At 41.8% G+C, this 144,179-nt stretch overlaps 2 protein-coding genes across 7 annotated transcripts; one reads left to right on the top strand and one right to left on the bottom strand.

Moving 5' to 3' along the window:
• Positions 1–81,977: 81,977 nt before the first annotated feature.
• On the bottom strand, positions 81,978–105,825 carry chn (zinc finger transcriptional factor charlatan). Of its 4 annotated transcripts, none has more exons than XM_033483091.2 (8): positions 105,687–105,825; positions 99,638–99,799; positions 97,658–97,843; positions 93,293–93,600; positions 89,479–90,050; positions 88,158–88,469; positions 85,958–86,062; positions 81,978–84,239 (listed from the first exon to the last, which is right to left on the bottom strand). In XM_033483091.2, exons 2-8 carry the CDS (start codon positions 99,735–99,737, stop codon positions 83,396–83,398), a joined length of 2,427 nt encoding a protein of 808 aa, XP_033338982.2. In that variant the 5' UTR covers positions 99,738–99,799; positions 105,687–105,825; the 3' UTR covers positions 81,978–83,395. The 4 variants fall into 4 exon arrangements, with proteins under 4 accessions (XP_033338982.2, XP_033338984.2, XP_076380088.1 ...); XM_033483093.2 differs by having other exon boundaries at positions 81,978–84,017; XM_076523973.1 differs by lacking the exon at positions 105,687–105,825 and adding an exon at positions 103,566–105,535.
• A 4,846-nt stretch (positions 105,826–110,671) lies between these two features.
• Positions 110,672–140,355, top strand: Dhit (regulator of G protein signaling double hit). 3 transcript variants are annotated; one of them, XM_076524321.1, is made up of 4 exons: positions 110,672–113,877; positions 121,698–122,068; positions 130,265–130,640; positions 132,144–140,355. In XM_076524321.1, the coding sequence occupies exons 1-4, from the start codon at positions 113,869–113,871 to the stop codon at positions 132,378–132,380; spliced, it is 993 nt and encodes a 330-aa protein (XP_076380436.1). In that variant the 5' UTR covers positions 110,672–113,868; the 3' UTR covers positions 132,381–140,355. The 3 variants fall into 3 exon arrangements, with proteins under 3 accessions (XP_076380436.1, XP_033338962.1, XP_033338963.1); XM_033483071.2 differs by having other exon boundaries at positions 110,673–113,877; positions 121,698–122,071; XM_033483072.2 differs by lacking the exon at positions 110,672–113,877 and adding an exon at positions 121,089–121,596 and having other exon boundaries at positions 121,698–122,071.
• Positions 140,356–144,179: the final 3,824 nt, after the last annotated feature.

Below are 144,179 nucleotides of genomic sequence, written 5' to 3'. Positions count from 1 at the left end.
AAACGCTAGGATCCCGTGGCCTTTCCGCAGTCGAACGTCGAACACCGTTCGATTTACAAACGGAAATTTACACCTTCCACCGTGTTTCGCGGTCTGGCTCGCCGAGATTTAATCCGGAATACCTTCGCGGCCGCGGCGGCGATCAAATATTATTGAGGGTCGCTACGTTTAAGTAGAACGCTGGAACGTTTACTCGGGCCAAGCGAATTGATTTAGCTTTGCGGCGGATTTCTTCCCTGGCCGGCACCACTTCACCATCAAGCATAGAATCGCGGCACGGTCTAACTCGTTAGAAAGGTAATTGAAAGGCGGGGGCCAACTATTCCTATCGATTTCAGCCGCGATTTGTAATCGAATCTACCGCGCGCGTCTACAGAAACGCTCGAATATTACCGAGTTTGGCTTCGCTTAGCTAGAGTGTGTCATTCGATCGGACCCAAGCTAGCAATTAAGCTTCGCCACGAATTAATCGGTCGATGCTCCCGAAACATTTCTTGACCATCGACAGAAAACTTTCGAGAATAAAAAATTAGGTTGAACGGGACTATCAAGGATACACATTGGATCGATTACGCGAGTAATGAAATTCTTTCATTTTGGATTTTACAATTTTATTGTTTATATCGTTGTCTTATTGTTTAACCTCTTGCTGAGTAACCCCTGCTTTAACCCCTTGCTTTTGGTGAATAAATTGCTAGAACAGAAAGAAAATATTTACATTTATTATGTAGCTCTTGCAGTAGAATTTTCTGCACAGCCAGAATGATTAGACGTTCTTCGATCGTAATAATTTCGTAGAAAATAATAAAATATATAATTGTTGTGTGCGCACATCTATTTCAGTGCTTAAGTATTGATGTCGAGGGAAAGGATTTTATTTCAACTTAAAAAAACGGAATAACATTCATACGTAATAGATCATCGCTGAAAATCTCCATCACGAATCAGAGACACGTCAAGGTTATTTACGTAAATTATATACGTCAATTTTATTTCGATTTATAAGAAACGAATAACATTCATATTCACTATATTACATTTGAAATGATATTATACTGCTTTTAGTTCAGGTACAGTATTTACGCTCGACAGGCAACAAAATTGATTAGCGAAATTATTAATGAAACTCGAAAGGAAAGAATCTGGCCACTATTTGTGAGAATATTGAAATTACAATACGCGGCCGAACGGCCGGTATTAAAGTTAAGAAGTTCGCGATTGTAAAAGCGTTTAATTCAAGCGGATTAATAACGATTGATTGGAGAAAAGAAAGAAACGGACGGATTTAATTAAACCATCGGCGAATTGAAACGCTCCGTGTATCCCTTCTTAATTTCCCGAACGGTTACAGATTGGCCGCTAATTTCGCTGGAAAAATTCAGTTCTCGGCCACGTATCGCGTCTCCGGAGTGCACTCGAGGGTCGACCTTTAATTTCGGGACTAGCTCGCGACTGGGAATTGCGAGTGGAATAGTCTCGGGGCAATGTCAGTTGTCACCGGAGGATTTCCGACATTCCCGACCCGTTTGCTATTTAATTAATTTAAGGAAAATGTGGATCGTACGATCCAATTGCCAGCGAAACTATCAAAAATTACAATGAAACACGAAGAATCTTATAATAAGAGTGTCACATAGAATCCTGCATAAGAGTATAATAACATTCGATTATTTTTAACGTCTTAATATTTTATGCACATTAATTGCTTGTAACGAGAATGATTATACTAGTCTTATGTTTTCCAAGTAATTTAAAGACAACATTTTTTGATTTAACGTTAGAACTATTAAATTTGTCCAAACGACTAGTTTTGCATTCCTTTTTTACAATTCCTGGTATTATGAAAATAAAATATTGTAAAAAACTTCTTTATTCTAGCATTTATTGTAATAGAAATCGTATGAAGTTTAAATAAATCCTAGAAAGTAAAACGATTATCTAGTTATGCATTAATGATCAATCTACCCAGAAGTAGCAAACTCTCTAATCCAACATTTGAAGACAGGAATATGTAAGAAATAAATCAGTAAACTATTAGGAAAACACTTCATATTCCATCATTTTTATTTAAGTCAATTATTTTACGTATTAATTCCTGTAAGAATGAATTCTTATTCGAATAAAATCTTATCCGAATGAATACTTATTCGAATAAAATCTTATCCGAATGAATTATTATTCGAATAAAATCTTATCCGAATGAATACTTATTCGAATAAAATCTTATCCGAATGAGAATTATTATTCGAATAAAATCTTATCCGAATGAATTCTTAATCGAATAAAATCTTATCCGAATGAATTCCTACTCGAATGAATCCGTATCTAGATAAATTTCTATTCAATCGCAATCGATAGTGTCGAATAAAATTTGATTCGTCGTCCCATCATCCGAATTTTGTCCAAGTCTGAATCGAATCAATTGTTTGGAAATTTTCGACGAATGATCGCAAAACAGCGAACGGTCGCAGAGAGTCTTCTGCATCATTCAGAGCAGAATCACGGTTTCGTACCGACGAAATTAAGCCGAGGGAATACCGGTCGCCAGCATTGATTCATAAAATATTCGACTGTCACCGGCGGCTAGTATTCTACCCGAGGAAGTTGCCGACGGGAGAAATTTTTCAGGAGCTCGCGGTAAGACGATCTGCTAGCCAGAGGAGGACGGACTCTGCCGGAAAACTTGCCCTCTCTTCCTAAGCAAAGATGCATGAAGCTATTGTTGTCGGCGAGCAACAGGAGCCGTGTTCTACGAGAGCATACCTGGCCGAACCACGATTCGCGAGAAGGATACCTGAAGAATCGAGCCTTGATTCGCGGATAGAAAACTCGGCTGCGAGCTCGAGGGATTTACGCGTGGAGAGCCGAGTTTCGAATTCCTAGGAATCGCCGGCTGCTGGATCGAATATGCAAAAGTTCGACGAGCGAGAACTATCGACAGGCGAATTTATTGGGTTAATAAGCGTGTAATAATAACGTTTCGCGAGGACCGTTCAATTTATCGGGTAGCGATCGATCGATCGGCAACGAGTCCACCCGTGGTGACTGTCGAGAGATTTATTCGCTGGACCGGGACTTGATGAAATAATGCTGCTGGAAACTTTATTAATACGACTGAATAGCTACGTTTTGCTTGCCCTCTCCTTTTCCGTCTGATAACTGCAACTTTTCCCCGTTGGAATACTGCTGAACATCTTCGGTATGCTCTACTTTTATTCTTGCGGACTAGATAATTGCAATACGTTCCGTTACGATCATGGTTATACACATCTATTATTTTGTCATAAGGGGGCAGCCTCGTCTAAACTATTCAAATAAGGATGATTTTCGACCATTTTTCTAGAACGTAAAACATTCATGAAACTTTTCGTCACTTTCCATAGATATTCTTTGATATTTCAAGATACAATAAATTCTCAATGAATACTCGAATTTCTGTATCCTCTAAAATTGATATAATTTGTTGATTGCATATTATTTTAGAACTAACGTTCTAACTGACGTTGTCTCACTAATTCGATTTCCAAATTATTCATCAGCGTTCCAGTAAAATAACTCAATTTCTGTGTCCTTTAACATTGATATTACTTCAGTATTTTTTACAGTAAATTCCCTTCAATTATCCCTCACCCAGAAAGCAAAAATGGACAATTTGGAAAGAGGAGATACGATTATTCGAGCCTTGAGGCTCGTTTTAATAGTTAAGAATTTTTTATAGAATAATCGTATCTCCTCTTCCCAAATTGTTCATTTCTGAGCACAATCAGAGCGTCAATTAAGGAGAATTTACTATACATGAATTTTTTCTCGCCACATCTCCTCGACGTTTACTGAAGTAATAAATCTTGTTCTCCCGGTCGACAGTGTCGATCGACGTGCAGTCTAGCATTTTTTTATCTTCAATCTGGAACAAAATATAAAACGAAGCTTTTTTCGTAGTGGAATCACGCGTTGTACGAATCTACTTCATTCGTAATATTAATTATTTAGACTGTGCTTGTTGCATAATTGAAATAAAAATTTTACGCTGAAATTTTTTCAACATATATTTATTTTGTAAACATTGATTTAAGCTCATGCGACGCCTAGTTCTACTATAAAAAAAGTATCGGTTTTATATTTTGTTCTAGATTAGAAATGATACATTGACATTTTTATATTCGTGTACTCAGTTTTGCCATAAATGCCTAAAATCCGCAGTCTGGTAATAATGTATCGACAGCGATCATCAAACTTAAACGAACGCGCTAAAATTTAATTACGGATAAGTTAATGTTATATTGATTAGCTGGGAAACAACAGAAAGAAGTGAACGCGAAGGAATGAAACCGGGCAGGAAAAGTATTTGTTAACGTGGGAAACAAAAATGAAAAGTAATGAGGGGCTATAGTGTTGCATTCGGCAGAGATGATGGCGAATACTGCCGCGGCAAACGTGGAAGCTCGCTGCTCAAGAAAAATTCCTTTAATTCCCAGGATGCATCGCGCTCGCCCACGGTAATTGTAATTCTGCTGTAAACGAAACCGCGTACAGCCTGGTCATGTTTTAACGTCACCTGTTTCGATTTATCCTTCTCGTTCCAGGGTGGAGCGAGCGCGAGTCAGACGTGCAATAAAATGAAACAGTTCGATAAGAATAGAGAAGAATTAGATTCTATGCATTGAACGGAGAATTTACCGTAACTCACTGGCTCGATAAATCTCTTCGCGCGAGCCAGTGTACTATGCCTGTTCTCTGCGAGAACTGTTTTATTTCGTAATTCGCCCATTTTTTATTAAAAAAATAAATATTTCATATAACCTTTATACACTTCTAAAAAGAAATTTAAATCGATGAATTTTGCTGTATTTATAATGTAATTGTCTAAGAATGCAGATTCATATAAGACAAACAGGAAGAAATCATATTCCCTTAACTATTGAGACGAAGAAAATGGATGAATTTTTGTCTCGAGGAATGTATCAACGTTAAAACGAATTTTCATCGACTTTTACTTCGATTTTTATGCTTTATGCTTTTAATCAACAAACGATGCTTAATTTATAACACGCTATCTTAGAGACACGCATCTTGCAGCACAATTAAGAAAACCTCCAAAATTGTATAATACCTAAAAAGAAAACGGAAAATTAGCGAATTTTTATTACCAAAATTTTGTGAGATTTCAAAGTTATCGACTAGCGTTTAAACGGATATGATTGCTCGGTAATGAGAACTTCAATATCCCTAATTTGATTGTCTGAATTGTTTAAACCTTGATGATAGACCAAATATTTTTGGCATAAATATCCGATGGATTTTGTCTGATCCACGAGCGAAGTAAATTAATGGGGTCAGCCAAGACTTTCACTGGTTCTAAGCTGGATAACGGACCCCGTCACCTATTTGCGAATAAGGCAAACGGGGCGTACACAGGCTGCATTATGCATACGCTAAAAGCATCCTCCTCACTGTCGTGTCACAATGAATAAATAATTATCTCTATCCAGTGAAGATTCCGCCAGCTGACGAAGTGTGCTCCTCTATGCACGCGACAAACTACTTTCTCGAGATATTCATACTTTATACACGGCAGCTCTGTGTTCGGTGTTCTCGCGACGCGGCGATTAGAAACGGGACAGTGATGAGCTCGCGGCCATGAGCACTCGATATCGCGCCAATTTTCTGCTGAATAATTTTCTTCGTTATCCTACGTTTAGCCCATTTCGTCATCGATGTTCTGTGCGATTAGTTGAATTTACACTAGGTTTGACACGTCCTAGATTTTTTAATTCACTATTATTGTAATTATAAAGATATATTGGAAATGGGTAGATAAATAAAAGTAAAACGCAGTGAATTAAACTTATCCCTTTTAGTTTATTAATTTGATGTACGAGGAAGGACCGTCTTTACTCTCCTGATTGCTCCAGGAGACTGAAGACTATTCACAAAGACGAAACCAAAAACGTCACCTAAAGACAAAGAGCACTCTGTTCTATATACATATGAAATCATTGTTTATCTAATGGTACTCTGGCGAGACTCTCGGCGTCGATTCGTTTTTGTAACTTATATGCTAGAAGGAAAAACTTCTGAGTATTCAAAAGAGAGAAAATAATCCAATAAGATACATTTATGGGGAATTTTTTCGACAGTTTTATCGGACATACACTTACGGACAAAGGTTAAGAAACTTTTTCTTATCGTTTAAGATTTTAGTAAAATTTGATATTTTAACAAATATACGTCTTATTAAATTGGAAGTACATATTATAGCGAAGCATGTAACGCATTGTTTATATCGCAATATTGTTTTATTTGGTGCACGTGACAAATAAGGAAAATAATAAAAAGAAATGAAAAATAAAAGAAAGATTAAATATTAAAAAATTGGAAAGAAATAAAATTGATATTTTCGTTGAGAGACGCAATAAGAATCTTTATCCTATGTTAAGAATATGTTTAGTAAACCCAAGAATATATATCTCCGTAACACGTTTCTTAACTTTTGTCTGTAAATGTGTATTATAATAAAAATCCCAAAAAATCTGAACAAACACGTGCTTGTTATTTTTACGAAACAACATAAAATAGCTGCTTTCAGAGCTTCGTAAACGTGATGCGAAATACTTGTACAACAGCAGGTAAAAACATTTAATTAAACATATTTTTCACTTGACATTCTGGAATTTTATTACCAGAGAAACGCCAGGAACGTCCAAACGGAATCGCAATAGAACTGAATACTTGTATAAAATATCACAGGCTAATTAGCGCACAGTACTTTTAATGAATTTAAGGACATAGTGAAGAGAAAATATTCGGACAAATATTATATATTCAACGTTCGCGCAATAATGAAGCATCGTGCCGGATGTATTTATCGATGTTCCAAAAAGATGTCTAAAAAAGTTATAACTAGCTAGTTGAACAAACAAGCATACGGCGAGTAAAGGAAAAGCAGTTCGAGCCAATAAAAAGCGTTTGTTATTTTCCATGGGCACGGTAAATATTTCATGAGACATTGCTCCCGAAATACGAAAACTTTGCGCGCCCCTAGAAACACCACAGTTTTTAACGAAGATTCTGTATTAAATTCTTCGGCGTATTCTGCTCTGTTAAATGGCAAAAAAGATAGCTCGGAGTAAATTAACCAGTTTCAATTTCTCACGCTATTACTTTGGGAGTTTTTTATTCGGGAACACTAAATAATATCGTTCTGGCAGATTCACAGGGTGTATAAGCATAGATCATCGCTGCACGATCCTCATAGAGCGGCAGACAGTCGAAAAGGTACCATAACTCGTGCCGTTTTTCCCCGTCGATCTGATAATTTGTCGACGATTTATATCGAGCTTTGCTACCGCCGCGGCGGACAGGATTTAATATATGTTTGCTTTTTTCGCGGTTGTCAAGGGTGCTATTGTCGGCGATTCCTTTGTCTCCCATCCTAGACTATCGATCCTGTGTTCGATAGGCAGTGGTTTCGGCGAAACAGCGTGTGTACCTTCATACATAAACATTTGGACGTTCGAGAATGTATTTGAACGCTTTTCTGACATCCGAAAAATTGTCGATATTCGATGTATTGCAAATTCGTAGAAAGAAATCGTACAATAATGCGTTCCGATTCGTTTTAAAGTTTAAAATTTCTACTTTCAGAGCCTACAAATTAATTTGTTCTAAGATGTTTGAGATGAGTTCATCCGACATTTAGATGCTCCAACATGTTTCACCTAAAGACACGTTTCCTCTAGATAATAACAGACAATTTGAAACGACTTATAAAACATTGAACAATCTTTTTCGTGATTGAATCTGTTATGGATTTGTAGATTCAAGTTTCTACTTCACAACCATCCCAAAAGTGTACGTATGATTTTGTTGTTGTTTTATTGTGCTTCGAATGAGAAGTATGCATAGCAAAAATATAAAATACTATAAAAGTTTCGCATGGTTTAACTTGTTCTTCAATTATGTTAAATAAAACAATCAAAAAGTGTACCACAATTTTCGTGGCCGACAATGAACACGCTGCACCAAATATTTTCTATCACAGAATAATCTCAAAAACGAAAAGATCATTTTCGGTAATAACAGTAGAGCCTTTCTTATCCTGTTACCAAAACATTTTATTATCTAAACATTTCATCCGAGTTCTCCAGTAAATGACAATATATTTGAATAATACAATAAATCATGCAATATCTTAAAATAATACAATAATAGAACGTTTGGGTAGAATATTTTAAAAACAAATATTCGGATAAGGAAATCTATTCTGTACAGTTTTTTCCAAAAATGTCAAATTTCGGGCTGCTGTGAATTTCCCTGTGCTAGTCTTACGCCTAATGTAATTTATTGCTACGTCGATGTTAAAGGTCAACGGAGTCGGTTAAGCGTGCGATGCGGCACGCGACGCGATTCCCAGAAGCCAATAAAAAATGGTCTGTTTTGTGTGCGAGCAGGTAAGAAAAATCGCGGAGCTACAATGTACGTGATAGATACTGGGTACGTGACCGTCGAATCGTGGCAAAAAAATTAGAACTGAAAAAGTTAAGTCATCGTTTTTATTCTAGCATTACTAAGTATTCATATTAATACCAGATTTATGAAGCACAAAAAACAGCCGTTTTATATTAGTTTATAAAAGTAACAATAAGATATTTGTTCTGATTTTTAACAAGCATTATTCTTTACGATATGAACAATCGTAAATTAAAAAATCAGTGACCCGTAATTTTGACGGGTTCCGTAAATCAGCTGGCGGCTGCCTTTTTTTGCAAACTGTTCCAAGTTACTATAAAAATCAGCCATGAGGCTTGAAGAATCGCGACATAGTATTCTCAGATCTGCCGACCTCCGAACATTTCTGGGAGAAATTATTGTATTAGGTTTACCGAGGAATAGTTCCATTATGATAGTATAAGTACGCAATCTACAGGGTGTCCCAAAATTACGGTATTTCTGGAAAAATGAGGAGTTCCTGAAGTGATTTAAAGTAACTTTTTCCTTTACAAAAATTTTCTCCGACGCATCGTTTACGAGTTATTAAGGAAAAACAATGACCAATGAGGGGCGAGCTCGCCTGACACTAGGCGGAAGAGCCATCCGAGCTCGCCTCTCATTGGTCAGTATTTTTCATTAATAACTCGTTAACGATGCCTCGGAGAAAATTTTTGTAAAGGAAAAAGGTGCTTCGAATGACCTCGGTAATCTCTAATTTTCCGGAAGTATCATAATTTTGGGACACCCCGCATAGGAATTCGGTGTGGGGAAGGAGTGAAATTCCGTGGGAACGCGCGGAAACGTGTGTGGCTTGTCAAGAACCGGCGGCGGATATCGCATAATAATTCGATCATGCGTCCTAGACTGTGCTCACCGTTTATGCATTTCACCCGGGACGTGGAGCGTGGCGGTCGAAAAAAATATGACAAATATATATTCGGGTCGCTTGAAATTCGAAACGGTGAAAGAAAATCGGAACGCACGCGCCGCTCGGCGTCGCACAAAGCGGAATATTTCGCGGCAGCCAATGGCGCAGAAAAAAATGAATTCTCGGCCGTCTCGTTTCACGCCGGCTGACGCCCTTTTTTTCACCTAGATGTTCGCGAAATTGCCTTCCAGTATGAACCGCCCATGGTCCCGAAGGTGCTCTCTCTGCCCTCCACGTACACTCCGCCGGCATTCTCCTATTTCTGCGTGTCCCCGTTCCTTCGTATTACCTTCCTTTCAGTTTTCACGTTATTCTTCCACCGCCGCACCGTTCCGCTGCCCCGCCAGCCGCACCCGCACTTTCACTGGTTCCCACCTAGCTTTTCCTTATTTTTCCATTTATTCTATTTCGCTCCCTTTATTTCCCCAAGTTCTCGAACTCTTTCTGATTGCACGTGGTCTTGCACCTCTCATGGCGCTTCTTCCGGTTAGAGTTGCCTATTTTTCGGTTATGGGACTGCACGAATGTGTCGTCTCTTCAAGTGGAATCATATTATACGAGGGTGTAAAGTTCTACTGTTTTCTAGGTAAGGTTTCTTCTGAGATAACATAAGGTGGGCAATTTCTCTTATTTATTTATATATTCGTTGAAATAACAAAGTCGGAGCTATTTTAAATCGAAATTCGAAATAGTTTTTCTAGTATATATAGTATTTCCATTTTGTATAATCTAGTGCATTTTATACATGTAACATTGAATTTTCTGACGCATGCAACAGCTACACATTTTACAGTTTCTTTTTAATACAAACAAATTTGTTAATGTTAAAATTATTTTGAAACATGATAATTGCAATTTTTAATGGCACCTTAGACTAAGGCTTAAATTTAACATTAAGGCGCCTTAAACTTAAATGGCGTCTCGTCACTCGAGTGCAAAGAGTTAAAACATTGTATTGCAATTACATCGGTGATTGCAATAAAATAAAACAGATTCTGGTGATGGAATCATATAGCCTAAGATCGGTTTCCAATTTCGATATGGCGAATAATGGAAGTATGTATATAATACACACAGGGGTATTAAAGTCAATTAAATTCGATACTGCAGGACAGTCGATAACATTATAAATCATTTTAAATAAGGAAAGTACATCTGCAGCGATCCTCCAATTCTCCAATGTGAACAAATTAAGTGCTAGCAAAATAGGGTCACAATCATGGTCAGTTCTTAACATTGGGATCCCCAAAATACGAGAAATTCTCATTCTCAATTCTCATTTCTCAAAATCTCAGGAATTTACCTTGAGTTCCTTCGATAAGTCATTCGTATTTGGCTTGATAAGGAGACCAAGTAACACTTGGGTATTCGAAATGAGTTATAATTAAAAAATAGCATAGGGTCTTAAGAACGCAGAGTGCTTACAAAAACGCATAAAAAATCCTAGACTCGGATTTGCACGATAAACTGCGTTGTTGGAAATATCGTTAGCGTAGAATAATTTGTCGCGGCGAGGAACGTCAGCGTATATAACTTATAACATTTTCCACGTGGTCGTTGTGGACTTCAGTTCGACAGTTCAAACTTTACTCTCGGCGTCCGATAGGGTGATTCCTATTTTTCAACTTCCCACTTTTTCTAGTCTTACCACCCTAAATTGCGACGCTTGGTGAGAAAATGATGCCCGCAAAATTTCGAAGCAATCGGACAACGGGAACCAGTGCCACATTTGTGTTTAGGTTGTGCCAAGGTTGTGGTGAGTTTTTATATGTTGCTTCTAAAAATATAGACGAAATCGTTAAATTTGATTTATCATTCGATACATCGTGTGATACAGAATCTGACAAGAGGGAATAAATCGAATCCAAACGCACCGATTTCGATGAAATTGTTGTGAGACCTAGTTCTCGAAAAAATATTTGATATATGTACTGTATATTTTTTTGTCGGTCATCATTCATGTTGTAAGGATGAAACCATCCCTTGAACGTATAGCCGTATAGCGACAAGAGTGCACGACTGTTTACATTCACCTTCTTACTCGCTGCGATAGTGGAGCTGCTGTAAGAGGGGGAACGTAAACACAAAGGTGTCTCGTCGTCGCGTACCTTTTATTTCTAACGTTAAGTGCTGCTTTAACCTTTTTAATAATAATTCATAGATTTTTCTTATATGTATAACACGAAAGTGCAACACATTTATACAGCGATGTCTCCCTAATTGACGCTCGGATTGCGCACAAAAATGAACAATTTGGGAAGAGGAGATACGATTGTTCGAGCTCGTTTTTACAGTTCTTGACAATTCGTAACTATGAAAACGAATCGCAACGCTCGAATAATCGTATCTCTTCTTCCCGAATTGTCCATTTTTGTGCGAAATCTGAGCGTCAATTAGAGAGATATTACTGTACGTCACGTGCAATAAGTCCTGAGTTTTTAAATCTTTCTAAAACTACTGTGATTACAGAAATTTAACCCTTAAATGCATGAATTAATGAATTTTATTTAAAAAATAGAGTTATAATTTTTCAAATAAGTGGAAATCGGGAAAAATATTAAAAAAAATTATAAGTCATATCTTATAGGGTTTTTATTGAAAAATATTAATGATTCATTTTTGGTACACTATGCAAAATAGACATAAAAATTCTTTAGTTAGTATGACATATCTATAACAAAATTATAAACCACATGCATACCACACCAAAACAAAACCAACAAACCAATAAAGGAAGCATAGTACTAAATACATGTCGTAATTATTACCATTAGTGCATGTTGTCCCATTTTTGCATCAACACGAAATAAGCCCTCCATACACATGATAGTTACGGAATATAGACAGAAGTACTAGCAAATTAATAAATAAGAGCCTTACCTTTAGAAAATATTGTTTGTTTAACGAATACACCAAAATATTTCTAAATAATCCACTTCCAAAAGTACGTAAATGAACCCGCTATCAAAAATGCGCGCCAATTGGTATAACGTCAGAAAGATACAAATATTGAAGTCAAATGGCATTATTTTAGTTAATTTTTGATAAGTCAATGGACAAAGGAATCACTGCCATTCAGCCAAATGTATCGATATCAAAACTGTTGTCGGGTATCCGCGCAAAAAGTTATTGATTCATTTTTGGGACTCTATGCATTTAAGGGTTAATATATTATAGCGGGAAGAATAATGCACATTCTTTTCGTTCACGCTGATAATAGGAAAACGGTGTCGTAAAACGGATTATTGAATTGAAATGTTATTTTGTTCGCAAGTATTCATCGTATAGAAAGGAGTTTCGCGCAAAGAATTAATCCTCGTCGGGCATTTTAATTGCAAATGACCAATACAGACCGCTCTAAGCCGAAACGATTTCATTGCGGCAAGATCGAGCCTTGTGTCTGGCTGATTTACAACGGCGGATAATATTGACATGGCCGCCTCGATCGATCCACGCTTAGATTCCTGTTGCCTGATACGTTCGGGTAATCCGGTACGTGATCTATAATACCGGAGTTCGCATACTGATGAAGACTCGCTGTGCGTACACGGACACGCGGCCGGTTCACTTGAAACCTGCGGAAGTAAGAGGATCGTGGGTCACGTCTTATCAACGCGAGACTGCTTCATCAAGGCTGTCCGTCATGTCGGCGCGAAATTCTTTAATCGGGAATTTCCCTCGGAATTCTGTTACGTGGGGAATTCTTAATTCCGTTATGGGTTCATCCTCGATTTTACAGAAATGAGCCGTTTCTCATCTGGTTCGCTTAAAGTCTAATTCTTCAGATAGTAAACGCGGGAACATCCCTGGAACATATTTCATTTTTCAATGCGCACACTTTGTACAAGCTTTTCACCGTCCCCGATCGCTTGTGGGATTATTCCACTTACGGTACGGGTTCAACTAAATATTCACTGTCTTATACAGGGTGTTAATAAAAACCATTCAATGTTTATACGCTATATGGGATACATTGTACTGAGTAAAAGAGCTTTAGTAAACACAGGTCGAAAGGTTAACCGTTTCTGAGATATAATCATTTTTGTTTGCTAGTATCATGATCGACTTAATTATGGAGATATTTAAGATGCTTAGTGTATTCCTGGCCGATAAATAACTTAGAAGAATTACGTAACCGAATCCACCATCAACAGAAATGTGGAATTTTCGAGAGAGAGAGAGTTCGCGACACCGTAACAAAAAGATGCAAAGCGTGTATAGAAATAGAAGGTGGACATATGGAAAATCATCTGTAAACATCGAATATTTAGTAGTAAGTCAATCATGATACTACCACATAAAGAAAAATGTTTATATCTTATTTACTCAGTACAATGTATCCTATATACTATATAAATATTGAATGGTTTTTTCTGAACACCCTGTACATTCATTAGTGTACCGTATACATCAATTTTGATGGTAATATCGAAGATTTTCTCAATGTGTAAATTAACTCGTAATTATTTAAAGAAGTGGAAATCAGTTGCAATTTTGTTATTTGTTATTGGGATCGTTTGGCGAATTTTAGAAACCGATTGGAGGTGTATTTTATGTCATGTTTTTTAACTATTTGATGTAAATGGTATGGATATACATGCGACCAGATACATGTAAATTGTGCATTGCTCGAAAGGTATAGGGCTGGTCGTACGTCCAATGATTGATGAAATACAGGGTGTCCCAGAAATGTCTCGCACCTGGAAATGGGTGGTTGCTGACGTCATTTGAAGCAACTTTTTCCTTGGCGAAAATGCAATCCGCGGCTTTGTTTACGAGTTATTAACGGAAAACGGTGTCCAATGAGAGATCGCGTACGACTGACGCCCCGCCCTTGCGATAACTGTCGCCGCGTCAGACGGCCAGCGCGACGCGGCATTGGTCGCAGGGACGGAGCGCCGGCCGTGCTCGCTTCTTATTGATCACTGCTTTTCATTCATAACTCGTAAACAAAGGTGCGGATTGCATTTTTGCTAAGAGAAAAGTTGCTTCAAATGACCTCAGAAAACTCCCATTTCCAGATTGCGAGATATTTTGGATCTTTTAAAGCATGGTTTGTTCTAAAATCTTTGCATCTAATGAATTTATACCTGCTACCAATTCATAAAATACGTACGTATTCTAACAAGCATTCTTCAAAACGTTGAGGCTAGGAGAAGAATAATTTACAGGGTCGTCGTTTGCCAATACAATTCCTCGAAGGACACCTTAAAAAATCTGGACTAACGACTGTACGACCGGGTCACGTTCCAAAAGAGAAAGTAGCCGTTAAATATGAGTTCGCAAATCCTATTAGTCACTTACATCGCGAACAATTAATTACAGGGACAAAGTTCGTCGGTACAGTCTGTCGACAGGTGGAAATAATTCTTCTGATTACGATACGGTGCAATCCGTGCGATCTAGCGCCCCTCCTCCCTCTGGAATGAGTGATCCAGCAATTTTGTAGCATTAAAAATACAGAACGTTTCGTCGAAGAGAAAGCAATTTAGTGGCGTTTGGAGCCAGCGCGGCGTTTCGCGCGTGCCTGCGAACCATTTTTCACAGCTTGTTTCGAGAAGAGACAGAACGAGGGAGCGAGAAAGGGCGAGAGAAAAAAAAATGAGAGAGGGTGGGGAAAAAAGAGGCGACGGTCTCTCCGTTATTTTTCAATGTTTGATAATTCCGGAAGAGTACGTCACCACCGCTGCGCGACCGCATCATCGCCGCTCCCGCTTTGTCGGCTTTTCGCTCGCTCGCTCGCTCGCTCGCTCTACCAAATTACACCCGGCCCCGCTGGAAAACCAGCTTTTTTTTGCTGGCGTGATCCTATACAGAGAGCGATGTTTGCGTCGGTCGCGGGAAACAGTATCCAACGCGGCCGTTTCGCCGCGGATCAGCCGGGGACCGGCCGCGGCAGATTTAATCTGTTTGCAAATCGGTGCCGGGTCGCGAGTGTAAAACTGCCGGCTGTCGCGAATGAACTCGCGCTTTTCCGCGTTTATTAAAACGTCGTGGTCGGGGCCCGCGACACCCGCGAAATTGCGCGCGCGAAATGTTGACGGTCGCGCCGGAATTTCATCCCGAAACGATCCGGAAAGTGAGATGAAGTTTGCCGCCGGTCAGCCCTGACCGAACTGCTGTCAGTCTGATATGGTCAGACGCGTCGCGAAATCGCGAAAATGTTCCGGGCTATGGATGTCAAGCACTCGGCCCGGTAAGGAGCCGGCAGATGATCTCGCGATTCACGCACAAGCGACTTCCCTTAGAAAGTATGGGACGGCGCAAAGTCGCACGCATTTTCGGTGCACGAATTCGGAATTCATTTGAAAGCATACGGATCTCGCGTTTTTGCTGAAATAAAGTCTGACGAATTTCCTACATTTTGTGTCCTTCGAAGTATGTACAGGGTGATCCGTTTAACTTAACACGGTGGAATATTTCGCGGGGGATTGAAGTTATCAAAAATATGTTCCTACAAAAGTTGTTTGGCATCGAGGAGGACGTTAGGTGACATAAATAATATTCCTACAATTGTAGTGGTTGGGGAGTTATTGAAGTTAAATTAATATTTTTAAATGGGAGCCTGTAGTTTTTTATCCATAATGTAACAGCGTTTGTTGAGACGAATACAATGACCTACAACATAATGTTATTCTATATAGTAAAATGACATAAAGTCGCTAGCTGAACTTCACGTTACGTCAAACGACGAATAAATGTATCAAATGTAACTGGCCCTCCGCGTCCTATCCACCGATTTTGAGAATTATTGTTCAACCAATCACGGGCGAATGCGACGTAATTCTTTATTTATACATTTGACAAGTACGTTTGTAAAAATGTTAAGCACCTTTCGGAATTAATATTTTCATTTAAATAATAAGGTCTTATTATTATTCTTTTTACCAAAAAGTAAGATATCCGATCATTTTTAGAGCGTCATTTGATACAGCTACTCGATATAGTCACGTAGAGTTCAACTAGCGACTTTATGTCATTTTACTACATGAAATGATTTCACGTTGTAGGTCTCAAGAAACGTTATTATATTATGGATACAAAAAGTACAGGATTCCATTTAAAAATGTTAATTTGACTTCAATATCTCCTCCACCACCGCACCTGTAAAAATATTGTTTATATCACCTAACGTCACCCTCTATACCAAACAACTTTTGTAGCAACATAGTTTTGATAACTTCAATCCCTTGCGAAATATTCCACCGAGTTAAGTTAAACGGATCACCCTGTATACTCTGATGGTAGACTGAGTCCGCATGTATTCGGACAGGCACGTGTATTATTTACATGCTATCGGGCTAGTCGAGTTTCGTTAGGAAACACAATCCGACTTTTCTACGCTGTAAGTTTCTTGAAGCATTATTTGTTAGTAGAATGAGTCAATATGCGATCAGACATGTATAATTAGTGACTTTAGATACAACGAAGTATGAGTATGTGTTTCCAAATAGGATATATTTCAACAGAAATTGTTTATTTTATGTGACGAAACCAGCCAATAGAATAATCATACATGTAGTCAGACATGGTGTAACAGTTTTACTTTTTACTTTAATTACAGAAATATTTATTATGCTACAGAAATTATTTATTAAACTTAAACAGCAATTCGATTGTACTTCTACTCTGTTTTGAAACTCAACAGGTATTCTCCATTTTTGTTGTTCGAAGTAATCCTTCTTAGTAGAACGAATCTGTATGCAGTCAGGCGTACACAAATTACGATGCATTTAAACTGCACACAAATTTTTCTAACAGTAACTGCATCGGAATAACCTTTATTAATACAATGAGTCGTAGACAGACGGTTGAAAACCTTGAATAAAAAATGCCAAAAATTAAAGAAGAACACTTGCATAAAGTTTCTTCCGCCTCTAATTCCAGAGCATACGTGGTCGATTATCCTGTAAAATCGATAGAAAAATAAGTCTGACAAGAGGTTCGAAAAATAATGTTCCAGATCGAACATTACCGTCGACATCGAAGTAAACCCGTCTGGTTCGCCGGCATGGTAGATAATTGACATGGTAATTGACATCGCGAGCAGGATTTAAATATCAAAAACATATCGAATAGTGAGAGCTTACAAATTTCAGCTGCGCGCATTCGTCTCCGCCGGGACAATGTTGCAAAATGTTTTAATGGAACGAAAACAGCGGGCGCGCGGTGTTCCGGTTCGGTGGCCGTGTTTGCACGAACAGTGTCGTTGTTTATGTTGAAATCGGAATCGGCGAGCGTTAATTTAAAAAAATTGAAATGGACCGCTCCGCTGAGTAGGAACGATTAATGCCTAGTGTTCCGATTCAATATCGAAATTGCGGAAAAGCTTTTTGCCGTGATTCCACGCGCGATGCTCGCCTTCGTTTCTCCGGCGTTGTTGTTTTCCGCCCCCCCCCCACCCCCGGAGACAATAATTATAAAAGATGGCGCGACGGCCACGATGAAAAATGGCTGACCTCGAAACGAGCAATTAATCTTCGTTCGACGCTGTAATTGACCGACGGAACAACTGCACAACGCAACAACGACCCCAGGCGGCGTCTCAAGTGTGATATATTAACAAACGCAAAACACGGTAATAACCGCGCGTTACGAACGACTTTCTTTTCATTTTTCTGCCCGTCTTCCGTGTTTCCAGCTACGTGATTTTTTGCACATTTTCTATTGTTCTGCAAATTAAACGCGCAAGAATTTTTTAATCGAGCAATTAAACCCAGTGTCTGATAAGAGTATTAACGTAGAGAATTAATATCTTATAAGTTATGAGAATATTCGTTAATCGCACAGTTCGATTATGTGTCCAAGCTGCAAATAATAACAAAAGTGAACAACATATCACGATCTTTTATTATGTATACAATCAGATCACGTGCTTGCAATTTCGATCGATACGTCGACAATCGTCCTCAAAGGGCTACACAACGCCAGATCCAATGAATTTTGAAGTTTATGAATTCGTTGTGTTACACATACAGGGTGTTCCATAATTACGTTAGCACCGGGAAAGAGGTGATTCCTGAGGTCATTCGAAGTAACTTTTCCCTTAACGAAAATGCAATCCGCCGCTTTGTTTACGAGTTATTAACGAAAAACACTGACCAATGGGAGGCGAGCTCGCTTAACGATATGCGGCCGAGCCAACGAGTGGTCGAAGCCCAGTTCCGATCATTGGCTCGGTTGCCTAGCGCTAGGCGAACTCGCCTCTGATTAGCCAGTGTTTTTTTGCTAATAACTCGTAAACAAAGCCGCGGATTGCATTTTCGCTAAGGAGAACATTGCTTCGAATGACATCACGAACCTTCCATTTCCGTATTTCGAGATATTTTTGGGGACACCTCGTATAGGTAGACATTATTCATCTATCGAAATCATATACAATTTGTGACATCACATTGAAAGGTTACTTCAAATGACCACAGAAATCACCCCTTATAGTATATATATAGTATATAGTATATATATAGTATATATATATATATATATACAGGGTGTTTCATAATTATGTTAGCACCGGGGAAGGGGTGATTCCTGAGGTCATCAATAACATCGGCAGACGCGTCGTCGTTGAGAATCAACATGGTGAAAGTCACGCGAATGACGCAACATGACGCAGGTTTAACAAAACGTAATATCCTCAATCATCAAATATATTATTCCAGAACCTTCAAAAGTTGCACTAAACATTACATCTAGAAATTGTTACAGAAGTTCCTCGTTTCTTTAGAATTACAAAAGCGAATAAAGAATTTCTGATTTGTCCGTTATACATTTGAAATCTCAGAAACTATTTTAAAAATTCTGTTCAAACGTGGAGATGTGTTAATTTTGTATCTATTGATTTCATTTGGCCGAAGTTTGTGGTCTGGTTGCGGTGACTTGCGAAACAAACGTCCCGCTGAAACGGGTTCTGCGCGGGCGAAGTATTTCTGCGAAACGCGTCCGCGAGAAACTTGTTCGCCAACGGGGATGCTTCCGCAACGGGCGAGGAATGTTCTTCGGTAACGGGGTGAAGAATTCGGCATGGCTCCCGAGACGTTTCTTCGTTTCTTTGTGCGAGACTGATGGAGAAATGGCGAACATTATTTGAATCCCTGAGGATTCGTGCACACAACTTTATGAGGATCGTTTTACAGTTAATCGGCCGAAGAATTGGAGAACTGCGGGGAATGTCCGGATATTTCTTCGTGAAATATTCGTTTTGCCAAATGGAAATATCCCGGCGTTTAATTGCCAATTGTTCAATCGTTCGAGTATTTATACGGACTCCCAGGCTCCGTAAACGAGTTTATAAAACAAGACAGAAATTTCTTACCGATAATTGCGCTACTCGTTAAATAAAAACCCGTAACGCGGGAGAAAACTAATTTTTAACCAACGTTTTCGCCGTCGCTATTCGTTTCCCTAGCAAACGTCGTAGCTATTGTTTCATCAAAATTAATACGAACAAATTGATCGAAGAATTAAATTTGTTTATAAATTCGAATTTATATGCAAACTTATAGTAATATTTACGGTCGTAGAGATGATACGTGCGTTGAGATTTTCAAACTTTCCACGCGAAATCAGTCTAACTTTGTCGAACAAGATAAACATTAAACATTATGGTTTGTAAAGCTCAAAGCTCAAAGCTCGAAGCTCAGAGCTTGAATCTTAAAGCTCAAAGCTTAAATCTTAAAGCTCAAAGCTGAAAGCTCAACTGCTCAAATGCTCACAGTTCAGTGTTTAGTGTCGGACGTTCGAGTTTCTTCTAAAACATGTACAATTCCACGGGATTTTAAATCTTTGGCGACCATATGATCTATTATGCTATCCAAGTAAACGAGTTTATAAAACAAGACAGAAATTTCTTAACGATAATTGCGCTACTCGTTAAATAAAAACCCGTAACGCGGGAGAAAACTAATTTTTAACCAACGTTTTCGCCGTCGCTATTCGTTTCCCTAGCAGACGTCGCAGCGATTGTTTCATCAAAATTAATACGAACAAATTGATCGAAAAAGTAAATTTGTTTATAAATTCGAATTTATATACAAACTTATAATAAATATTTACGTTCATAGATAATAAGTGCATTGCGATTTTCAAACTTTCCACGCGAAATCAATCTAACTTTGTCGAACAAGATAAACATTAAACGTTATGGCTTTCAAAGAAAGTGTTAATACATACTCCAGTTTCGTCGTGTTTCACATTCTTAAGTGTCTCGTAACCGTGCAAAACTCGCGGAGCGTTCATCAGTGACAAACAGAAGTTTATCTTTCTGATTAAGAAGTCCGGCGGCGTGTTTGCGTGAATAATCAACGGCCGGGTAATTGAATCAACAAAGTTTCAAACCTATTGGTCGCGGGGAATGCTAAGGGAATTACATTCCAGGCATTTTTTTTTCTTTGTTTGAGTGCCGTGTTCGGCATAAGAGAAGGCGTTCCGGCCAACCGTGTAACGAGTTTGTTACAGTACGCGCATTACTGTAACGAACTTTCCCTCGTTCCAGTAATGCGTATTACAGTGGGTTCGCGTGTGTTTTGTTGGTGTTGGAGGCGGACTGCTTCCGGTCGTAGCGGTAAGTTTCGTTCAACTGCTGTATAATGTGCTGCAGTATCAGAGAAACAGAACATAGAGAGAAAACGCAGCGGCGACGAGTGAGACGCCGGAATTTTTAGATACATCGTGCATTTACATTTTCATAGAAGACAATGGACACATCGGAACTGCGAATTTTTCCAAATTAATGCACGATATATAATTATTTTATGCTCCATGTTCCTTGAACGGTAGCTTCAATTTTCTGTACAAGTATTTTTCTCTTATCTTTTAATTATCTTTTAATCGCTGTTGCATTCTTTTGTTTGTGCCAGTTGACATTTTTCAAAGACATCTTTAATTTCAAGATATATTTTCACGTTCAAATTAAATTTCTGTACATTTCTGTAGATTTTCAGGTTTCGGTTCAAATTTGTTCACACGTATTAATTGAATCTCTTTAGGATTATTTGTAATCGACAATGCAATCGTTAAATAAACAACATTTTAAGGAAGAGATCGGAAGGTCTGCAATTCGAGATTTTTCTCAAGAGATAGCACTGGATAACGTCTTCAGGTATGAACAGAAAAACTTCCACGTGTTGTTTTTGATCAATTTAGTCCCGAGGAGAAAGTGATCTCGGAACAGTAAATCACTGTAGAATTCATGCTTAACTCTCACAAAACGGAGAGGATAGCCAATAAATCGATCAGAGGAACAAGTTCACGGCCCCCTACAATCTCAAGCCAGCCTTGCGTGACCGAGGAAAGAACACGGTCATAAAAGATCAACCGCATGCTCACTCTTCTTTACGGATCCCCAAATACATTTTCCAACCCTCGAAATCTCCAAGACCTACATCATAAAATTACAATTCATGAATTACACGGACAATATTTACTTCTGTGTAGAACCAGTCGATAAAACCAGGACTGCATACCATTCTCCGCAACTATTGCAACCATCGTGTTTCTCACCGCTGTGAAGTTTTGTTTGTCTCAGACTTTGCGATAGAAAATTGAATTTGATAATTCATAGTGTAAATGCTATTGAATAGGGAATTGAAAGCATGCCCGTTCAAAACTCGGCAATACGAAAGTTCACTTTTTGCAAACATCCGACGTTCAAATTCATTTTCGTCGAAAACACTGGATAAAACAATTTTATTAAAAATGTTTTAATTATTGTTTCGTCTAGATTAGCCAACGTTTCAGTTTCTACTTCGATTTCGGATCGGTAATGTTATGCCGACGATCATTTTTCATGAAAAGTATTCAGTTAGCATCGATGGATCCTTCTGCAAATCTTGCTTCTGGATCTTTCTGCAAAACGAAAATGATCTTCATCGTTTGCAACAACCGCGAGTCATATGGAAACTGCATTTTTTCTTTAATAGCAGCACTGAGCTGAAAATAATGCGTAGATGTCTTTAAACATTTTTTACATATTTATTGTTTCAATGTCATTTGCCGATTTTTATTATAAGTACGTAACATCTGCAATCTACGCAAGGTAAGTAGTATATATATATTAAATATATTAAATATAATATAATATATTAAATATATATAATAAATATAATATAATATAATAAATATAATAATATAATAAATATAATAATATAATAAAATTTAATCTAGAGTTTCAAGGTAAAGCTATAGTATTTCCATTTGTGGCTTAACAACGAGTCTCAATAGTTTCTTATGTCAAGGTTATGTACACCGGCGTGCTGACCACTGCCTTTTTTCGTCAACTGCCCGGAATTTCGTTCCCTTCCTCTCTCTCTCCCTCTCTCTCCCCCTCCCTCTTCCTCTCTCTTCCATCCTCTCCCTGTTTCTCTCCCTTCCCCTCTCTCTCCCGCTCCTTTCCGCTCTCTCCCTCTCTCTACCTCTTTCACCCTCTCTCTCCCTTTTTCTCTCTCTCTAGCCCTCTCCCCCCCCCCTTTCTCCCTCTCTCTCTCGCTCTCTCACGAGATGTTGGCAACTATAAATCGCAACTTAGTATTCCCAGATCTGCCGGTCTCAATTCCAACCTCCGAACATTTCTAACACAAAATTACTGTACACAGTAATGCTAGAATAAAAACGATGACTTAACTTTTTTATTACTATTTTTTTTTCGCCACAATTCGAAGGCAATTCGGAGGCCACGTACCACGATTCGACGGAGATTGGTCACGTACCTCGTAACTCCGCGTTTTTTCTTACCTGACTCACACCCAAACGGACCATTTTGTGTTGTCTTCCGGGAATTCGAGTCAAAAAAGCTGCGCGAGTGCCGTATTACACGCTTGATCGACTCCGTCGAACCCTAGCATTGACGTAGCAACAAATCACATAGGCATAGAACTCGCATAGCCATAAGAAAATTTACAGGAACCCGAAATTTAGCATTCTAGAGAGAATTTACTGTAATTACATTTGGATTTTTCTTCATTCTTTGTCTCGGCAGCACCTCTAATCTACATTTTCGTGTGATCTTTGTAGCATGTACTTTCGTCTCGCGTAAATAAAAACGCGATTTTGTCATCAGTTACAAAGTGTTCTTTGCCGGTGCTAACTATCATCGATAAACGAACGGACAAAATCGGTATCGCCGGCACACTTCGCACGCTCGCGCATAAAAGCATGGCATCGCGATCGTATCACCGCCAAAGTTGCCGATCGTTTCGCCGACGAATCGACGAATCGATTCGATATCGGGCCGGGCACGCGCGTGTTCTCTGTTGCCGGGACGTCGATGAAGAAGCCAGCCGGGGGAAAAAGGAAAATATATTACTCCGTCGGAGGGACACAGAGCGTCGAAAGATCTTATTCCGGTCGTCGCGCGGTCCCTGGCCGTAAAGATAAATTCGAACGGTTAGAGAGGTGGCAGGAGGCGAAGAAGAAGGAAACGAAGAAGGCAGAGGACGGGATCGTGGGTTAGGAAATCCAGTTTGTACCACCGAGCTCTTTCACGGACTCGCCGGTCTGATAAAATCAATGAGTCCGTCCTGCTTTCGGACAGCGTCGTTTCGTCCCCGTTGCGAGGAGAGTTCGAGGACGTATTTAGGCTCAAGAGCTTCGTCATCGACGCGTCCCTCTTCCCCTAAACCCCTCGAGCACCGTAGAGGGGCCCCGCGAGCATCCTGGAAGCACACCGGTCAGCTGATCGAGAATCCGGCGTGTGAAATTTAAGGGAAAATTCTGGTCGAGTTAGGCGACCGTCGAACCGACTGTTGGCCACTTAAATCTTCGCGGACGATTTCCCCGTGATCTATGACGGACAGGGCGCACCGGAAATAAATTTCCCTCGGGCTACCGTTCCTCGTGTTCTCGAGGGAAAGAGATCCTCGACCTATTAACCCCCTCGACGATGTGCTCCCTTTCTGGCTGATCTGGCAGGGTGGATCCGATTCCGCTGTTGCCGGGACTGTTGCGCCGTCGAATGACCATCCGGCCGAGAGCCATTCGACGTCTTGCTTCGAGATTTATTTGTACTTCACCTGCCTTCCGTTCGGCTCTTCCGCCTTCCTTTTTTGCGATTGCTCCACGGGACCATCGTCGTTAGATCGATGCCCTTGGATTATGTATGTGGTTCTAATTCTGCGGATCCTCTGCGGAGGGAGCTAAGTACGCAGCATTACGGACGATGCTGCGGCAAAGATATATTCGATTTCTGAAACCGGGAATTCCTGCTACTCCGGTCGAAAGGTCGGTTTTGCTCAATGACTGAGAGATGTTTTCTTAACGTTCAACGTTCAATGCCCAATGCTCAATGCTCAATGTTCAATGTTCAATGTTCAATATTCAACGTTCAACCTTTAATGCTCATTGCTCAACGTTCAATGTTCAATGTTCAATATTCAACGTTCGGAGTTCAAAGCTCAAAGCTCAAAAGCTCGAAACCTCAAAACCTCGAAAGCTCGAAAGCACAAAGCTCAAAAACTCAAAAGGTCAAAAGCACAAAGCTAGAAAGGTCGGAAGCTCAAAGCTAAAAACTCAAAGTTCAGTGTTTAACACGTTCCGTGCCGAGCTTTTTTTACTCGAATCTTCACACTTTGATATTTTACTAAAACTTGATGTATTACGTGCAATTATTAATTCTTGTACACATAACAACGTAACAAAAACTTATCAACGCCCATTCTTGCGGTGGAAATTGATTCTTCGGTTCTAAATTTCTTGTAAACAATTTGTTCAGTTCACTAAGTAAACATGCAAGCGTGTACCATCGATGGTACACGTGGCACGGAACGTGTTAATGTTGGACGTTCGAGGTTCTTCTAAACATGTACAATTCCACGGGTTTTCAAAACAGGTTTCACAGACGCGCCTCAACCTCTTGGTTTCTTCGGCGACCATATGATCTATTATGCTATCCAAGTAGACCATTTTGACTCCTGTATATTTGATTAAATTGATTAGGATAGAATAGAAGTAGATGTTCTAACGCGGTTGGTACGTTGCAACGGGTACAGATAGGTGGTTGAGTTTTCGATTTTAACCTTTTAGGCACGACGCGCCACTATAGTGGCTTCTGCGGATGACATCTTTTAGAACGACACGCCACTATAGTTGCTTTCGCGGATGTCATCTCTCTGGACGACGCGCCACTATAGTGGCTTGCTCTAGTAGCTCACTCGCTCATCGTTTGAACCAAATAATCGTTTCACACTTCTTTTGTCTTCACATCGATTTACAACAGTCTACATGGTGTTCCAAAGATGTCTCGTAATCCGAAAATGGCAGGTTCCTCGGATCATTTGAAGCAACTTCTCCCTTTACAAAAATTTTCTCCGATGCACCGTTAACGAGTTATTAACGAAAAACAGTGATCAATGGGAGGCGAGCTCAGCTGGCGCTAGGCGGCCGAGCCAACAGCGCCAGCGGTCGAGCGGTCGAATCCCAGCTCAGCTGGCGCGAGGCGGCCGAGCCAACGGCGCCAACGGTCGAGCGGTCGAATCCAAGTTCCGCTGATTGGCTCGGTCGCCTCGCGCCAGCTGAGCTCGTCTCACATTGATCACAGTTTTTCGTTAATAACTCGTTAACGGTGCCTCGGAGAAAATTTTTGTAAAGGAAAAAGTTACTTCAAATGGCCTAAGGAACCCGCCACTTTCGGATTGCGAGACATTTTTGGGACACCCTGTATATACAGTACACATCAGACTCTGCCGTCCAGAGAAATAGCCTCACGCAGAATTCAGCCGTACCTAAAAGGTTAAATCTCCACAACGGTGTTAGCGATATGCAATCGTGGATTTTACGTGGACACCATTTAAAATGGAATAACTTTTTTAATAAAAGTTACTTAAAAAAAAAAAAATATCCGTACGTCCTTTTTTACGATGTACACAATAGAATTATCTGTCTACATACATTTTAATAGAAATGAGTTCAATAAAATTATTTAATAGTATAACTGTTATTTGATGATAGAAAATGTATAATTTGCTTGGTGTTAGAATTTCAATCCAACATATTGTTTGTTTAGATCAGGATTTTTTTTAATTTATTACCTCTAATATTACTTTGTAGAGGCAGCTAAGTAGCAAAAATTATATGTATATTTATACGACTTGTAATTCATATGTGCAATTATATATGCAATTCATACCATTTGTTGCTACTGTGCCATTAGAGTGATTATTTAGACTATTTATAAGTATTGCATTATTAACATTTCTTTGTAGAAGAACTTACCAAAACTTCATTATTCATACTCCTTCAACAATTCGTTATTTATATTTCAACAATTCGTTGTTTGTACTTCAACAACTCATTAATTATACATCAACAATTTTCAGAAATTCATCTTTTACGTCAGCCACCGATGTTACGACACATTAGACTAATAAGTCAAATTACGTGTTCGATTTTCAACTGTATATTAGAATATTTACTAATTACTATTTATACATTATTATTATTATTATTACTATTTTTACATATTTATTTTACAACTATTTATTAGAATATTTATAAAAGTCGTTTGAATCGGCAGCAACACAGATACTTATAGAAGCGTTATCAGAGTCGTCAATGAATCGAAGTAACGGGGCCGGAAGCACCCGAGTGAACTGTCTCGGTTCTTAACCCATTTCGAACAGCTGTTCCGAACGAGGTACACTGAGGCAAACAGCTCCGAGAGGACACGTTTCCGGCAGAGTCTCAGACACGATGTGATGCCGCTTGTTTTACGACACCGAACGCAGTCCACTCCGAGGTAGAACCATGGTAGATGGCCAGCGCGACGAAGATGTCGTTTATGTCGCCGATCATGCACTGGCTTGATATCCTATCTGATTGCCAGTACCGTCATTCGGTACGTTATTCCTGTATTTTGATGAACATTGAATGCGTCTTTAAGCGTTCGGCAAACTACCTACTTCGGAGCGTTCGTAGAATTAAATACCATAAATTGCAACGATTTCGTCAACGCTGCAGTTAACGGAAACATCTAATAGTGAACGTAATACGCAGATTATAACTAGATTAACGTATAATTATACAGAGAATCGTCTCGACTCATCGATATTTTATGCATTTTATACAATTGTTCTTCCTTAGTTGCAATAAACAGCTATTATACAGAGTCTCCCAAAAATGTCTCGTAATCTGGAAACGGGGAGTTCTTAAGGTCATTTGAAGTAACTTTTTCCTTAGCGAAAATTGAATCCGTGGCTTCGTTTACGAGTTATTATCGAAAAACGCTGACCAATCAGAGGCGAGATATGCTGGCGCGAGGCGGGCGAGCCATCGAGCGCACGGAGCCCAGTTCCGCCGATTGGCTCGGCCGCCTAATGCTAGGCAAGCTCGCCTCTCATTGGTCACTGTTTTTCGCTAATAACTCGCAAACGAAGCTGCGGATTGCATTTTCGCTAAGGAAAAAGTTACTTCAAATCACCTCAGGAATCCCCCATTTCCGAATTACGAGACATTTTTGGGACACCCTGTATAGATATTTATTCCGTCTATTAATCACTTCGATAACAGCGTTTCCGAATTCTTTTAACGTTTCACTTACTCGTTCCCGTCATAAAACGTCCTTCGTACATTGAAAAATGAAATCAGGAATAAAGCATAAACAGCGCATTGACTTCCAATGGACTGTATTATTCATAATTGATTGCACATTCGATCTTGTTTCACGGAAACCATCGTGAGTTCCATAAACCGTTATACGTAAAATCAAACTTCGCTACACATTGCTCGGTGTGTCCGTCAAAATACAATCTCGAATTCGTCTGTCAGTGACATTATCGTCCACAGCGGACCGACAAACAATTCCGGCGACTCGTTCGTCGTCGGCATCGGAATTTCGAAAATATGAAACGCGATCGATTGGATTCTGCGCGTCGGGACGCCGACTCCGAATCTCGGAGTGTGCTCCGTTCTGATAACACTTTAATTCAGATCGTTGAATTCAGTGCAATCTGGCCGAGCCTCGCGGCGGCGAGACGAAAAGCGGGCGCGCTCCCGCTCGGCAAAAGGCGCGAGCTTGTTGCAGGATGAAAACGAGAGATAAAAGAGCCGTACTTTATTCATTCCACGGATGATAGGCGAGGGACCTACGACAATAACCCGGTGATACAGTTCCGTTATTGGCGCAATGAAGCCGTATATATTGAGTCGTAAAATGTCGTTTGTTTACATCAGAAACCAAAATAGTGGATGCCCACGGATTTGATTTGACGCCGTGTCACAAGTTGCGAAGCTTAATCTCGATTATGGCGCTCGTGTGCATACACGTCCCGGAGATTATGGAGCATTATTGGGTGGACAGCTGGCATAAACTTCCGTCTAACCCCTCGAGAAATTCTGTTTTTGTAGAAAAATCTACGGTCTAGTTATTACCATACTGTGGCCATTATTATACTGTTGCTGGCAACTAGAATTTAAACCCTTGCCATATCATTATCTTCGCAGTTGCAACGATTAGAACTTTTTCGACTGTAATCATTTCTTTGGAAAAGAAGAAAAAGAACGTGTATCTATTACGTGCTTACATTTACTGAAATAATTAAATATTGAAGCCAATGGAATCGAATTTTATACCGATTTAAAAGAACAGAATAAAATTCGTACTTTTCGGATTTTTAAGAACATTGCTTGAATGTGTATCACAGATTTTTAACACTTTTAATTAGATGTCCTACAAATCGGTCAGTCTTGCTTCTCTTTTTTTGCTGAAAATTGTAAATGTAAAATGTAAAATGAATAATAGCAAAAAAGGAAGATAGAGAAGACGCGGTGCAGTAGCACAAATATGTGAAGATCAAATAAAATTTGACGAATTTCACCATCTTTACTGGCAATTACGAGAAAATGACGATATACAGAGTGACCCAGAATTATGGTATTACCTGGAAATGAGGAATTTCTGAGATCATTTGAAGTAACTTTCTTCTTAGCGAAAATGCAATCCGCTGCTATAAAAACGGGCCCCATAGTTCGAATAATTGTAGCTCCTCTTCCCAAATTGTCCATTTTTGTGCGCAATCTGAGCGTCAATTAGAGACACCGACATGCTGGTCGCTGCCTTTTTTTGCTGACTATTCCGAGTTTCTATAAAAACGAGCCTCGAGTCTCGAAGAACCGCGACTTAATATTCTCAGATCTGCCGATTTCAATTCTGACCTCCGAACATTTCTGGGAGAAAATACTGTATCTTCATTTATTTTCATTCCTAGATTTTCATAACAGAAGAGAAGAGAGAATCTAATTTTTAGAAGAAAATAATTTTATTCCTAGTTTTGTAGATTATGCATAAGCTGTTTTAATATTTATATGAACTATATTGCATAAAGTTACGAAAGCACAAAATAATATAATAATAAGCATATAGAATAATACAAATTGCACATCATTTTTAAATACACTGTGATCATTAATGAATATTCGGCTTCAGTTAAAATGCGATGCTCGCTAAACATATTCCATAAAATAAATAAAGACAGAAGAGAAGTATCAATTTATGCATAGAAACCGATTTATACATTCACTACCGATCATAAGTACTCGAACACATACTCAATACTGACAGATGATGTACTTAAGTTACGACGTTATGATAATTTTTCAAATGAAACTAGCATTAGTAAAATGGTTTATTTTTATGCAGGTGATAAACTTTTCTAATATTTCTGCATTTTCTGTTCGCTTATATTGCAATGTTTCCATCGATTAGATTTTGAAGTTTTAAAAACTCATCGCCGCTAATTTTACTTTATTCGCTTCACATTTTTAAATTGCCAATATCGCGGGGTTCAAGCTTATACAAATGAACGTATATGTCTGATGAAACTAAAAAGTAACGATATGAAATATGTACATTGTGACGAGGAGGAAGAACGGAACACGAGATAATTCTCGTATAAAACTGGATTTTTTCGCAATACATTCCTGCGCACGGTTTTGCCGCAAGAATTTTGTCGGCGTGATCCATTAATAAATATTATTCACATTGCTGTATAATAATGTTGTATTCAAGAAAGATAGGGATAAACGAATAAGGAGAGAATATTTGCTTCGATGATAAGTTTCGATGATATTTCCGAACATGCACGTGTCCGGATACTTTTGAACTGTACTGTAACGTACGTGGTTCTTACAAAATTGCTACGATCTCGATATCTTTGAAAAGTCGACGCTGTGAAACCGCGTGATTTATATTAATGAAACTTTGTCCCGTTTGTTTGCCATTTCATAGATATAACTTGGCACAGTTATGTGATACAACTTGCCCAGTCCTGTTGGTCGTGGAAGCGACAGAATCGATTCCGATTTGCTCGCAAAGGGAATTGCGAAATGCTGTTCCACATCTATTTGCTAGTTAATAATATCTGGGGCCGACAACGAACCGGATAAAATATAAAGAGAATGGAATGCTTTACCAAGCGGGTTCCTGAGAGGTTCCTCAGCCTGCTATTTTCAATCAGTATCTTCCGCGATCGTATCAGTCTCTCGCGGGCATTTACCGATGCACGCGACGCGAACGTATCAAAGCCCGGAGAGAATCAAATTTTCGGCGCAACACCGAAGGATCAATTCCAGCCGACGACGCGACCTATTAAGTGCTATCTCCTCGTCTCTCGCGTCGCCTTCAGAATTTTAATACTTTCTTGATCAAATTTTTTTTTCCCCGAACCGCTAGACACTTGGCACTCGCGAACTGACTTCTTTAGAGCCGTACTGCTGACGTGTTATCGAGCAGTAGATCGATTCTTCGAACGGAACTTGGAGTTTCTTTATTATTTCAGCTACCGGAACTTTGTGTAATTGTGCAATTAGAAATTGTGAAGTTCGTACGCCGAGTAATATTGTAATATATTTATTATATTGTAATTTAATAATGTCTCGTGTGTGTTAGACCGGTGTAAATATCGTCACGTGTTCTCGATATTAATTAGCGTTTCAATCGGTCGCTGTTACGTTCGTTTGCGTGCGTACCTTGTGCTCTTATTACCTTATCGTGTTTATTATAATTATGTAATTTAGAATATCCGTCTCATTCAATAAAGTACAGTGTGCTTACAAAATACGCCCGTATTGATACATGGCAATCTGGTTTTCAATATTTCGGTATAATTGACACACATATAAATATAAAATAAATATAATATAAATAATATAAATATATAAATAAATATAATATAAAATAAATACATAGAAAATAGAAAAGTTTTGTTTTTTCATTTATACCGAATAAAAATCTGTCTGCCTTTCCCGTAAAATGCCAGTTCCGAAAAGGAAAATTATCTTGTGAATCTCAGTATACGTAGAGATTTATAGTATATTCCCAGTTAAATTGCTTCCGATGAAGTTAATTTTCAGAACTGAGATTATCATTTGTGTGTCGTTATTGCTACTCATTAATCTTTAATCTTCGTTACGATTACGATATTAATAATTCGCATTTCAAGTTATTGAGAGCAATTATGATCTGAGTAATCGGGACATTGTACGAAGCGTCTTCTAAATCACAGCCTAATGCAGAATTATTAATTAGCAACATCGAGGAACAATTCGCTATTGTTCGCTACTTGACGTTATAGGATTATTCTCGCAATATATCACAATATCGAATTATATCTGATATCTGCAATTTTTTTATACAACTCGCAGAGATTAGAGCCCGTAGAATTAGCTGGAATTATAGTTAATCGCGCTTCGCGTGCGCATGCGTGCGTGCGTGCGTGTGTGTGTGTGTGTGTTATATACTGTGTGTTATATACTGTGTGTTATATACTGTATATTATATACGTTATAATACTCTGCAGACATGAATAATGATCGACCATTAGTTATAATTAAACTGCGGCTTTTATGCATTCGTATTAAATACAGACGCAAGTGGGGAGCGGGGTGGAGCAACGAACTAAAAATATCGGCATGAATTAATCACATTTTCATCTGTTATTTCATTTAATTTAATGAACCCGTTGACGAATTAATTCGTTTATAATTCACAATAATTTATCGCGATTCGACGTGCACGTAATTTAGAGCATCGCCGCCCATTATCTAAATAGGAATACTATATTCCACGAAATGGCATACGATAGCATCCATTAACCTTAATCGCAGTAACTGAGAATTCATAAACCATTTCATTAACTCTTGACAATTGGTCTCGTTAAGTGTACAGCACCAATCTCATTTTCAAACGTTTACAATCTCGAACAATAAATCGTGTAAACGCATCATAAACGATATTTGCTGAATGAAATAATACGCCTGAAATGTTAAAATACCATCGGTCATCCAATCAAAAAAAAGAAGTTGTTTAATTTAAGCAAATAAATATTTCGTCCAATACGTGAGCAATTAAAATTTCTGTTTTCAGTTCTTATATTTTGTTTCCTGTATATAACTCGTTTTCATGAAAATAAAGTAGAATCTCGATTATTTGAGGTTCCGTTGTTTCTGTTATTGAATCGCAAATTTTATACGTTTATGGCAGAAATTAATAGGTCAAACACAAAACAATAAAGACATTAGTGGAATTTAAGGATATTGTCATGTTATTTTCACCTTGTTACGATTATTAAAGGAGGAGAAAGACATTTTCGTCTATTATCTTAATATGTTTTAATCGCATTCCAGTTTTAGCCGCAATATGGTAAAATTATCTTGTTCTGTGTTTTATTTCCCCCGTCAGCTTAATGTGCATTGCAATTTTCAAATCGCACTTCAAACATCAGAGTAAATTCAGTTTCTTTAGAAAATCGTAAATTCATATGTTTATCGTATAAACGCGTATACTTTTTTTATCGACCACCATCCATGTATAAAGTTGAAACAGCCCCTAAAGTTAGGGATAAAATGTACATTTAAGGGATGCTTTCACCCTTTCAACACGGATGGTGCCCGATAAAAAAGAAACGTGCGAAATATTTTTCCGAGAACTACCTCACACAAAAATTTTATCGAAATCATCGTGTCAAGATTCGTTTCATTCCCCCTTGTCAGATTATACAGGATGTCCCAAAATTATGGTACTTTCGGCAAATTAGAGATTCCTGAGGTTATTCGAAGTAACTTTTTCCTTTACAAAAATTTTCTCCGAGGCATCGTTAATGTATTATTAACGAAAAACACTGACCAATGAGAGGCGAGCTCGGCTGGTACCAGTTCCGCTCATTGACTCGGCCGCCTAGCGTCGAGCGAGCTCGCTCCTCATTGGTCATTGCTTTTTGTTAATAACTCGTAAACGAAGCTGCGGACTGCATTTTCGCTAAGGAAAAAGTTGCTTCAAATCACCTCAGGAACCCCTCATTTCCCGGAAATATCATAATTTTAGGACACCCTGTATATTACTCTGGTAATATAGTACATATAATATAGTATACCCTGTAGATTACTATGGTAAATCTTTAAAGATTTTATACATATTATTTAGAAGTAACACACGAAGTTCACAATTATTCGGCTAAGGCATTACCTTCTAGTAAAGAAAAACGTGCGAAAGTATTTCTAGAATAACAAAATACAATTATAAGTTTGAAAATAAACTTACCTGCTTCCAAATTATAAAAACATCAGTTTCTAAGCAAATGATACAATCTAGAGACGCAAAACTAGAAAAAGTGTAAAGTCCAAAAATAAGGATCACCGTATTAACTCCTTCGCGCCGAGCGCCGCATATATGCGGCATCCACTCGACGACCTGTGAGTACGGGCGTCGCATATATGCGACATCGAAATGGAGTGTATACAGAAGACGCAGATGTGTAATTTGTAGCAAAAATGATAAAAAAAACGGATTCGCGGTACGAGTGCAAAGATTGCGATGTTGGCCCTTGTATAGATCCTGGCTTTCAAATATATCACACAGAATTATATCATTAGTTTTTACATATTATTATCTGTTAATAATTTTCGTCTCGTTATTAATTATATTAAACATTTAATCGTTAGGCTTTGTAATTAAATAAATACCTATGTTACCTATAATTTTGTAAGTCTTTTTAAATTAAAAATGTAAATATACTTGTTACATTAGAGCAACGATTGTTTTATTCGGCACAGTTATTATTTAAGACTTAGAACAACATATATACAGAAACCACGCGCACCGTGCATATTTCTAGAGCTAGTTTCCGTTCGGTGACGGTACTTCGGCGGATGGAGCTGCCGTAGCGAAAGGGTTAAACTATCACCTGACAAATTGCGGTGCACGTTCTTTGTCGAATCGCACCTATCCCGATGGGCGTCGCGGCGTCCCTCCGAACCCGTAAACCGCTCAGTAGCTCTTCAATTATCCCACGCTCTTACGTAATCGCGACGTTTCCTTAATTATCCCGGGATGGAATTAGGGAGGTAGCCTTACCGGCAGGAGGGCGCGGGTTCGAGTCACGTTGTGCTCTCGGTACAGGATCCATGAGGCGGGGAACGTGAGCGTACCGGCGACGACAATGTAACCGCTAAGGGCCACGATAATCCTCGTGGGTCCGGGCACCAGCTGAATCACGGGCAACCGAACTAGGAAACACCAGGCGCCGCTCGACACCAACGTGCACGCTATGGTCAGCAGTAACGTGCCGCAAAAGAACAGGTAGACGCTGACCATCGACTCCCGATGACCCTGGACACAGAGAATCTACCGTGAATATCATGGTCAGTCTACGGACCTTCCGCTATCGCGAGTTTCGAAATGAAACTGCAACCTGCTATGCAGGACCTTCTCATCTGATTCTACGGTACACACAAGTACATTGTCGCACTATATTACAGAATTTATTACGTCTTCCAACGAGTCGACTGCACTGAATTTTACATTTATCGAAGAACAGAGCTGCTGGTTTTGTTACAGGCTGCCTCGGATCTTTGTAATTGTTGCGAACGTTTTCGCGACAATTTGAGAGAATTGTAAACAATTGAGCACTAAACTTAGCGAGATTTAAACTAAGATCAATATGTGAGTCGCTTTATAAGAACGACAGGACTGAATGTACACGGACTTTACATAGACTTTTTTATTACGATGTAAGCTCGAATACAATAATGTATTCAATCGTGTCGTAAAGAAAGGAGTCTACATAGTTCGAAGAAATTGAAAATAAACATTGCGATTTCGGTGTCAACGACAACGTTTCAGCGATCAGAAATAATTCTTGCAACGATCTATAATAATGAGAAACAAATTAAAGGATTCCAGAACATGGTGAACGTGGTATGTAATCAGAAATAATTGGAAAGATAGTCTGACGACAATACCAGTTGAAGATGAACACAAAAGGGGAACATTTGCTCGCTGTACGGACGAAACAGCCCGGCCGTTATTGCCGCTAAAAACGCCGTTTTCAGAAAGCTTCGAGAAGACTATCGATTACAGTTGGCGCACGGTTAGTCGGCCACTCGAGATCTGTCGTCTATCCGAGAAGTTCGATCAGCCTCGCCTCGCCTCGCCATTTCGAATTCCTAGCAGCCCGAAGATCTCGCAACGCGTTCGGATAGACGTATCGCGTAAGACAAATTGAATCAGATCTGACTACAGCGGCGAAACGATAGTCGAACAACGGATGGATAGGCGGAATGAGTTTTTGATTGGACGAACCGCGGCAAGAGGTTTAGGATCGTTTAATGGGAGTTTGGTTGCGAGTAATCGATTGCGTTTTAGTAGCATTAGCGTGGGCCGCGGGTGCCGGAGCTTGTGCAACGTGGGAAGTGTAATGTTGCGTAATTAATGAAAACCGGATGACGTTACTTTGTAGTCCCCGATACAATTAACAGTTCGCGCTAAGCGGATCGTATCCTGTACGAGAAGAAACGGAGACACACATACACACACACACTCCGTGGTTTCCCGTCTTCGAACGGGAACTTCCGCGTGGAACTTTCCTTATCTCGGCGTCGACGATATGCTTCGCGTCATAAAGCGCCTCGATGCAATTCAAAAACGGGGAAAATCGATCGGACAGATGCATATAAGTCCGATCTCTTACAGACGGCACTTTAACGAACTCATAATAACCCCAGAGACCGGGGCAAGAATAAGGGGGAATAGAGGTGAAGAGAGACCGAAGTGGCGCCCGGAGAGAACGAGATATTCGAGGGGACCGAGCAAAAGGAGACGGCTCGCGAGAAATTTTCATTTCGCTGGAAAGTTTTCGCGGCCCATTGAAAGTTTAAGGAGCTTTCGCGGAACGACGATTCCACGGTGGCGTATGTTAATTTATGTGCGAACTGCATTACGCCCGTAATGTATTCAGTATTCACCTGGCGGCGAGCGCCGGATTTCGGTCTATCTGTCTCCGAATCTACGATCCTCCCCGCGGTATTCTTCAGCTCGGCCGTATTATACGCCGACCGCGAGCCGTGCCGCCGATTTAAGACAGCTCGACCTGGACACAGCTCGTCCATGCTCGCCGAATGTAATATTATCACGCCCGCGTTGCAATTCAGAATCGATACGTTGCTGTTTGCGACATTACTGCTCTGAAAACGGTTGCGAAATACAGTAATTTCTCCCTAATTCGCGCTTAGATTGCGCGCAAAAATGGACAATTTCGGAAGAAGAGATACGATTATTCGAGCCTTGCAGTACGTTTTTATAGTTATTGATTGTCGACAACTATAATAACGAGACGCGAGGTTAATTGTCCATTTTTGTGCGCAATCTGAGCTCGAAGTAGGAAGAAATTGCTGTATACGGCTGTTCGTGTGGACCGATCATGTCCCATGACAGTGTCCCCTATTTGACACTCGCGGATTGAAATTTATTTAGGATCCGAGATTATGGGAAAAAGTTCTTCCATGTCGTGTAACGTGCTACTCTACTCTTATATTCCCTTCTGAAAGATTGTGGTTATGTCCGAAAATTCTGGTACTTCCGGGAAATGAGGGGTTCCAGAGATCATTCGAAATAACTTTTTCCTTTACAAAATTGTTCCCCGACGCATCGTTTACGAGTTATTAACGAAAAACAGTGACCAATGAGAGGCGAGCTCAGCTAGTGCGAGACGGCCGAGCCAACGAGCGGTGGTAGCCCAGTTCCGCTGATTAGCTCGGCCGCCTAGCGGTACGCGAGCTCGCCTCTGATTGGTCAGTGTTTTTCGTTAATAACTCGTAAACAAAGCCGCAGATTTCAATTTCACTGAGGAAAAAGTTACTTCAACTGACCTCGAGAACCCCTTATTTCCTGGAAATATCATAATTTTAGGACATCCTGTATAGTGCCGCCATCACGTCCACAAATCAATCATGTAAGTCATAATAAGTCACCGAATGATCGTACCTTCTCTTCCCAAATTGTTCATTTTTGTGCGCACATGTCCTTTTGTATACTAAGCGATAAACAAGATTGCGACAAAATTTAACGTCGCAAAAATATTCGGACAGTGAACGAATGACATTAATTCATTAAAGAACATATGCAATAAATAAACAAAATTTATGTTTCCGCTTATTTTAAGAAGTGCTTTATTATATGAGAAAACAATCGATTCGATAATACTATCATAAACAATAAAAAGGAGCAATAATTCTACTAACAATATCGTGTCCGAATATTAATGCGAGTCACTGTATATCGATAAGAAAATCTCCCAAACATCGTTCAATAATTTCCATCGATTTATTTTTAAAACGAATAGACACGCGCCATAAATACGTAACAATTTGCAGTCCACTAATTGCCACACCGATAACGTATCCTAACGCGTCGTCAAAGATTCACCTAGCGAGGTACCATCAATTCTCTCGAGTGTGATACTTGTTTGAAGACGGTATATGCTTCGATACCGGCCGATCGGTTATAATCGCAGCACGAACAACGTAACTCGCGGCGCATGTTTGGTGCTGGTACGTCGCGTTTATGGTTGTTTGGCATTGATGTCGATTCGGTCGAACCACATCGCCGTTGAGTAAGCGTGAGAAGCAGCCGGTTTCTCGGCGTATACGGTTCCTTGGCTCCTAAGTCGGAGGGAGGTCCATCTGTCCGGCAGCTATAGCACTCGTCCGTTCGTCAAATATTTACAGAACGCTAAGGACAGGGTTTACGTTCCACCTGTTACGGCTGTACTTATGCCCGGGTTCCTTGTAATAAAGCGAATCGATCAGAACAGCGACGGATGTCCGCGATATCCAGCTGCGGGGACTGTGGTTAAAATAATGGAGCTCTGTCACGGTATGCACGATCACCGTGTTCGCTTTTATTAGGCTCGGCGAGTTTTCCGAATCCTCCTGGAGCATAAACCGCAGGTATACGAAACGGAATTCGTCGTACAGAATATCCGTAATTAATTGTTTATAGCATTCGTTCGAGGGTTGTAGGATCGGAGTTCAAATAAAGAAGCCTATTTGCGTAACCGAGAATTTTGGGGTGTGTGTGTATTTGTGAACACGTGTGTACTTTGTAAACGCAGATCCTATCTCGATATTAAACGGCATAAACTGGTTTGATATACTGCCTCATAATTTCATTCGGTTTTAATTAAATACCGGTTTGATGATTTTATTTGTTGCGCTCGATTAAGGCAGCATTTTGGCTGACTAACAGGTAGATACAAACTATCGTTCTCGTAGATAGAATTGAGTTTGTTGGACGTTGTTTGAATCTGAGGAAAGCTTTTTTTGCACACTAACAAATTGCTTGTACGTAATTGCTTGTAACAAGCTTGAGACTTGCTTCTAAATGCCATAAAGTAAAATATTTCTAAATAAACCAAAATATTTCTTTTCTTTTGTGGTGCAAAATGTATTTCTTTGATCTGTGGACTCATAAACCAAACAAAATTCATTAATTTCAAGCGAAGTTGATCATCGTACCATCAAAATTAGTGATCATTACACTGCGAATCTTTATGTAAAATAAAAATTGTCTGTATCGATTGTAAGAAACAGTAACCAATTCGAAGTTTCGATTTTCCTGTAGCATTTTCAATTTTTTCACAATTTTATTTTGGTCATTTCACTATTCTATGCTTCTTCTGCCCATTTTTGTCATAGATACATAAAATCTGCTGTCCAGTGATCACATTTTCCTTGATGCCTTCTCATTAGTTCCATTACTAGATTGCGCATCTTTATGCGAAATAAAAATCGTCCGCATCAATTTCAACACATTGAAGTCAAGCGCAAGTTTTTTAATAATATTATAATTTTAAGAAGTTATAATAATAGTAATAATATAATACCATAATACTATAATAATATAATAATATAACAATATAATAATATAGTAATATAATAATATAATAATATAACAATATAACAATATAATAATATAATAACATAATAACATAATAATTTTAAGAAGTTCATATCAATATATCAAGATTCTTAGTTCCCTTTAATAGTTTCACTGTTTTTAATTATATCTACTCATTTCTTCTATGAACGCATCAAATCCGTAATTCAGTAAATACTGTGACAGTATATTACAGTATTACAGTATTATAGTTAACACAATTTTCGATGTTCCAGCAGCAATTTCTGTTCCATAAAACCATCCAAATTCTCAGCGAAGATTGACATCGATGCATCAATGTTTACTCGATTCGCGCGTTACAGCGGTTAAAATCGACAGGGCGAAGTATTTTTGCCGAAACCAGGATCAATGGAAACAGCGGTTAACCAGCGAAACTGATAAGGTCGTTTCACAGACGAACGATCAAGTGGCGAAGCCCCTTTCGCGAGCCGAGCGCAAACTGTACGCAGTATCCAATTATAGTACGCGCACGATGTGTATATCTGGGCGTACAACGAAATTTTCTCGAGAAGCCGGCTCCGTTAATTATTAATTTGGGGGAAGTTACCAAACGCTAATTACCAGCCCGGGTATGAGAGACGCGGGAACAAGGTGGCCGTTTGTTTGCCGAATCCCCGTGACTGGGAGCATTTTTGGAAATTATTGGCGGCCCCAAACGTCGGTATAATTCCGAGGAGCGTTATCGATGGCTGCACGGGGGAATGGATATTGTAATTAATTTCGTGACTGGTACGCGTTGACCGATCATAATCGACTCGTTAATAATGAATAATTGTGTCTCTTCTAAGGGAAATATTCGAGAATTTTTCGCCGCCGTTTAACGAAATCAGATACGAGTTCGCCGCTCGTGCTGGACTGTTAATCACGTTATCGCTATTAATGTTATCAATTATTTTTATTATTGATCCGCCCGTATTAATCGCATGTCTGTAATTTTATTCGTATCGATTTAATCAAACTAGATCTCCCTTTGCTACGGTGTTTAAAGCAGAGCTCGCGAAAATCGGAATTCAAAAAGAGATTTCTATAATTAATTGTTCTCTAGGTCAGTTTGTTAAATTTTCTAGTAGACGCTAAAAATTTTAATCCATTGTGCGTACACGTTTACCTCAATGTTCAAACGCTGCTGACGATGCAATTTTGCAATGCAATGCAATTCTAATGTGACTTCGAAGAAGTGAGAAACATCCATGTTCGATAGATCCTGTTTCAACAAATTGTATAACCTGTTCATTAACCCTAGAAAGATAACCATATGACAACGTACGTAAAAGATAACCATACGCTTCAGAGGCGCATGCTTTTCTAAGGCGTCAATTTTATACTAACAATGGATATTTATTTAAGTTAATCTAGTCATTTTAAAGGTTTGGCATTATTGTAAAAATAAAATGCATTTATATTATATTTTTTTATATTTTAAGTAATTTTAAACTTAAATCACTAGACCTCTATGAAAAATTAACAAAAATCAACAGTCTTCGCAGGCGCCTCTGCGACGTAGGTTATCTTTCTCGGGTTAAAATACATATCTCGAAGTCGTAAACTTCTTTCTTCGATGATTCGCCAGGAGACTATTCGCGATAAAACAATCGGCAAGAAATTCAGCTTACAGAAACGTAAACAGTTGTGACAGAAAACATACGGAGCAAAGAAATTTGCATTACATGTAGTTCATATAAGAAGCCAAACAAATGCAAGGTTATGCGCCCCTTAAACGTAGACAGTGACTTGCAAGTCAGCCGGTAAAATCACAAGCAACATTAGAACAACAAACGTACACCGCGGCGCACGGCGACCATTAATTTAGGCGAATTAATAATTGTCAGCGCGGCACGATGATACTGTTATTATATTCTCTTCCTCGCCTTCATCTTTGCCGCGATGTTATTGTTATTGCTGGCGCTGTGTAACCGCGCGATATTATGCCATCCCCGTAAACGCGTGTATGCGTGTATATATCACGGAGTATTAAGCGTGCAGCGTCGCAACCTCGAGAGTCGGGCCTCGGGGACGCTTTATTCGGCGGCTTTAGCCGCGAGACGCCACCGAAATTCCAACGGGGGAGCCAAGAGACCAACGACGCGTTCAATTACAATACTTGCCCGCTGTTTTCGCCACTTTTAGCGGCCCCGCGGAAGTGCCGGGCGTTTGTTTCCGCCCGGGGAAATGCAAGGAATTGTTAGCGGGCTCGAAATGCCGGACCGCGCCACGAATTGGTATGTTAAGGGCCCTAGAATCTTTCCGTAACGCATCCCGCGCTTCGTTCCGCAAAATTGGATAGAATTTTTCCCCTGTCGGTATTTATCTAATACGGGAAACGTAGAATGAACTTACTCAGTGGTTTTATATAACATGCTTGCTCTATTCTTCTGCTTTAACGTCGTTCGATTCTTTGGAAGGTCAATGGCACTATTGGAAAAAGCAATCGTTCAAAAAATAAGACGATCCCCAATTTGATGTCACGTTTAATTTCGTGCGACCGCCTGCATTTGATCCCGTTGAGATTTTCTTTTTTAGGTACAATTTAACGTTACATTCTTAATTGCCATCGCTAGATCGATGTGTAAACACGTTCGAACAACTTATACAAACGTTACTGTCTTTCCTCGATCTATTAACCCTTTGCACTCGAATGGTGACTCTGAGACACCACTAAAAAAGAAATTCTTAATTCACGTCCCAAAATCATTTTTATATTATCAAAGTTTAGATTTCAAAAATTGCTAAAAGGTTAACTGTTATATGAGTCATCGCAAGACTCGATTTCGTATGCACAAAATGTACTTTGTTATATAGAATGGAGATACTATAAATCAGAAGAATTATTTTAGATTTACGGTTAAAATGGCTTCGAGCGCAAAGGGTTAAAATTATTGAGAGAAGAAATACATTTTCGTTTAATCTTGGTTTCGTACGATTAAACATTTTTATTCTTAATCCCGAACAATTAATTCCGACGAATCACGACAGTCCAACACCGATAATACCAATAAAACGGTACCAATTGTCTTTTCACTTTCGGCAGCAGCTTGGACGCATTCCGCGCGCTTCCCGCGAAAGTTTTGAGCAAGTATGAAAAGGATAGTCGCAGTTCCCGGTAGCAGGGATAGGAAAGCAATCGCCAAGTATTAGGGTCGTTACTCATCCTCGCGTACGTCGAAACTGTATCCGTATTACGCCAATGCTTCTATTATACCGTGACATTAGGCATTTCCGTTTCTCGCGAGTGTCGCAACGTGTCTTCGCCCCCGCCTGCACGCCCCCGTTTCTTCCCTTGGTGCGCGAAACGGGTTACGTCAGCGAGATATTTACACGAGGGGGTGGCGCACCGTCATTCCCGTTCCAGGAACCGAAGGAGCTGCGTACGTGACGAGCCTGGCGACGTCTCACGGGCAAATTATAAGCTGTTCGAGGTTCAACCGGGTCTCTTTGCCGTCGGGATTGTTTCTCCATCAAATTTGTCGCCATCAAGAGGGCGAGGGAACCAACCCCTTTGTCGGATCGTTCGAGAGGATTTCGCGGTTTCTGTCATCGTGGATTCGTGGCTCGACGATTTTTATGTTACGCGAATTTCGGATCGCTATACCAGTCCTCGATTGCTTCGATCTGTGACGAACGAGATCGCTGCCTCGATGGAATTATGCCTGCAAATTTTGCGTGCGAATTTCGATGCGTTTCGATTTTTTTCGATGCATCTAGTAATTTCGTAGATATTTCAAGTGACTGATTTTGACTGCTCGATGAAAATAATAGAGGAAAATAGATGAATATGGATTAGCGTTTTGATTTTTTTAATATTATTCTTACGTATCGGCAAATAAAAGATTTTTACTACAATGACATATTTATGCTTTAGTTTGGAAGTTTTAAATATCTAATGTTATAAACAATAGTCGATATTGAAGTAGCATTAAGAAAAGATAAATTGTATCCAAGAAATCGGGATTCAAATATGAAAAGCGATACTAGCTATAATACTTTCATAAATGTTAATGCTTTCTGTAATGTTTTCCATTTAATACACAATTCAATAAAAAATCAATTTAACAAATAGTTATTTGCGTTGCAAATGGAACAGTCTAAAGTCAATCGCTTTGACCGGTCAAGTAGGCCTAGAACAGAGCTGTTCATCAGATTGCCCGTATGAGTAGCGATTTTCAGCCCAGGATAAACACGCCGATCCACGGGCCTCATCTAGGCCCCATCGAGGCTCCACTACCGAAAGTACTGCCTTTCCTTAACACGTTCCGTGCCACGTGTACCATCGATGGTACACGCTTGCATGTTTACTTAGTGAACTGAACAAATTGTTTACAAGAAATTTAGAACCGAAGAATCAATTTCCACCGCAAGAATGGGCGTTGATAAGTTTTTGTTACGTTGTTATGTGTACGAGAATTAATAATTGCACGTAATACATCAAGTTTTAGTAAAATATCAAAGTGTGAAGATTCGAGTAAAAAAAGCTCGGCACGGAACGTGTTAACTGCTTAGACCCACTGCCTTTTCCTTAGCTCCTCGTGGGACCCCGCCAGTAACGACACGTTATTTGACTGAAGACTATGACAGAGATCGACTATACGAGATCGAGTGAGATTGAAATTAAGTGAGATACAGTAATCGATCCTGCCCCTGCATGTCTCCAGGCCGCTGCTTGATCCGTCCACGAAGATCGATATAGAAATTTTCTTTGTTCTGATTGGCTGACGATTCACTGCCGAGATAGTATCCACTGCGGATTGGATGCTCAGTAAAATGGCGGAGGTGTGCGCGCCACCTTAGGGAATAAGAGAAGCGTGCAGGAGTAAGTCCCATTACTGTAGAATGAGTATCAGACGATCGGTATGTAATAGCAACGCGTGCGAGTAAGAGAGGAAGGATGGCATGAAAACGTACACCAGTGCTCGAAATGCTTCAGATTGTTTCGGAACGCTTCGGAACGCAACATTAGGTTCCGCCTCCTCACTACCGCTGCAGCGTTTCCGCTCCCCGCGTTGCTACAATCGGCGTACCGCCGGAACGTCTCGCCCCCCGCGATACTTCCATCGGCTTACCGCCGCGGCGTCTCGCTCCCCGCGTTGCTCCCATCGGCTCACGGCGACGCGGGACGCGAGGCGCTGCGGCGGCAGTCAAGAGGCGGAGTCTAATGTTGCGTTCCGAAGCATTCCGAGCACTGACGTAAACACTTCGCTTTGCACTTAGTCCATAGCTTTGCCCTTGCCCGCAGCTAGGCCTCTTGGACAGTTCTGGCATAAAGTAAAAATCTCACTCTATTAAACTGTAGATCTTCCACGCAACATAAATATATTGCCCTGTATGTGTTGATTCATCAAATAAATCGAATATTGAACGACGAAATTGTCAACAAATATTTCCAGTGGTAGAAATGATAGAAAGCCAAGCGATGTTAGTGCACCATTCGGGGGCAGATGTCCGAAATGGCGGCGCTGAAGATGGATGGATTGATGTACCCGCTTCGGATGTCCGGGTGTGATTTTTTTTTGTCAAATTTCAAACCCTTGTAGATTATACGCGATAAAGCTTTCTACCCCTGAAATACAGCAGCAATTTCGATTTCTCATTTGTATCGATTATGATGCCCACGTGCAGCCTCGGTTTTTCAATAACTAATAATTGAAAGGTTCGACAGTCGACACGGTCCCGTTGAATTTATTGATTATGTATCACAGCAACGAATTTTCAGTATATCGGGTCTGGTTGGCGGACAGAAAATTTGTTGGAAGGTGATATCGACGGCTGCGATGCTGGCGTTAATTAAAATTACTGTGTCATTGCGTCGTCCATGGAAATTTGGACAAAGGGTGATTAAATAATCGATAGAAATTTGACAAAAAGTTCCTGTGGCAATCGCGATCTGTATTAAAGATTTTTGCTGGGAACAATGTTTCTTCAATTTTCTAGAAATTTTTTCCTCTAGTTAATAATCGAAACGATTTCGTGACATTCTACGACAGAAGACGTTGATTATTCCAAACTGGCTGCAACTAATTATAATTAAATATAATAAAGCTTCGCCTGAAATATCGAAATGCTTATTTCGCTACTAACTATCTTTCTCCGTTATTTGAAACATTATTAATTCTATCAAAAATATGAAAAGGTCGTGACGTCAAGGAAGAATCGTTTTGCGTTCAATGAGAGATATCTGTAATTAATTCCTGTACAAGTAATTGTCTTCGCAACGCGTCCCACTAAATTATGCGAACCGTGAGTCTTCCAGACACCTCCGGCCGACTTGTCCCCACCTTTTAAACAAACATTTGCATAGCAGTCTCCGTGCCTTTATTAAAACATCGCTTTCATAACTGCTCGTTAATGGATTTATTTTAATTAACTAATTTCCGAGCATGTAGACGGACCAATTTGCTTAAACCTCGATTCCTCTGGACGAGGCCACCGGTATTGGATGGCTCAGATAAAAATTGTTAGCCAACTATTAATAAAATGCTCGTGCCGTGACTGTGGCAGAAACTATGTAAAATTGCTTTCCTAATGTGCCCGATTAAAACATTGAAGTCCGATATTGGCAATTAATTTTTCTTTAACCTAAATTGTTCGGTATCTGCACAGCCGATAAAGCTCTTATTGATCCGAGAACTCCGCCATTTCAGTGTAAACGCAGTCGAACATAAATGTACTCGGTAAAATAGTCACAGGTCCGTTCCAATGGGTCTCGCGGATATTCTTCTTCTTAGATAATTAAACGCTTAACGGAATTATCATTTATTCCACTTCGCGATGTGTTCATCAAAACATTTAATTTAACCCTTTCGCATTCGTTAACATTGTTAAAATAGTCACAAATCCGTTCCAATAGGTCTCGCGGATATTCTTCTTCTTAGATAATTTAACGCTTAACGGAATTATCATTTATTCCACTTCGCGATGTGTTCATCAAAACATTTAATTTAACCCTTTCGCTCTCGTTAACATTGCTAAAATAGTCACAGATCCGTTCCAATGGGTCTCGCGGATATTGTTCTTCTTAGATAATTTAACGTTTAACGTAATTATCATTCATTCCACTTCGCGATGTGTTCATCAAAACATTTAATTTAACCCTTTCGCATTCGTTAACATTGTTAAAATAGTCATAAATCCGTTCCAATAGGTCTCGCGGATATTATTCTTCTTAGATAATTTAACGCTTAACGTAATTATCATTTATTCCACTTCGCGATGTGTTCATTAAAACATTTAATTTAACCCTTTCGCTCTCGTTAACATTGTTAAAATAGTCACAGATCCGTTCCAATGGGTCTCGCGGATATTGTTCTTCTTAGATAATTTAACGCTTAACGTAATTATCATTTATTCCACTTCGCGATGTGTTCATCAAAACATTTAATTTAACCCTTTCGCATTCGTTAACATTGTTAAAATAGTCATAAATCCGTTCCAATAGGTCTCGCGGATATTATTCTTCTTAGATAATTTAACGCTTAACGTAATTATCATTTATTCCACTTCGCGATGTGTTCATCAAAACATTTAATTTAACCCTTTCGCATTCGTTAACATTGTTAAAATAGTCACAAATCCGTTCCAATAGGTCTCGCGGATATTGTTCTTCTTAGATAATTTAACGCTTAACGTAAATATCATTTATTCCATTTCGCAATGTGTCCATCGGAACGCTCGATTTAACCCTTTCGCTCTCGCTGACGTGTTGCGTCGCGACGCCGATACTGTTTGCACAAGGCAAGATGGACAAACTTTTGATCGCTAAGGGCGACCTGTTTTTTTAAATTATAGGCGGTCTACCAACATCATATGTGTTAAGTGATCATAATAAAAGCAGTAACTTAAAGCCAAAAATAAGTTGAAATTTGAAATAAGCGTAGATAATATCAGACAGGCGGGCGATTATAAGAACAGTTACGCGTCGATCAGTCGACCGCGGTTGACGCTTTGGCCACCCCTGGCACAAGGTCGCAGACGAGATATCTCGCGACGTAATGCCGCTAATGACGTAATACCGCGGACGTGTTATCCCGTGACGCAATACCGTTCGTGCGGTGCCACAGAGAGACGAGTAAACACGCTTCAATTCGAGCAAGCCTAGCGGCTCCACAGACGGAATAAAAACAGAAGCGCGCGTTTACTCGTCTCTGTGGCATGTGCGTCGCGAGATAACGCATCCGTGGTATCGGTGTCGGGACATAACGCGTCCATGGAAGCGAAGCGGTTAACGAAGGCACTTGCGAATGTAACGAAATGATTAACGCTCTGGACGTACCATTTTCTTCGCAATTACTGCGATCAGAAATTGTTCGATTGCAATAATCTCTTAGAAGGAAAAGAAAATTGATGCTTATTTATGTGTGTGTGTGTGTGTGTGTGCCTAAATTTATTTAAATGCTTAAATATCGATGACAAGGGATTAGAATTTTATTCCAATTTTAAAGGACAGTATAACATTTATACTCGATAAGTTATTACTTGACATTTTCATGACGAGTGAGAATCGTCAAAATACGGCAAGGGGTTAACATAATCGTGGCAGTTTAACACCATAGAATAAATAAGGTGGAAAAGTTTACCTGTTCTACATGATACAAGCTTATCTTACTATATTATGTTTCACCAGGAAAGTATTAATTACACTCTTGTCGTTAACGGATCATCACACAGAGTTAAATTACAAAAGAAAATGAAGATTCACGTACAACTTTCGAAATGCATATTAATTTTTCCAAAAGCGTTTATCAAGGACTTCGTCCATCCGGCAAGTATTTACGAACGTTGAAAGTGAGTGGCGGGTGTTATTTTATTAGAATGACAATTCTGACTTTACATGCGTACTATAACGCATGTTTAAATTAAATCTATTCACTCGTTTTCCATACAAGAAAGTCTTTATAATAATGTCAGCGATCTCGAAGTGAAAAATGTGTAACAGCTCGAAATGGCTGGTATAGGAGGATTAGTGTTAAAATTAACCTTGAAAGTTCTTAACTTATTCTTTTATTTCTCTGACGACAAATATTGAATGAGACGGAAAGTTCGTTTCGCTTCGCGATTAAATTAGAAAAGAAAGTCAATCCGCTAGTCAAAGTGAACTAAAAACAAACACGGTTGTATTTACAGTTGGCAAAAAACAGTTTTCGGACATCTTTTAGAACGGCATACTAAAACTGAATTAAAAGACTTGAATTTTTTGGAGATGTTAGAGGTACTAATTTACTGTCCAATGACTAAAATACCTTTTTTTTAATTTTACTATTACTTGGAATGACAAAAAAAGGAAGATAACAAAACTCATATTTTGTAGCTTTTTTATCTGAGGCTATAACGAAAAAATATGTATTGTAAATCTCGCGAACTTATACACAGAGTATTTTCTTTTCTCAGAGAGACGATTTTCTTTTCGCTATCTTTAATTGTTTGTAACACACAACGTCAACCGATCTCGATAAAATATTCAGGATACATAGGAGTTACTGAAATCTGCAAAACACATTCTTTAAATTTTCGTTGCAGACTCGGATAAAAATGTTGGAAAACGTGAGCTTTTATTTCTTTTTTATTGTCATTCCAAATAATAGCACATCTAATAAAAAGTATTTGATTCATTGTACGGTAAACTAATCCCTTTAACATCTCCAAACAATTTAAATTATTTAGTCCAGTTCGAAAGAAATTATACCGTTTTGAAAGGAATCCGAATACTTCTTTCACCCGCCGTATTTACGCCATTCAAAATCGTCGTCATTCAAAATTGAAACGAATTTCCAGTGGAACCCAATTCCCTCTCAGGACCAAGAAGATCCAAGAATCAATCAATGCCGCGAATCGACGTCGCTCAGTATTCCAGGAAATTAGCCGCACGGTGATCAAGAATTCAACAATTCCATCGATCACGAGGGGCAAAGTGAAAAACGTCGAAATACTGTCCACGCATCGTTTGCAACCGATAAGACCGTGTCCGTCGGATGCTGTGGTGCCCTTAGGGCGGGAGTGGGGGGTGGCAGATACGAACGAGGAGCGTTGGATTGGGCTCCCGGGGTCTGGGAGGGGGGTGACGATTAACGAACGATTATTAAAGCGGCCCCTTATCGCGGTAATTGCGTGGAATAAATCCAGGTAGCGAACGGAACGAGGACGTCGTCGACGTCGTGGCAATTTTCTGGCTCGACGAGCGTCCGGATGATGATACCCTTTCGTCCCTTCCTACCCCTCTGTCGGAAGACTGCCCCTGTCCCTGTAACCAATACTATCTCTTTACACGCGATACGATAATCTTTTTACCGTGGTACCGTTAATCGCCGATCGATTTTGCATCCTCGATACAACGCACGAGGGACCAAACTGCAATTCTAATTAATAAGGAATCGTAACAAATGGTGATAAGGGACGGTGTTGGAGGTCATTGCATACGGAGGCGAAGGATATGAATATTGGAGGCGAAGGATATGCATACAGTAAATTCTCTCTAATTGACGCTAAGCTTGTACACATAAATGGACAATTTGGAAAAAGGAGGTACGATTATTCGAGCCTCGCGGCTCGTTTTTATAGTTACCGTTTGTCAACACAACTATGAAAACGAGCCGCGAGGCTGGAGTGTAATCGTACTTCCTCTTCCTAAACTTTTGTTTCCGATTGAAGTTTGTTTCCAAATGAGCGTCAATTAGGGAGAATTTACCGTATTTTGATTTTCGAACTCTTGGTGATTTGGACAGTGAGATTAATTTCAAAGTGCTCCGCAGTTGCATGAATTGTGCATCAGCCTCGTAAGAGAAAAGATTTTGAACTCTTTGCGCTCGAGTGGCGACTCCGAGGCGCCACTAACATTGTTTCATACCACGTTCCAAGATCATTTTTATACAATCGAGGTTTAGATATCAAGAATCGTTAAAAGTATAGCCGTTGAACGAGCCACAAGACTGAATTAAAATAAATAAGTCAGAAAATACAATAAGAAAAATTAGTTTGCAAATAAAAATATTAGTTTCAGATTCACAGTTGAATTGGCTTCGAGTGCAAATGACTACTATCTTGGCTATTATCGACTACTACTCTTGACTATTATCGCCGGTCTGTGAGACCGACAATAGTACTTAAAAAAACATTGTAGACACAGCACGAAACCAGTCGATAGGTAAACTAGTTTTATGATAGGCACGTAACCCGACCACCGAAGAACCCGCATAAACGGAGCCCATTTTACTGATCTTGAATATTTGATTCTTCGTTACCCCGAACCGCGTTGGGCCCGCTATGGATCATTCTACAGCGACGTTCCTACACCGACAACCGAGTGAAAGGGACTCTGCTGGAAATTGGCAGGAGTCACGTAGACAGTGCAACGCGTCGAGAGGATCGTAAGTAGATCCGACAAGCTCCTCCTTCGGTTAGAAGCTTTTTGCGAGGAGCTCTGTTACGCTGGACCACGGTGATCGATGCTGACGGGGGTTGTTCCGCGTTTTATTGCCTCCTGAAGGGTTGGCGTGTCCCCCGAGCATCGCGGGGAACTGCGAGCCCAGCCGTTCCTTACATTTGGGTAATTTTTATTGCGTGGCTGCACGTGCATCGCTGTTTGTTTTATTCATTAGCTTCGATGTTTACGACCGGCGGATTTCGGAGTTTGCCGTGGCCCGTGCCGCGAACCGGATTGTTTCGTTGCAAAATTCTGCTCCCCGGCAAACACTTCTGTGCAACGTTGTCGGGGTTTCCCAATGTTGTTCTATATAACGAGTGTGCTTATTTTTGCTGCTGCAATTATCATTGTTAACAACGGACGCGGTTTCGCGGCTCGAATCTCGTTCGATGTGTTTAAACAATATATTTCCGATTTGCGAAAAAATCGTGATGCTTACGTATGTTGTAATTTAGCAAGAAAAGCACGACGCAGCGATGAATCTGGTTTCATTTTATAGTATGAAGTCTTTGCTATTGGGGTTCATTGCTTGTTCTATTCTTAGTGATTTTGAATGTTTTAGCGGATGGATAACTGCGGCCATGTTTTCTTTCGAAGATATTATAAATTGAAGGATCTCTCTCTTCGAAAGAAAGCATGGCCGCAGTTATCCATCCGCGAAAACATTCAAAATCAACTAAGAATAGAACAAACAATGAATCCCAATAGCAAAGACTTCATACTAAAAAATGAAACCAGATTCATCGCTGCGTCGTGCTTTTCTTGCTAAATTACAACAGCGTAAGCATCACGATTTTTTCGCAAATCGGAAATATAAGTATAATAGTTTACTAAATTATTATATATTAACATAGCGATAAATCTAGTATTATATATATATAAGTTACAATCTTAATATATAAATATATATATAACGACTCCCTAAAACATGTCGCACGAGTTTTGTAACTGTTTCATATCACGCGAAGAGTAACTCATGCATAATCAATTTATTATTCGAAAGCACCGTCACCCGCGCCAATGCTTCCGCATCATTTATTTACATTTCTATCGTATTAAATTACCTACATATTTTTAGCTTTCCACGAGCGTCGACCGCTTCGTTTAGAACAACAATATTATCATGAATTTCCATTACCGCGTAATCCAGGGTGTTGCAATCGCTCGGCAGTTATTAATCTCGCACGGCATCGGTAAATAATCGGGACAAACGATTAATTACTTCTATCAGCCGGATGATGAAATCATTCTGTCGTGGAGGACCGTGAAAAATAATCGTCGAAGCAGGCGGTTAATCATTTCCGAGGCTCATGCGAACGTCAACCGGCCCGAATTCATCGTGTGACCGGCCGCAGTGAAATTAATTAAATGCTCATGAAGTCATTCGCAGCGGTTAGATTGTATTTTTCGTTCTCCCGGCACCGCGCGTTTCGTGTTTCTCGTGCGCGCTTGCGCGCGCGCGCGCACGTTCACCAGCCAGCCCGAACAATGCATTCCCCGGCGACGATAACAATGGCCGATCGTTCACGGGTTCAGTGTACCGTTCGCGGGCAACAATCAATCTTGTCAGATGGCTCGTCTCATTGTCTAATAACAATCATTTACGCCGGGGACGCGATTAATCAGCGGCTTAATAACCCCGCAAACATGACTGCATCGATCCGAAATCATTAGCGGCGCGTCTCCCTTTAAACATTCATTCATCTCCGCGCGAATGAACTAATACGGCCGTGTCCCTGATATGTGGCCCGGAAACACTGGAGATCTGTGGCGGCGGTGCGGAATGCGTCTCCCAAGGTGCTACTAATTTCTTCGAGAGACGACGATCTTCGAAATTGCGGGACCCGTCGCCACCGCCGCTGCCGCTTCCGACGCCTTAGCGTCGATCGTTATTAGACGACACAAATTCAGAGAAAATTGTATTTTATTAAGAAACGTCCAGCACGTCTAATCGTGCGCCAATTGTATTATTTTCACTGTTTAAATATTGCTTCACGCCCTCTTAACATGCTTTTGTAAATTGCAAGTTCTGTAACTTCGCCTGTAGGTATACTGCGGATTTACTATTATTGCGTTTATATGATTTATTAACATTTTTAATAGAAAGAATACGTTTTTATTTAACACTTGTTTTATAGAATTGATGTAGACATTCAGAAGCATTTCAGACGTTCTAGTTGCGTCTTTCTCTTGTTTCGAGATTTTTCGAAATTTTAAGTTGAAAGCGTTGGTCGTAGGTCATTTTTATATTGGGAATTTTAGTTAACACGTTCCGTGCCACGTGTACCATCGATGGTACACGCTTGCATGTTTACTTAGTGAACTGAACAAATTGTTTACAAGAAATTTAGAACCGAAGAATCAATTTCCACCGCAAGAATGGGCGTTGATAAGTTTTTGTTACGTTGTTATGTGTACGAGAATTAATAATTGCACGTAATACATCAAGTTTTAGTAAAATATCAAAGTGTGAAGATTCGGGTAAAAAAAGCTCGGCACGGAACGTGTTAATAGGTTTGGTTAAGATCTGTACGACGTAAGAAACTAGATGAAGAGCGTGGGAGAGATGAATGTGAGCGCGGCGCGTCTGGCCGGAGAATTCATGCGGTGTGCATTCAGTGCGTGGGAAGAGGGTGTGTCTATATTTAATCTATTGTTCGTGACTTATTAAAGCTTGTTGCAGTTCTTGGATCAAATCATTTGCTCACAATCCTCAAAAATCACCAACAGAAAGGAATTGCTGAAGTTTTTATTTTTAGTCATTAGAGTTAGTCATTTGACTCTTAAGAATGTTCTTTCATTATCTAAAAGCACATTTCGCTTCGTTCAATTCTATTCTTAACCCTTTGACATACAACTAAAACGGAATTTGATGCGTCCGGAAAGTGCTATTTAATTTAGCTCAACTGAACAGTTATGTGCAAGCTGAAAAAGATAATGTTTTATTTTGAAGTATGGATTACTGATTTGTGGATGCAACTTTGTTATTGATGCTGTCGAGAAGGTGAAAGGTTGGGGTATCTTGAACATTGTAAAAATAAACCGGAATCGACGCACGAGTAAAGTGACAAATAATAAAGTAACTAATAATATTCTGCACAGTGTCCGCCGGAAACAGCTCTTGTCGAGTTAGGATCGTCAAAGTCTACAGTGGCACATGAAATGAATGACGACCCCAGCTCGTCATTGTGTATCAAGGGGTCAGAATAAACATTGCCCGACTCATGTTGAAAATCAAAATTGTTTGGTAACGTTCGGTATAGTTGTGTGACTCTAATGGTCGACTTTGTGCACAATAATATTGTCAAACCAAAGAGGGAGACGAAACGACATTATATATAATCAATTCATAGGATATAATGCATTCATAGGTCATTTTGGAAAGTGTTCGGCACATTTATGTAATTTTAATAATCAATGTTGTGCATAAAGGCATCATCAAACAAAAAGAAAAGACCAGGAGGAATTGTACATGATTAATGCATCGCATGTCATACGTTTAATAAAACATTTTCTAAAAATACGAAATATGCAAATTATTTCATCGAGTAAAAACTTTCTTGTGCTAGAAATATTTTTTAAATATTATCATACTTAACAAATTAAGGTACACCTTTTTCTGAATTTCACTATATCTATCTAATATTATTACTATTTTTAATAAATCATTTTCTAAAAATACGAAATATGCAAATTATTTCATCGAGTAAAAACTTTCTTGTGCTAGAAATATTTTTTAAATATTACCATACTTAAAAAGTTTAGGTATACCTTTTTCTGAATTTTACTATATCTATCTAATATTATTACTATTTTTAATAAATCATTTTCTAAAAATACGAAATAAGCAAATTATTTCTCCGAGCAAAGCCTTTCTTGTGCTAGAAATATTTTTTAAATGTCGCCATACTTAAAAAGTTTAGGTACAGCTTTTTCTGAATTTTACAAATTCCCGTATACCATAATACGCATAAAGATCCGCAGTAATCAACGTAACGTATCATCCAGCAGCGAATTAAAATTACAAGCACATTTACATCCTTCTGCATAATCAAAACGCCAGGAATTCTGACTAGGAAAAATCAGCAAAAATTCGTGGGAGCGCCAGATATTTTCGCCTCGGTAGCAGCCCGGAAAATCGAGTGCAAAGTCGACGATCCCGCGCAACATATTCATTTTCGCATCTTTCGTGGTAACACGTGTTGCGATAATATTTCCAGGCCGAGTGGGCTAATGGTCGATCGACTCGCTGGGCTCTTTTAAATACATAAATCATTGTATCGGCTCCGGGCGAGATGTATCGTTCCGAAATGAACTCTCTTTCTTCTCTAAGCCTGTCGATGCTGTTTTCCATCGCGTTCGCCAAGCTAATAGACCATTGTCGGCACAATTTATTCACGTCGGTACTTCGTGCTTGATTCTTCCGCGAGCTGCTCCGAAATCGATTATCTAGCAACCGGTTCGGGCCGGCTGCATTTTTAACAAGAGAAATTGTTTTTCATTTGGTCCGCGTTTTTCTCGTTACCGGCGGAATAATGCGCTCAATTCTAAATAAATAATTCGCGAACGGGATCATTCAGAATTCCGTTTTCTGTGCCGAGCGGTACAATAACCGATTATTATTTTCCGTTGAAAACCGCGAGATTACCGGAGATTTTTCGCCACAATACGCGATTCTAATTGAAACACCGGGCTGCATTGTCGGCGATCTGAAGAAAGCGCATTTACTCGGTCTGTTTATTGTCAAAGCGTTCGGACGAATGTTCCTCGGTTTCCAGCATTAACAACACGCCGCCGGCACGTGAAAACGGCAGTTTCCGTGTACAAAATTATTCCGGTTTAATTGTAGATGGATGCATTTCCACCGGGCAGCGATCCGTTGCGATACCTCGCGCCACAATCGAATTAATGTCATTATTTTAAACGATTATTAAAATTACTCGGGTTTACCGTTCCGTCCCGTGGAAATTTATCGAATTCGCCCTCCCCCGCGACGAGTCCCGACGGATGACCGAGCGACACCCATAACAACGAGTAAAATCATTAAGCGCCCGATAGCTGGACGCGCGACTGTCACACTGTCACGTTTCACTTTTCTAATCCACTCGATTTGATTGCGTTGCTCCGCTAGGCAACCGCGCCCTCATTAACGCGGACGAGCCGAACGAGCTACGAAAAATATTCCTTTTCAAGCTAGACCATATCAAAATCTCCGTTCTCTGTTAATGATTCCGTTAACCCTTCGCGCTTCAAAGTAACACATCACTCAATAAGTCTCCGGTTAAGCTAAGAAAAACAAATTTTTTTTTAGAAATTCGACTTTATTCGTCAACATACTCTTCTTCAAGAGTGATACATTCGTTCCAACGCTCCTCTAACTTTTCGATGCCTTTTTTGTAGAACGATTTGTCTTTGTTCTCAAAATAGGCTTCCGTTTCGGCAATCGCTTCAACATTCGAGCCAAATTTCTTTCCCTGGAGCATCTTTTTAATGTCTGCAAAAAGCCAGTAGTCGCTGGGGGCTAGATTTGGAGAGTACGGTGGGTGGGGAAGCAATTCGAAGCGCAATTCGTTCAATTTAACCATCGCTTAACCGCGATCCGAATCGTCGACACGTTGTTGTTTTGAATCCGGTGTGAGCGAACGCGGCACCTACTTCGAAAGCAATTTACACATGCTCGAATTGTTGTGTAAAATTGTAAACACGCTATCTTCTGATATCTTCAAGGGGTCAGCCATCTCGCGCAATTTCACTATACGGTCTTTCAAAACTATTTTGTGGACTTTTTTGTGTTTTTCGGAACAACTGCCGATTTTGGGCGTCCAGAGCGTTCAGCATCTTCGGTATTTTTGTACGATCGCGTTTAATTTTAGCATACCAGTCGATAATGGTTGATTTCCCTGGTGCAGAGTCTTCGTAACGCTTATTAAACCACTGTTTGGCTTCAACAGTATTTTTTCCCATCAAAAAACAATGTTTAATAAATACACGAAATTCTTTTCTAACCATTGTTTTGAAAATTACAAAACTACTGTAACCTGTAAACTAATCATCAAAATGTCATGAAATTTTGACATGTATCGTTTGAAGAATGTTACTAATCAGAAATCATATAGGTTTGTCAACAGTATTGCCATATATGTGTCAGACCGGAGACTTATTGAGTCACGTGTTATTTTCTTTCTTTTATCTCAGAGAAATTGCTATAACGCAATCCAAGCATATTCCCGTATGTAACTTTGCAACCTAACTCGAACTAAATTGTTCTACGTACCACGTAATTTACTCATGAACATAACGCGAATCATGAAAACAAAGTATTAAAGTATTAATGCAAAAGTCAATGTCGAGTCTGACTCGACGTAGAAGCGCAAAGGATTAAGCTCCGGGAAAGGATTAAAGTTTTATTAAATTCGATTGTTTCTTTCCGCGAGATACGTGTTATTTGTGAAAGGAAATTTTCGCTCATTAAGGACAGCTGGAATCTCGAGTGTCCTTTAAAGCAAAGTTAGTGGGACAGAGATATTATTTTTCATTGGGCCACAGAGCACCGGTTTCCTCTGGGCGAATAAATTAATCGTTCCGTGTGGCCGTCCGCGAACGGCCGGTCCACGCTTTCAGGCTGCGTAAGAGCGACAATTATCAACGGCATACAGTGCTCCGTCCACTCGTATATTCGTTCCGGAAATGGCACTGACCCTGCCTCGTTTCCGTCCTTCCTTCCTTCCTGCCTCCGTGTATCCCCGCATATCGCGGTCGTAAATTCGTTTGGCCATTAACTCCGGATACGACGCGGATTCCATCGCTCGATCATCGAACGATCCTAATTTTCCTCGGATGCTTGTCTTAATATTTTACTCGCGAAGCCGTTAGATTCCTTCTTGACATTCGAACAATTTTACAATTGCGAACCTTTTCTAATTATTGTGAACGGAACAGAGATCGGAAATATATTAACATTGGAATAGAATCCTGGTTCTAATTAGACAACAGAGAAAATTATTTTTAGAATTCGAGGAAAAGTATTAACATTGGAATGGTATCCTAGTTATAATTAGGCTGCAGAGAAAATGATTTTCAGAATTGGATATTAATGAAAAATATTTTCTGGTCATTCTTATGCGCTGTTTCTTCTGATAAGAATGAAAATGAAACGATCATCGAACGATCCTAATTTTCCTCGATGCTTGTCTTAATATTTTACTCGCGAGGCCGTTAGATTCCTTCTTGACATTCGAACAATTTTACAATTGCGAACCTTTTCTAATTATTGTGAACGGAACAGAGATCGGAAATATATTAACATTGGAATATAATTCTGGTTCTAATTAGACAACAGAGAAAATTATTTTTAGAATTCGAGGAAAAGTATTAACATTGGAATGGTATCCTAGTTATAATTAGGCTGCAGAGAAAATGATTTTCAGAATTGGATATTAATGAAAAATATTTTCTGGTCATTCTTATGCGCTGTTTCTTCTGATAAGAATGAAAATGAAACGATCATCGAACGATCCTAATTTTCCTCGATGCTTGTCTTAACATTTTACTCGCGAAGCCGTTAGATTCCTTCTTGACATTCGAACAATTTTACAATTGCGAACCTTTTCTAATTATTGTGAACGGAACAGAGATCGGAAATATATTAACATTGGAATATAATTCTGGTTCTAGTTAGACAACAGAGAAAATTATTTTTAGAATTCGAGGAAAAGTATTAACATTGGAATGGTATCCTAGTTATAATTAGGCTGCAGAGATAATGATTTTCAGAATTGGATATTAATGAAAAATATTTTGTGGTAATTCTTATGCGCTGTTTCTTCTGATAAGAATGAAAATGAAACGATCATCGAACGATCCTAATTTTCCTCGATGCTTGTCTTAACATTTTACTCGCGAAGCCGTTAGATTCCTTCTTGACATTCGAACAATTTTACAATTGCGAACCTTTTCTAATTATTGTGAACGGAACAGAAATCGGAAATATATTAACATTGGAATAGAATCCTGGTTCTAATTAGACAACAGAGAAAATTATTTTTAGAATTCGAGGAAAAGTATTAACATTGGAATGGTATCCTAGTTATAATTAGGCTGCAGAGATAATGATTTTTAGAATTGGATATTAATGAAAAATATTTTGTGGTAATATTCTTATGTTCGTACTTAAATGAGAAGAATTTTATGATGGACAATCTACTCTGACTGTTATAAATAGAATAAAGAAAGGAAAAATATTAACACTGGAATATCCTGTTTATAAATCGCGCTACAGAGAAAATAATATTTAGAATTAGATATCGAATTAAATATATACGTATTGTGTTTGTTCTTGTACATTGTCTTTTTCGAAAAGAATAAAAATCGGACGTCATAAATAGGTTACCGCAAAAATGGCAGCTTGTTCCGAAAGTCATAAAAATTCCTCAAAATTTTATTCCGATTTACGTCGCGCTATTCTTTCCTGTTGTGAGAAATGTTTTATGATTGGCAATCTACACCGACTGTTAAAAGCAGAACGAAGAATGGATCAATATTAACACTGGAACACAAAATCCTGTTTACAAGTAGACTGTAGACACAATAATGTTTAGAATTAGATATCGAATGAAAAATATGTTACGTTGATTCTTCCAAAAAGAATGAAAATGAAACAACAGCATGAAACAGATTACGATAAAAATGATCGAGATTCCTCGAAACTGCTTGTAAAGTCTGAATATTTCATCCCGTCGTGCGCGCAACAAATAGTAATAAAAGTCGACCGGCGAGAATAAATGTTCGATGTAATTATTTACCGATAACAAGGTATTATTTCGAGCGACACTCGTCCGAGTAATTATTTCACGGGCTAACGACCATTTTGCAGAAAAACGTGCCGGCATTGTACCACCGTCGATCTCCGTCTTTAATTAATGTCGTTCGTTAAATTTCCCTCGAAGCCGATAGCCTTGTTTCACGTGTCAGTCGCGACGCTGGATCACGATTCAGACCTCGATCGCGATTATCATCGTTGGAGTATCAACGGGGCACCGCGGCCAATGTTTTACCAATTATCACTGATCCTGGAGTGGACTTACGTAAAATTAACGAGTCGATGAGCTGCGAGCACCGGGCGAATAAAGAATTTCTTCTCGTTAAATCTCGTCGCGGTGTCGCGCCGCGCGGGATTCTTAATGCGACGCCTTTAATCAGCAGTCGCTAACGATCATTGAGCTCCCGCCGCGCGCGATAACACCCGGTGCATATGATTTGGTCTCGCAAATTGAAAGTGAGCGGGACCGATCCGCTGTGAGACCAATGGAATCGCGCGCGTATCATTTCCAGATAGGATTCGCAGACGAGAAAAGCGTTCGCGATTCTTAATCAGAACGTGATAGACATATTCATCGCCTGATGACGTTCGAAACCACCTTCGCGCTATTCATTCGGCACAAGAACCGAGGAAACGTGCAGGAATTTATGACACGTTTTGGTCGAGACTGTGGAACGCAGGACTGAAACATGTCGATCAGATTTATTTTTCCATTTGGAGATGATACATTTGTCCAATATGAATGAGACACTCGGGTAGAGCAATTGTGCCAAAATATCTTTTAAATAAGGCCTGATAACTGACTACAAGAGCTATTGCCGTTTTATCACGAGTTATTAATTTCTTTTATTAATAATTAAAGCCCTCCGCGTCTCAGAAACTTATTTTTCATCATAGCTTTTTTTAATAGATTAGGTTCTTTTCTCTTGTTATCTAATTTAATTTAATTATAATAATAATATAATATAGTTATAGTAATATAAAAATAATATACAGGGTGAGCCACAAATTAGTCCCCACGATTTTTCAGCCCCCTAGTCTGACAAAAAAATATTTCCCATCAAAGTTAATTAGTATTTAACTAATTATTATTATAGTATTAACTACTGTTCCACTCGCTCTGCCTGATCTGCGCGCCCGTAATCTCCACTCTTCTATGACCTCTCGAAACCGACTTTTATTGGTAAATGAGAAGACCCACAAGCTAATCGACGCGAGGAGCGAGGGGGATGTTCACCCGCCCACGTAATCACGTATCTTGTTCAGCGCGTAACTTAGCCAATAATAATCAAAAGTCTGGAATAAAAAAGAAATTGAAAGTAGTTAGGTGAAACGGGCAACCGATTCACCTTGCCCCTTGACCCTTGCGTCATTTAGTTCATGCGTAATGTTTCATTTTCTCATTTCCCGATACAGTAAATTCTCCCTAATTGATTTCTAACTCCCCTAATTCTCCCTGATTCTCACTAAATTATGCAGAAAAATAGACAATTTCGGGACGAGGAGATACAATTATTTATTATCTTACGGTTTTTATAGTTGTTGGCAATCGGTAACTATAAAAACGAGTCGCAGGGCTCGAATAATCGTATCTCCTCTTCCCAAATTGTCCATTTTTATGTGCAATCGGAACGTGAATTATGGAGAATTTACTGTATTACCTATAAGGTTCTTAATGTTGCGCGTTAACGTGGGTGTACAAAAACATAAATATAAATAATATGTGTATAGTATATACAGCACATAATCCAATGAAGCGTTAATCAAGATGCTAATTGGTAATTAGTAACTAGAAATAATCATGTGTTCATCAGAAGAATCTGAAGTTAATGCTTCAGCGATAAGTCAACGCTCTTGCATCTTGTATTTGTTGCGTCTGTTTCACTTTGTCTCGATTGTTCTACGCCTCCTGACTCCCGTCACGAAGCGTCACGAACGTCTCGTATGCCCGTGATCGCGTAAATAATACACGCACACACACACAGCTACACAAAGCTCAGGCACACGCGACCGATGTGCTTCCAGCCGAAATTTGTGTCCACGGGGAGCGAGACGGTGACGGGAGTCCGAAGGCGTTGTTTGTTTTTAATCGGCCGGACTCGAGTCCCTCGTTCCGTGGAAATTCAGTGATGCGTGCACTTGGGTCTAATAGGAAGGAATCATTTCTGTCAACAAGGGAAACGCGTTCACCGTACTTCTCCGTCCATTTTCCTGCATAATCTTAATGTCAATTAGGGAGAATTTACTGTATCGGGAAACGAGAAAATGCGAGTATCGGTCTTGTACTTTTCTCGGCGGACTTCTTCTGAGCAATAGACAGCACCTCCCGCGGACGTTACTTGTGGAAGTGGACGATTGCAGCTCCCGAAACTGCAAAACTGCTGTTTTCCCGTTTTGCAGAACTGCTTCCGAAAAAACCGAGGAATTTTTGAAAAATTACCATCGCTCTAAAAATTATCGTTCCTCTGTTGCTCGATGCAGAGTCCACAAATTAAACATTTTATCATATAAAAGTGGTTCGGCCGTGGGTCACGTTTCACAATTTCACAATGCATCGTATTAACAACAAGCCAGGCCTCGGAAAGTACACCGTCGAGAAATGCATTCGACTTTGACGGTCATTAGCGCGGCATGTAACGATCCAATGGAAAGAGCGCAGAGAGCGAGTAAACTGAGAAAAATATCTGACACGATGAAACGAAAACCGGCGGACGTGGCGCCACAATTTAGCGAAACGGCGATCGGTACTCGGCAGCCGCAAAGCACGCGGATGACGATGCGATGCGTCATCTCGAAAATTATTTTTTCCCGACCGCGGGAATTTACGCGGGCATCGAGCAACCGGATTAACTTTTTAATTAATCCCGACCGCTGCTTACCGTTATTTCATCCGATCGGATTTCGGCTAACCAGCCGACGCGTGGGCTCGGCGAGCGGGATGGGGCGGCGGACGGGGCGGAAACGGGCAGCCGGATCGATCATTAAATGAAACCCGCGAATCGATCCAGCGAACAATGTCGGGGACCCCCGTTGTAATCTATTTCGCCGTAGGGCCGGGTTCCGCGGAATTTCGGAAAGTAATGAAGCCATCGTTCCGGGATCTCGCCGGAAGATAATGTCGGGCATCGGTCAACAGAACCGGCCCCCCGGAAGATTACGTATTACATCGTGAAATAGACTGGACCGGGGTTGCATTATGGGGGTGGATGGTCGAGGGAACCCATCATCGGCTCGATCGCCGCTATTTCCGGGATTTCGGGATTCGACGTGTTCGCCGGCAAGACCGCGATGCGAAAATTGATTTCGAAGAATTTTCGAGGATTTGCCGGAAGGTTGCGCGGCCGGCTGCAAGAAGGATAGGGGGTTCGTGAGATTCTAGCGGGCCGCTATCTGCGCGTTAAGTAGCCACCCCTCGGCCGCTTCCGTAAAACCGGGGGTAAAAAGATAAGGGACTTCATTTCCTGGCGATATCGCGGCCGGAAATCTTTGATGGCCCGAAGAGCAGTGGTTAATTATAGGGAGAGGGAAAAATTGCGGGGGTGGACCGCCAGATAAAATATTCGCGAGGAGTCGGTAATCACTGGGGAGCCCGGACGCGGGCGATCTGTGGGTAAAGAAGATTAATGCACGGCCCTCGACGGGGACGTCAGCTAGTGAATTCGACTAATTTTCGTCGACAGAGTTTGCTAACCCGGAGAACTATCTAACAATCGCTCTACAATTGTTAAACTTTTACTAAATATATGGACCAGCTGGCGGTACTCACTCTGTACAGATCTTAGGCTTTTTAGCTAAATTTGTATATGCATTCACATTTTTGTATCATGTTAAATGCGATCGTTTTGCAAGCAGATGATAACTCCGTTTAGCCGGCACTTCTTTAATGCGTTTGTAGGGTTAAATACAATTCTGATGTACGAAGGTAAACGAATCCCTAGGAGCTTCTTATGACGTTTTAGAAGATCGTCGCTGTACTGGAGTCTTTTAGTGTATTTTTAGGAACTTTAAGGTTCCTAGGAAGTTCGTAATATTTTTTTAAAGACCTTGAGATGAACTGGAACTTTTTTATGTCTCCCTAGGGACCCTGAAATTTAGTGGACGCATGTAATATTTTTCTAGGGACCCTGGCGGCTGCTGGAATTTTATAATATTTCCCTAGGGACTCTGAAATGTAGTGAACGCTTACAATATTTTTTTAGAGACTCTGAAGGTTACTGGAATTTTCTAACGTCTCTCTAGGGACTGTAACGTTTAGTGAACGCTTGCAAAATGTTTTCGGAGACTCGGAGGTCTGCTAGATTCTTCCAATGCTTCTGCAGGGACTCTGAAGTTTAATGGATACTTCTAATATTTTTCTAGGTACTCTGGGGATTACTGGAGTTTTCTAATAGCTTTCGAGTGCTTCTGATGTTTAGTGGACACTTGCGATAGTTTCCTAGGTACCCTGAGGGCTGTGGGAGTTTTCTAATGTCTCTCTAGGGCCTCCGAAGTTTAGTGGACGCCTGCAATGTTTTTCTAAGGTCTTTGAAGTCTTCTGGATTTTTTTAATGTTACTCTAGAGACTCTGAAGCTTACTGGACGCTTGCAATATTTTTCTAGGGTCTCTGAAGTCTTCTGGAATATTTTAATGTTACTCTAGAGACTCTGAAGCTTACTGGACGCTTGCAATATTTTTCTAGGGTCTCTGAAGTCTTCTGGAATATTTTAATGTTACTCTAGAGACTCTGAAGCTTACTGGACGCTTGCAGTATTTTACTAGGGTCTCTGAAGTCTTCTGGAATTTTCTAATGTTAATCAAGAGACTCTGAAGCTTACTGGACGCTTGCAATATTTTACTAGGGTCTCAAAAGTCTTCTGGAATTTTTTAATGTTACTCTAGAGACTCTGAAGCTTACTGGACGCTTGCAATATTTTTCTAGTGTCTCTGAAGTCTTCTGGAATATTTTAATGTTTCTCTAGAGACTCTAAAGCTTACTGGACGCTTGCAATATTTTTCTAGGGTCTCTGAAGTCTTCTGGAATATTTTAATGTTCCTCTAGAGACTCTGAAGCTTACTGGACGCTTGCAATATTTTTCTAGGGACTCTGAGGTCTGCTGGAATCTTTTGATATCTCTGTAGGGACCCTGAATTCTGCAGGAAACTTCCAATACATCAATCTTTTGACTCTAAGATTCACTGAGAGCTTCTAATATTTTTCTAGAGTCTCTGAGGAGATCTAGAGAATCTTCGTAGATCTCCTGAAAGTAGCAAAGGTCCCGAGACGTTCCACTCAAAGTTCACGTCCAACGTGACCCGGTTAAGTCCCTGAACCGTCGATAAACACCACCAGGATTCCGTGCGCGGTTTTATTGCTCGGTTTTCAACATTTTTCCTGGCCTCGCCGAGCGAAGTCGAGTCAACATCGAAGATTGCCCGTCGATGCTTCGGACACGCGACGGCTCTTTCGCATTAATTTCTCGGCCACGCGATCGCCGGTCGTCACGAGCGACGATTACGCGATTATTAACGCGATTATTTATCGGCGCTCGGGATCGATCGTTATGAATAACGTCAAATATCTTTCCAGAAAATCTGGCCTGTGTCGTGCGGCTCCGCGAAAAACGCGGTCGTGAACCCGCGCCTATGTACATATGTATACAGAGATGAAAAAGGAATAATGCGGTTCGCACAACTAGCAGAGAGGGAATGATTGGGAGAGGGGTGGGGGGTAGACGTCGGAGGCCAATTAATTATAAGCTCGAAAATTACGACACTGTTCTACGAACGCGCGCGAGAACTGCCTCGGAAATTGTTTGGAAGCTGAGCCGGACTCATTTCGATAATCCTTCGGATTGCTCGATTTATATTGGAACACGGCCGTGATTCCGTCGAACGCAATTAATCGGTTCGGCCGATCAATAATTCGCGCTGGAAATCAACGTTTTTGGGCGCAGTTAGTATATTTTATCCCGCGAATTACTCCGGCGTAGTCTGCGTCGCGTTTCAAAAAATTTCAATAGACCATCCCCGATCGTTCCGTTCGAAACTTCGAGGATGTGAAAATAAATCCTCCATTCCATCAAATAACTGTCAAACATGTATTTTATCGCAATCGATCCATTCGGTGCTTCATAAATCTGAAAAATTTGCAATTTAAGCACGTGCCATACCGTCGGCGTCCCAAGATGCTCTTTCGGTTAGGAATTTCAAAGGAGACTCTCAAGATGGCAGCCGGTCGCCTCGATATATGTATAAACAGAAATCTAATATTGCGTAAAATTAAAATGCCATCCATTTTCAAACATAATTCCTCGCATGTTCTGCGTTATTTTTCTTTTTCTTTTATTTGCGCAAACCGTGTTACAATACATGTCATTTACAATATTAAACTTAGGCTAACGCGTCGGTAATGTAATAAGTATATATCCGTTGAAGGCACTTAATTGATTTGTAGACGTAATGGCGGCATTATGTATTTAAACCACAATCTTTCGGAAGCGAACATAAGGATAGAGTAGCACTTTACACGACATAGGAAGCATTTTATCCCATAATCTCGGATCATAAATAAATTTCAATCCGCGAGTGTCAAGTAGAGGACACTGTCATGGGACATAATCAATATTTTGTTTCTCGTGTCCACACGAACAGCTACATTCATTTCAGCTAGAGAGACATTAAGACTAGAAAGGCCAGATTCGATTTTGCTAATCGTCACAATGGTTTGATCGAGATAGTTTTTCGCTCGTATACAACAATTTCTTCCTAATTCGCGCTCAGATCGCGCACAAATATGGACAATTAACCTTGCGTCTCGTTGTTGATAATCGGTAACTATAAAAACGTGTCGCAAGATTCGAATAATCGTATCTCCTCTTCCAAAAATGGCCATTTTTGTGCGCAATTCGAGCGCGAATTCGGGAGAAATTACTGTACCAGGATTTTCATCCTCCATCGTGAATCCAATTTGACTAGGTAGCATCTCGCCTGGTTATGCATGGCAACGAAAATGCTGATGAATTTGTGAAAAGTGCGATAAACTGATCCAGACAGTTCCGTCTACTAAATATAAAATATTTTATTAAAGAGATTTCACACCGATTATATAGAACTTTCTAATGCTTTTACTTTTCATGCAATACCTCATTTTTGTCGAAAATTTTGGGTTTTTGCCACTGAAAACTGAAGATGATGGAGCAATTCGATTTTCGGATCCTTGATCAGGGAGTGAAGCTCTACAAGAATTTCATAGTGGCTATAGGAAATCAAAGATCGTGTCGGACAGTGTAATCAATGAAGGTCGATTCATGTTCGAACTTATTAGTTCGGCGCACTGTCGGCTCGCAGTCACAATTCCACGTACGGATTTTTATTTCTGACAGTTACAAAGGTTTCCCTTTTGAAAAATTCTCGTGGATCCGAATCGAATTGAAATAGAACAATGTTAAAGGGATCGGAGACCAGTGTTAACACCGTCAATCGTGCGTAATCTTCGGCACAGCTTTGTTACGCGCGTCACAAACGCTGTACCATCCCCGCCATCGAAAAACCGAGGAATGATAGCGGGCGGGTCATGCGTTGCACCAAGTATTTTTCCATCGCGGCATTACAAAACGGATCCCCGGGGATCGCGAAATTTTTTTTTGTTCGCTCGTTCCGCGAGGAAACCGTACAAAATCGGTTCGCGTGTCACCGGTTGCCGACCTCCGGCTGTCGTGTTCTGGCGTATTAACCCCGAAACATTTGCAATGCTGTTGAATGACGATCGCCGGTGCGCGCGATTATCAAATAAAATTCGAGGGGCGAGAAACGCTCTTGTGCTTTCCTAACGAAGCGAACGAATATAAAACGGAGAGAAAATCGTGAAAGGTACACACCGGGACAAAAAGGTAACACGCTTTTAAATTAACGTAATTGTTATTTATTTAGTCTATTATTTATTTAGAAGTGTAATCGATTGATCGTACGCGATGATTTATATAAAATATGTAACAGGAAACATTAATAGCAAGATAGAGTAAATTCTGCCTAGAATGCCATATTTCGGGTTGCTGTGAATTTTCCTGTGTGATTTATTGCTACGTCGGTGCTAAGGCTCGACGAAGTTGATCAACCGTGTGATGCGGTAAATGACGGAACTACTTTGACTAGAATTCCCGGAAGACGATACAAAATGATTTCTTTGGGTGTGAGTTAGGTAGGAAAAGTCGCGAAGCTACAAGATACGTGACCAATCTTTGACGAATCGTGGCAGAAAATTAGAAATGAAAAAGTTAAGTCGTTTTTTTAAGTTAAGTTGTTTTTATTTTAGCATTACTATGTATTCGTATTAATGTACACTGGCACGCTGGGCGCTGCCTTTTTTGCCGACTGACCCGAGTTCGTTCTCTCTCTCTCTCTCTCTCTCTCTCCCTCTCTCTCTCTGTCACTCTCCTTCTCTCACCCATTCTCTTCGTCTCTCTCACCCACTCTCAGTCTGTCTGTCTCTCTCTCTCTCTCTCTCTCTCTCTCTCTCTTTCTTTCTTTCTTTGTTTCTTTCTCTCCCCCCCCCTCTCTCTCTCTCACAAGATAGCTATGAAAACAAAGAATCATGTCCCTGAGTGCCGGCAGATTACCGTTTTCAATTCCGAGCTCCTGGCCTTCTAAAGAGAATTATATATATAAATATTATTATAATTAATATTATTTATATAATATAAATAATATATTATAATTAATATTAATATTCCGTCACGTTTCAAAATAACTTTTTTAATCATATTTATTTATATTTAAAGAACAGTTAAAGGCGTAACTGTTACATTAGTCACAAAATTCAATTTGATATGTATAAAATGGACTAGGCTATATAAAATGAAAATACCGTAGGTCAGAAAAGCTATACTAAATTTTGCGTTATTTTGGTTTCGAGCGCAAAGTGTTATTATATTATATATTGTCCTACTCTTTCTATATATATTTCCAAAAAAATTATTACTTTTCAAATGGAATTGTTGAGACTGGCGAGATTCAATCCTATTTCATTTCTGTATGTTTATTGTGGCATTTCGGCCTAATCTTAGTTGTAGTGTTAAATAAATAAAAATTACGTTATACGTTTAAATCGTGCTATATTTTTGTCGTAGAGCGTAATGGACAGAATTTTAAAGGAATATTTACCGTCGGGCATGGTATTCTATAATTTTCTAGTAAAAGGGAAACATCGTTCTCTCTTTCCCATTATGTCCGATCGGAAAGGCAGATCCTCGTTAATGAAAACTATAGAACATAATGGATCGGAAATTAATCGAAGGGATTGTATTGTCGTTCCGCGATCACTTTCTCTGTTAATGGTTCAGTGGTGTGCAGACAAAGTGTAGCAGTCGGTGAAAGCAATGGATAATGTCGAATATTATTTCCAGGTAATGGAAATGACTCGGTATGAGACACGTGGTTATCTGCACGTTCGCGGACACTTCCGATCGCTGATTGAATTCTGATCGCTTTCTTCGATCCGAAGGCTTGAAAGTTTCATCAAATCGGACCGACTCGTTTAATGACGCAAACTCTTTAAAGTTGAATTTAATGGAGGTAGATCGAGAAACGTCCTACAATGATTTTCATATATAAATGTCAGCCCTAACTTGCAACCCTAACTCTATGGGTGCTTGTAAACCGCGAGAGAACGTGCATACTAGCATAAATGAATTGCGTCATTATTATATATTTACCGCAAAGAGTTTTCCAATCGATGTAAGAAGGTTTACCCTGCTTTAGACATTCGTAAAATAATCAACGAAAATGAAAATTTGTATAGTCAGTTAGTCAGTTATATTGTCAGCAATAAATGCAACGTTCGCGACACCGTGTGCCAGTAGAAAAATTATCCTTAAATTCGGACGATTTTATTCTAATTCTATTCTACCAGCAACACGACAATAAACGTGTTAAGAAGCGGATGTAACCGACGCGGTAGACCGTTCTTCGTCAATATTTACCCCGTCAAATTATGTTGTAATTTACAATCACTTTCAATATTTATGAGCCACCCGTCAGCGTCCTCGTTCCGCCATTAAACTTTATAATTAATTTTTGAAACAGGAACACTCAAACATGCCTGATTAAATGTCGCGCGAGCGCTTCTGGATTAATTGCTAATTTTCGATGTTGACGGGTGTACAGGTTGGTCCACAACTCCGCGCCGGAGGGAGAACATAAAAGTAATTATCGAAGTTCGTGTAAACATATGTACACCATTTCGCCGGAATGTTGCCGGCCAACATATTTACGAGGTCGAAATATTCGCCGTCGATTTGAAAAGAAGGCGCTGCATTTTACTGGTTTTATTCAATAATTTCAATTCATCGCGAGAAATATTTCATCGCATTGTTTCTGGTCAAAATAATTCGTTAAGCTGTCATCGATAATCTGTGGATCTTTATGCGAGATTAAAATTTCCGTCGACAATTAAAAAGAAAAAGGAGCTACATTTTGCTACTTTTATTTAATAATTTTAATTAATCGCAAACAATATGCTAGATCTTTTCAGTATTTGATGTTTTAACTGTTTCAGGTTCCATCGACACTCGTTTTCGGCATAACCGAATAATATCTGCAGTTCAATGGCGAATAGATTGTTCATCGACGAAGCGACTGTCTCGATTTAATTTCTATCTAGAAATGTTGTAATATAGATTGCAAGAATTATTGCAAGAAAAGAGAACGCTCTCTATATTTTTTTCCCCCGCAATGAAGAAAAACAGAGCCGTTGCGACTTGTTAATCTACAGTCCACGGATCAAAGGTGATCGAAAAACAAAATGGCAGTAACGCGCGGGTAAAAATCGAGCGGAACAACACGTTCGCGCGCTTGTTATGCATTGTTTACCATCACAAAAGTCGATGCATTATGGAGCATCCTGTATTTATCAGGCAGAACGCTCTCCGATCGATCATCGAGATTACATTTTCCCGGGCCTCGTAGCAAAATCCTTTGATAGCGCTTCGCGAAGTTTTTCGCCCGCAAATGGGTTTGGCTTATGCCGCGTCTCTCATAGGTTACAAACTTTTTCCGGTTTGTTCTTTAGATACAAATAAGGCCGGAAGGCCGTGCAGTAAGAAGTTCATAAACAAGTCATTAAAAAGTTCGAAGAATTAAAAAGTTATGGGACGAGCCACGAAATGGCCTGGTTAATGCTGATCAACCAAACGACTGAACTTGGATTAACTTTGACCCAGTGTCACGACCGTGCCGTCTAAATTCTAATTTTCTGGCTGCAAAATTAAATTCACATTAATGGCTGCCGAGAAATCGAGTTTAAAATATATCGGACCTTTTAGATCGGCAGATTTTAAAGCTCTAAATGATCGCATCTAAATTAATTGTGGCACTCGTTGCAAAAATCACCGCATTTTAATGTTTTAAATGACGAAAACATCGGATCATATTAGAAAATTCTTTGTTCGTTTCAATTATCTCGTAGAAAGTCGATAAATGAGCATTTCATTTGTCTTTTCTCGCTTCCGAAACTAAAGCTGGATTTAGTTGTTTTTACATGCAGCGCCACAATTGTGCTTGATTTAGATTGCATCATAAGCAAAGATCTCGTTTGAAACTTAATTTATGGACTTTTTGTTAGCAATTCTGGTGGGTGCACTAGCAAAGTTTGGAAAGCTGTGGAATGTAGCGAACCGAACGACGCGACGGTTCCAAGATAGGGAGCAGAGTGCGAGCGGCGCAGGTGACGAGTACTCGTACGTCCTCGCGATAAATGGCTTGGAGAACTTGTAAATTTCCGGCTGGTTTACATACACTTTAATAGATATAATAGGTATTTTTCGAGGGGAGAAAGTTGGGAGAAAGTGGGAAGTGCACTCGGTGGGCCAATCCTGGCGTTCTTTACGAGCGTCCTCCGGCGAAGTACAACCTCCCGAAACACCGCGATACGTTTCTTGAACAAGCACCGATGCGAAAGGAGAGTCTAACGCGCTGAATTATGCAGAGAATTTAATGGAACGAGAGCTGCGTCCTTGTTTAATTCACAGTTATCCGAAGTCTGGGGGCCACGGCGGCGGCGGCGGCGGCGTCGAGGTGCAACTTCTGGCCTCCGGAAGCGATATCGACAGCGTAGTTTTAATTATTAATTAATAAATTGCCGCGTGCCAAGGTGTTGTTCCTCCGGCCGGGCCGGCGCGGATCAATACTTTATGCGATGATCCGAGTTTTTACGTTTCGACTGCGCTGATACGTTCGACGCACGGAAATGGGGCGTGAATTTTCTATGAGCCTGAAACACGAATTTCGTCGAATGAAAATATGAAGTGCACGAACACTCCGTTGCCCGGCCTTGTTAATGCCATTGAAGAGCTTCGAATTAATCCTCCCCTGAATTTCACCGGGTCTTATTCCGTCCAGCCGAATCGATACCTGCGGACCGCGTTTTTGTGGATTCATTGAATCTGGCAGCAACGGGAAACTCCGTATAATGCGCGGCACGGATCCCTCCATTATACGCCTTATTTGAGAACCCCGGTAAATCATTATCGCGAGCGGACTTTTTCTTTGCGAGAAAACACGGTCGATGGAAAAAAAGTATTCGTACACCGTGCAAAACGGAATAACTTTTTCATGATTGCACCAAGCGGTCTAAATTATTTTGGGAATTCAATAGACAATGACCAAAAGCAAAATGTTGTTAAAGATTGCAATTAAGATGATGAAGAAAACTGAACAATGATATATTTTCAAATTTTTTATCCGAGCCTATACAGTGGAAGAAAACGCGTTTGGTTGATCTTGGTAACTTGTGCGCATGCCGAAAATTTCATTGAAATTATTTAAGCTCTTTTATGAACTGGTATATAACCATATCAAGGTTATTCCAAGGTCATGTCAAGGTTATCCCAAAGTCATGTCAAGGTTATGTCAAGGTTATTGATAATATTCGTCATATTTCTCCAACAAACATATCCCTTACGTCCTTTGACGCGACTATTATTTATTAAATTAGCTTTGCGAATCATTCGTTGAACTGTGTTCGAACACGGAATTATTTAAATTAAAACATCATTTACGTACTCTGTTAATCTTCACTGTACACCTTGCTTAAAATTTTCATATGTTGACCTTGACATAACCTTGACATGACCTTGGCATGACCTTGACATAACCTTGCTATCGATTGTCAATAACTACAAAAACAAGTTGCCAGGCTCGAATAATCGTATCCTCTCTTCCCAAATTGTCCATTTTTGTGCGCAATCTGAGCGTCAGTAAGGGAGACATTCCTGTAATCCCATAAATCCAATCATTTTCTCCGTGCTAACCTTGGATTTTTATCCATTTTTCGACGCAATCTCGCGTTTCCCTGCATACGTATATAATTTCGTCGTAAAGCACGATCTTCCAAACATTTTACAATAAAATGATAATCTTCGAACCGGCGGCTTCTCAATTATAAACGTTCGTAACGCACGAAGCAACGCGAGACGGATGAAATTCACTGACGGATAAAATGCATCGTAACTACGACAAAGTATCCACCGATATGGGCACTGGAGCGGAAGAATTATTAGTTGAACGAAAATGGAGCCAAAAATGAAATGAAGGTAAAGCGACAATAGCCCGGTGATTCTACAAGGGTTAACAGGCGCGATATTGGGTTTCGGCAATATCGCAGCAGGAATTCATAAATGAAACGGCGATAAAAGTGCCCATATCGTCGAGGCAGTTACCACGTTCTTCGAGCGGGCGGAACAAAAATTGCGGAGGGTATTCCTTAACCTTTAGCCGGTTCGCCGGGCCATGTAAAATGCATTCGCGAGCAAGTTGCGGGGCGTCGGGTACGTAAAGCGTATTCATGAACGGGTCGGTGTCTCGCGCGGGGGGCGAGGGGGCGTACCGGATGCGGCGGGTCGCGTAATGGCGCGTAAATTACAGCCGCGGTCCTATCTTCAAAAAATACAGGACAACTCCGCGACGCGGCGCGTTTTCGTCCGCATTAACGGAACTTCTGTTATCGTGGCCCCGCAGGATCGCGATTATCTCGGCCGCGTATTACGTTTCTCGTGTGTAGTCGCATTCGACTCGAATTTCCCGCGTGCCCCCTGATAAACGAAACTGGAAACGGGAGAATTTAGGACGCCGTGCACCGCCGGCATGACCACTGCAGGCTGTTTCGTACAGCGTGCCCGGTCTGCTCTATTCTGTTCTATCCTGTTCGGGCGACGGAATAATGCGGCGCTTGCCCCTGCGGCGAGTAACGTTAGATCATCCCCTAAACACTTGTCACTGTGATATTCTGTACGTACGCTTCTCCTCGTTCGCGCGATTCACGTGTATCTCGCAAAGAACTTCGCGTCATCGATTTTACCATTAACGTGTTACCCGTAATTGAAGGCTGCTCGCAGAGAGCACTTTTAAGCGCTGAATTTTATTTTCAATTGGAGAACGCGTTTCGCGGCAATGTTGCTCCAGAGAATTTTAGGTCAACTTCCGTTTACAGGTTGCGAGATCTTCGTAGAAACCGACGCGAGTGCCGGAATGCATAGATGCGAACTAAATATTCGTAACGATTTACAGAATATAGCGTAATATACGATGCAATTACGTGCATATCAGCATGATCTTGAAAGCTCTGAAAAATTACATTGAAGAAAGGAGTATTTTTGCATCGTATTCGTGTCTTGATACCAGTCAAATTACATGTAAGACATTTTTTCGTAACATCGCTATTTAGATGGAATATTCAGATAATTAAGATGGAATATTTAGATAATTAATTGAGGAGATATTTAGATGGAAACGTTTACGTCGACCACCGCGTATACATGTTAAACAACAAGACCGCATTTACCGAAACACTGCACGATTTGGATAACAAAATACTTATCCTCTTACTGCATCGTTATCTTCATGGTTGAAATGATTCAAATTTTTTCGGTTGTAGTAATTTCTCGAATGAAACTGAAAATTCATATTTATCACGTGCCTACATTTACTTGAATAATAATAATAATAATAATAATAATAATAATCTGTTAAGTACAAACGTTATATTCCGTTCTTTTAAGTCAGAATAAAATTCTATTCTCTTTTCATCAACATACAGGGTGTCCCGGGAAATGAGGGATTCTTGAGATCGTTTGAAGTGTAGCGGCACACGGTCGGCGACCGTAATAACCATAAAACTGTCCGCTTGCAGATGTCAAGGGTTCGACAGAGAGAAAACGTCCTTGACGTTTGGAAGAACCGGAAATTCCTTTGTCTCTTTATTTTTTATCACTGCCACATGTACTGCAGGCCTAGTCGCGGAGAAAGTCGCCGGCCGCGAACCGCTACCCGGCCGAACGGCCAGCGCGCCCCTACAGCGATGGTTCGACGATGGCTGCCTCCCCCGCCAAACTAAGCGGGGGAAAAGAAGACAGAGAGTCTCCCAAAAAGGCGTGGCCTTTTTGGGGGACATAATATAAATAACAGCGGCAAGAAACTGAAAACCTTCTCGTCTAAACATTGCGCCGAGCCTCTACACGTTTAACTATTCCGCCGCGCTCCATCTCGTATCCATCCGCACCGCACGTCATTTTATATACATCTCCGAATAAAGTCTAGTGCAATTTCACTCTGTGTCCTTCCGTTGTACCCCGAACACAACCGCGTTACAGAAGTAACTTTTTTCTTAACGCAAACGCAATCCGCGGCTTCGTTTGCGAGTTATTAACGAGAAACAGTGACCAATGAGTGGCGAGATCGGCTGGCGCGACGTCAGAGACGTAAGTTGCTTGAAAAGACCAGAAAGCGTCTTTGCAACCTCGATAATCAGGAAATAAATCATATAAAATCCATCCTTTTAATTGGTTAGATTGTCGTACTAATAAACGAACACGTTTCTATGGGGGCTCGAAAAAATAAATGGAGGCAACTTTCGTCGTCGTTCGACGATTCTTTGATCCCGAACCGTGGAGCTGCAACGACGTGCAGTATCGCGCGCAGGTATTACGCCCGGAATTATATCAGCGCGGAATTGACGTAATTAAAATGCAAAGCGCATTTCCGCGATAGTAAATGAGATACAAATAAACGATTACGAGGACGCGCGCCGGTAGCGTGGGGGCGAAAGAAGAAAGGAGAGAAAGAGAGAGAGAGAGAGAGAGAGAGAGAGGACGGATGCTTCCGAGCAAAAAAACGCCAAAGGGAATTGCATTTATCATTTGGCTGCCGCTGGCGTATATAAATTCCCGCGGGTTCCTCGCAGAGCGCTGCCACCGTTAAGATATTAAAAAAAGGACCATATGTCATGAATATTCATACGTTAATGCGGCACGCGTTACGATGAGAGTGTTGTTACCGGCGGTCCCGCGCGCACGCGGTATCATTTCGGAATCATGGGTCAATAATGTGCGGAAACAGCGTAGAACGATTAAAGAGGCGCGATCTCGAAACTTCTAAATTACGATTTCACTCACTAACAACTCGTAACAACACCCGTTAACAATACTGAAACATCTTGTCAGGCTCATAATGATTTCACACATGACCTATTAAATATAAATGTCTTGGAAATGAAAGTAAATGAAGACGTACAAGAAGCAGCAATTGCTTTGTTTTATTAGGAAAATAATTAAGGATGAAAAGGTACTGGTCAACGTACCTATAAAAGAAATCGTAGCGTAAAGATAAGTAAAGTACAGTGAAGCACAATAAAGGGCAATAAATTACGGCAAAGATAATGTAGATTCAAGTAATCTCGTGTTTGTTTCGGTAGATCTTTGTATCTGAGTCATCTCCGAGACTCTGGTCCCTATGAAAACAATGAATCTTCGTTGTCATAAAATTGGATTCGAATCGATGCTGAATTTTGAAAAAATAATTCAAAATAACGCCCAGTGTATTCACGGGGTTCGTATATTATTATGTAAAATAGCGAAACGAAATTTCTTTATATATTCGTAGCCTGTATCACAATCTATATTTTCTTCCGGATGACCAGGTGGCCGGTGACTCATGGATGCGACTCTATGTCACCGGTGACGCATACTAAATCTTTATTTGTGCACCGTATGCATTACTCGCATCCTCAAAAAGAGAAACTTCGCAATTTATGTGTATCATTTCTCCGCGGACCCTGAAGATTCACTGTGGCGCGCTTACGCCGGTAGAAGAAGCACGAAACAGACTTCTAGAAAGCTTTCTAGAAAATCAGAAATCCACGAAACATCTAAGACATTTTAAAAATAGAAAATTATGTGTTCCCTTGAGGATTTTAGCAAGTGGAAAATAAAATTCTCTTGCTTCTGAATACGTCAAACTTGCTGCGACATTCTTTTGGTAGCAGATGGACATTGAAGAAGGGAGAAAATTACGTCTCTTTTTCTTTTTTCTATCCAAAAACAACTGAATTTTGTTGTGACACTTCCCTCGCGGCGATAGAAGACATTAAAAATATAGAAAATTATTTCTTCTCTGAAGACCATTGATAAGATGAAATAGCCGGACTGTTGAAAATTTCTATAGTTTCCCCTATCAGAAAATGTTTAAACCTCGCTATGACGCTCGCATGGCAGCAATGAAAGACATTAGAAAAATACAAAATTATTCCTTCTCTTAACAAAATGAAACACTAAGATATACAGGATATTCGATAATTATGTTAATACTGGGAATGTCGTGATTCCTGAGGTCATTTGAAGTAACTTTTTCCTTGGCGAAAATGCAATTCGCGGCTTTGTTTCCGAGTTATTCAGGAAAAACAGTGACCAATGGGAGGCGAGATGAGCTGTCGCGCGGCGGCCGAGCCAACGAGCGAACGTGAGGCGGCTGAGCCAATGAGCTGACGAAGCTCAGTTCCGCGCGGCCGCCGCGCGACGGCTCAACTCGTCTCTCATTGGTCAGTGTTTTTTTTATTAATAACTCGTAAACAAAGCCACGTAGAAATTTTTTGCAAAGGAAAAAGTTACTTCAAATGACCTCATGAATCACCTGTATCCGGATGTTAACTATTATGGAACACCCTGTATATCTTGGTGTTTCATTTTGTTCAAAGAATAATTTTGTATCATGCTAATGTCTTTTACTGCTGCCATGCGAGATTTAAACGTTCTTGGATAGGAGAAACTATACAAATTGTCAACAGTGTGACTATTTAATCTTGTTAATAACCTTCAGAGAAGAAATAGTTTTCTATGTTTTTAATGTCTTCTACTGCTGCGAGGGAAGTGTCACAACGAAATTCAGTTGTTTTCGGATAGGAAAAAAGGAGGCGTAATTTTCTCCCTTCTTCAATGTCCTGTTATCAAAAGAACGTCGCAGCGAATTTGACGCATTCAGAAGCAAGAGAAACGATAGACGTTCCCAATTTTATTGTCTACTTGCTAAAATTCTCAAGGGAACACATAATTTTCTATTTTTGAAATTACACCCTGTATAATCGAAAATCATTATCCCCATCAGTAAACTTCAAAAACGTCCGTGGATTACGGGCCGTGCTAAAGGCTGGATTATTCGTCGCAAGATAAAGCGGCACCGTAATCTTTCGATCAACAATTCAACGTTACTAATCGCTGGCGCGCACTTCACCTTGTATTATTAATTTATTCTAACGACGGTAATCTCGCGTGCGGATAAATAAATAAGCTGGCCACGCACGGGCTCTCGCGACCGTCGACGTTAAAATAATCCGTACGAGCCGAACTCTGTCACGCGATCGCTATCGACCGGAAGCTCGCGCGTCGATGCCTCCCTGCTCGACTCCTTTCTTTTGTTCCTTTCCGTTCGCTAACCTGCTTCGCGCCGGCGATCGTCTCAGAATCCTGCTGGTCCGATACAACGGAATTTGCCAGGGATCGCGTACTTCCGCTTCGACTTCGCTTTCCCGCTTCCTCATCGCGATCTTCCGCTCGATCGTCCGTTCCGTGGAGCTCCATCGAGCTGTCGGAACACGAGTCCATAGGAGACGAGAAGTCGTTTACCGCCGGCGAGGATACACGTTCAGACGCGGCGCGTGTGGCACTCTCGGAACCGGAAGTCCTCGAGAAAGTCGACTAGCTTCGGGCGATTCTCTGGCTGCACGAGACGTTTCAATGAGCGTGTCTTGCTGCTTTCATTTCACAGCTTCATTTCACAGCGAAAAGTCGCCGATCGGAAAGAGGGAATTTAAATGAAGGCGATCCGCGGGCTTAACTTTCGTGCTGCGGTCAATTTGTTGGTGAACGTAGACGAGATTGCGAGGAATATGTTTCTGCCTCGGCGAGTCCAATTAATGTGATAAGTACGCTGCGGATCTTTATGCAAAATAAAAATTGTTTGCATCTATTACAAAATAAAGAAGTTCGGCAAAAATGTATTTCATCTCTCAACCCTTTCGTTACTGCAGTCCGCGCGGCCATAGAACCGACACCGAACGCGACACTACGCCAAAAGTGCGCACATTGCGCATAGAATCGGAAAAATAGAAAGTTGCGTTACGTACGTTCAAAACGTGCTTTTAGTATGATTAATCAGACACAATAGAATCAAAGACACTTTATACTCGGTGTTCCAAAAATGTCCCTCAATCCGAAAATGGAAGATTCCTGAGGTCATTTGAAGTAACTTTTCCCTTCGCGAAAATGCAATCCGCGGCTTTGTTTACGAGTTATTAAGGAAATACATGGACCAATCGGAGTGCGACTGACGCAGCGGCAGTGGTCGCGGGAGCGAGACGCCAGCCGTACGCGATCTCTCATTGGTCAGTGCTTTTCGTTAATAACTCCTAAACGAAGCCGCGGATTGCATTTTCGCTAAGGAAAAAATTACATCAAGTGACCTCAGGAATCCCCCATTTCCAGATTGAGAGACATTTTTTAGACACCTAGTACATATGTGGATGCCGATTATAATTGAGGCTAGTAACGAAAGGGCTAATGATTTTATTAAATTGTAATATATATATAATGATTTACTGAATTACTAAATTGTGAGTAACATGAAATAGTGTTTCTCGGTTCTACGAATGTTTTCATTGTTTCGTACATTATTTACCGATTTTGAAGAAATGATTGAATGCTTAAATTTCGCGGTCTAGTTATCGATAAACTGGGAATTTTATGTATCTATGGCAGAAATGGAAATATCCAATTCCGAGGAGATTAAATGAGAACAATAAAATACTCGTGTTTTCATGAATGCGAAAAACCGCTAACGATCTTGTTAATTCACTGTTGCCGAATTTTATGTATCTTTCGAAATATGATTTTTTAAAACATTTAACGTACCGTGCAACTATTTTTGCACAGTACAGGAGAAATTTATAGCTTCGTGCATTGGTTTATTAACCCTGGAACGAAAACGAGGCTCGTATATGCGCTACACTCGCATTCATTACACCGCAAATAAAACAAAGATATAGCTAAAATTCATCGACATTTCATGAAATCCTGATGGCGGTATTTTCAACAGAATAAAATTGATACGCCGAATAGAGTGAAAATACCTGTGTTTAAATTCTACCTCTAAAAACTTGTTTCTGAAGAACGTGCTACCGTCGAAACACCGGCGCCTTAATCGTGGGATCTGATTTAACGAATGGAAGCAGAAACGGCTCTTAACGTCGAGAGAAAATTGAGGAAATCCGCGATAAAGAATGAAAGCTTGCGAGGTTTCGGCACTGTTCAAACAAAAACGGGATCGCCACGGTTCTTGCAGATTCGCGATAAGAAATTACTGAAAATTATTCTCGCGTGCAAACGCCTCGAATAAATTTTCACAACGTCGTTTCGAACGGTGCCGCGCGGGCACGTCGACGACGATTTCCCTCGAACGAAATTCTCGATAGCAAATTGCGCATTTTTCCCGTAAAGATGAGAAACACGGCTATTACGAAAACATTCGTCGGCGACCGTTTGAAAGACCGCGGGCCGCTCGAAAATTACGGAAGAAAAATCGGCCGGATGGAACTTTTTTGCGGGCGCCATTGTATTTTCGCCCGTTAAAAACAATACATATAATTCCGTTCTAAATTGTTTTCGCCCTCCGCGTTCACCACGCGCCGCCGCCGTTTCGGACGGTTGTAACCGTGACAGCTCTAAAAATGTTGGACCGTCGTTTTTTTGAATGCGCGATGGCGCGCTGGCTGCGCAAAGTTTCGACGTGATAAAGGTGACACGGCCGACGGATTCATACATATATTCAACCGGGCCGCGAGTTACGAGCGCCGCCGTTCCCGTTCCGCGAAAACGCGGCCGGTTTTCCATAATTTAGGAGATGAATTTCAAAACGGCGCATCTACACTTTTTAGGAGAGCACGACCGGCATCTACACACCCTGGTACGGCGCGCGACGCGCCATTGCACGGCGTTATGCGAATTTAAGGATCCCCGTACACCGACTACGATTACGCTTCGATGTAACTCCGGTTGCCAGCCGCAGGCGCCTCCTGAATGGAAACTGGATTGGAGACGATGGTTCGAAAGAGTAGATATAACTCCAGATGTTGAAAATTGCTCGATTCTTGTATCGAAAAATTAACGATACACAAAAATAGAAAAAAAACTGATGAATTTTAACCAGTGAATTTTAACTTGAATATTCCTTTTTTCTCAGATACTTCATTAAATTAGCCTCAAATCTGACTTTATAGATGATATTATATTGATATTATTTATATCAATAATCAAACAATGTATAAATATTAATTATATCAATATAATCAAATATTAATATATAAATATTAATTATATCAATATAATCAAATATTAACATAAAAATATTAATTATATCAATATAATCAAATATTAATATATAAATATTAATTATATCAATATAATTAATATTATTTATATCTCTATATTGATATTATTTACGACGCGAGACAAATTTGTTCTGTATCAAGATACATAATGTTTTATTTTAGACGATTCTAGGACTTCGAGCAGAGTTTTACGAAAGAAGCGTACTTATTTCGTTCCGCATCAATATCTTCAATTTTTATGTTTAATTATAGTAGCGCACAGATCAACTTTCCCATAGAAATTATACAAATAATTTTGCAAAAATGCTTTTATTTATTTGATGGTCGCAAAGTTGGTACGAAAAGAATCCATTCTTACCCGACTGATAAGTTTGACGTTGGACAAAAGTGTTTGCAGGTACAGCCTCGTATTAATTTTAAACACCATCCAATAATACGTTTGTTTCATCAAAATATGAACTTGTTTTTATTCAAAACGATTATGCTAAATCAAAGAAACTTTCCATAGGTCGTATGGAATTGTATAGAATTCGTTAGAAACATATGAAATACAGCTGAATAAGTAATGATACATAAATAATATAATCTTACTAATTAAATCTGAAGAAAAGAATTTAATATTGCATAGTAGCGACAGTCTCCCGAATGTCTACGTCGAAATTGACAAACGGTAACTGATGAACCGGTTTAAAAGAATCGTTATCATAAACAGCAACAATCACAATAAACTTAAGAAGTACATAACCGTACGATTCCGGAGGATATAAAATTATCAGAACTAACATCGTCAACTGAAAGATATCCACCACAGGACGGGTGAAACAAAGTGGAGGACCGGGAGCCGCAGAGTCCCAGAGACTCCGTTTTTCGCCTCGGTCTCTAAAACTCGACGGTCTCCAGGTATCTCGCGTGCTCTGCTTAAATACAATAGATATAATATATTTCATATAATAACGTAAACAAGATACCGATTTGTACAAATATATCTTAATATAAAAATCATGCTTGCCCGGCCGAGAAAGCGTCACGCTCCGCGAGCGAGCGTCGTGCGTCCGAAAACTGTGAACGACGACTAGGGTTGTTGGATGAATGAAACGGTTCGGATCGCGTGACTATAGCTGGACGATGGGCTAACACGCGTCGCATCTAATTCGGATGTTTTCGTGTAGTTCAGCACGCGGTTCTATACATGAAAATATGGTCGGGTCGCGCCTACCTCCGCGCTCCTCGGCTCTGCTTAATCGTTAATAGGACCTAAATTGTGATCGGGGGTTCGCGAGGAAACCGCGTGACAAGGTACTTTCGATTAGTTTTCATCCTTATCCTAAACGTCTCCGCCGTCTCTCGTTCGCTTAAAATTACGTATTCCCGGTTCGCTGGCTGTCCGCGGCTCTAATCCGCTGCAGCACCGAACATCGACGAAATTGGTTTCTATCTATCGTTTCGTTGGCTCCGACGGAACGTTCCTGCTATCACCGAGATTCTCCGCGCGGATTCACCGCGAATCCAGAAAGTCCGCGAAACACTGGAACGAAATCCCAGCCTTTCCGGCTTGGTTCCTCTAGACGCTAGATAAATTAGATACATTGAAGTCCATCGGTAGCGAGCGTTCGTCCCCCTTCGATATATCACCTTGACAGAGGTCCCGCAATGCACCGGGACACCGCATCGAATACCCTGAATCCAAAAACAACGGCCGAGATCGGCGGACCTCGAGGAGTCGGTGACGGTCTCGCGATCAGTCCTGAACTCGGACCTTCCCAGCGGTCCAGTTCGAACCGGTCGGGTTTGGGAACGCGTCGACGTCCGCCGGCTCGATCGCCCGTTGCTATGTTAGCGAGCACAACGCGTGTTATCTGTGGTAGCCGTAGCCGTGGTTGGTGAACACGGTGGCCTTCAGCGTGATGGACGAGACCTGCGGTGTAGTAGCGAGGGCCTCGAGCATGGAGGGGCACAGACTCTTGGCGAACGCGCCGTGTCGCCACAGTTTGTGTAATAGCAGCGACGCCTTGGTGTGGTAAGGTCTGCAGATCGTTCCTCTGGCGAACGAATCCCGAGGACACAGTCTGCACTTGAGGAACCTCCGACAGATCAGTTGGTGCCGTCTCCGGTACCAGGTTCTTATTTCGCTTAGCCCGTCGGTCTCCTTGCTCGATGTGGACGACGAGTCTTCCGGCTGCTTGCTGTCCTGGCTCTCATGGCTCTCATGGCTCTCGTGGCTCTCATGGCTCTCATGGCTCTCATGGCTCTCCTGGTTCTCCTGGTTCTCCTGGTTCCCCTCGTTCTCCTGGTCCGTCGATAGGTCGTCATCTTCGAACTCCTGGTTCCACGTAACCTTCCTCGGCTGGCTCTGCTTCCTGGACCGCCTCTCGCCCGGCTTCCGCTCCGCCCAAGGACGCTCGGACGGCTCCCCGGCTGATTGGGCTCCGCTCGAGCCGCTCGCTTCGGGAACCGCTTCGGGAACTGCTCCGTTGCTGCACGCAAAATCACGGTTTAGTATAGTAGCGGTATCCGCGGATGATCCAACGCTGCGACCCTTCGGGTTGCCGGGTCTTTCGGAACCCGCGGCGAAGCCCCACTCGTGCCCGTGGCCGGTCGTCAGGTCGCAGCGGTCGTCACCGCTCGACCGCCTCTCCTCTTCCAATGTCGGGTACGCCATTGTCGCTGCAGTTGCAGGGGAGTTTACCATCTCGTGGCTGCAACCACCGCGGCACTGTTCCATAAGTTACGTTCGCGTCATTTTTCTACCAATGAACGGGGCGCGACCCCCGCCGACGCGGGGACACGCTCTTCGATATAAGAGAAAGAGACAAGACAACACGTGGTACAAACAAAATGGTGGAAGCGAGGATCGGCATGGCCGATTACTTCGGCCATTGGCCGTCCTGCCCAGAACACCGAAAGCAAAAAAAACGAAAGCGTGCACACGCGAACGGAAAGGAACGGTCAACCAAAAAATGACGCTGCAACGTAACAGAAAATTGGAAGGGAGCGGGGGAGCGGGACTTCGGCGATTGGTCGCAATCAGGGTGCCGAGTTTTGCACACGCTGCACAGCGGTTTCTGAGAAACAACTTGTGGCCAAAATTCGATTTTCCGACTTTCATATTCGAACGAGATTCTGTTTCTTATGTATCGGAAGCTCCTCGGAACTTCGAAATCCAGAATATTCGCAAACTCACATAACTCTGTAATTAGATACAGCGTTATAAAGGAGATAAAAGTATGAGATTAAGATTACAGCTAAATGTTTGATTAATCTATCAACGACCTACTGCTATATTTATACCTTGAAACAACGCTACAATAATTTCAGCCACAAAAAGTGAATTCCCAGGCCACTGTGCACTGTCGCGTGACGGGTCTAGACACGATCCCACTTCTCCGAAACTTTCCGTCGTATTATTCTGACCGTCGTGGAAACGTTCGATTATTTTGCTTGGACGATTTGCATGTTAAATCGGGGACTGTAATTAATACCTTAAAATTTGTTCACATTTATCGAATGCCAGGAAAGGAACGGCAAATTGTAATCACTTTCAAATGGAAATGCAATATTGTCGCAATCTGCTGCAATTTGCTGTGTAGCAAATATTCATTGGGTTGTTAACGACCGCGTAATTAGCGAGAAAGTGGGACGTGCGATTTCGGGTTGCGACCTGTCGCCGAATAAATGTGATTCGACGGGTCGAATCACTGTACTTGTAATGGTCGAAAGAAACTTTCAATAATTTCTCACACGAAATTGTATCATTACCATGTGCGAATAAACGAAATTTTGAACTCGCTCGAACAGATAGAAGAAAATTTAGAATACTGTGAGAAAAAATTATTTTAGCCTTTCCTTTGGCCACCACTTTAGACCGTAGACATTTAAAAAAAAAAAAGCGTAATAGTCACACTCGCAGCTTAGATCTATGACAACGATAGGGAACCAATTTGTTTTACTATTGACCATGTGACAGATCTATCGACCAATCTCTACTGTTGAGGGAGAATGGAGCAACATTAAACATAATGACACAGCATAATTGTCATGACCGTAACATTAGCTCCTTATCTTTTGATTAATTTCTAAAGGCTACGGTGTTGCTTCGTTTTCAACGTTTTACAAGCAAGAAAATGATCGATACATTTAACATATTTTCTATGCTGCTATATGAAATTCAAAATGTTCATATTTATTGCTGGACTTTATGTTCAGTAATCGGTATTACTTTATGCATTTGTCACCTTTACATCGATTCATAATCGACAGAATTAAAGAACTTTTTCTATCTCTGACTCGACGATGCAACAAGGCGAGGGGTTAGAGATAATAAACATCGACACGTCGCTGCGGAAATACGAGTTGCAGGGTGGATAAAATGAAAGCAGACAAATAGCATGGCGACAGGGTACCGGGAGATGCTTACCCGAGTATCGTTGTCGGTGGTATCACGGTGGTAGCAGGTGCGATGGCCGGAGCTGGTGCGGGAAAAACTGGTGGACCAGGTGGCGGCCGACCTCCTCCCACGGGACTGTAAATTTAATAATTCTCCATAAATAAGGGCACTCGTTTGTTAACCGCGAGCTACGGCACTACAGTGATCAACAATTCCACGGAAAATGCTCGGCAATTTCACGGTAACGCGCCGACATTTTCTACAACCGAATATTACAACTAATTAGCTGAATTCCCAATTCGGTCGCTTCGTAATGAAAATTACATTTACGTTACGCTCTGTTTGAATTTTAAATAAGACCGAAAGAAAGAACAATTTCAGTCGGGAAATGTGCTTTTTGCGCGCATGTCAAACGATCTCATGAAGTTCTGTTCTCTCTCAACGTCCTAAAATATAGGAAAATTAGAAATAAACAATAAATATCGATAATACCGTTAATGCAATCTTTCCATGAACAACATTTAAAATATCAAGAACGAAGCTTCGATGAAACTGGCTCTTGATGAAGTAAATATTACTTACTGAAAAGAGTAATATTTATATAAAAACGACAAGATTCTGAATTTATAGAGGCTGCATTTAATTTGCATCGAAGCGTGCGCTCGAATTGATTGGTTTACTCAATCGTTTCCAATCGGGAATATTTCTTAGTAATGTCAAGAGTAAGTTTGAAACGAAAAATGCGAAACTGGTCATTTTGATCGACACGGTAGAGGTTCGGTGTTATTTAATTCGCAGACAGACGCCCCCGTTTTCAATTTACCCCAAATGAGAAGCGACAGCACTGCTTCCGCAGTGCTGCCGAGACAATTTAAACAAAAGTTCCTAATCCTTCTCCTGCAACAAAAATCGGTCGGACGCGAAAGGCCTCATCAGGGATCACCAGTAAATTTGTTCTGCAGAAATAATTCTGTTTAAAGGGAGGGGGTGGCTAACGAGAAAGAGAAACACACGCGCGATTCGGCGCGGCGGCGCTCGGCGCCCGATTGAAGTTTAAATCTGGCGACCGCTCGTTACACATGTTTGCCAATGGCGGACGCGAGCGAAAAAGTAACGACCGGGATTAGTCGATGTGATCGGCTTTCGATTAAATCGTTTTAATGAATCTGCCGGCGCGGCACCGCCGGAAACCGCGCCAGCGCCAAACTAAACACGACGAGATTTACAACGGCCGACCGAAGCCGTTCGATCAGACTTCAATTAACGGAGCAGAGCAGAGAAAAACACTGCGAGTCCGACGTGTTTCGTTCCCACGGCTTTCGATTCACGTCGCTCGATCGCGTTTTCCGAGCGATCGGCAAAGACGGATGACAGGGTCGAACGCGACACGGTCGTTTAACCCTCGTGCATCGCTCGGCACGATTTCGCTAGAAAATAAACCCTTGTTGTCGATTGGACCATACGCGACGGAAACTGCGTTGTGTTCTTGTTGTACAGGTTTAATTATTCCGCTACTAATGGATCGATTGATTTTTGTTTAAACGACGCCGTTCGAATGAGGCGTTTACAATGATTCTGACAATTTTTCAGACCCGTTTGACGAGCCTTTAAGGTGCTCTCTTTATAGATTAATCTATCAAGTGATTTAAAATTGAAATGGTTTACGTTAATTTGAAATGTTTGATTCATTAGAAAGGCCTCAATGAGTTCAGTTATTCGAGGCAATATTTTTTCGATTGAAGACAGAATTCGAACTCGACAGAATGGTTTATGCAACAGTTTTTCTGTTTAACTAAATGCCTATTCCTGATTCAATTGAATTTACGATATTCAGATACGAAATTTAACTGAACAATGCACGGGTACGTATAACTGGAAATATGATTATAAATATAGTTGGAAAAATAATGTAGCGGTGATTTTTGCTAATCCTACAAAAGTGAATCCTAAAATAGTGATTCGACTAAATTAATCTCTCTAATCAATATAACTACAAAAATGATTGTATAAAAACAATCCCGTAAGATCTAAATAACAAAAAGAGTGAAAAATGATATTCAGACTAAAATGTCACAGGAAAACTCTTACTGCTCAAGAAAACTGAATCAAGAATAAGATAAAGTCAAGACTGTGAACAGCTTAGAAAAACTATAACTTGGATCTGTCTTCAAAAAGATATTTTTCAATCTAGAAGTTTTGAGAATGAAGGAATTTGTTAACGCGTTCTTACTGCATGGGTTGTTGGTGGCGGTTGTTTGGTGGCGGCGAGGCCGGCGCCGTGGATGTTGCAGGTGCATTCGCGCTGCTGACACGATGCACATGGAGCTGGTGCATCTGCAACTGTGCAGCATCCTCGCCTAGGAACGAGCACCTCGAGCACTGCCGCCTGTTGTGCACCTTTAGCACATGGGTTGCTAATCGCTCGGCGCGTGCAGCTTTGTATTCGCAGAGGGTGCAAGCGAATGGTTTCAGGTGCGTGTTTAAGTGCCGTTTTAGGCACCAGTTGTCCACGCCGCTCCACGAACAATAACAACAGGTGTACCTGAAAATTTGAACCAGTTAGTCGGGAAAGAAAATCGACGGGGATAGTTTCGATTTCTGATTAGACACATCTCTCACTATTCGCATAATAGTTTAGCGCGACAAAAGAGAATAAAATCGTACGTGTTACCGCTGAAATTGTAGACAGTGAGGTTTGGTAACAAAGTAGAGCTAAATATGCCTTATCGGATTCTTGAAGAAGTTAAAATAAAATTGCGTTGTTAACAAAAATGTATCATCTTTAGAGACGCTATAATTTTCAAATATAACAAGAACAAATAACGAATTTGGACAACGTACAGACATTTTGTTTTACTAGACAGTGGATCTTAATGGAGAACAAAAATTTCCTACATCAATTGTAAGAAACAGGAATTAAATAAAAATGTTCGTATTTCTTCTCTTAATAACTTTAAAAAGTTGTCAATAACGTAACAACATCGTCAAATCTTCCCGATTGCGTCTCTTTACAAACATATTAACTAAAACCAAATTTCGTACATTTCCTCATACAGGGTGTCCCAAAAATGTCTCGTAATCTGGAAATGGGGGGTTCCTGAGGTTATTTGAAGTAACATTTTCATTAGCGAAAATACAATCCGCGGCTTTGTTTGCGAGTTATTAATGAGAAACACTGACCAATGAGAGGCAAGATCAGCTGGCGCGAGAGGCTTCGCTCGTTGACTGAACCGCCTCGCGCCAGCCGAACTCGCCTCTAATTGGTCAGTGTTTTTTCGTTAATAACTTGTAAACGGAGCCGCGGATTGCATTCTTGCTAAGGAAAAAGTTACTTCAAATCACCTCAGGAACCCGCCATTTTCGGATTGCAAGACATTTCTGTGACGCACTGCGTAATACAGTCATTGAAAATCCTACCCATAAGCTACTTCCGATTGAGAAAGTGTTGATCATTCTAAAGTTATCATTCAGTGCTTGCATTCAAAGATTACTCTTTTATCATGGAATGATAAGAAAGAAACAAATGATAAAATCGATAAAGAATCTGCTACCTTCTTTCCTGGGCTCCTTTCGAGCCACCCTTAAGGTGACTCTTGCTATTGCACCCTCCATTTTGGACCCTTCTGCCAGTCGTACAGTTCGCTGCATCTGGTTGCATTATACTTGGTGCAGGCATCGAAGTTGCCTGATAGATACCCGTGGTGGTCGTGGTAGTGCCGTTGCCAGGGTTCGGCTGCAACTGGTAACTCTTGTTATTGTTAAAACCAGTCGAATAGTTGGCATGCTGTTGCTGTTGTTGCTGGCCGTTCGTGTTTCCGTTTCCGGTGCTGCCAGCGGTTGTATCTTGTTGAAGTGGCTTGGGTGCACTGGACCCTGCTGGTCTACGTATCCTGGACAGCTCGTAGCCGTGTTCTCGGTGCATCCTTAGAAAGTGTTTCTTCACATGATCCGCACGATTGAACGGTTTGTAGCAAATGTAGCAGTGAAACGGCTTTTCCTCGCGATGGATGTTTTCGTGGCGAGTGTAGAGATCTCGTCGATCAGTACCATAAGGGCAGTACGGGCACGTGTATCTTTTCCCGCTGGCGGACACAGTCGCGGACGCCGGCATCGTTGTCGTCGTCTGGAAAATTCATCATTTTTGTACAAGGAAGCATTTTGAAATATTTATTCGGTTTGAATGTTTGGGTTTGTCTCGAATTGCTTCGATGTTCCTAATGAATCTACAACCCGTGGCAAAAAGTATTCGTTCGCGTTTTAAGATGCAATAACTTTTTTAATACTCCATTAAATGACTTTCGAATTTCTTTTAAACGTTAAAGGGACTAGTTCACTGTGCAATGTCTAAAATGCTTCTTGTTAATTGTGCTGTTACTTGGAATGAGAAAAAAGAAATACGAAATATTTGTTCTCTAACTTTTTCATTTGGAACGAAAATTTAAAAAATGCTTTTCGTAGATCTAGATCGTGTTGTTATTAATTACAAACAATTGGAGACCATCAAAATCGCATTTTAAGTAACAGCCGAGTTAAAAAAAAAGGTATGCTAGTCATTATATTGTAAAATAGTCCCTTTAACATTAAAAAAAAAATCAAATCATTTAGTCCAATTTGGAAAAGATGCGTTTTAAATGCGTTTTTAATGCGTTTTTAATGCGTTTTAAAAAGTGATCGTATATTTTTGCCAGGAGTTGTAACAATGCTTGATGGGATTCGGCAGGTTTTTTAATTAGGTAAATAGTACTGCAGATATGTCCATCGTAAAAATGTTTCGTAGTAACTTCAACGATTATATTTTTCGAAATATAATAAAGTTTTAGGTAACATTTCTTTAGACGAAAGAATCATCCCTTAGCTTGACCCTAATAATTATTTTTAAATGAAGTACGAATATAATCACACTTGAAAATATACAATGACTCCTATTAATATTCGGACACCTTTTAAAACACAATAATTTTTTAAGACCGGATCAAACTACTTTAATTTTTGTTAGATGATAGAGGAAATAGTCTATTGGACCATAACCAGAATGCTTTTTTAAAAATCTTGCTATTGGTTAGAATGATTAAAAAAAATAAAAACTTTCATTTTTTAACTTTTTTATCAAAGTCTATATAACGGAAATTTAAAAAATGCATTTTGTACAAACACATTGAAAATGTCATCGAAATCGACATACGAGCCGTAAATAATTGAAGATCGGAAAAATCGCTGTATCGTCCCGTTTTTTGACTCTTTCGATAAACAAGTGCGAGAAATCTGCAGTTTATTCAATCTTTTAACGCTTGCAACTAAACTTTGCGTTAACCGATCTCGATTAAATGTTCAGCACGCATATTATTATACTTATCGAGATATACAGAACGCGTTTTTCTTTTTGAAATTGTCGTTATAAACTCGGATAAAAAAATTTAAGGAACGGAATTTTTTATTATGTTTTGTCATTCTAAGCGATAGCAAAATTGTAACAAAACTACATCTAAACAAAATTCAAATCGTTCAGTCCAGTTTTCAAAAAGTTATTGCGGTTTAAATGGTGTCCGAATATTAATGGGAGTAAGCGTATGTAGGAATTAGTATGTTTTGGAAACTATTCTGTTTATTGCCGAGAAGTGATAAACACAAAGCACAATACGCGAAACAGTAAATTTGTGTACAATTAGTTCCGTATTCACACACCAAAGTCATATTTCTTCTCAGTAAGAAATTCGTTACGTAAATTGTAATTAATAATTGTAATTAATAATTTCACGCGAATTTGCACGTGACGTCCGTCGAGTTCTGCTGCCTCTCCTGCGAGCGCGTCGTTTGTTCACGCACCGGTCTAACGTCACGAGTCGTCTTTCGAATTTGTTTCGTTGTGTCAAGTTTGTTTCGTTTTTGCGTCGTTAGACCAGCGCCAAACGCTCGCCGATCGTCCTACCGGTGTCGCGACCCAAACATCGCGGCGCTCACGCACGCACGCACACGTTCGTCGTGCGAGGTTAACGCCCGCAGAATAGTCCGCGAGCACCGATCAGCTGTTATGATTTCGGAGGTAAATTTCTACATATGAATAATTATACTGAATAATTATATGAAAACAAATTTCCCTGGAACACCGTTGCTCTCTCGCTCTCTCTCTCTCTCTCTCCCTCTCCCTCCCTTTCTCTCCCTCTCTCTCCCTCTCTCCCTCTCTCCCTCTCTCCCTCTCTCCCTCTCTCTCCCTCTCTCCCTCCTTCCCTCTCTCTCCCTCTCTCCCTCTCTCTCCCTCTCTCTCTCCCTCTCTCTCCCTCTCTCCCTCTCTCCCTCTCTCCCTCTCTCTCCCTCCCTCTCTCCCTCTCTCCCTCTCTCTCCCTCCCTCTCTCCCTCTCTCCCTCTCTCTCTCTCTCTCCCTCTCTCTCTCTCTCTCTCTCGTATAGACTATTCAATAGATTATTCAATTCTATTCAATTCTTTTAAACGTTCGTCAAAATTATAAAAATTATATGTACTTTCAGTATGGTATTATTTGAAATTGCATACATTCACGTTCGAAAGCAAACATTTCAAGAAACGATTTCGTCAGCCTAATTACCCCCAATAAAACCTACGCATTGTCATTGAAGTTACCTGGAGGCCAGGTAAAAATTTCCCAACGATTCGGGCAATGTGAAATTTTTAGGTACAGCTGGTTTTCACTCTTATGAAACTATTAATATATAACTAAAAAAACTATTAATATATATAGTATATGTTAATATATATTAATATATACTACTAATATATATACAGAGTGACCCAAAAATGTCTCGCAATTCAGAAATGGCGGGTTCCTCGGATCACTTGAAGCAACTTTTTCCTTTACAAAAATTTTCTCCGAGGCACCGTTAACGAGTTATTAACGAAAAACAGTGACCAATAGATGAGTACGGCTGACGCGAGGCGGCCCAGCCAACCAGCGCACAAAGTCCACTTTCGCTCATAGGCTCGGTCGCCTCGCGCCAGCTTAGCTCACCTTTATATATATACATATATAAAAATAATATATATTATTTATTATTACTTTTTTATTTAATATATAACAGCAATAGAATAAAACTTTCAGCAATTATTTATTAGTAAATTAAATAAGATTTGTCGTTAGGTATAGAACTAGCTCGTCAGTGAAAATCGTACACTGTTGGTTACACTGTAAAACCGGTGAAATCACGATTTTCACTGACCCGCTAGTTCTGTACGTAACGACAAAGTTTATTTAATTTATTAATAATTATTGAAAGTTTTGTTTTTCCGTTGTTATACATTAAATAATGTGAAGTATTTATATTATATACGCGATTTAGTAATTTCTTACAATTATCCCGTTTTTATAAATAAAAATCGGCAATGGCCGAAACTTACTTGATGGAGGTGTTGTGGCGCGGGAGAAGAAGGCAACTCCTGCAGTAGGAAGGTAGAGGTGACCGGCAACAGGGTGGCAGGTACGGTTTGCGTCTCCTGTGTCCGCCTAGACGGCGGCGCTACTCGCTCGGCTCTTTCCCGTAACCTCTCCAGATATGAGATCACTTCCTCGATCTTAAGATCCGACTGCAAGTAATCCTTGCGCGGAGAGTGATGCCTGTTCCTGCTGTCGTCTGCGAGGATCCTCGAAGAATGAACCTCCAAGAAATGTTCGGACACGTCGCGAGGACCTCCTCTCATTACGACGCCTGCCGAATGACGAATGACGTCAATTTCATTGTCATCTACGAGAGGCCCGACCCTCATTGCGCGGCCCCACCCCCCACCCCCTCCCTACGCTTGAAAATTTTCTACTTTCTCTGCATACTTCAGAAACTTTTACGAACATGTTTTAAACATTTAACTATTAAGTTAAATGTTAAAAAATGTTAACTATTAAGTTAAATGTTTAAAACATGTTCGTAAAAGTTTCTGAAGTATGCAGAGAAAGTAGAAAATTTTCAAGCGTAGGATTACCGTTGCTGTGCTATTTAATAACAACAACATTTATTTTAAACAACATTTAATTCTCCCTGATATGCAAGAGTGGAAAATAAAATCATTTTCATTGGTTCGAAATTAAGCTTTTGCACTCGAAGCAACTTCATACTCTCGAAATCTAAAGTAGTTACTCCGTCTTATAGTATTTCCATTTCATGTAACTTACTGCATTCCATGCTCTTACGACATTTAAGTGAATTTTGTGACTCGAAAAACACCTCATCATGTTTTTTTTTTAAATATAAACAAATTCGACGATGTTAAAATAATTTTGAAACATGATATAACAATTTTTGATGTCGCTTCAGAGGTTGCCACTCGAGTGCAGAGTAGTCATGGCGTACTATTGGGTTGGGGAATAAGTTCGTAGCGTTTTTATATTTTCTTTTACTTTGTGCTGTGTTTGACAAAGTGTATAATATTCATTCGATAGAGCTCTTTCTGCTCTACAAAACTGCGCTAATCGTCTTTTTGAGTAATTTAATTTTTTATTACTTTCGAGGCTTAGAAATGGAATATCCAGGAGGTAAAAAGCAACATTTCCGACACCTTCTCTTCTTCGCTTTTCATCGAGGCCAAAAAGCTGCTGAAGCAGCCCGGAACATTTGCAACGTATACGGAGAAGGTGTCGTAGGCGAGTCTACAGCACGGAAATGGTTTGCGAAGTTCAAAAATGACGATTTTGACGTCGACGACACAAACAAGTCGTGAATTGGCCGAAAAAATGAACTGCGATCATAGAACGATTCTCAATCATCTTCATTCAATGGGATTTGCCGAAAAATTGAGAGCCTGGATTAAATTCGAAATCAGAAGGTCTGACGTCGTCGACGTCAAAATCGTCATTTTCCAAAAAAATCGTAAAATAAAAGAAAATATATAAACGCTACGAACTTATTCCCCAAGCCAATACTTTCTTCGCTGTTGCTGTTTCTGAAATGTTTTTCGATTCTAATAATTAGACGGCGAATTGAATGCATTTAGGACGAAAAAAAATTGGGTAACAGCAATTTTAAATGGTAGAAAAATTATAAGAATTTAAAAATATCAATGTATTATTTTCAGATGTATTATTACACACCAGAATCAATGTATATCAATGTATGTCAATGTATAACAATGTATATCAATACCAGATGAATGTATTATTACCAGAATGACGAAGGAATGAATAAACTTGCAACTTAGTTCTTATTTCTTGCAATTGACGCAGACAATTATTTTGCATAAAAATCCGCGGTCTAATTATAATCTTTTGGAACAAGATTTATATTTATTGCCTGTCTGAATTTACTCGAATGCTTAAAATACTGATCACACGAGAACAGAATTTTATTCCGACTTGAAAGATCGGAGTAACATTCGTACTCAACAGATTATTAAAATACGGTAACGAATGAATGAAAAATCGCTAGATGACGAAGAGTTGAAAACAGTCTGGCAGACAGCTGTTGAAGCTTCTTATAGCGATTGTTGTCTCAGCCAATTTGGCCCTCTCATGATAAACTGCAAATCTGTATGCAAAATAAAAATCTTCTGCCCCGTCTACAAGAAAATAATTAAAAATTCTTTCCCCTCGTTTCGTAATTTACCCGACCGCGTGCGTCGCAAATGCGCGAAATCTGGAGTGACTGGTCAAACGATTGCTTTACTATAAACACATCTCCCAAATAAACTGCCGGAAGAAAACCGATTAGTTCCGCAGATAGTACCACTCGTCCTCGGGGATTAGTCAGTCACGATCAACCCGAATACAACCGTGCAAATAGAAAAGTACATAAATACAAGCAAGATTCGGCCGGTCGGCAAATCGAACGAAGGGGTTAGAAACGGCGAGGAAGTATCGCCGATCGATTTACTCGCTTGCTCCTTCGTTTAGTATCCGCAATATAGTACGCGAACCCCATTAATTCCATGTACCGGTGCGCTCGGCCACGTAATTGGTTAAATTCTCCGTGTAACGGAACGAAAGTCTCGCTTTAACAGCATCGAGAGTCTTCGAACGCGACGCGTACATACGGAAACAATAATGAGACCCCAACTCAAGGATATTTAGGGTCGGGACAGCTCATCGGTGCCGCGAGGAATGGGTAGGGGGTGGTGGAAAGGCATTATACGACGCGACAATTCTTCCGTTTGCGGAAGGGAGGCCGGGGTCCTTAAGCCGACCCGATGACACAGAACACGCCGGGAAATTACTGACCGGGGCAGTAAAACTCTCTTGTCCGGGAAAGCGGCTTACCTCCCGGCCGGGCTGCGTTTCGTTATTGTTTACCACTTCAATTCGTTGTCAGTCTGGCCGGAGGGGCCACTTCCGTGCTTGCAGTACCGTTATTCCGACGATATACCTTTCGCCGTTACTTCTCATTGAACCCTCAGCGGCTGTCGTTGCAATAATTAAACGAGCCCCCCGAAACTCAAGGTAAACTTGTCGCGACGCGCCGTGCCTCGAACTTTTCTAGTTGCCGATGGTTATATTTCCATGCAGCCGACTCGATTTGTTCGTAATTTATTCTTTCCACAACAATTTCATACTTAGACATTTCTAATTAATGAGAAACTTCCAAACGGAATAAACAAAATGCCATAAATAATCCCGGAATAAAGAAAATCCCATTGTATTTCATTCCGTTTTAACACTAGATGTACGGAACGCGTCGAGATTGGCACGAATTTATTAAATTTGTTAATTTACGATTGTTCAAATTGTTAACATACATTTATTCGGGGAATTTGTTCGGTGAAATTTTTCCATGGGGGTTGCTTTTTTTCTGGCTTTCCAGTGTACGTTCGAATGGTCGAGAAAAGACTAACAATCGAAGTCCTGAATCTAGGAATGTAATTAAAATAATTCCTGAATTCATTTGTTAAACAATTTTGCGCGTCCAAAATTGACGAATTTCCAGCGTTTCTGGCAGGCTGATGTGCCTGCTCAGTTCACAGACATAGTTTAATGAGCGGCGCTGCCAGATGGCAGCACGCGTATCGTAGAACTGCTTAGTAACCAATGACCTTGACATAACCTTGACATAACCTGTCAAAAACGCTGGAAATTCGTCAACTTTGGATGCGCATGACTTCGTAACAAATGAACTCAGGATTTATTTTAACTACATTTCTAGATTCAGGACTTTGATTTGTGGACTTCTCTCGACAAAATCCACTTCGATGTACATTGGAAAGTCACGGGAAAGTTCAGGCATTTATTCAATAAATTGATTTCAGAAGTTTCGAAGGTTTGAAGTGAAAACAATTAATTTGTGGATAACGAAGGATAAATTCAAAGTTCTGTAAAATGCAATAATATAAAAAATCGTTACAACTCTTTCATGCAGGCCACTTTCAAGCTTCAACTTAACGTGACAAAAAATGGCCGAATAAACTATTAAATTAAATATGATTTAATAAAATTAAAACAACCTAGCAAAAAGTGGACTTACACCAGTTTTGCTTTAAAACGCTCATATATCATAACAAAAACGGCTCAAAATTTGGATAGATGTATGCTTGTTATTTTTATGAAAGACTATAGAATGGCTGCTTTTAGTGCACCGTAAACCTAGTGTTAAATAGGTGGTAGTAATTATCTTTCGCCTATCGATAATACCGATATGTAAAATACGATTTTAATCTTGCATTGAAAATTTGCAGTCGAAACTTATGAATGAGACACTATAAATTCTATCAATAAGAACTCTATAATTTTTTAACGGAATCCTAGAGCCCATATTGCGCGATCATATTTAATAAGAGAAAGGTACGAACCACATTCGTAGCACCTCCAGGTCGCTTTTCCGGCATGGTAAGCTGCGATACGACTTCCATCGGTTCCTTTAAGAGGCTCATCTTCGCACGTCCAGTTGACGTCATCACTTCCGTCGGTACCATTTTCGGTGTCCTCGTCATTCTTATACGACACCGATGTCTCAAATTCGTTCTGAACGCTCGACGCTACACGAGAAACAGGTCGTAAATACCTTTTCCTTAGAAGGTTAAATATGAACGTCCATAAATCATGAATTTAGAATTCTCTTGAGAATACCAGTGAAATTTTACGTTTCGGAACCAAACTATTGAGTTGAAAATTGCAAAATAACTATCACAATTGAATAATAATTTCAATAGAATTCGAAAAAGATCGTTATCTCTTTTCGACTTTCGTCTCAGCGAAACTTTTAACGAGGAAAATAATGTCGCGAATGCTTATTTCATTATTACAATCTACAATTAAATTGAATACTTAACTAACTTTAAATTTTTAAGATTTAAGTCTTTATTGTTTACTAGTCTATATTCTCTTTGGCATATGAAAAAGCGAATACTAAAGTAAGGAAATTCCTTTTCGTTTTTACTGTATACAAATTCACAATCTCCTGTTTGTAGCAAATTTATTCATATAATTTTTAATTTAGAATATAATAACAATTAAAAATTTCTAATTAAACTTCTATTCAAGATCTAATAAAACTTAATTGTCTATTAAAAATCTAACAAAACTTAATCGTCTATTAAAAATTTAATAAAACTTAATTTTCTATTAAAAATCTAATAAAACTTAATCGCCTATTAAAAATCCAATAAAACTTAGTTTTTTATTAAAAATCTATTGTAATTCAAATTTTCTATTAAAAATTTATTGTAATCCAAATTTTCTATTAAAAATCTATTGTAATTCAAATTTTCTGTTGAAAATTTATTGTAATCCAAATTTTCTATTAAAAATCTATTGTAATTCAAATTTTCTATTAAAAATTTATTGTAATCCAAATTTTCTATTAAAAATCTATTGTAATTCAAATTTTCTGTTGAAAATTTATTGTAATCCAAATTTTCTATTAAAAATCTATTGTAATTCAAATTTTCTATTAAAAATTTATTGTAATCCAAATTTTCTATTAAAAATCTATTGTAATTCAAATTTTCTGTTGAAAATTTATTGTAATCCAAATTTTCTATTAAAAATCTATTATAATTCAAATTTTCTATTAAAAATTTATTGTAAACCAAATTTTCTATTAAAAATTTATTGTAATCCAAATTTTCTATTAAAAATCTATTGTAATTCAAATTTTCTGTTGAAAATTTATTGTAATCCAAATTTTCTATTAAAAATCTATTGTAATTCAAATTTTCTATTAAAAATTTATTGTAATCCAAATTTTCTATTAAAAATCTATTGTAATTCAAATTTTCTGTTGAAAATTTATTGTAATCCAAATTTTCTATTAAAAATCTATTATAATTCAAATTTTCTATTAAAAATTTATTGTAAACCAAATTTTCTATTAAAAATTTATTGTAATCCAAATTTTCTATTAAAAATCTATTGTAATTCAAATTTTCTGTTGAAAATTTATTGTAATCCAAATTTTCTATTAAAAATCTATTATAATTCAAATTTTCTATTAAAAATTTATTGTAAACCAAATTTTCTATTAAAAATTTATTGTAAACCAAATTTTCTATTAAAAATTTATTGTAAACCAAATTTTCTATTAAAAATTTATTGTAAACCAAATTTTCTATTAAAAATCTATTATATTATAATTCAAATTTATAATAAAAATGTACTGCAATTAGTCTATGTTTGCTTAAAAATCTGCAGCGTATATAGCAATACGAAAATAAAGAAAATTCTTTTCCGTTCTACTCTATAGAAATTCATAGAGACCTCTGCTTCCATGAAATTTACAAATCTTTAAGCCTATGTTTACATCTGTATTTACAATTAAAAGGAAATCTCACTTCGATGATCAGGATCCTCGCCGTAGAGTTTCCTGGTGATTTCCTTGAACATATCCTCGTAGCAGTCGAGCCTGCTAATTCCGGTGCCGCTGCCCTCCATTTTTGAAGATCCCGGCGGTCACCCAGTATCCTTGGAACAATAAACCCTGCCCGCTCGGCTACCTGCGCACGAAGTTGTAGACCGTAAGTCGGGATACAACTAATAATCCACGAAACACTCCCCCCCGAACCCCAACCCTCCCACACCCTCCCTCCAGCAATTCCATTTGCCTCGCCGTTCCGGCTGACCTTAAATTTACAGGGCAACTCTTTCCCGCGTATTCCTTTCGCTCGCTGGAGAATGTAACCCTTTCTCCGGAGTAATTGGGGCTGAATCGATAAAGGAGCCATGGTAATTGGGTCATCGAACCTTAATTAAATGTTCAAGGAAGGCCAGGCTTCCCCGAATCACTGAAACGGCTCAACTTCTCTTCTTCGGCCGGCTAGTTTGCATAGGTGATGCCAGGAGTTGTCGGCTTTTCAACAATTCCGATTGGAAAATAATAATAATTTAGGACTCAGAAGAAACGGATGGTTTAAACAAATTCTTTGCTTTGGGGTTGCTGCGATTCTGAAGTTGCTTTTGCGAGGATTTACTAAACATATATTTATTAAAATCAATTGACTTGCGGCTTGACAACTTCGAGAAGAACTTTTAACGCTTTAGTTTTATCGTTTTGCTGTTATATTTCACTGTTGACAATTGTCACAATGACATTCGAAAGTTAGAAATTATCGCGACAATTAATTTTCTGCTAGATAAACCGAGGCGATGTGGGAAAACCACCCCCGCGAACTCTATTCAAAATATGAGAAGGACTTGATTAAATTTTTTCTTGAAAAGAAATTCTCGCGTCTGTTATTTTCACGAGGTTTCCTAGGTTTTATGACGCAAGAATATTTCGCTTTACGGAACGACTTCATGTAGATGTTAGATACGCAAACGTTAGGAGGGCAATAATAACAGTGGACACTTTCGTTGATATTTCACGAGGTTACGAAAAAAAAAGTGCACGCTGCGCAATCTACGAAGAAGAGGTGGCTATTGCAAAGTAAACTCCCCGCGAGTTTCCCGTCCATCTCACCCACTTCATTTTTCTCCCCTTGGCTCTTATCTTCTATATACTCAGCTGCACCTCGTGCATACAATATATTCAAGTGAATCGTCTTCTTGCGGGAAGACGGAGCTGCATATGTAAATCTATTTGCCTCGGGAATTTGTTAGATCGAAGAATGAACATCGAGAACTATTATTTAAGAGTAAACATCGAAGAGTAGTATTTGCTTTGAGAATCAATTGGACGGAGAATAGCGAATAATATCGAGGATTATAATTTACCACAAAAATTTTGTCGACCACTAAAAGTCGATATTTAAAACTATTTTTTGATCGATCCAGTCCCGACGTATAATAAACCGTGCCGAGGCGACAGGAACACGCGGAGAGACGCCAGGTCTCGGTATCAGAGGCCTTAACAAGCTCTTGCCGGGGGTAGCACAACGGCATTCGAATCAAGGCTGTTACGAAGCGTTTAGGTGCAGCGATCGACGTTACGGATCTTCAATTAGAGGCTCTCGGAAATCAAGTACACCGGCGCGATGTAATTATTATGCGCGGCGGGCGTGTTCCGAGACGATCGTTTATCGGCCTCGAGGAAACTCCGGCACGTAGACACTCTAATTCGATTGAGAAGTCTAATGGCACCATAATATCAACTGATTAGATCATCTCGAACGCTCCCCGACTGCCTTCCAAATAAATATTCCGCAGAGAAAGTAACGACTCGCTCGGAGTAATTTTCTCGTTTCGGTCTTTCCAATGCTCTAATAGTTATTTAATGCAGCCGGTTCGATTAATTACTTCGACACGATCTTATCGAATATATACTCCGTTCGAAATAAATCGGTTCCGTTTGCTCGGGATGCATTTCTAAAGCGTACGGCAGCGTTCAGAAATGAGTTGTAAACGCAGGAAACGTAAAATGCATAGGCTCTCCGAGCGTTCGTGTGTTTAATTAATTTCAATGGCGCCGGGAAACATTGTCGGTTGTGTGTGGAGACCGCTTAAGGATATTTAAGGGCGGAAGGAAGTAATGGGGGATGCTGTGGGAAAGCACTCGAGGCGACGCAATATCCTTTAGAAAGGAACCACGACGGCGAAGAAGGACCGTGGAACACAGTTACGGATATTCCAGCAGGATCCCGGGCAACTTGATCGACGGTTAAAGTCACTTTGTAATTTACTCGAGCGTGAGCGATCTTAATTCTTCACCCCCGCCGCGTCCTACGGGGAGCAGGCGTGGGCGAAAAATCCAGTCCTGATTGTGTTACAGAGCGTTAAATATTCATGAACGGAAAATCATTCGCCTTTTGAGCGTGGTACAGTGCAGAGGCTGGCTGAAAAGGGGTATCGATTTTCACTTAGAACTCGAACCGAGAGTCTTCGCTTCCTTCGCGACTGAATTTCAACGAATTATTCAATTTTGGTAGCCGTGTCTTCGGAAATTAAACTTCGCGACCGACTAAAATTAAATGGAACAAAATGCATCGCTAACCTCGGCTTATTTTCATCCGCTATCCTCGTGGAGGATGAAGGATATGGAAAGCTGATATTCATCGGGGCGCAATTCGATGAAAATCGTTCATAGAAATCGACTATTGGGGATAAGACAAGTAACGCGATTGATAATACAGCTGACGAATATTAACCGAACGCAAATCTTTCCCCAACTACCCTAACGGTGCCCCATCGGCCAAACGACCCCGACCCTTCGAGCGACCGTCCAGGGAGGGAGGTAAAAACCAACCACATGGCTCAGGACTGGGATCCATAGTCTAGGCACCCAGGCTCCAACCGACGCAGCCATCCGGGCGTTTAACAGATTTCTTACCCTCAACCCTAATACCCAAATAGCTGCCACCTACAAAAAACAATCCGAGAGAAGCGGCTTCGATTTAGTAAATGCGAGACCGACGTTCCTATTATGGCCGCTGTATCATTCGCAGATGGCCGGCTTAACTTCTTGTCTTTACAGTGAGATATGAAGCAAGAGGTAAAATACCGAAAACCAGATCTCTAGAAAGATTAAATGTACCGAGACTTTCGGAGATTTTCGGTGATACGGTCTTCCTTTTCCTACAGCCGAGGATTTTCGAGCAATTTTTATTCCAAGCAAGTGGAGTACGTGTCCAAAAATAATATCCGCTAATCTTGAACTGTCAAGAGTAAAAAGATCAATATCGGTGTGAAACATTTCGATATTATTTATCTGAGCGCGAATACGTATCTGTTGGGATTAGAGGGTAATACTGGTGCGAAGTTTAGCCGAGAGGTATTTTCGTAGAAAGCCCAGTTCGCGGGGAAGTTTGTTTTGTAAATGTATTATATAATAAACGCGAACGCGATGATCCTTTCTTTTAACATTAAATGAACTTCCACACCGTTCCCAAACGCTGAACTTCTATTTGCTTCCGAAAATCTATTGATATAAAATAAACATAACTTTTCTTTTCTGTTATTGGATTATTAGGGACGGAAATCGAATGGGGAGGGAGATGATCGGCTAATCGTAGAGAGGTCGAAATATTCGCCAATCAAAGACGCTCAAGGTGAAAAATCAACGTTGAATTAAAGCTAAGGAAACGCAATATTTCCAAAAGAGAGAAGATTTCTAACAAGTTATCCCGGCGAAAATATAAATACAGGCTGAAATCGACCACCCTTCGATCCCATTCACCGGCAATCTGTAAAATCGATAGCCGGGTGAAACGAGTTTACGGAATTCGATCCTATTCGTGAAACCAGAACTAGCAAGTACCGCTGGGAAGCGTCCCAAATAATACACCCGACTCAACGATAAAAAGAAAATATACAGAAAAAAGAAGATACCAGGCGGAATCACAGCGCACGAAAATGTCTGCCTCCGTGGAGACGATTTTTCAGCAATCTGAGCCCTTGTGTCGAAGTCATGCTCCGACAATGGAGCCACGAAGCAGCAAGATCCGAAGGAAAAAGTTCTTCGTTCAACCAGTTGATTCAACCCCGAGAGCACGCATCGAGCTGGATCCCACCCCGCCGGTATCCAATTGATTTCGATCGGACGGCGGAGGAAGAGCACGGTTTTCGGGTGGGTGCTGTCCGGAATGAGGAAGAAGGAGCCTGGCGGCGTATTGATCGTGCTGCCGCGTGAGTGGAAAACCGACGAGAGAGGGATAGAGAGAGAGAGAGAGAGAGTGAGAGAGAGAGAGAGAGAGAAAGGAGAGGAGCGACAAAGCGCTAGAGTAAAGGAGAGAGGAGGGGAGAGCGGCAGGCAGGTAGGGAGACAGAAATCGTGCACAACCCTAGTCAGCGAACACGTAGCACCGCGACGTGTACTGTCGGTGGTGTGTAGAGGGCCGGTGTGTGCCAGGGGTGGGCAAGAACGTTCGGTATGTGGAAGGGGTTATATACCGGCTCCGGAATAAATCAATATTCCCCTCCCAGCGATCGAGGACACGTCCTGCAGAGGCGACAGATGGCGGCGGAGGGGGTGGACATCCGAGGCGTTCGGCTTCTGCGCCGGTTGAGAGCCACTGTCTCCGAAGAAAACCATGCTGGCCTGGAGGGGAGATGCGGGTGGGTCGGCTAGAGGGAGGCATAAACGCAGACGGTGTCGAGGGAACGAAGAAAAAAGAGAAGCCGAAGGGGCAAGAGAAAGAGACGGAGACGGCGAGGGAATAAGCAAGAGCTGAAAGGAGAGAGCGAGGGAGAGAGAAAGAGAAAGAGAAATGGGTAGTGAGAGAGAAGCAGTTTAAGAGACAGCTCGAGGAGGGGGTAAAATAGGGGAAGGAGAGTTGGTGGGGTGACGGAGGAGAGAAGGCGCGCGCAGTGTGCCATTCAAATTCATCCGGAAATTATTACCGACTAACCAAGGACGGCGAGCGGGTCGGTGCGCGCGCGCACACCGCGCCCGCACATGAGATTTAGAAATGTATAGGGAAGAGTGGCCCGTATACTTCTCTGGAGGACGGTTCGAGCCGAACGTGTTTCTCGCTCGTCCAAACACAATCCGTTCGCCGCAACCGGCGACTTCTCTCTCGCAGTCCGCGCGAAAGTAGGCGCGCACACACGCGGAAACGGAGCCGAGGAGGAAGAAACGGCCGAGAGCGACGACGACAACGACCAAGGAAGAGAAGGAGAAGAAGGAGAAGAGAAGAAGAAGAAGAAGAAGAAGAAGATGACGAAGGCTCGGCCAGCGAGAAGAGGCACGCACACGCGACGCGCCGAGACGCGCCGCTCCGCGCCGCATATCGAGCGTTCATCGCTCGTACGCGTCCCGAGCACCGCGGAGCCAGCGCGATCCACTCGCGCGCGGGCCGGCGTCGTACATACTCGCGTTCACCGTTTCTTCGGACACGTCTCTCTCTCTCTCTCACTCTCTTTATTTTTCTCCTCTCTTTCTTTCTCTCTCTCTCTCTCTCTCTCTTTCTGGGCGAGCGAGCGAAGACACGCAACTTTATTCCGCGCGATGCACACGGCACGCGTTCTCCTCCGTCATTGGCTTCTCTCCTCTCCTGCACGCGCACTCTGTTACACGCTGTTACACTCTGGCACACTCCGGTCACACTCCGATCACACTCTCACCGATTCCTCTACCATCGATTCGGAATTTCCACGGCACGCGAGAATCGCAAGAAAGAGTGGAGTGGAGATCGCAGACAGGATCGCCGATAGTCTGGCGCGACGGTGTACTCTCCGAGGTGACAGCTCCGAGAGAGGACGAGACCCGAAGGAGGTGGACTCCGCGGAACCGAGGGAGGAAGGAGAAAGGACGCTTCTCCATGGGGGGGCCCTGGGTACATAGGAAAAAATTGAAGCGCGCGCGGGTCCGCGGGCCCCGCGGGGTCGGCCCCGAGGAACGACGACGATTCGATTGGCACACGGTGGCGGATCGGCGGATCGGCGAACGGAAAGAGAGAGAGAGAGAGAGATAGAGAGAGAGAGGCTGTTGGTGTGCTTTTAGGTACTCACGATTCTCGGCTGACAGGTCGGACGGGTCGGCGGGTGACGTGCGTAGGCCGCCAGGCCCTCGGTGGTGTAGCCTCGATGGAAATTTCGTTGTTCGAGAAAACGTTGTGCTGGTTCGGTTGCAGGTTGTTTCCTCGACGGCAGTCGGGTGGCGAGTGGGTGGGCAGGCGGGGTGGCAGGCGGACAGAAGTGGGTGGTGCGGGTGGGTTGGGAGCAGCGGCGTGTGGGTGGTGGGAGTGGGGTGAGGGAACCCAATACCACCCTCCTCGCCCATTCAATCCTGCAGTATTAGGGGGAGCAGTCGAGCCTGTTCCCGACCCTCTCTCCCCTCTCGCTCCCTCCCACCCGCCCTGCCTCTCCGCCACGCATATCCAGCCAGGAACGTCTACGACGACGAGGATGATGTCGGCGACGACGGATGCCTGCACGCTTGTGCTTGTATTCGTGTTCGTGTTCGTGCTCCTCACGGTCGTGGTCGTGCTCGTCGTCGTCGTCGTCTTCGTCTTCGTGTGCGTGCTCTCGCGATACCTTCGTATGCGTGGGCGCGTGTGTGCCTGCTTGGCACGCTCTTCTAACACGGAACCCTGTCTCCTTCTTTCTTCCAGCACGCACTCACAGTCACACGCTCACTCGCTGCCACGCACAGACACATCACTGCCAGCCGAAACCTCCCTGCACGTGTTCACGAACGCTGCCTGCCAGCCGAGGGGCGGATTCGGTGCCGACACTGACAGGGGAGGGAGGAGAATTTACGGAGGCCCTTCGAGGTCCTTGCCGAGAGAACCGTTCCTCGGAAGGGTCTCGAACGTTTTGGGCCGCTATGGGCCCCCTGGCTATATTTCTTCGACGCTGCTGCGTCGAATAGCGCGGGGGTGCGAAGGACGTCCCGCACCGGATGTTTCTAGCTTTCTTGGCGCAACGGTGGTTGGGGCACTTGGGATATTTTTAGGGTACTTTAAAGTAACAAATTAGGGATGCTGTATTTCGACAGGACTCCAAATTGAACGTGTTTCAAAAATACGTAGTCCGCTTCGCTGGTGATGCTGCAAATATTCGTATTTCTCAAGGTTTAGCTAGACGAGACTGAAAGCATGATTTATAGTTAATTAACACCGCTGGTAATGTTAGTATATAGCGATTCAATCGAGGTATTGATACTTTCGTTTCCCTCCCCTATGTTCGATCTTGCTAATACTTGAAAAGTAGTCGAATACCTTGTTCTCTGAAAATCACGTAAAAATTCGCTCGTCTTTCTATCACGTTATTGAAACAACTGAAACATAAAAGAAATTATTTTTACATTCACATTTTGCTCTCCTTTAAACTTTTCTACGACCATTAGGTTGAAAATTCGTACCGTAGTGAAAAAATCACGGACAAGAAAATCAGACGAAAATTTTGATTTTTGCCCGATTTCTGCGCCAAGCAGATTCAATACGGATGACGAATTCGTAACAATCGGACAATATGTTAACTGCCAGGGAAGTTGCATCGCAAACTCGCGGATTGAAACTTCGCGCGCCAGGTGTTTTCGAAGGCTTTCTATTTATAGGAGAATTCGATATCTGGGACGAAGAGTCGATAATGAGCTCGCGGACCCTGAAAATTGCCTCGCATTCGATCCTCCGATAAATTCCCGGGCTTCAATCCTGCCAATTCGTATCTCTTCCCTTTTATTCCTATTATTAATATCCTTTTTCATTGGCCCCGGCGAATGGAAAGGATCGGAGTTGGATAATCTCCCGGCGATGCGCGATTCAATTTCACCGGAATAGTACAGAAGTCCCCCCGATGGAAGGGCTTTAATTCCGAGGAATGGTGTAATCGTTTATTGTTTCCCTGTTCCACGGATCGTCCTAAGAAATTGCAGGTGAAACGAGCTTGGCGGAGTTGAGTGGCTGTATTCTGGGGCTGGAATAGCTATAGGTAACTGTTCTGCCGACGGAAACGGGCTCCGCTGTTGTATCGTCGTCGGTATTTGTGTCGCGGCACTGTAAGCTTGAGCCAAGGTCAACTAGGTGCCAGCAGTCACGGTTCGCAACGGAGTTGGTCTGCTTTATCCACCGGGTTCCGATCATCCCCTATGAAATCGAGAAGCCGAAAGATTATTTTATAAAAATTTAGAATTTTTAGAATATTAATATTAGTAGAATTTTAGTATTAATATTAATAGAATTTTAGTATTAATATTAATAGAATTTTAGTGTTAATATTAATAGAATTTTAGTATTAATATTAATAGAATTTTAGTATTAATATTAATAGAATTTTAGTATTAATATTAATAGAATTTTAATATTAATATTAATGGAATTTTAATATTAATATTAATGGAATTTTAATATTAATATTAATAGAATTTCAATATTAACCCTTTGCACTCGAGTGGTGACCCCGAGGCACCGCTAAAAATCTTGCATCACGTTCCAAAATAATTTTAATATCATAAAAGTTTAAATTAAAAAATTTGTTACTAGTGTAACCGTTGCATGAATCACAGGATTCAATATCATGTGCATACAATGCGCTTTGTCATATAAAATGGAAATACTATGAGCCAGGAAAGTTATATTATTTTTTCAGTTAAAATAGCTTCGAGTGCAAAGGGATAATACAAATTTAGAATGTATTTATATAAATTTAGAAAAACGCGATACAATGCAAACAGGAAATTTCCATAATTCTTTCGAACGTTAGGATTCTCTAGCTTCAAATTATACATATTCGAAGCTATTCTTGGTAAATTTTCACGGAATTTTTCGAAATATTCTAATGTGTTAAATTGTAGCCTAAGGATATGCATTAAATATTCATTGCGTAATTACAGAAAGGGACTTCTGCGTTCTGTCGATCAATTTAGCGCATTTGTTGCGAAGCATCCTCGGCAAATATTTAAGGGTAAGGTTATTCTTCGGCTAACGAGTGGAGCGTTCAGGTCTATTCATCGTTTCGTCTCTATGCTAATGGAGCGGCGTTGAATTTTAATAGCCAGAAATTCCCAAAAGGACGAGTGGAAGACGGCCCGTGGTCGGCATTGTGTAAAAATGTTTCGCGGGACGCGCTATAAATAAATGAGGCGAGTACACCCTAAGGACGGGAAGGGCGGTCAGTCTCGCGTAAAAGATGACGCACCGTGACGTACGGGCGTGCGTAAACGCGCAGGAAAATTATGGAACGCGTGTAATTTTCTCGGGATGACTAAAGGGCGGAGGGAATTGGGAGGATCGATCGGTCGCAGTTCCCGAGAGCCACGGAACGAGTGTCAGTTACATTTAAACCATTAAAGAATCATACGAAGAAAGGATCGTGTTTCCCGGGGAATTAAAACTGTCAAGATTAAAATATCCATCGACGCGACAAAGAGTCGAACGTCATGAAACATTTCTGGAGATAATTCGACATTATTTTTACGGAGCTCGATATCGCCTTTTAAAGATCCCAATGTTCGAAACGATAAGACACACTAAGCACGCTAGCCTTCACCAGGGAGTCAACGTCACACTGTGTCGCACGTGATTCGCGTCATCGCTTATTATTCTCACGCAGATCACACGCGTGCTGTTGCGCCGGGAACCTCGCGAAAATGGCACCTGTTACGTGCGTTCCATCGATTCTGTAAACATTGAGTCAGCCATAGTTTCTCCAAGGATCCTCGGCACGTAAGAAAATGTCCCGATGACGATAATCGCGATAACGGAAGGAACAGAATGTGAAAACAAAAGTGTAAATAAACTTCCTGCTATGTTGACACGATTCATTTCTTTTTACCGTTCAAGAGATGTCTCCGATGAAATGAGTAAGATCTCTTTACAAAAAACTCTTGAAACTCTTTTGACGTTCGCGTATCTGTCTTGGGTCTGCTAACAGCACCGGAAAGGTATTTATTCGCAAAGAGGATATCGTCTAGAGATGCATACTTTGAAACGCAGTTTAGTCATCTGAGTGCCCGTGTATTGGGGTGAGGGTTAAATTAAGTGTACTTCTTTTTAGTCGAATAAATTCTCATTCTGCTTTAACGAAACTTTAATCTTTTGACCAAGGCTATTCGAAGGTTATGTTATGCACATCTGAATACATTTATCAGCTTCGCAAAATTTGAAATTGCATTAAAAAGAACTTTTCTTCCAATTGTTCCCATCCTCCAAATTTATTCTTTGAAGCGGTTTAACCCTTTGTTCGAGCGGCGACCCTGAGACACCACGAAAATTTGTTATATTACGTTTCAAAATGATTTTTATATCAACAAAATTTCGATTTTGAAAGATTGATAAGAGTGCAATTATTGCGCGAGTCCCGAGAGTCAATTTCATGCGCATAAAATGCATTTTAATCACGTTTAATAGAAATAGTATAAGGTAGAAAAATGATTTTATATTTACAGTTAAAATAGCTTCGAGTGCAAAGGGTTAATACATTGGCTGCCTCGGCAGCAACGAACTTTAAAGTCGATTTTCTCGAAAACCGAGCCCGCGATAAAAGAACGTCGTACGAAATCTTTTCCATATTTTTCTCATGTAGAATATCACCCGTTTCTCGGTTGCGCTACGAATTACGGCTCACCCTGTACATTAATTTACCCTTTCTACCCTTATTTCTCGACTTACGTTCGCAACATCGGAACCACGTAAGTTCGTGGCACGTCTGTTAACATTCGTCCCTGACCGAGGGTAAACCAAAATAGTCCCCGAACGTCAGAGTAGCTCGCGCCATACAATTCCCCAAGTGGCACCCTAAATAATTAAATGCCCGCGTTAGAGACTAGATCGTAATAGTCGTTGACAGTCCCATTGACAGTCTCCCACTCGCTGGCGTATCGTGCATCGTCGATCGCCGTGGGCCGGTTAGATCGGTCGTCCATCAGAGCGGGTCGTTCGCACGCAGGACCCGCGAGCGAGAACTCTGCGCGTCCTCGGGCAGCGCGTCGAGAGCGAGAGACTCGGCTCGGCTTTGCGCGGCCTGCGTCGGCGTCGGCGTCGGCGTCGGCGTTACACGGTCGGCGGTGGCGCGGCGGATAGAGGTTCGCGTCGCGGTGCCTCGCGTCAGCGTCGCTAGGACCGTCGACGGAGGCAACAGTGGTGGCCAAACGAGAAACGACAGGAAACGAAACGAAACGAAACGAAGCGAGCGAAGCGAGACGCATCGTCGCGTGACCGCGTACAATCCGCCATATTGGCCGCGAACTCTTCAGCCGGAGGCCGTGTGAAGCGAAGCTTCGCTCGGGATCCGGTGGCGACGCAGGGGGTGAGAACGAGGGCGTACCGCGTACACCAGCGTGTCGTGTCAACCCGGCGCGAAGAGAAGGTCGACAGGGGTGGTGGAAGAGGGCAATAACGTTGCAAGACGCGCCGAGATACGCCTCGAACGTTTTCCACGACAAGTGACAGAGAGCCGGAGAGGGAGAGAAAGACAAAGGGGGAGAGAGACAGAGAAAGAGAGAGCGAGAGAGAGAGAAAGAGAGACGGGAAACCGGAAAGGGAGACAGAGAGACCGGGGAAAAAAAGCACAAGGAGAAGGAAACGGAGGGTAGAGAGAGAAGTGTGCCAGTGTTCGATGGCTGAAGAAAGTGTCCAGTGTGTCAGATGACTCCCGAGAACCGACTTCGCCACCCTCAGCCTACACCCTCGGACCCTCTGAGAGAAAAAAAGAGAGAGAGAGAAAGAAAGACTGAGAATCCCCAGCTCCTTCGATAGGATACGTCATTGAATCCGGATGATTCGCTCGGAGCTCCATCGAGTCGCTCGAGATTTGCTCGACTCGTTCGTTGAACTGCACGGGTAGCCGGGGATCGGTGACATCGCTTGTTGCGACCAGCCGCCATTCTCGCGTCGAGGGACTCGCGTGTACCGGCGGCGGGTAGCACGGAGATCGATTCTCGATCGTCGAAGGTGATTTTCGCGGATCGAGGCGGTATGCGGTAGGTGAATCACGACGACTGGTCGTTCGCTCGGTGTCCAGCGTGACAACGCCGTGGGCTCGTCTCTCCCTCTGGTCTCGACTTCTGCCAATCAATAACCAGCGCACCGACTCGTTCACGCTCTGCTCTCTCTCTCTCTCTTTCTCTCTTTCTCTCTGTCTCCCTCGCCCTTCTCTCTCTCTCTTTCTCTCTCTTTCCCTCGCTAGCACGTTCTCCGTCTGTCTCGCCCTCGTTCTCTCTCTCTCTTCCTCCCTCCGGCTCTCTCCGTCTCTCTTAGCCAGGTCGATCCGGCGAAATCAGTCCGGCGCGGCGCTGAAAAATAGTCTAGTTACATTGAGAGGCTCGCGATGTTTTCCTGTTTCCCTCTTCCGTCCGATTCGCGGCACTCCCCGCTGCTCCCTCGACTGGTTGTTCCCTCTTTTGTCTCTCCTCCCCTCGTTTCCGCTGTTCCTTCATCGGCGCCCTTTTAAAACGCGTCCCTCTCTCCCTTTGGAGCGGGCGGCCGGCCGAGTTCTCTCGTCGTCGTCGTCGGCGTTTCGAGCGTAGAGACCGGCGAGCGACAGTCGTCGACGGAGGGAACATCGCGACGCGACGCGAGGCGACGCGACGGCAGCAGAGGCCAGAGGCGGCGGTAGCGGCGCTCTAGCTGGCCGCGCCAGCGCCCTGCAGCTTCAAACAGCCACGAAACCTATTTATACACCGTCAACGTAGCGGACGACGTAGCGAGAACAGCGCCGTGTTCGGCCACCCACGCGAGCAACAGCTCGCGAGTGAGAGAGAGGAAGCGGGTGCGACGACAAGCGGAAAACACCGTCGCCGTAGCAAACAGAGGAAAGAAAACGGTGCGCGGCCGGGGATCCGTTATCACCGCCGGAGATTCTACCAAAAAAACGACGAGTTCCGCGAAACCGAGTTCGACGAGATCGAGTTTTTTCAACGAAATTCCGCCTTGGAAATCGAGCACCGACAGAGGAGGAGGGACCACCGAGAGAGGAACGGGATCGAGAGGGGACCGTCGTCGTCATCCCCCGTGGCCGTCGCGCGCGGTGCCGCCACAGGACGATCAATTCTCTCTCTCTCTCTCTCTCTCTCTCTCTCTCTCTCTCTCTCTCTCTCTGTAGCCGTCTCCTGCGTCCTTCGGTTCGTTGATCGTCCTTCGTGGTGTTCGGCCGGAAGTTCGGTGGCCCGGTCGATGGACGCGGCCGCAGGCAAACGGGACCCGACGACGAGATGGGACAGGATCTATGTGGTGATCGTGACGGGTGTCGGGAGTGCGGCGCGAACGGTGCCCACCCATAGGGGACGCCATTGAGAGAGTCTATCTTTCCCTTGGCCGTGTGATCGACCGTCGCGCATCCGCCTTCCCTTCTCGCATCGTGTGCGATCTGCGCGCGGCTGGGACCCGCGGCGGCTCTCCTCTGTAGAGGTGGATGGGGTTGGGTCACGTCGTCGCGTCGTTGTGTGCTCGTCGCTCGGTCGGGTGTTGTTGAACGTGGTGGCCTGGTCTGGCCTGGTCTGGCCTGGTCTGGCCTGATCTGGCCTGGTCCGGTCTGGTTTGCTCGGGGTCTGGTGGTTCCTGGTGGTGAATCGTGGCCCGAAGGCGGTGGTGAACGGCCGGAAGGAAAGACAACGGGGGCCCAGGTGCTCGCTCGGCTCTCGGAGTCGGAGGGCTAGGCCTGGACGAAAGAGAGAGAGAGAGAGGAGAGGAGAGGAGAGGACCGTGTCGCGCAGAGGGAGGCGGGAAATGGCCGGTGGTGTATAATGCGCGAGGACGATCGTCGCGCTGGACCTCGCCGCGCCGATTCGAGCTGTTACTCGCCGCCGTCCTCGAGCACGCCGGAGCTGGAGTTCCCGTAGCCCGTAGGCGGTGGAGGAGGAGGAGGATCTCGAAGAGAGTGGTCCCCCGCGCGAGTGGTGTATTACCCTGGTGCTCGTATGTGTCCGTCCGTGAGTGCGTGAAAGGAAAAAGAACGCCCGCTTCGGCTCCCGGTTGTGTGTCGCGGCCGCGGCCGCGGTCGGTTCGAAGGGTCCTCAGGAGGGAACGACCGGGTCCTCGGCAGCCAGCCCGCTAGGAGCATGCAGGAATCGGGCGAGGCCCGGAGAGGCCTTAGTCCCGCCGGCGGACCGGGATAAGCTGATCTATCCCGCACGGCAGGGTGGAGGTGAGATCGCCGAGACCTGGCCAACTAGCTGCTCCGACCGTGAACACGTCGCTTAGCTGAGACCTCGAACGCGGGAAGCGAGCTGGTCTCGCTTTTGGGCGCATGGAACATGATAGAGGTGAGGCCGATGCGATATCGATTGAGAGACCCAGAGCCTGTCGATGGCTGCGAGATGTCGGAAGATGCCTGCTCGCGGTCGACGCCGCGCTCCGTTTTACCCGCTCTCTCTGTCTCTCTCTCTCTCTCTCTCTCTCTTACTCACTCACTCACTCTCCCCCGCCCTCTTTCTTTTTCTTTCTCTCGCTCCCTATCTTTCTCTCTCTCCCTCTCTCCCGCTCTCTCTCTCTCTCTCTCGCTCGTTCTCGCTCACTCTTTCTCGTTTCCCGATGCGAAAGCGACGCTTTTAGCCGCAATTCGGACATACGCTATCGCCGCCTTCGAGACACGCCGAACCAGAACAGCTGGAAGGCTTCGGTGAACCGTGGATTTGGGTTAGACGCCTGCTAGCTAGTCGCACACGGAGCCTGTTGATCCAACCGGGATTTATATTCGGCACGGACGAAGCGCGACTGACACGCGCCGAAACTGCCAGACCTTCCGCGCGATCTACTCGCGGCGATCGAACGCGAGGCGGTGGGGGATGGGGTGCCTTGGATCGCGCCTCGAACCTTGGACCACTCGAGATGCTATCGTGGTTTTTGGCCAGGATGTTCCGTCACGCACATTTTCCTTTAGAAGATATTACAGCTTCGCGTCTTAACACTCCGATTACCACCATATCGCAATCCCGAAAAATCCCGCATCTTCTGAATAGTTTAATTAACCAGTTAGCTATTTTTAAGAAATGACAATATTTTGTGTTGTAACGAGGTTCACTCGTAAAAAATAGCTTACTGGTTAAAAAGGAGATATACTTATAAAGTATAATAATACTTATAATATAAGTAATTAGTATTACTATTAATTATTATATATTGGTATTATTAATAGTATTTTATTATTATTACTAATAGCAATACTTATAAAATAAAGTATTTTATGAAAATATCGTATTTAAACAAAATATGAAGGAAATAAGTTACAGTAACTTGCGCAATTCTCAAAAAGATTGCAATAACTAATTGGGTAAGAAAACGGAAATGGAAAAGTTAGATGTGATCATTCTCCTGCATATAATAAATCTTGGCATATTTTAGTCTGTTTGAACACGTCATCATAACAATTTCTTCTACGTTCTGATCGTAGAATAGTGTTGCGCTTATACGAACAACGTGGTCGATTCCATCGTGTCAATTAGTTGGACAAACTTGTGTATACTTCGGTGCTTTTCAATTCGATCTTGGAAACAATCGTTTTTTATAGTACATTATCGTCGAAAACACAGCTTTTACCGCGCAAGTAACAATACGGGATGAAGTCGAAATTTTGGAAAATGTAGCCATAGTATCACGAACTTGTGTACCCGATTTAAGCAAATTCTTATCCTGCCTCCAGTTGGATTTTGCACTGACAATTTTATTCCATGAAGTTGACATAAGCAACGCAAAATTTGCACTACTCGAGTTTCAGATTTAGATACATATTTATTTGTGTCCCTGAGATATTTTGTTTTCACAATATGTACACGATTTGTCTATAGAAACAATAAAATATCTTCAAACAATACATTTACGTATCAGAAAGCACCAGAAAAACAATTTCCAAAATCTACATCGACTTCCAGGTTTGTCGCATCGGAAACAATAGTTACATCGACAAACAGCCACATCAATCATTTCGAATCGATGAATCTTTGAATTATTAATTTATTCGACGCCGAATAAAATAGTCGAATACCTTTTCATTCGAGCATTTATCATGTCTCTCAATGACCGAATCATTTGTGATTGCAAAAATCGAGCCGGCAATCAAAACTTAAACAGAGATCAACGTTCGAATATTTGGAACATCTCTTTCTCGTCTCGACGTTTCTCTCAGGCCGTTCGTTCTTCCGGCTTTCCGCAAGTCCAAGAGCATGAATCAAACTTCGGTTTGAATGTCGCTATAATTACCAGACCGAGGATAGGAACGCGGCGGCGGCGGCGACGGCGGTGGCGGCCGTATCTCGAACAGCGTACTAGAATCGATCGGAGGAATTTCATTTACAGAGAGATACGCTCGGGTGTGCGCGCGCGAGTCGAAGTGATTCCGCCGTTAACGACCGGGGAAAAATACACAAAAATCGGGACTGGCTCGCGCGAATACACGCGCACCGCGTCGAAACAAATTTAGGAAGCCGCATTCCTCATGCGGCACACGTGCTCGCCAATTGAGCAACGCGCCGCGCCGATGATGGGGTCGATCCACCGATACGCATTGGCGTCGATAACGAGCGGTCCTTCGGTTTCGAGAAACGTTCGAACCGGGATTCGAGTTCGGTGCCGTTCGGCACGCGTCAACAAGTGTCCGGTAGGAGCGTTGCATAATTAGAACACAAGTGGCGCGATTCGAAACGCGCGCGTTAAGTACAATGATAGCCTGACGGCCCGGCGATTTATAAAAATAGCGGAGGCGCCGCTTCGCGACAAGTCGCGTCGCCGCGACGATGCGCCATTTTTCCTTTCGCTGTTTTTCGCTCGATTCTCCTCCCGATGCTGGTATTTCGGTGCGGAAAATATTTTTATATTCCGCCGGGGGAATGTAAACATTGTGCGAATGCACTTTTTGGCGCGGCTCCAACGGTTGCGGGCTGATTCAGTGCCGGGAGATGCCTCGTCCATCTTGTATCTGTTACGCTTCCCGTATCGTCCGGTAAATATTATTTTGTTAAATGCAATTTCGCGGCGATCGCTGTTCGAATGCAATAGTCGCGACGGTTGTTACGGCTCTCGACGCGTTCCCATCGTTTCACGCCGGTCTCGCGGAATTCACGTTTTCACGAAGAGATACATCTCCGAGACATATATTTTCTTTTCGTTATCGCTCTGTTGTCGTTCGATTGTGTTTTTATACGAGACTACGCAGCCTTTTCTTAATGGGAAACGTGGCTGCGAGCTGATCTGAAATCGCTTCGCGCGGCGAAGTATTTTTGAAAATGTGCCGGCACCCGAGAAATTCGAACAGCCACGGCGAGCCTCGCTTATGTAAACACCCGATTTCAAACAATATTTCCTTTAATAATCTTCGCTGTTTCTTTTCCATTAGAAATTCCCCGCTTCCGTGCATTTTCGACGCCTCGGCCTCCGTTCCCGATACCTGGTCCGACGTGTATTCGTGAGAATATTAAGAACACGCGCCGGCGAAATGTCGAGAAGTGTTCTCGTGCCGAAAATCTGGGCCGCTCTCTAATCGGTCACCAACCATACGAATATTAGAACATTTATTTGAACAATAAACAAATGTTCCAGAAGCATCTGAATTTTCTCCGATTTATTTTCCCACGGAATATTCTCTAAACGTTTTCAAAACCCGCCGCCGTTATAAATTGTCTATAACGTCTCCATAAACAATCCAATGAAAATATTATTTACTCCATTATTTCATCCGGACGTTATTTACTCTATAACGAGAAATAGAAGGACGGTTCTCCCGAAAGTGTTTGGGAAGCATTCTAGAAAATTATTTATTGTTCCCGACCCTCCGGATATATTTTCTCGCGGAACGCTTTCAGATTGAACCGCCCGGTTTTTGGAATATTCATGGACGGTCCATTGTTCCGAGGGAACTCGAAATTGCGATTCGCGTTGTTGACAATGGAGTCGAGTAATAACTTCCATCTGGACGCACACACGTGCGGCTCGCGGATCTCTGCGAAAGTCTGCTGTTTATCAATCGCTGCCCACAGCCTGTATTAGCGACTCTCGAGTGTGGTCGTTATCGTGCGAAGCCTGAGCAGATCATCGATGTACACCGTGGCGTAAAAATAAAGCGGCCCCCCAGAGAGCGAGCTAGAGAGAGAAGAAAAGAGAGAGAGAGAGAGGGAGAGAGAGAAAAAAAGAGAGAGATGAAGGGAGAGGGAGAGAGATAGGCTGTGCATGCGCGACGCTTTGCTTATTGGAACCTCGATCCACGAGGTTCCTTTACCGGATCGCAATCATTTGGCAATTACACAATAAACACAATCACTAGCGCATTGTTTTTCTTAAATAAATTTTGTCAGGGAGAAGCGGCCCCCTAGAGAGCGAGCTAGCGAGAGAAGAAAAGAGAGAGAGAGAGAGAGAGAGAGAGATGAAGGGAGAGGAAGAGAGATAGGCTGTGCATGCGCGATGCTTTGCTTATTAGAACCTCGTGGATCCTTTACCGGATCGCAATTATCTGGCAATTACACAATAAACACAATCACTAGCGCATTGTTTAAATAAATTTTGTTAGGGAGAAGAGCTCCGCCGATACACCCCTGAGAGTGGACTTTCGGTTGATCCGTTCCTCGTGATTGGATCGATTTAATCGAAAAATAGATCGTTGCTTTTGAACAGCAAAATTTAGCAACTTTCATGCTAAAATCTAACAATTTCTCTTACTATAATATATAAATTAATTACAGCAGTTTGAGCCGAAGAAATATTACGTTCCGTAGATCGTTTTATTATCGCATTTCGTTTGAAACATACCCGAATGCGTCTAAATGCGCTGCAGTTATCGTGTTTCCAGAGATTGAATTTACGAAGTTAATTATCGCCCTTTCCATCATGCTGATATTTAATTAACGTGTCGATTTGACAAGGGACATTTGACAAGGCAGAAAAATGAAGGTTGGACGAGGACGAAGAATTTAGATCTTTTCGAGAATCGGATGTTAATTACAGTCGAATCGAAATAATAAACGTTCAATTTGCTTCGAACCGTGAGCGAGAATTAAAACATTGCTTTCTTCGTGCGACTATTATTCCTGACATTTCTGAGAAACGATCGAACCCGTAAAACCGTGAAGAGTTGAAAGAAACATTTCGATGAAATCATTGGAGATCTGTGTACGCGGAAGACAAGCCGACATTTGAAACTGTGCCGAACCGTTTTGCAATTAATGTTCAGTGGAACGGGAATGTTCGCGCGTTCGTGTCGGCAGTTGAATTTGTCTAAAATTATCCGGATCAGGTTTAAATATCGAGTCCGGAGGCGGCGATGTTAAAATAATGGGATATAAAAAGACCAGCAGTGGGCGCCATTTTGTCTTCCGCCCTTTGAGCGTGACGCGGACGGTAAATCTCTTCGGCCGAGTCTTTTGCATTCCCGTATCGTTGTTTCCGCGTTAGCATCGAAAACACTGAGCGGATCGATAGGTGCAGCTGACCGTGCGACAATACTATATCCAAACTAATTGGCTGCCTTTTGAGAGCTTATGTGTCAATTACCGTACGGTCAGCTTGTTTCAATTAGAGCTTAACGACTTTATCGTGCTTCCGTGTACGAATCGGCTGTGATATTTTTTTTTTTTTTTTTCGAGTGGTCAAATAAGCCAGTGGCCGATCTGGATCCCGATGCACGCTAGATCGGATCGCGTCCCAATTTCTTTGTGGACGGTTTTCACCGTTCGCGGACACCGAGTCCCCTTGAGCCGACAATTTTTTCCAGCAGAAAGATTAAACATATCGCGCGGACATCGCGGTGTCATTTACGTGTCTCTCGGAACTCGTTCTAATCGCGGGCCAAGAAACCGTAAGATGCAAATGAAGCCGCCAGCTCGAGGAAATATTAACATCCGAAATGTGTTCTGAACGAAACTCCGGCCGTGATTCTTGCGGACGCGCAAAAAAGTTGCCCGAATACGTTTATGCAGATAATACTTCTCGGTTCATTAATTTCTCGTTCCCCGATCACTTTCGTCGAGTTAGAATCCTCCGCAGGAAAAGTTCTCGCCGCTAATGAGAACTGATAAGTCGCGCGAACTGATTTCGGGTTACCAACGCTAGCGCGCATGTGGTGCCATTAACTATCAAAGTTTACCCAGCTTTTTTTTTAATGAAGCTTCAGTTTATGTTGCGAAGTTCCGTTGCTTCGGCTGGCGAACCACTGCGTTGGTTTATGCCGCGAAACTTTCCGACCCTGGCGAAACACCCACAGTTTTCGTGTTTTCCATTATGTTGTCTTTACCTCTGCTCGTCTTTCCATAAGAAGCCTGGTCGTTTATGGTTGTTTAATAATTCGTTGTCGGTCGTTCAATCAAATCATCCGTTTGCTCTTATTTCGGGCGCAATTTTAACTTTACATTCATCGAATAAGATATATTAAATTTTGTTGTTCTTTTATTACGTTTATTTTTTTAATAGCAAATTGTAATATTTCTTGTTCCACTTAAGGACTCGTACGTCGAGAGCAAACCAATTGATCATCCCACGGTAATCGGCTCCACTAACCTACTTTTGACATAAACAAAAATTGATGAAGACGCGAGTCTATGAATAAAAACTTTGTTTATTGCGATATAGTGTGTTTCTTTGAACTAGTTTGAAAATGTCACAGCCGGCGCAAGTAGGTCAACGAAGAAGTGGGTCGATTGTAGTTTTCGCTGTGTGCTCGTTATAAACGTTCAATTTCATTTGTAATCTCGGTTGGAAAAGTGTTCGATGAAAATGAATAATAATAATAATAGACGAAGGTGACCGTATATTTCGATAAACAATGCTTATTATAAAGCAATTAGATGGTCGGTGGAAAGGTCGTTCACCTTAGTAGCTTGTTAAGGAATTTCGGAGCGCTAAGGTCCAATTGACCTTAACCTGTTAACTGGGGATAATAGGCGTAGTCGCCATTTATATTCTCATACAACTCGCATCTCTGACTTCTATATAGCTTTCTCATTTACTTACATACAGATTCTTGAAAAAACGTCGTGAGAAACAGCAATTTAATCGGTAATTTATACGACTTTATTTGAACGAATAAATTTACGTAGAATTCTGCTTGCAGAGTTGGATTTCTTAATATAAAATACATAATTTTGATACGTACAATACTTTTATAAATCCAGTAGTAAATCCAGTTTTTAAAACAATAAACCGCTTCACAAAATTCTTGGAACACACAGAATTATTAACATTTTGGTTGCCGCGTTACGCATACAGTGACAAAATTAGTTGGACTGATTTGAGAATTAACTTTTTACCAGTTAGCTGTGGCGACATTTTCGAAAAGTTAATAGCTAAAATGTGTCGCAAAAAGGAAGCTATGCCGAGTGTACTACCTAACCTAAACACCATATACGATTTCTTCATAATAATTATTTACGTTTCTTTGTTTGTTTTATTTCATCTTTCATATATCGGTCAAATATATTTTAGTCTCCACTAAAATTGTAATTTCAACTGTGAATTTTTACGCATGATGCATACTCTTCATAACACAAAAGATAGCCATTTCATTATGATGACTATACTCGTTAGAAGCAGCTAACTGGTTAAGCTGATCTATTGTATCCTCTTAATTTTTCATTAGGATCTATAGAACGTAAAAATTTTCAAGAGTAATTGATATCATACGCCATTACATTTCGATTTTTTATTAAATACTACACTTGAATTTTACAAAAAATTTTTAAAGTTGTTGGCGTGACAGACAAAGTGTTAAAAAGCCAAAACTCAACTTTCGCAACCTAAGTGCTCCACTTTTATCTGTTAAATTCCGCCAAGATCGGTTTCCTGTCGATTAGAGCTATTCCGACGGTCAAAGATAGACTTTGGATTACCACAGAAATCGCTTTAAAAATTCAGGTAAGGGTTAAACAGTGTCCCCCGCCAGTCCACTGCTGATCAACGCGATTGGTGTCTAGTATCTCGACGCAACCGGGTCGTAGGTCGCCGATCGAAGCCCTCCGGAGTGCCGGGCTCGTGTTCTCCGCGGAAACCGGGTCGCGAAGGTTAAGGTCGAGTGTCCGCTGCGCGGCTCAACCGTGCTTATTTTCGGAGCGGAGAAGCAAAAGGGGGGCAGGGACGTCTGACTGACTGGACGCGATCTCGTTTGCAGATGTCGAGCGGAATCGGTGCACCTGCAATGGGGATCGGCGTTAGTCACGGGACCGGGGGTGGCGAGGGTGTCGCCGGTGGTTGCCGGATGCGCGCCCAGAGCCAAGGTCAGACTCCTGCGTCCGACTCCTCGACGCAGCACAATAATCCGCAGCAGTCGTCCCAGCAGCAGCAACAGCAACAGCAACAGCCGCAGCAGCAACAACAGCAGCCGCAGCAGCAACAACAGTTGCAACAGCAACAGCAGGCGCCGTCGTCTCAGCAGCAACAGCAACCACAGCAACAGCAACAACAACAGCAACGCCAAGGCTCGGGAATCATGGGCCGCTCGAAGAAGGATAACTGTTGCCTGTGTTGGTGCTGCAGTTGCTTGTGGTATTACCGTTCCTGTCTATTTGCATTTTTTCTGATCCCTTGGTCTCCGTTCGAATAGCCGGTTGCTAACCTACTCTTTCGTTTCAAAGATGGCAAAATTTAATTGACTCGATGGATAAGAGATAAAGACTGACGAATAAAGTTTTATTCGACACTATCGAATAAATATCCAAACGAATAAAGATTTGTTTAGATAAAAATTTATCCGAACAAGGTTTTATTCGAATAAGAACATGTTCATATAGGAATTCATAAGGGAAATAATCGATTTGAACAAAACTACAATATAAAGTATTTTTTTTCATAGTTATCAATTTATTTATTTCACATTCCTTCTTTCCAGTGCTGCATCGAACAGTTTGTTACTTTTGGGATATGTTATATAGGGTATGAGATATTGGAAATGGAATATAGGATATGGGATACGGGATACGGGATATCGGATATGGGATATGAGATATGGGATACAGGATACGGGATACGGGATATGGAATATGGGATATGGGATACGGGATATGGGATACGGGATATGGGATGCGGGATACGGGATATGGGATATGGGATATGGGATACGGGATACGGGATATGGGATATGGGATATGGGATATCGGATATGGGAGACGGGATATGGGATGTGGGATATCGGATATGGGATATGGGATACGGGATATCGGATATGGGATACGGAATATGGGATACGGGATATGGGATATGGGATACGGGATATGTGATACGGGATACGGGATATGGGATATGGGATACGATATATGGGATACAGGATACGGGATATGGGATATGGGATATCGGATATGGGAGACGGGATATGGGATGTGGGATATCGGATATGGGATATGGGATATCGGATATGGGATATGGGATACGATATATGGAATATGGGATATGGGATATGGGATATGGGATACGGGATATGGGATATGGGGTATGGGATATCGGATATCGGATATGGGATACGGGATATGGGATATGGGATACGATATATGGGATATGGGATATGGGATATGGGATATGGGATACGGGATATGGAATTCGGGATATCGGATGTGGGATATGGGATATGGGATACGGGATATCGGATATGGGATACGGGATACGGGATATGTGATATGGGATATCGGATATGGGATATGGGATACGATATATGGGATATGGGATACGGGATATCGGATATGGGATGCGGGATATGGGATACGGGATATGGGATATGGGATACGGGATATGGGATATGGGATATGGGATACGGGATACGGGATATGGGATATGGGATACGGGATATGGAATATGGGATATGGGATACGGGATATGGGATACGGGATATGGGATGCGGGATACGGGATATGGGATATGGGATATGGGATACGGGATACGGGATATGGGATATGGGATATCGGATATGGGAGACGGGATATGGGATGTGGGATATCGGATATGGGATATGGGATACGGGATATCGGATATGGGATACGGAATATGGGATACGGGATATGGGATATGGGATACGGGATATGTGATACGGGATACGGGATATGGGATATGGGATACGATATATGGGATACGGGATACGGGATATGGGATATGGGATATCGGATATGGGAGACGGGATATGGGATGTGGGATATCGGATATGGGATATGGGATATCGGATATGGGATATGGGATACGATATATGGGATATGGGATATGGGATATGGGATATGGGATACGGGATATGGGATATGGGGTATGGGATATCGGATATCGGATATGGGATACGGGATATGGGATACGGGATATGGGATATGGGATACGATATATGGAATATGGGATATGGGATATCGGATATGGGATACGGGATATCGGATATGTGATACGGGATATGGGATATGGGATATGGGATATCGGATACGAGATATGGGATACGGGATATGGGATATGGGATACGGGATATGGGATATGGGATATGGGATACGGGATATGGGATGCGGGATACGGGATACGGGATATGGGATATCGGATATGGGATATGGGATATGGGATATGGGATATCGGATATGGGATATGGGATATCGGATATCGGATACGGGATATGGGATACGGGATATCGGATATGGGATATCGGATATGGGTTACGGGATATGGGATATGGGATGTGGGTTACGGGATATCGGATGTGGGATATCGGATACGGGATATGGGATATCGGATATGGGATATGGGATATGGGATACGGGATATGGGATATGGGATATGGGATATCGGATATGGGATACGGGATATGGGATACGGGATATCGGATATGGGATACGGGATATGGGATATCGGATATGGGATATGGGATATGGGATATGGGATATCGGATATGGGATATGGGATACGATATATGGAATATGGGATATGGGATATCGGATATGGGATACGGGATATCGGATATGAGATATGGGATACGGGATATGGGATATGGGATATGGGATATGGGATACGGGATATGGGATATGGGATATGGGATATGGGATATCGGAGATGGGATATGGGATATCGGATATCGGATATGGGATGTGGGATATCGGATACGGGATATCGTATATCGGATATCGGATATGAGATATGGTATATGGGATATGAGATATGGTATATGGGATATGAAATATCGGATATGGGATATGGGATATAGAATATCGGGAAATGTTTGAGCATGTGCCAAGTTTTTATTGCATCTTTGAAATTCTTTGTTGCTTTTGATAACAACGTGTATTCAAGGTTTTCGTTCCATGAGAAATTCCTAATATTCTCATCGTACGCTAAACTTTTGGGGGTAGGTTTCTCACACGTTTAATTCGAATTACCTCAGATATAAAATAAAACATGTGTCGCTTAGTCTTTGAGTACTAAACAAGTAAGTACTAAACAAGTACTAGCAACCAGCTATTTGAATGGAAAGCAAGGATCTTATATAGTCGCATTGGACGAAATTCTAGCGTCCTTATTACGTGGTAGAGATGGGTGCAATTTAATTTGAATAATACTATCTCTACAAGATAAGATATTCACTTATAACTGAGTTATCACTGTTGCCAGTGTATCGATCAGGTCAACTTCTCCATTATTCAATTATAATTCGCGGTTAAGCCGTAGTGTTAGGGAAAATGGCCGTTTTAAGAGATGCAAATTCAACGATTCTCATCCTTAATTAACCCCTTGTCCTATGGCTGTCTACGATGATTAAAACTACTTTGTTTTTCGCAGTCTCTCAGCAAGAAAGGAAAAATTTATATTTATCATATTTGCAATATTTGAATACCGGTACCGAAAGAATAGCATGCGATTTCGAATTTTGAAAGAAAAGAACTGTTAACAGAGTCGCTTTCAAATCTTTGTAACGACTCGATATGCCAAGGGGTTAACCCTTTGCACTCGAAGCCATTTTACATCCAAATCCAAAATTGTTTATCTGACCTATAGTATTTCTAATTTATACGACTCAGATATTATATTATCATTATTATATTATTACATTTTGTAACGTGACATAACTTCGAGCGCCAGGGATTCGAATCTAATAATCAGGCAGGCTTTCATCGCAATGCGAGAGTGCAAAGTTTCGTCGCAATGCGATCTCCATTGCGTTCTCCGGGAACGTTAATTTCTCCGATGGTAATGATCCCTTCCGTCGTGTTCGCCTCGGGAACGCGTTCTGTAAGCCATAAGCGCGAGCTGTTCGAAGACAACGGACAGTATAGCGAGGGAATGAAAGAGAGAGAAAAAAAATGAAGGAACGAACGAGCCTGTTTGAAAGGTTCGTTCTCGGCTCGGTGAAAAAGTGGGAACATCCGACGACGATCGATCCTCGAAACCGGCTGCCGATAAACTCGCGTGTATCCTGCCGCGTGACAAGCCATTATCGCCCCGTTTCGTAATATAATCGTCGGCGGAACGATGTCAGTCCATTGTCTTTAAACGGAGCTACGACCTATTTACCGTCGAGCAGACATACCTACGTACACTCTTTCTCTGTTTCATGCCGCGCGTAGGAATAAATGGTAAGCAGGCCGTATGGGGCTGGGCTTCGCCGAAGCTTGCTCTCGCACCTAATCGCCACCTAATCGTCGTGCCCCGAATCGAGATTACTGAATAGGGGTTGCAACCGGCGGAAACCTTATCGCTCCGGGAGAAATTCGAATTTCATTATCTACAGTCAACTTTCGCTTCCTTCCTCCCTTCCAGCGTGCTGCGATAGCCGTGCTTACATGTAAACACAAGCCTGATTGTAGGGGTTCAAAATTGTTTGGCAATTACTCGTGACATCTCTGCTGGATTTTCAAAATAAACATCTGCGGAATAATTACTAGTCTGCGGATCTTGTGCACTTGTGACGAAAATAATCCATTGCACAACAGTAGAAACATTTAAAGAATTCGGTGCGAAAGGAACAAATGAAGCTCCTGTGTTTCGCAATTTGTATATTTTTTAGTTATTTATTTATTCATTTATTCGTGGCAAAAACTCTTCGGTACTAAGAAAAAATAGTATTTCCAACCTTTAACATGGCTGCCAATTACTGCTAATTATTGTTTCTGTAAATATTGCATATTTCCAACTTAGTAACTACAAGTACATTTACGTTGAAATATTGCAAACTTGGCGAGTAAACAAGAGGATTACATGAATTTTTAAATAATTATATTAGCGTATATCAATGATGACTTGTTTAAAGTACATGTAAAGTAAAGTACACGTAAGTTACGCATGTGAGTCAAAAAGCATGGGGCAACGTCTGTGCCTAGCGGCAAAGCGAAGTTTGTGCTGCACTCTTGAATCACATATTAATAACATCGAATGTGACTTATAGTATGGAGACCAAATGATACCGCTGTATCCCAGAATAGATCTTGAAGAGAAAGTAATAGTAATACCGAGGTCAGTAACATGATTGAGTCGGGTTAGTAAAATACCATTTAGAGTATAACTACAACCTAGATTGTTTTGTAAATAGGTTACGAATTTTCCCAGCTTTGAATTAGTGAAATACGGATCAACTGTTTGAACGAAGTTCTATGAAGGTTTTATTTTGCTTTCGGTTTAATCGAATATGCTGAATATTATAGGGGCTCCTTTCAGAGCCAACTTGTACCTCCTTTCATCCTTCGTCGCGAAGCTAGATGAAAAGAGGCTTTTAACTTTTTATATGAACCAGCCTTGGCCAATGGTATACAGTTTGAGAGTTGCTTGCGTCCCGATATTTCTCTTGTATTTATATATTCCGACGACCGAGTATTTTATTCGTAAATGTTGCCTCCGGTTTACGGACTTTATTCGTTCGGAATTGATTTGCATTCGTCAACCGCGATGGATCATTTTTCACAAAATTTAATTGGGGTTTCGCCGTGTTTTCAACTCGGTCAAAGGTTTCCAATTTTTTCAGCTTCGTTATCTTCATTTCCTTCCCTTTACCGTCGCAATATGGGATGAAAAGGAGCTACTAATTTGACCTCCGGGTCGGAATTATTCAGGGGGTGGGGGGTGGTAGAATTTATTCGAGGGCTGTTAACGCATCGAGTTCTAGATTCTCAATTGTCTCTTATATCATTTTTCAGCCATGGGGAAGATCGATAACGGTTCCCCGCGTAACGAGAGAACGACCTGAATTTATCCACTTCATTCCGCCATTGTTGTTGAGGATCCATGCATCCAACTATTTCCGAAATCTGTAATTGGCCTCCGGACTGTTTGCTGCAATGTTTCGAGGGCTTCCTGATACCTGGATGAATCGAGTCTCTCCTCTATGGACGTTTAATTGATGTTTTATACGTTCACATTCTACGCTTTATTTTGATTTTTAAACAATATTTCAATATAATTTCTGCTTCAATTTTTTCCTCCTTTTTATACATCGAATAATGGAGCTTCGATCGTCACGCTGCGACGTTCTTCCGTTTCATTTATTTTTTAATTACTCCCGAAAACAAACCAAAGCCACCCCGCACTAACCCTAAACTCCACTACCCTAATTATGTTTAGGAGAAAGCCCATTCTCCTGGGAAAGGAAAACATCGTTCGTGGCATAATTCACGTCATAATTCCTCTCATTAAACGTTGTCACCTACAAGCTTGTACAATTATTGAAGGATTAACAATCAACTCGTACAAAACTACATAAAAAAATGGAACTGATATAATTTAACCTTAAAAGGTTCGTCCATTGTCAAAACCAGAAGTACAATCGTATATCGTGCCGATATTCCATTCGAGTTTTGTAAGAAGAACCTTCAATTATTCGATCCGAATTTCCAAAACTCTCAGATCATAGTATCCAACGTCTAAGCCTTTCAAAGTTAAGCAAAATCAAAGAAATCGCAAGTCTCCGAAGAATGGAATAGACATAGTTTTCGGCGTAAGGGGTGCGCGATTTCCACCGTCCCCGCGAACGAAGACCACCCTTCGGCCATTAACACGGGAACAATTTCACGTCGGAGGAGGCCAATCTCTTTCCGCCGACAAAGATTTCCCGACGATAACCGCCCCCGTTCGTAACCGCCGCGGAAAAAAAACCTTCCGGATGCGTAACACGTGTCCACCCTCGGCGGAAATCTGTCCCGGCGAGGGAGGAACGAAGGTTTTCCGGCTGCCGCTATCTGCTTATTTATCCGCGCGTCTCTCCTCCGCACGCTCTATCCACCATTCCCAACGTTATCGTCCCGGTCGGTTGTTTGCAGAAACGAAACTAGAAAGTTTCCAGGATAATCGTCGGAAAGCGAAGAAAACCTGCGAGCCCGCACTCCGTGCTTCGTTCGCCGCGCGACGGACGTGCGCTCGCTCGTTTCCAGTTTATATCGACCTCGGCATTGTCGGCGGTACGGGACTCCCTCCGTAGCGGCGCGTCAAACGAGAGTCGCTCTTTGTTCGGTCGGTTTTCTTCTTCGTCGTCTCTTTTCTCCCGCCGCTATTCGGCTGCGATAACGTGGACAGTTTCCGTCCGTGTTCCCCTCGCGGGACGATATCGGGGGTGGTTTTGATACAATTCCAACGGATAAAACGAATCCAGGCTGGAACCGCAGTTCCTGGACGTCGCTGGGTCGACCTTGATAGTTCGTGAGTACGAACTATGGCCGCGAACATTGCGAAACTTTCCTCGTTTCGATATGAAACACAGCGACTTCGTTGAAACGTTCAGTTTTCGGAAAAATGTCTCTACATATGTTGTGAAATTTGTGTCGCGACTGACAAGAAAACTCTGCTGACTGACACTTTGCACAAAGTGTTAGGCTAACCTAAGAATAAGCTGCGTTTCGTTCACGCTTGTTTTCTTTTTCTTTTTAATTTAACGGTGAAATCGACGCTGTTCTACGAACCGAACGTTCCACGTTCAGTGCTTATCAATGAAAAATGATAAACGACAAATGACATGCAAAAGTAGTTGAAATAAAAGTTGTGCCGTATCGCTGGTCCCACAAATCTGTGCAAAAATATTTTCGATAGAAATCATGTTTTCACGAAGATGAGAACGCATATGGCTTCCTCGAGAAAATCAGAGGTTTACAGGCCAAAAATATGATATCGGCTTTATTTCAAATATTTTTAGATAGCTGTTGCAAAACACTTGTGCAAAGTTTCAGTAAAATCGGCGTGTATCGATCACTGGGGCACCTCTGCGAATCTCTCATAGGATTGCAGATTGAAGTTTCTACTTTACAAAGATCCGCAGAAACTAGATGCACAATTTTTCGAAGCCGACTTCGAGAAACGAAAATGGGAAAAAATTTCAGTCCTGCAACAACTTCTTGGTGTATCCGATACCATTGTCAAATTTCAGAATTGATTTGATTAAAATTTCTACTTTATTATTTCTAGTAACGAACATCCTAAACAGAAGTATTGTTTCCTTAGGGAAGATCAACCACCTGCTCGTTGCTTAGAATATTTCGAGATAGAATATTTTCAGTCTGCATAAAGATCCGCAGTCTAATAAAATCGAAATTGGACAAATTCGAGAAAAAATAGGTCGCGACGTCTCGCGAAACTGGGATGTAAATTTCTCTAGACTTCACTGAGCCAATATGTACCTTCATCGCGTCTCGTTTGAAACATCAAAACGCTACCCTTATCGATCTCACAGACGCCATGTTCTCGATCACCGTTCCGAAAGCCAGCGAAGGAGGAGACCGACGAAATAAACACTAAAAGACGTGGTTTTGTCGACAGTTTGACGGCGATCGGCGGCAATTCGGCGGGTGCAGAGGGCGCAGGCGACCAGGGGAAGAAGAAAGGTAACGCGGGCGTCGGCGGCGAGCACGGCAGCGGCGTCGTCGAGCACGCGGGTGCGGGGAACGGCCTCGAGGACACCATGGAGAGCAGCCTGGAGGAGATCAGGATGTGGGGCTCCTCGTTCGAGAAGCTGATGAGAAGCACGGCCGGCCGCAAACTGTTCAGGGCGTTCCTCAGGAGCGAGTTCAGCGAGGAGAACATCGCGTTCTGGACGGCGTGCGAGGATTTCAAGCGGGAGAGCAATCCTGAGAGGATCAAGAAGGAAGCGGAGTTCATCTACAAGGAGTACATATCCGAAGACTCGTCGAAGGAAGTGAGTGACATTTGTCGTCTCTTTGATCGCCGTTCTTGATCCTTCAACCGAATCGATCCCCCTCTTTGCTTTCTTCATCCTTAACCTCGGTCGATGCCAGGCTTGCTACACTTCCCTTTGATCCTCGCGTTGCTTTGTTAACCCCTCGATTCTTCTCCTCGAGTCGACGTTTCTTTCGACTTCTTTTCCCTTAGCCCGACTCCATTTAATTCATTTCTTTAATTCTTCTCCAAGGCTCCCGTGCTTTTCGTGCCGGATCCTTGATTACTGCGAAACTTTACCTCCTTTCTTTTCAATTCTGCTCGTTCATTCTTTGACTAGAGCTCTTTTAACCGGCGTTTATTAAAACCTGTTTCTTCGTTTTCGCTAACCCCTTGCCGTACAATGCTCTTCGCAGTTATAATGATTAGGAGTTTTTCGACTGTAATCATTTCTTTTAGAAGAGACAGAATATGTACAGGGCGGAACACGCAACTTGTGCGCCTCTTGTTACTTCCAAAATATGCGTTGCATGAAAAGTTTTTTTGTACAAAAGATGCATGAAGGAGCACATTATTTGAGAGGAGCACATTATTGATCAACTTTGTTTTTTTATATAGATTACTATATTTTTTACATCAAAATATGGATGAATATCGAATTCTGAGTAAATAAGTATTGACCTTTATTAGCCCTAAACCTAATAGTTAACAAGTAATTGAACTTTATTTTTGGAATAAAAAAAAATTTGTGACAAGGTTGAATCTCCAACTTGATACTATGTGAAAAAAATTGTCAAGAAATAAAGTGAAATCACTCGTTAGCTATCAGGTTTAGGTCTAATAAAAGTCAATAAATAAAATATAGTAATCTATCGAAAAAAAACGAAGTTGATCTTCAAATCTCCGAAACACCTCCACTTATAGAAAAAATTAATTCACTACATATTGTGTGTACAAAATGTTCTCGTGCGACATATATTTTAGAAGTTATAAGAGGTACACAAGCTGCGTGGTTCACCCTGTGTAATTATTTTGTACCTACATTTACTCGAATGCTTAACATGTCGGCTGACAAACACGAGATAATTCGCGATAATTCTATGATGACTCTGTTAAAGGTTCAGTAGTAACAAAAGAACGTCATAGAAAGGATTTATTTATTATTTTCTATATTTCTATTTTCTGTATTTGTTTTTAATGTCGCGTCTAGAACAGATTTCTTCAAAATAGGCTTGACAAAAATTTCTCTCACCAGTTACACTCGCTGAAATGTGATAAACGGTTAAAATATGTTTTCAAAGTTTGGTCCCCATTATTTCAACTCCTATAGAATTCAACTCTTCGTTCCAAACGGTTCAACCTTTAAATTATACCGAAGGCTATCGATAGATCAGCTTATTAGATAGAAATCGCACCTGCAACCCAGCCGCCAATAAATTCCCAAAAAATCCTGCTTCGATCCCTGCTAGGTTGAAAAGTAGAATGACAGATAGTGGTTTCTAAACGGAACTGTCGGCTTCAGGTGAGCCTGGACGCTCAGGTGCGCGAGATAGTGAACAACAACATGGTGGAGCCGACCCCGCACACCTTCGACGAGGCCCAGCTGCAGATCTACACGCTGATGCAGCGGGACTCGTACCCTCGTTTCGTGAACAGCGATATCTACCGGCGGGTGGCCAGACTGGACAACAAGTCGGCCGCGGCGAGCAACGAGGAGCACGGGACCGGCAAATCGAAGGGGAAGAAGGGCACCACGTAATCGGGGTGGCAGCGGACCAACACCCTCCGTCTCCAGAGCGTCGTCCTTCGATCGTTGAACGCTTCGATCGGGGACCGCGTTTGAAACGTTGGCCGATGACGAGAGACCCAGCAGGAGGCATCGGCGATCATAGACGATCGGGCCTGGATCGGGGACCACCGACGATCCACGGCCCGGAACCACCGACATCCGGATAACCGGGACATCCCTCTGTCGCGAAGCAAGGCCCCCATTTCAAGCGGTTCCCGCTGACGGGGACCGGTCGGGGGCCTCGGTGACAAAGAGGAAGATGCTCGCTAGCGACTCGCTCTTCCACGCGACGCCACATCGGGGCCATGTGAACACGCTCGCCGCGTCTGCGAACGTGACGCACGAACTTGACGATGGACTGAATTATTTAAAAAGAAAAAAAAACAGAAAACCGGAAAAACGAAAAACAAAGAAAAGAGAACCAGAGAGGAATCGTCGCACAAGGATAGGATCGAGGAGGCGACCGGGAAAGAGGATCGGAACGCGAACGGCTTGCAATCTCGAGGATCGACGCCGACTCTTCCTTCCAGGATACTCGGGCACACGCGGGTCGAAAAAGATCGGGACAAGCAAGGGTCGGTCGGGGATGACGTTCGTCCGTCACGGAAGTTCCTAAGTTCATCGTCCGAGTGTCTTACGACTGATCGTCGCCGATCATCTCTCTCTTTCTCCCGGCTTGTCGCGACCGCTCTCTCTCACTCACTCTCTCTCTCTCTCTCTCTCCCCCTCTCTCTCTTTCTCTCTCTCTTTTCCGCTCAAACGATCTTTCTCTCTACTTCTCTCGAGCCTTCCGACCCCACCGATATTTTTCTCCTCTCTTTCTCGCTCTCTTTCAGCGTGCCCCCCCCCCCTCCGTTTCATCGTCGAAGGAGGTCTCGCGGGACGATTGTCGAGGATCCACGATGTAATCGAGCCACGGGAACTCGAGGGCACGATCGTCCAAACGAAAGGGACTTCTGAATTGATGGTTCTGTTCTGTTGCTCGATGTTTTTCGATCGTTCTTTCCGTTTTTTTATTTCGCTCGAAAGCTACAATTCATCCTCGTGTGGAACGCTGCAATTTTTATCTAGATTTAGAATTCGTTTGTACTAGAATAGAATGAGTTTTATTCGGACTCTTTAACCCTTTGGCTACGACAGATTTTGACACATGTGTACTGTGCGCGCAGCATACGATAGCTCGTTGATGTGGTCGAGACACTGAACCGTGTTACATACGTTCGTGAATAATTTTATTTATTTGTATTTTCAATAACCGAGCGGGACGACTGCTTTGCGTCACATGGTAAAAATAGTAAGCAATAATTGTCGCACAGCAAGGAAGAGCAAAGTTACAAATGATAACAAATAGAACTCACTGCGATAGAATGAGTCAGAATATAGAAATACAATGCCTAAAGTAACGAAATAAATCGCTATTATCTGAATTCGATAAATTAATTTTATAGACGACATAGCGCAAGTAAGACCGAGCTTTTAAATGTACGAAAAGAGCGACGGAAGATATCAGCAGAATCGCTAAAACGATCAGCCGTAACGAATGCTTGATCTGATACAAATAATAATAACTTCTGATCAAATTTGCCGGTCGCTCGTAGGCGACAAAAATTTGCTCAAATTTGCTGGACGCCGATAGGCGCCATCGGTACATCGTAAGCAAATGTTCAGGGCGCCTATAGGCGCCGATGATAGTCTATGGGTTAAGGAGTTGGAAATCCGAATTCGTTCAATTTCGTTCACGAAGATCGTTCAATATTTGACAGTTCACGCGTTCGTTGAATTTTTCCATGAAGTTGCACTGTCAGTGACCTATTAAAAGAAATGCTGCTTCACACGAGGATTGCCGCATAGTAATTCGCGGCCCGATTTCCCGTGGCTCGCGAGCGTCTCGAGATCGGAAGTCCCTCTCGAGGGACGCTCGAAACAGCGGCCGACACGACAGAAGCAATATTCATCAGCGGGAACGAATCTCATCGATCGAATCGATCGTTAGTATACGGAGATCGACGGGGGAGCGTCGAGACGTCGTGACCTTGCACACGAAACTCCTGCGCGCGAGAAGGGACTCCTTTCCCGATCGTTTCCCCCAAGCCAGGAACGAGTCGAGCCGTTTCCGCGGGAAAAGGGTCCCGTTTCCGCTCGGTCTTATTTGTTATACCGCGTCCAAAGCGGCCGCGGGCGATCGCCGGGTGTTAAATTGATCGCGGAAGCACCCTCGTTTCGTTACAATCGCGATTACTGCAACGGGACCACGAGAATAGGGGGTGACTTTTTCTGGGATGCGACGTGGAGTTTCGTCTGCAACGTGTTTGCCCGATGGACCTTCAATCTTCCGAACCTCGCGGCGAATTGTCGGAAAGCCGAGGCGAATTCGTGGCGGGCTCTGGTCGAGACGAATCGATCGATCGTCGAGCGTCGACGGAACCGTTTAAATCATCCTTCAAACCGTTTCGGAGCAGCGGCGTGCGAAATCTTTGGATGCGAGGGATTTATACTTTAATCTTTTCAAGACGGACTGTGAATAAATAGACTGTGGATTTGATGCATTTATCGCAGAAGTGCGCAGGCGGAGCATAACACAGCGGAAAGATTAAAAGACTTTAAGAACGCTGTTACACTGTTTTACTTTTGGTTCGTTGCAATCGAGGTGGACAACTTTTATTTTGTATAGAAAAACCCGCGGTCTACTTAGAAACTATGTTGTTCATTCTGTTCGAAGGGTTGTAAGAGATCGTCGAATGTCGTTTATGCATTTAAAAGGACTGTTTCTAGTTTAGTATCGTCTCTCTGAAACAAAACAATGCAGACTTACAAGCATGTATTCGTACAATGGCCCACAGTATGGTGCATGAATCGAGATGCAACGCGTCTTGAAGGAGATCCGAGAAAGATCTGCGAGAACGATCTCCGTTCCGAAACATTTGGTCAGTCTTGAAGGGGTTAATGTTCAAGGTTCAGTTCCGTGTAGTCGGTTCATGGGGGACGTATCGCGAGACGTTGGTGTACAGGAGATGGAGACAGAGCTCGAGAGGATGATCTTCCTCGACGACGCCGGGCCACGTCGCGACGCTCAACTTCCGTTTCAAGTAATTCGCCACGGTGAACGAAGGGCACCGGCCAGCTCCGGACGGCGTACACCGAGTTACTGCCAGCGAGACACACCAAGTAACGAACGACTACTTCGACGACCAAGGTAGAGAAACACGAAGAATGGGACGACAATGGGTATGATCTAGTCAGCATCGGTCGAGGACGATGTCGTCGATGAAAGGGGACATGGCCTAAGCAGGGGATGCTCAATCGGGCCACGAGTTCGAACCACTTCCGAGATCCGAGCAGCCGCCATTTTGTCGGCACGACGTGGAAACGTCGCGGCGCCAGCTGTTTCCCGGCGAACAAACCAGTTACTCAGCAATTAAACGATTCACCGTCGTTCACGAAACATCGCTGCGATTCGGCCGTGGAGCTTCGTGCATTTATTATAGGTTCTTTAACACGATGGAAGTTTAGTTTTCGACCGAAGAGGGAAGGACATTTTTTCATTTCCGCAGTCTAGTCATGATTCAATTTCGTGGGGAAATTTGAAATGCCACGTTCCCGCAGAAGAAGTTGAGAAACGTAGATTATTTTATCTTCACTTCCATTTGTATTAAAGACAGCGGGGAGCGCGCAAACGATTGTCGCGAACCGATTTGGAAACCGAATCGGAAAACGATCGGAGCGAACCCGGGGACCGTGCAACGACCGCACAAAAGGATCACGCATTCGTGAACGCGCGCACACGACTTGCCACGTGCCCGGTGTCTCGTTTGCTATTACACATCCGCACAATTTTACAGAGTCGAAGGCAGAAGCTCGTCAACCTCCCTAGCGACGCGGGACGCGGGATGCGGGTTTCCTTTGAACATTCATCGAGCTCCTTGAATCGACAAGCATCGTCGGTCCACGATCTTAACGAGTCACTTTACTATAAAAAAAAATAGTAAGCGTTAACCCTGCGGCGGTCGAATTTAATCGATCTACCGATATCTTCTCGCGTCCTCCTGTTTTTAAGAAATACATTCTGTTGCGACCGCGGCAGGGTTAAGAAGGATCTACTATTTTGTAAACAGATGTGTTCAATTATCCTCTGTTATAAACGCGAATGACAAATTCTTCACAATGACGAAGAAGAGTTCCTTATCGAAGTTTCCTCATTTCATAGTTAAGATAACGCTTTCGCCATACTCGTCGATCGAAGGAGCATATATCGGACGACATTCTGCGAACGGCCGGAACGTTTTTCGTTCACTTTGTGCCAATTTCCTTCTAGTCGGGATTATTTTAATCGGTGATTTTTCCGTGAACAGAGAATGAGACTGGGGACAGGGGTCGCTGGCCCGAAACTCGCACGAAGCTCGTCGATCGCCGACGCTCGGGAAGATCGAACTCGATCGATTGCAAAAGAAATCGAAAGGAAGGAAAAGAAACGAGAGGGAGAAGCTACGCGAACCAAAACGAGATCGACGAGCGCGCATCGTCGCGAGTCGATCGCCCTATACGTGTGGGTGTGGAGAATAAGAAAACATGCTGCAAAATGAACGATGACAAAACCAAGTCGCACAGTCAGGCACAGCGTTTGGCTACTGCCCTGTAGATAATATTATAGATAGTTACCACGGACGAGGGAGGAGGATTAAACTAATTATACATGCAAATATATAAATATACATATATATATGAATATAAAAGGAAACAAAAAAATATATATATATTATAAATATATATGGAATCACGTACATGTGCTACATATGTTCGGCACTTAAGGGCGGCGGGGCAGAGAGAGAAAGGGCGGGAGAGAGTGGGAGGGAGTGAGAGCGATACGACGAGAAAGAGAGAGAGAGAGAGAGAGAGAGAGAGAGAGCATCGGCGAGAAAGCACACCGTTTTTTCATTCTTTGAACCTGTCGTACCACTCGCGGGGCTAATTAGTCGCGTGTCTCGGCGAGAAGAGAGAAAAAAGGACGCGACGCGCCGCCATTTTTCCGCTCCCGTGCGATCTCTTTCCGCCCCCACAAACGATTATCGACCCTCCGTGAACGATTCTTCAATCTTGACCCTCTATCACCGGATACTCTACTCCTTGTCCAGCAACAATTCAACCCAGGGTACAAATTAAGGAACACAATTCAGGGTAACGACGGTTTTTTTATCGACAAGAAACGAGGCTGCTTCGAACTCGACCACGCGAGAAACACACGTACGCGAGCTTAACGATTTGTAAATGTAACACGGGGGTTGCCGAAGTCCAGCGACGCTGAGAAGAGAACTCGTTGTTTTACCGAAGTAACCGGACTTCTTCGAACGTGCACCGGATGGTGCGCATGTTTTCGAGAAGAGTTTGCACGCTTTCGCGAAATACGTTGCTTCCGGAAATTTAGCGAACACCGATAATGCGTCGGATAACTTTTCTACGTACTTTCGTAAATATTCGTGGAAACATGAAAACACGGCGCAACACCGCGATTTATTTATTCGCCTCGAAAGCAACAGCGAAGCTCGGCTTCCAAGTGTCACAGCTCGCGTCACAACGATCCGAATGCAATAAGATATCTCCAAAGGATCCGTTTTTCGATGAGAAAATCTTCGCGCACTGGTGCATCGACTTTCGAGAAGTTCGGTTACTTTCGCTACAAATCTATGCCGAAGGTGTGCAGACGTACGCAGGAATGAGAAGATGATCGGCGGGATGACACAGGGTCGGTAACAAGCAACAGTACACGTGCCCGGCGATCGATTTCCTATTCCTTAGCTCATCTTCTCATTACTGCGAAGCACGACTGAAGTAGAGATCGTGGCTTCGAACGTGTATGAACCTTTTATAGGCCGAATACAGATCCAATCAAACTAAGCATTCTTATCGTCTCTTTTACAATTGTTTTCTATTCGAAGATTTTATAAATTGCATTTCCAAAACGCACGAATATTATTGATTTTTGGGAACGTTCGCCGAAGAATCAAATGTATGGAAGATTCAAATCGGACAATTCTGCGGAACGCGCGCGCGCGTTATTACTTCAAGGATGTTATTGAAACTTTGTTGGTGTATGATACAGTATTAAAGCGATCTCCCGAAGCAAAGACGACGACGGCGCGAAGAGAAGATTGTCAACGTTCTTGTCGGGGAACATTGCCGTGTAAAAGGTTAAGAAATCAAAGGTCCGTGTTCTTGATACAAGATCCTCCTAATCCCACGGACGCGCGTGGAGAAGTGTATCAACCGGAGGTCTCCGTTTCACGCGTGTGCGGCGCAACGCGTTCGATAAACGTGTTCCACGCGTGCGTTCACGTGGAGCACGGATCTCTCCGTTGGAGATTGTGCGGGTACGTTTGATTCGCTTTGAAACGAAGCTGACCTTCGCGGACGAAGGAGACGGCGAGTCGGCGACAAAGGATGATCGCGAACCATTTGCCCCGATTCGGGGGTTGGAATTCAATGGGCCGAAGTGTCCTCGTCTCCCTTGCTTTGTTATCGAACGCGGGCCACCGCGGAGAGTCTCGAAGCGAAAGAACGTGGAGGATACTCGAGGCACGCGGCCGAGAGCCTCTTCTGCTCGAGAAGGGGCGGGAAAGTGGGTGCACAGGGGGCAAAACGGAGAGAGAAGACGGTCGGAAGCTGGTCGAGCGTCGTCTTCACTAATAAACGCACAATTTTTCTGAATCCTTCGATACCCCCCCCCCCCTCCCCCAACCACGCGCTTCTTTCTTCCGGTGACACCCTTTTATAATCGTCGTTTGATCCGGTGGTACGCGTTTTTGTATCTTCCGAGCGACAATATTTGTACGACAGAAAGAGAGAGAAAGGGAGTCGCGCGCGCGCTGAGATCGCCGTTTTAATTAGAAAGCGGTGGGCGCACAGTTTTCGCTCGGTTCCATGACGCGCATAGGCGTCGCCAGGTGCACGAGGACAGGGGAACGGGGAACGCGAACAGGGACGGACTCGGACTCCACCGTTGTTCTTTTCTTTTTCAGTTCATGCGGAATGGGACGATATGCAATAAGATAGAGAAAGAGAGAGAGAGAGAGAATGAAACATGTTGAAAGAGAGGGTGAGAGAGAGAAAGGTATGGAATGTGAGGGTTAATAAAGTGGTGAAGAAAGAAAACGATTTTGCTGGTCTTGAAACTGTTGCCTGTGTTACGGAATCGATCACGTCCACTTTCACATATACAATCGTCGGAATCCCAGTCTAGACAGTTAATCCAATTCAATGTTCCAGGTCGTATCGCTAATTACCGACGGACAAGGAAGATCTCGAATGTGATCGCGATATCCTTCGCGGATCTTGTTAAAACTCGCCCCGCCCGGGTGATATTCAATTGTCACGTAATTAAGAGGACACCGATATTATTTAATGTACAGTTTTAGAAGGTAATTTTTGATAACCCGACAGACTCGACTTCACAAACACTTTCGTTCGCGCGTTTCGAGGAACTGTCGATTGGTCATCGAAGAGAGCGAGCGAGAGAACGAGAGAGAGAGAGAAAGAGAGAGAGAGACGTTCTATGATTCGTGCGATTAGGTTGGTGCATAGGAAAAAACGAGCCGAGTTTTCGTAGACGGAGACCACGCCATACCTCGCCATTGACACGCACCGTACGTATACTTTCCCCCGTTCTGTTTCGTTATCGCCATGCATCCGACTATTGTTACCGTTCCTCCACCGATTTGTACACTACCTCGTCAGATAAGATTGTATTATAATTATGATTATTGACGTCGTTCGAAGAAGATTTTGTAAGTGATATCACGGATTACCGCGACGAACCAGGACGCGACGGTACGAGGATTGAATATTTTATATTGTCGATAACTCGAACCTGGAACGTTTCCACAGCTTCTGGTTCACCATTCGAGTCATTTGGCGAATTAAACGAATTAATAAATAAAACTATCGTAAAAAAGGACTCTTACAGCCTCCGAACTCTCTCTGTCCGACGACGCCTGCGCCACGAGACACGTTGGCGAAACTTCGAGAGGGGGAAGAAAACTGATTTCTATATGCACCAGCCTAATTTTTCTCGTACTCCTACCTGCCACCGTTCCAGCATTCGTCCCACCCCTCTCTCTGCATTAATTACTTCTACACCGTGGAAAAAAAGGTTCGCGCGAACGGTATGCGTGCTCGCGCCATGCCCTTAAAGGTGCCATCCGGCTTCTGGCCATTTAGGGACGAAGGTCGACGAATGGCTCGCTCGTTTAGCAGACCGTGCTCGGGTCACTGCCATCGGCGAGCATCTTTTTGCCGGCACGACTATCCAGAAACGCGTGCTTTCGCGAAAAAATGCGAACGCGATAGCTTGACGGATCGCGGTTGACCTTTTTTTTTCACCCTTGTCGTATCGTGGCTGGACTGTTGTTGGAATGCGTTTCACCTCTGGGACACGATGTCCGTTGTTGTCAACGCTTGACATACAGCCCGATTTTTTCTCGCTTCTCTGCGGGGAGTCCGGATTAATTAGGAGAAATGGCGGACGTCGAACACGTACCGCGATGTTTTGTAACACATTCCTGACGATAGCTTGGGACTTCTTGCTGGCCCTCGGGCTGGTTTTGGAAAACCGAGGCGTGTTTCGATCGATGGGAGGAACAGAAGAACGCGCAGGATGGTAAGAATGCTCGGGGGTTTTTGTTTAGGGGTGGCTTCTTATTTTACGCTGCCGTAAACTTTCGCTTACCTCCGTTAGATCGCGCCACGGGCTTCGATGGAGAAATTGCGGTTCCGTTGAAAATCGTGGGAAAGGTGGGATCTTCTGGATATTGATCGTGAACGACGAATATTTTTCAAACCAGTTTTCTAATTGAAAATGTCTACTTCGTGTATTGTTTATTAATTTATTTTTCGTTTTATTTCAATGTTTTTGGATGTCGTTTAAGATTTTGAATTCTGGCCGGTTGGGGAGATTGTTCATTTTTCAATGAAATTGTTGGGAATCGTATTGGAAATACATTGTTCGATGCTCGGTTGGTAATGCTGGATGCGATCTCCAGTGGTAACAGCTTCGCAGTTCTCTACATTCTCGATGGATCATTTATTTTATTTCAATACAATTTAATTGCTTAACAGTGTCATCTGTATTCGACTTTAATAGTTCGTAATATTGATTAATTTGTTATTATCCCTTTTTATTTATAAGTGGTTGCATGTTTTTTTTAGCAAGCTATTCTTATGGCGCCTTTTTAATCACTCTGCAGTTTTAACAAACGTATCTTTTTCCTTATTTACAAGGGAAAAAATTACGATAAAATCGAGAGGACAGTAGGTTGATGGAAAAGAAGAGAAACAACGATGAGATTAAATGGAGTGGTCGAGAATGCAAAGAAAGGGAGACAGTAAGTGAGCAAAAATTAGAGATAATTACAAAATGATAAGAAAGGATAAAACAAGAGAATTGAGGGAAACGCCGGAGAGAGAACTTGGAAAACCTCTAGACAAGCTTTTAGCGACCAAACTGCGAAACTGATAAAACTCGAGTTATAAGATAATCATTTTCTAAAATTCCCGGAATCGATAACTGTATCTAGTCGAACTAAGGGAAAGCGTACCACTTAAATTTACTTTCACTATATTAGTAACTCGGTAGCATTTCAAGATCCTTCGATATCAACATGAATATTGCTATATCACCAACAACTTTGAGATGCATTTTAATTAATTGTGCATGGAGAAAATGTGATTCGAGTCTCATTCCTCAATCATGTTTTAGCCACGACCAATTAATGTTTACGATTCTGATGAAACGATATTGCTTGGAAAGTTTGAAATCCTGGCAATTTCACCCTTGTATAAAAACCACGGAAAACGATTAAATGGTCTAATCCTTTACGCTTGAAAGAGTTTGGACCTCACAGTTTGGACGTCTCAAAATGTCTAGAGAGCACAGTTAACAATTTTATAAAACGATTAACATAACATTTTCAGTTTTACGTACACGAAGACAATTACAATAACATTTTCAATTTTTTGTAAATGTCATATAATTTGTCGTATAATTTTCAATTTTATTATTTACACGAAGATAATTATCGTTACATTTTCAATTTCGCCTGTATGAAATATCATTTTCAATTTTGCGTACGTGAAGATAATTGTCGCATAATTTTCAATTTTCTGTACACGAAGATAATTATCGTAACGTTTTCAATTTTACGTACATAAAGAAAATTATTATCGTGACACATTCAATTTTTTGTACATAAAGATAATTGTCTCGACATTTTCAATTTTTGAGCATGAATACGATTATCATAAAATTTGCAATTTCATGTAAATGAAAACGATCATCATAACATTTTCAATTTTATGTGTACCCACACGAATACGATTACCATAACATTATTGAAACCCCATAAATGGATATAGTACCTTGAAAATTAGATGAAATCCGTGCTCGAATAAAGAAGATCACGAAAACGTTTCGATATCGGTGTCCAATAATTTTGTCGCAGCTTACGAAAACAATGCGTATCGCCGTAATTAGTAGGTAAAGAGAAGAAACCCGCAAGAAGGTAGTAGCCTCCCATATCGCCACCTCCGCCAGGATCATGCAGGATAGAGCTATCATACGAGTTCCTCCCTATTATACCAGCTGAACCATTTCACGGCTGCCTGTTTACTGCCGGTCGGAAAAACCGATGAGCAAATTCCTAAGCAAAAGCGAGCATCTCGTCACCGCCTCTAAACCATAATTTGCTCGTCGCTGGTTAATCGTGCCCATTAAATTCTCGATTACATCCGAGCCAATTTATCCCGGTAATTTCGCGTGATCGGATCAAACCGATGCGATTGGCGCTCGCTCGCTCGAACACGCGCAAGCTCGTCTTCCACCGCCCGGAAAAATGATGGGGAAGCGTAATTGCTCACTCGCTGATAGGGGCGAGTACTCGCGTCGCGGGTCGCGAACGGGTTTACGGGGTTTACGGGGTTTCGCGGGGTTTGCGGGGTGCCGGGGGCCTTACACCTCGTGCCTAGCGTGCGAATGAAGCACCGGCGCTGCCAACAGCGTGGGCCTTTACCCGCGAACCTAACCGTCACGGTTTATGTACTCGCGAGGCCTACGCGATTCTCAGCAGCTGCAGCTGCGACACGCTTCCTTCGAGCTCTCGTGTGTGCTCTTCGAAACGGCCCACTCGCTCGAGGACGCGTGAGCTCGCAGACGACACTTTTACGAGGCCATTGTATACGGGGCGCAGAGGAAGCGCCGCTGCAACTTCCGGCGGTCGTTCGGCTTTTTAACCCTTTGCGGTCGAAACTGTTTTGCCTCTGGACACACCGAAACTTCGCCGAACGAATTTATTAACGGTTGCTGCATAGGAAATGTCGGATTTTCTTTAGACGCGGACGCTTGTCTCCCTGTTTTCGTTGCGCTTTCGTTTTTGACGTGACCTCGTTTATAGTCGTACCGTCTATTGTCAGAGTCACATCTCAACATCTCAACAACAAAGAAGATTTTCTCAAGTGTTCCATTTTGTTATTTGTTTTGTATCTGGTAAGGATATGAATTCAACTGGTATTCGTGTGTAATTTTTTTATATGAGTATAAACTTGGGAATAATGTTGCAAAAGCTGCACGCAGTATAAGCCAGGCGTTTGGGGAGAATACTGTTAACGATCGAAAAGTGCAGCGATGGTTTGACAATTTTCGATCTGGTAATTTTTCCGTACAAAATGAACCGCGTGGAAGACCCAAAACGTCTGTGAAAAATGATGCTCTGAAAGTATTGGTGGAAA

Source organism: Megalopta genalis, chromosome 8 (genome assembly GCF_051020955.1).
Source record: "Megalopta genalis isolate 19385.01 chromosome 8, iyMegGena1_principal, whole genome shotgun sequence".
In the NCBI taxonomy this organism is placed as follows: domain Eukaryota; kingdom Metazoa; phylum Arthropoda; class Insecta; order Hymenoptera; family Halictidae; genus Megalopta; species Megalopta genalis.
The sequence above is the reverse complement of the archived record's forward strand: the minus strand, read 5'-3'. Positions and strand labels throughout refer to the sequence as shown.

What these genes read in the sequence shown, in the direction of transcription:
- Dhit (XM_033483071.2), top strand. An exon ending in TGGTGCTGCAGTTGCTTGTG is followed by an intron (nt 122,072 to 130,264) that starts GTATTACCGTTC and finishes TTTTGTCGACAG; the next exon opens with TTTGACGGCGATCGGCGGCA. An exon ending in CCGAAGACTCGTCGAAGGAA is followed by an intron (nt 130,641 to 132,143) that starts GTGAGTGACATT and finishes TGTCGGCTTCAG; the next exon opens with GTGAGCCTGGACGCTCAGGT.
- chn (XM_033483091.2), bottom strand. Translation starts at nt 99,737, where the DNA reads ATGGAGGGCAGCGGCACCGGAATTAGCAGGCTCGACTGCTACGAGGAT. An exon ending in CGAGGATCCTGATCATCGAA is followed by an intron (nt 97,844 to 99,637) that starts GTGAGATTTCCT and finishes TTTCTCGTGTAG; the next exon opens with CGTCGAGCGTTCAGAACGAA. An exon ending in CCACCGACAACGATACTCGG is followed by an intron (nt 84,240 to 85,957) that starts GTAAGCATCTCC and finishes CGGTGGTTGCAG; the next exon opens with CCACGAGATGGTAAACTCCC.